The sequence below is a fragment of the Brachionichthys hirsutus genome, chromosome 17 (genome assembly GCF_040956055.1).
Source record: "Brachionichthys hirsutus isolate HB-005 chromosome 17, CSIRO-AGI_Bhir_v1, whole genome shotgun sequence".
In the NCBI taxonomy this organism is placed as follows: Eukaryota; Metazoa; Chordata; class Actinopteri; order Lophiiformes; family Brachionichthyidae; genus Brachionichthys; species Brachionichthys hirsutus.
Genome location: NC_090913.1, coordinates 7503135 through 7635663, shown reverse-complemented (window position 1 = coordinate 7635663; position 132529 = coordinate 7503135). Strand labels below are relative to the sequence as shown.

At 42.4% G+C, this 132529-nt stretch overlaps 4 protein-coding genes across 4 annotated transcripts; 2 read left to right on the top strand and 2 right to left on the bottom strand.

The window, feature by feature from the left end:
* Positions 1 to 6976: 6976 nt before the first annotated feature.
* On the bottom strand, positions 6977 to 10463 carry cacng5a (calcium channel, voltage-dependent, gamma subunit 5a). The gene is made up of 5 exons (XM_068751105.1): positions 10264 to 10463; positions 9093 to 9214; positions 8243 to 8383; positions 7923 to 8068; positions 6977 to 7240 (listed from the first exon to the last, which is right to left on the bottom strand). Exons 1-5 carry the CDS (start codon positions 10461 to 10463, stop codon positions 6977 to 6979), a joined length of 873 nt encoding a protein of 290 aa, XP_068607206.1.
* An 11028-nt stretch (positions 10464 to 21491) lies between these two features.
* On the bottom strand, positions 21492 to 90428 carry prkcaa (protein kinase C, alpha, a). Its single transcript, XM_068750680.1, has 19 exons — positions 90262 to 90428; positions 88552 to 88583; positions 65576 to 65658; positions 50022 to 50133; positions 49381 to 49509; positions 43081 to 43237; positions 42742 to 42876; positions 42516 to 42609; positions 41356 to 41382; positions 40075 to 40104; positions 38255 to 38398; positions 37993 to 38166; positions 36625 to 36716; positions 36270 to 36332; positions 35876 to 36014; positions 29203 to 29283; positions 28930 to 29037; positions 26994 to 27134; positions 21492 to 22776 (listed from the first exon to the last, which is right to left on the bottom strand). The coding sequence occupies exons 1-19, from the start codon at positions 90426 to 90428 to the stop codon at positions 22606 to 22608; spliced, it is 2079 nt and encodes a 692-aa protein (XP_068606781.1). The 3' UTR covers positions 21492 to 22605.
* A 1947-nt stretch (positions 90429 to 92375) lies between these two features.
* On the top strand, positions 92376 to 99407 carry nol11 (nucleolar protein 11). The gene is made up of 18 exons (XM_068751214.1): positions 92376 to 92522; positions 93076 to 93189; positions 93775 to 93831; positions 94256 to 94404; positions 94506 to 94563; positions 94752 to 94893; positions 95192 to 95398; positions 95777 to 95853; positions 96362 to 96485; positions 96633 to 96721; positions 96931 to 96996; positions 97077 to 97261; positions 97503 to 97628; positions 97832 to 98083; positions 98189 to 98267; positions 98381 to 98473; positions 98621 to 98728; positions 98834 to 99407. Exons 1-18 carry the CDS (start codon positions 92376 to 92378, stop codon positions 98945 to 98947), a joined length of 2187 nt encoding a protein of 728 aa, XP_068607315.1. The 3' UTR covers positions 98948 to 99407.
* Positions 99408 to 100405: 998 nt separating this feature from the next.
* Positions 100406 to 132301, top strand: LOC137906417 (nucleosome-remodeling factor subunit BPTF-like). Its single transcript, XM_068750678.1, has 37 exons — positions 100406 to 100982; positions 102774 to 103596; positions 105497 to 105548; positions 105687 to 105855; positions 107121 to 107345; positions 107748 to 107945; positions 108482 to 108559; positions 108654 to 108821; positions 108966 to 109141; positions 109664 to 109843; positions 110148 to 110329; positions 110565 to 110696; positions 111468 to 111597; positions 111931 to 112066; positions 112553 to 112855; positions 113000 to 115055; positions 116222 to 116346; positions 116582 to 116734; positions 116930 to 117080; positions 117216 to 117255; positions 117425 to 117650; positions 118016 to 118165; positions 120754 to 120884; positions 121218 to 121332; positions 121841 to 122046; positions 122383 to 122623; positions 122835 to 123118; positions 123472 to 123585; positions 123787 to 123948; positions 124321 to 124403; positions 126203 to 126428; positions 126604 to 126926; positions 127313 to 127486; positions 127756 to 127948; positions 128563 to 128647; positions 129891 to 130077; positions 132265 to 132301. Exons 1-37 carry the CDS (start codon positions 100406 to 100408, stop codon positions 132299 to 132301), a joined length of 8991 nt encoding a protein of 2996 aa, XP_068606779.1.
* The last annotated feature ends 228 nt before the right edge of the window (positions 132302 to 132529 follow it).

The window sequence follows — 132529 nt, the reverse complement described above, 5'->3', positions numbered from 1 at the left end:
AAAATAGAAGGTTAAGTCATTGTGTGATGAGAGATAATTAAGTCCAGTCTTAGTTAATGGATCAATTTGGCTGCTGTAGCGTTTACAACTTACCAATTCAGCTTGTGGACGTGATAATGTATGATTCATCCACGCGATCTGGTATCTTTAACTGCTTTGCATGTTCTTTAATCAAAACACTGCTAGTAGTAAATGATATGTTACAGCTGCCGCCAAGCCATCTGTCACAGCCATAGAGGCCAAGCCCGAGTTGAGTCCCTGAATAAAGTGTTATTTATTTCTGCCCTGCACAGCAGGTATCAGTGCCAATAAGCACGCCAGCTATTCCTGTGAATGCAGGGAGGGAAAGGCAGCAGGGGAGCGGCTTTATTGTAGGTTAAAGTCTAAGTGAGGACCCATGACATTCAAATTTGAAGGGCTTAGCAGCCTGGGTGATGGACAGGAGAGAGGGGTGAAGTGGAATCGCTCAAATCCGGGGTTGGAATGAGAAACAAGGTCATCAAACCAGTTTGGCATAACAATGATACATGAGACACATCAGAATATTCCACGTCGAGGCTTCCCTTCTCCACCCCACAGCGACATGAATGACAACTGTAGAGCAACAGACTGCAGGAGACGCTTCAGCCCTGATTCACAAAACGACAATCCGTCAAGCATGCGCCGCCACAGCAGCAATGAGCAATTCAGACTTCTGGACGTCCTCCATGCACATCCAACTCCGGCTTTGCTCCGCTTCTCACGAGGAGATGAGCTGCTTGAAGTCTGGAAGAGCATTCGGGAGCCTGTTTGTTCAGTCGAGCATTAAGCCGGCTGATGTCGATTCCTTTTAACACCCTGCGGTCGCCCGACTGTTTGCCACACAGTTCCATAGCTGAGCATAACAGACCCATCCCGCATCATCGTCTTCCTCGACAGAATAAAGCAAATGCCACACATTGATTTTTGTCATCCATATTTAGCAATTTATCCACAAGGTATAAAAAAAAAAGTGAAATATTATTATAAGGTACAATTACAGTACACATGGCTCAAATACACATGCAAGACGTTACCGAGACAGAATAGAAGTGCAATCAAAGGTGTGCAGATGAAGCTAGCACCAGAAAGGATTGAACATGCTTGGTCTGGTTTTCTCTCAAAGAGTCACCTCAGACTTTTGCCTCATGAAATAACTAAGCTGCATGCCTACCATAATACAGACTGAATGTTAACCCTTTAAGCATGATGTTGTTTTCCCTCAAAATTCACCTTGTAGCTGTGTGGAAAAGAGTTCAATTCCTTATTTACCTCAATCATCTCAATGAACCTAAGAGGTATTATCGCGAAGGAGGTGTGACTTGAATATTCACATCTTTCTCGCATATTTTCACCTCTCACTCTTAATTTTAAAGAAACTAATGTATTCATGGAAAAAGGGAGGAGCATGTATGGAACATATCAGCAGTTTTTTATTACATTCTAGAACAATAGCAAGCAGTACTTTTTCATGTATTAACTTCTCCCGTCTTCCAGAGCCTCCTCCTGCAATCAGCTCATTCCGGTCACCTGTGCTCCCAAGCTCACCTGCAGCTAATCTCTCATCAGCCCCGACTCTACATATACTCAGCTCGGACGCCAGTTGCTGGATTCCCAGTCTGCTGTTGTGCGTTTGGGTTCTTGCCTGCCTTGGTCCGTGACACATACCGCAGTGGAAAAGCACGTGCATAGTTGAATTATAATATCGCATTAAAAAGAGAGTCACCAGAGAGACAAGTGTTTGTTTCATCCTACCGGCAGCCACAAACAGGATACCAGCACAGAGCAGGATGTTGTTCCTGCTGCTGTAGATGCGTCCGACTCCGACGCACAGGGCCCCGAACATCAGCAGAGCGGTGCTGAGAATGGGGAACAGGCTCGATGCATGCGCTACACCTGTACCAATGGAAGAATTACAATCAGTATGAATATACTGGAGAGGTACATGTCAACGACAGTGGCACTCTAGCAGTAGTTCAGTAGTTGAGTCCAACCCACATCCTAATAACCTTAGCTATTAAACTCCATCTCCGCTCCGTGGGGTGGGACTGGGAATCTGTGGATAGAATGTCTGGGATGTGAGGCCCAGTTGTCCCAGGTTTTTGTTTGCATGTGCGTCCCATGCTCATTTGGTTGGCGCTCTGTGTCCACCCGCTATCAATAGATGGATCTCTGAATCTCAAGCAGAGCTCCTAAACTCTCCAGTTACAACACTCTGGATCCCCAAGATTTGGTTTTCGACGTAACAGAAATATCCTGTGCAAAAAACAAGACAAAACGATCCCAATAACCTGGACAATCCATGGTGCTAGGAGACTTGTGTTTGAGTCAATAATAAACTTTAACAGCTGTCAGTGTGTTAAATACCTCACCTGTCAGTGAGACCTGAAGAATGTGTGTGGCTGACACGCGAAACGTCTCTAAAACGGAAATAGAAGCACTAGTGAGACTACACTATCCCCAGAAATTCTGCTTATACACAACTAATCTGCAAAAGAAAAGTAACACAATGTTTGTTGAGGTGAGGGAAAGATTGTGCTATTGTGCTGTTGTGACATCAGGAGGAAGGAAGCGATTTTGTGACGCATTATGATGTCATCATCCTTGTAACTCCATTCCGTCACCACACACACACACACACAAAAGGAGGATTAAGAGTTGAAGCATTTGCAGTTGATAAAAAGGTTGCAGCGACTTACGTAAGATGTACTCTGAGCCGTCTGTGTCGTAGTCGTTATCGTCTGGGAAGTGATTGATCCGGAAACAGCTTCCCTTATTGATACCTAGACAAAAGCCAAAAGCATTATGATCACAACTGCTGGCTGTAACAACCTGTACAGACAGTAAATGAAAGGACAAGGGAAATAACAACTCTGTAATGAACATGAGAAACAGCAATTGAATGAGTCAACATGACACATCAATGATCCAAAGACAAATAGAGCAGTTGTGTTAAGACAGTCAACTCAAACAAAGAGTGAAGATGTCAGTGTAAAATTGCATTAATAAATGATTTACAGTGAGTTGATAGAAAGACGAAAGAGAGGAGAAGGAGCTCAGTATGGGACCCCCTTACTATCCATGGGACTTGACTTATAGTTTAGCAGTAAAATCGAGAGGGTTGGGGGAAGGGAAGGGGTTATGTTGCTGATTTGGCTTCACTCTAACAAATAATTCGTGCGTAATGATGCGTTCAAATGACCAGCGCAGGAAGTCAAGCCCAGCGCTCTTGAGGCGCGTTTATTCAGGGACAGGAGAGCAGTATATACCTGAGAAATACATGACAGGATTCAATGAAGCCCCCCATGGATGCCCGTTCCGCTGAACATTGTTTACGCACGAAACTCTTTGGACTGCTTACCCTCGACACAACAGATCCTCCACAAGCCAGAGTGCGTGAGATCGCCTTTGACCTTCTTGCTTTGCGTCTGCGTCTCGCTCTCGTCCGTGGAATTGCAGATGAAAGCCCGTGAATAAAGCCAGTAGTGTGCTGTTCATTAACTATGTCTAATGCATCTGTTTGATGAGGGAGCAGTCTGGAAGATCACCCATATCATAAAAGTAGAAGAGTAAGACATAAATGTTTGTCTTCATCAGCATCTCAGCATTCTTAAATGATCAAGATTCATTACGTGTAAGGGTAGCTGCTTCAGAGTTCATCTTTTGGACTCATCTCATCTGAAAATCCCAGTTTCCTGGCTCCTACAAAGAGAAAAAAAGGAATGCAAGAGACGGTGTCAGGATGTCATTATTATTTGGATTGAAACTGATCATGGATTGATCAGTATATGCTCTGGGCCGGACCATGTCCACTGAACTGAGCTTTGATTTCTTTAGTCATTAGTGCCTCACCCCTCGGAGCTTTCTTAGTTCACCATTTCTGAAGCTTCTCAGCTAACCTTGGTTGCTGCATTCATAAATAATATATCTGAAACATCAGATACAGACTCCACACAATCTATGACTGTTCTACCGAAGCTTGTGCAATCTCAAAGTGAATTGATTGGATGTTATTTACACTAAAGAAATCCAGCTGAAGACATTTTCAAAAAGCCACAGCTGACACTTTCAGTGAGAAGACATAACAAACGGCCCTCTGCTATGAAGTGCTTGCTCTTCAGGTCTGTTGAAGGGCGATAAGCCCATTCAACACTTACTAACAATCTGTTCCTCAGAAGACAGTGAAAGATTTTCCTCAACCACAAAGAGTACAAAAGAAAAAAGACTGATGGAGGACATCGGATGAAAGATACGGAGGAAAAACAGAAGTGGCACAGAAGGATTCTCCCGCTTTCTTTTTCTGTGTGTATATATGTATGAAATAGAGAGGGAAAGAGAGAGAGAGAGCATAATGAAGATAAAAAAAACTTAAAGATTAACTTTCTTCTTACAAATAGTTGTGTTTTAACATAATTCACTGTAGATGGCGCTGTTGTCCAAAGAAACCACAGACATGAACAACAACCTGTCAAGATGACAGGAAATTATGCAACCAATCAGCTATTCTGATACAATACAAGTCAAGAGAACAGGAAAGAGATTGTATTAAATATCATACTATACAATTTGTTTATTGAGTGATTTAATGACCCCCAACAGTAACATTTGCAACATGTGGTTTCATTGTAAAGTCATGAATTTGTGAAGGTGCCAGCTCCTCCGGTCATTCCATGGAATTTCTTGTTCAGTTTTTGTGCACATCATTAGGTGTTGCAGCTGTTCCCATCCTGCTCACAGCCCCATTGCGTCTCATTCAACCAGATGCACGCATGCCTCCTCTCACAGTGGCCTTACACTGTTTGGTGGTAGCCATGTTAATGTCTGATGGCACACTGGAGAATTTCACGTTTAGTTTTTTTCCATTCATTTAAACCATAGCTTCAGATTAAGATGCAAGCTTAAATGTTTTTGCTGATACAGCTGCTTTGCACTGCCTTGCCATGTAATTTTATTTCACACTCTTCGGGTTCCAAAATGCTTATGTGTGTTCTTAACTGTCTATAATGTGCCTTTTTTTAGGCATTCTGCACTTACAAAGGGAGTTGTAGTGACACATTCCATTTATGTCTCGTACATGTTATGGAAACAACAATAAAAACCGTTATTGAATGTTCAAATAAAAAGACCTTAAATGATACTCTGAAGGGATGATTTTCAAAAGTCCAACTAATAGTTATTCTTTGCTTTTAATCCAGACAATGTTTCTAACTGATAATAGACTTGTGTGTGCTACACGCACACAAAATATGCTTTTTTAAATGAATAAATCAATTTTCATTGCAAATATCTCAATAACGGACATCCTACAAACTGTAAAAGATGTAAGATTTAGCACCTGTTGAAGGGCTTTATTATAAACACTGGTCAAAATTGAGCGATGTATACTGAATAATAATGAATAATACAGATATGCTGGTGAATAAGGCAAGTAAGAGGAAACCAATATCATCAAATTCCATTCAACTTTATTTGAGTGAGTATACATATTGCACATTTAACATCATTGATATGACTGATTGTAAAAATTACAGATCCTTTGATGTCTGACAGTAACGTATGTAAAGTACAGTATATGTTATACAAAAGCTCAGTTCTCAATGTGATGTAGGAGGTGACCCAGCTGTCACATATCCAGCAGATGAATCTACCAAACAACAAAACAAACATACATTGGAACCTCGGTTCTCAAATGACTCGGTAGTCAAACAACTTGGTTTTTGATTTAAAAAAAAAAAAAAAAAGTTTAAAATGACTCAGAAGTTGAAGAGATTTTGGGAGTTCGAACACACGAGTGGAGCCGAGATGAACCGAAGACACACAAACGAAGACTGAGTCTCCCTTCAGTTTGATTCGACCTATGGGTAAAGTTCCACTGTATTACAATAGTTACAGCTGGTCTACATACATAAACAACACTGGAGTAACTGAACTCATCTTAGTTTGTGGTGTTTATTCATTTTATATCTGTTAACACGTACTGCAGGTGGAATACTACGATCCACTGATGAAGTGTTGCATGCCATTTAAAATAAGTGACATTGAGTATAATTTTAATAGCACACCAAAGTGAGAATCATCTACTGGAATCTGGTTCCCCGGCACTATAAAAGGTTTATTTACATCTGTCCTGTTTAAAACAGTCATGTACCGTATATCATGTCTATACTACGTACATTAATAATGGCTTAGAAGAGTTAATAAAGACAAGAATGTTTTGTCTAATATTTACTTCACTTTACAAGTGTGTACTGTAATACACTCAAGGTTTACATAACAATTAATTTACAGAACAGATTCCATTTATCTAGACTAGCATTCTGATACAAACCTTTGCTTTGGTATTTAACCTGCTAAAATGGTTGAAGGAGGACAAATTAAACCGGAGGTCTTATGTATACTGAATGTCCAAATAGCTTAGAAATCATCACATAGATAGAAGAATGAGGTTCAGATGAAATATGTAATAATATATAAATAACAATTAATAGCATGTGATCTTTTGATGTGTATGTGAGATCGCGCAGCATGTATTACAATAAAAAGCATCTCGTTGTGTGAGTGAAACATACTTTGTGCTCACTGATTGCAGCTGTTTCATGTTTTTGAAGGAGAGAGGACCGACAATGTCCACTTCATAAATCGACAATAACACGACTACACAGTTTAGTCATTTTTCTGAAGATAAAATCTGTGTGGTATTTCATCAACAATGAATTTGTTATATTTTTAAAAGACTCCCTTTGGTTATTCCAATGATTACTCTTTGCTTTCTGGTTATAGTGCACGCTCTTATATTTGTGTTTCTCCAGCCTCTGCATCCCTTGTACTATCCCGCCACTACTCTATTTGTGTCACTCCTTTCAGATGAAAGGACACTAGAACTTAACTTTAAAAAGACCTATCTCTCATCTTTTCCCGTGTTTCACGTGACTAAAGCAAGTCCTCCTCAACCTCTGCTTCAGCAAGGTGAGGAGGACATTTGTTCGTACTCTGGACACTTGAGGAGAGCCGGGTAGCTGGAGGAGTTCATCTGGACGGATGCTTCAGAGGAGATAGAGGACGCACTGCGACCACGACCAGCCCAGGCATCTGGATGGAGGAACTGGCCGGAGTAATCCGAACAGTTGCTGAGGCGGGGCCGATAGAAGTCCTGATGGGGCCGGTACATTTCCTCGGCTGTGTAGCGCTTCATGAACAGGTACACTGACATGACACCAGCTGCCTGCGGAGCAATAGAGGTGAAGAGATATACAGGTTATCCATATGGTCATATCTTCACTGTAATTCTGTCCTTGTTATATGTCCATCCATCCGTCCGTCCATTTTCCACTGCTTATCCAGTGCAAGATCACAGAGTCGACTAATAGTCCTCCTCCGTGGCCTCTCCAAACTCCTACCAGGCCCAAGTTTTTGCCTCCATAACCACCCAGGCCAAGGTGCGCTTGGCTTGTCAGCTGCTTCCGGAGTCCCACGTGTCACCAAGAGTACAAGACTCCTTCAGCTTGATGATATCCTTTACTTCCGGGCTCCACCACCGGGTTCAGGGATTGCCGCTATGGCACGCATCGGAGACTCTGCAACCAGCGCTCCGAGCAGCCGCTTCGATGATGGAGGTTCAGAACACGGTCCACTCGGACTCAATGTCCCTGATCTCCCTGATCTGGGAGAAGTTCTCCCAAGAGTGGGAGTTGAAGACCGCACTGACAGAGGGCCTGCCGAGTCTGTCCGGCCCCCCCGACCCTGCCAGCGGGTCGAACTCACCACCAGTTAGAGATCGGGTGTCAAATTATGTCAACTTATTTAGAGTTTCATTCTGATTCAGAGTTTTGAACTATGCTTAATTTGATAGATGCATAAATCAAACCCTGAACAAGTCGGATACACACTCGCTGCTTTCAGGTTACCTCAGTCAGCAGGAAGGAGATGGCAGCGAAAGCAAATGACCAGCCATACTTGTAGCTAAAGTAGGCTTCATTAGTCTTGGTTCTGTTCAACATCTCATCATTGATGTTAGAAATGTACAACACAAGACCGACTACCAGCGAGAGACCTGAGGGAGAGAGAGAGAGAGAGATATTAAGGGAGAGTGAAACATTTAATCTAATGTCTTCAGTTTATAGAAGAGAAATACTGACGTGATTTTATTATTAAGCAAAGCTTCACCTTCTCACATGGACTCGTTACATTTTGGATATGTTGACAGTGCATGCCTAAAACCAAGTACCTGACAGGATGAAGAAGATTCCAGAAATGAAGGCCAGGATGGTGCGATGGGGTTGCATGTGTCCGATGTTGCTGAGTACAAAACCAATGAACATGAAGAAGAGGCTGACCAGAGGGAAGGGTGTGGCAGAGCGGATCATCTCTGGAAGAACAAAAGAAAACCTGAAGTAGAAACCAGGGCGTTCAATGAATATGAGATGTTCTCATTGTACGGTGGTTGCTAACCTTTTATCCCTGCAATTTAAAATCTCTGAAGCATCTAATGGAAGCTTTTATCCCTCTTAAGCAGCAGCATGCTGTTTCCCACTGCAGCTGATCAGTATTTCATGTGGATTAGTGGTTGTGTTGGGTGATTCCCACACTGGTGTCTCAGTATGTGTGCTGCTGAATTGCTTGAATTTAAAACCTTCCTGTCTGTGTTTTTGGGGAAAATAAGAATTTTGGTTGACATGCAAATAAAAAAATTGGTTCTGAAAATAAAAAAGATCAAATGGCAGATGCAGTAATGGAAATAAAAGTGTTAATTAAAGTGTCAATTCTAATGATGAGGATACGTTATAATGTAAATAATAATGTATTAGCTACTATTTCTGTATGCATTAGATTAACCTAATTTTACCAGTGGTTATCTATATTTATGCGGCAACCAGCAGGGAACAAAGACTTTTGAAACCATGCGTGTTCACCCAGTGAGAGATGAAAATGAAAATGAAAAAATTAATAAAATAACCAACAACAACTTGTAACTCTTTCATTCATACCCAGTTCTAGACTGAAGCTTTGGGATTTAAGCCAAGAATAGTAAAACTGCATATTGTACATATAGTCCCGGAGTGTGAACAGTTACTTACTCAGGACACTGACAGTTGACTCAGAGGTCATCTGGACGTTGGTCGGCATCACATACTCTATGGTGAAACATCGCCCTTTCTCGTCCCCTGGAACAAAGGGCAGAGAGAGAGAAATATGCTGACTGCACTTTTAATTTGCTGTGTCAAACAGAAGCATGTACATTACAATATCAAAATGAACAGACACACATACTGTAGCCCAATACCTATCATGATAGGTTCTCATCAACTGGACAGGATTTAATTTCATGTGTTCATTTAATTTAATTTGTTCCAAGTTAATCACACTTTCAAAAAGGAGGTGCAAATAAACATGTTTCATGTAGCGCAGGATTTCTGCTGCTAGTATGTGAACGAGGCGTCTGTTCCTTTCTCGCCAGTAGTCAGCTGGCATCGGTTCTAGCATCACTTGTGACCCACAAGGCGGATAAAGCAGTTGTAGATGAGATGATTAATGTCATCTCGTCTACAAGAAAATGGATGGATGGATGGATACATGTGAACGAGGAACACCCAGCATTTGATTTTAGCTCTTCGCTTTGACACGTACAAAAAGTCTGGCACCAAAACACAGTAACAACAAAATACATGCTTATAAGTGATATCTTAATCAACACTGTTAATCCAACACACTACGAAGTGTTGGATTAGGTGATAGCTTAATGCATAAGGAGATAAATGGAAATGGTGTAAATTACAATGCTGTACTGTTTACAGTTACTGTTTGCAGTAACAATGCACATTGGTACATACCTGAGCTATTTTATGGTGTATTGAATAGTCATAAATAGAGCCATTAATGACTAAAATATGTGATGTCTGGCAATTTTTCAGCTTATGCATTTGGAGTTGTTGTTTTTCTGATTTCTGTTATTAAGTATTCACCTCATCTGAAAAGATCTTATTTGCACCAATCATAAAAATAAATAAAATGTAACCGTGTGATGTCATGACAGCATTGTGGGTGGTTGATGATCTCAGCAGATAAAACTTCTTGTGACTCGAACGACTGTCTCCCCCATCTGGCAGTGAATGTAACAACACAACAATTGCACAACAGAGTCACCGTGCTTGTGATGCTGACGGCTCCATCGTACAAGTTGTTCATTGTAATTCTTTGATCTTAACCTGGAATTGGTGCACTGGTCACGTAAACTACAACTCAGCGAACGTACCAGCCAGGAAGCACACTCTCCAGAGGCCCGAGTGCAGAGACATGCGTATCTCTGTGCTCTGGTTCAGGGGCAAGATGACGCCCTCCTCCAGGTACAGCCAGTAGTCAGTGCTTACAGCAATCCCCAGCAGGCCAAGCGCGCAAACAGCAAATATGCTGCTCAGCAACGTCAGCGCCTTCCTGCCACATAGGCTCATACCACAGCCTCAACAGCCGGGGGGGCGCGAGCTCTGCCAGCAGAAAGGAGAGCAGGGAGAAGCACAAGAAAATTAGTTACCACAAATTCTCCTGGGACAAGATAAAACGGTCAAAGGAGAATATGGCAGAAAATCAATATGGAAGACAACAACGGCAACGACATCTTCAAACATGAGTCATCTAAAGAAAAACTGTGTACAATAAACACATCAGTAGATGACACATCCTCCACCCATTTGGCAAACTTAGAGGTGTGTAATATTGCTTTTAACAGAAGACGACCAGCCTTGATGAATATATGAATATATTTATTAGATAGAATGTTAGAGTACAAGTACAGTCATACAGTAGCATGTATTACAGTACGAATAAAGTCAAGCATCCTGTCTAAGAGGAGCATTTCAAAAAAGCCCTTGCGGTCTTGTTTCCGTTGAAAGTCCTCCGTACATAAATCATCCACAATTAACAATACAAATTTAACAATACAAATAAAAATAAAACCAATATTAAATTACTCAATTGATGCCACGTAACATTAGAAAAACAAAAATAAAATGATTTTACACCGCCAATGCAAACTAACGATTAATCTAAAATAAATTACACCACTGATGCAAAATGACAATGAATGACAATAAATAACTTACATAAATTACAATAAATTACTAAGGCAATTAATATGTGCAACGTAGGTGGACAAAAAAAAGGAGGGGGGGGGGGGGTTTGATCCGGAGAGAGTCGTGATGACTATCTCCGTTTCTGTCCCCCTAAAAGGTGTATTTTTAGGGCCGTTTTGAAGGAGGCCAAAGGGGTGCATGTTTTGAGGGCAGGAGTCAAACCGTTCCACCCTTGGGTGGCCGTATTGTAAAAAGATGATTTACCCATGTTCGTCCTGTAGGAGGGGGTAATCAGGTTGTTGTTTGAGCTCCCTCTAGTGTTGTGGCTGTGGGTGTCACTAAATCTGTGGAGGTGTTCCGTCAGGTATGCAGGGATTGAGGGGACTGAGGGCAGAGCTGCATTGACTATTTTAAATGCCAATCCCATTTTGATTAATTTTTTTAAACTAATTAACTATATGCTTTGTGATTAATTAATCGAAATTAATCGCATGACCATAATTTCCTCAAAAGCAACATTTTTTTATGCAAATAAATTGTATTGGACGACGTATCAAATAATACACACAGACATGACTTTTAACTGAAGCTCATTTAATGGCTGGTAATTTCTTATTGACAAAATTGTAAACAAAAACATTTACCACACAATGCCTCCATTTCTATTTTTCTCCCTCTTTCAGCCAGTTGCTCAGACAAACTAGCCTGTTCACATTTTCAGAGTTCAAGGCAGCTCTCTTTTTGGTTACTATATGACCTGCAAGTGAGAACAGCCTCTCACATGGGACAGATGTGGCAGGGCTAATCAAATACTTGCTGGCAAGGACAGAAAGCTGAGGGTGGGTCTCTGCTCGTCCAGACCACCACTGCAGTGGGCAGTCCGTCTCACTGAGGGTGGCCTCTGCTCTGTGCAAACTCAGGGCCCTATTACACAGGCCTTCCTCATCTGAGTCCGAGTCAGACGACAGTGAAGAGAGCAGGCGGCTCTTTTTCTTTGCTGGCTCCTTTTTGGTAGCATCTTTACCCTGTTGCTGCAGCAGGGCCTCTAGGCTGGTCCAGACCTCTTCTCGCTCTCCCTTTGCAAGACACTTTAAATTCTTAAAGCGTGGGTCAAGCACAGTAGCCATCTTGAGCCATTTGTGGTTGAGTGTAGCTGCACGTTGGGATAAATCTTTTGTGAAGGTAGTCTTGAAGTTTACCATGCAGGTTGTGTCATCTTCTGAGACCTCCATGGTGTGGTTCAGGTGGCAGAGAGCAGGTAAAATCACTGAACATGACACATATGTCTCACCTCCAAGAAGCTCAGTGACAAATCTGCAGAAGACAGTTCAGGAAAGAAATTATTAATTTACAAAAGAACTGTCAAATAGAACTTGTAAAGAACAGTCACAAAAACAACATCCAATTAAAATAGTTTTATTTACCTGCATGGCTCAAGGACAGTTGCCAGCTTTTGAAGTTTCACCAGCTCTGATGGAGTTAAGATGGCTAGCTTGTGCTTCTGTTTGCCTAAAGCAGCAAAAACAGCCTCCTGGTTCTTTAGTAGACGGGCCGTCGGGCCTTCCTGATTATCCGTCAACACATTCTTCAGAGGAAGGGAGCGGAGGTCAGCACGTATCTTTGCACATCAATACAAAGATAATGACGATAAATACAGAATCATTCCAACAAAGATGAACCGCATTATATCGAGGGACTACTGTAACCGAGTGAACGGCAGAGCTGTGTGCGGGTTTAATTCTCAAATCTGCACACAGTGTCTCAAAAATGACAACATTTATAAAGTCAATCATTGTTCGAGTTATGGTGCAATTTTTTAAAATGTGATTGCAACCGTCATCTGCCCTCATGGTGAAATATAAAACCAACACGACAGACGTCATTGAGACAGACAGTGTTCTCGGCTTTAATTTCGCTTGTTCTCCGCCTTTCATCCAACCCCCTTAGATTACCGCTGCTTCACATTCAGCTGCGACCCGCCCCAGTGAGAGCTGTAGGCCAGGCCACTATTCGATGAAGCTAAAAGGGTCCTGAGGATCTTATGCCTGCCCCGTGGGAGGCATCCGGCCACTCGGAGGCTTCCGGCCACTCGGAGGCTCCCGGCCACTCGGAGGCTTCCGGCCACTCGGAGGCTCCCGGCCACTCGGAGGCTCCCGGCCACTCGGAGGCTCCCGGCCACTCGGAGGCTCCCGGCCACTCGTAGGCGTCCGGCCACTCGGAGGTTTCCGGCCACTCGGAGGCTCCCGGCCACTCGGAGGCTCCCGGCCACTCGGAGGCTTCCGGCCACTCGGAGGCTCCCGGCCACTCGTAGGCGTCCGGCCACTCGGAGGCTCCCGGCCACTCGGAGGCTTCCGGCCACTCGGAGGCTCCCGGCCACTCGGAGGCTCCCGGCCACTCGGAGGCTCCCGGCCACTCGGAGGCTCCCGGCCACTCGGAGGCTCCCGGCCACTCGGAGGCTCCCGGCCACTCGGAGGCTCCCGGCCACTCGTAGGCGTCCGGCCACTCGGAGGTTTCCGGCCACTCGGAGGCTCCCGGCCACTCGGAGGCTCCCGGCCACTCGGAGGCTCCCGGCCACTCGGAGGCTCCCGGCCACTCGGAGGTTTCCGGCCACTCGGAGGCTCCCGGCCACTCGGAGGCTCCCGGCCACTCGGAGGCTCCCGGCCACTCGGAGGCTTCCGGCCACTCGGAGGCTCCCGGCCACTCGGATGCTTCCGGCCGCTCGGAGGCTCCCGGCCACTCGGAGGCTCCCGGCCGCTCGGATGCTTCCGGCCACTCGGAGGCTCCCGGCCACTCGGAGGCTCCCGGCCACTCGTAGGCGTCCGGCCACTCGTAGGCTCCCGGCCACTCGGAGGTTTCCGGCCACTCGGAGGCTCCCGGCCACTCGTAGGCTCCCGGCCACTCGTAGGCTCCCGGCCACTCGGAGGTTTCCGGCCACTCGGAGGCTCCCGGCCACTCGTAGGTGTCCGGCCACTCGGAGGCTCCCGGCCACTCGGAGGTTTCCGGCCACTCGTAGGTGTCCGGCCACTCGGAGGCTCCCGGCCACTCGGAGGCTCCCGGCCACTCGGAGGTTTCCGGCCACTCGGAGGCTCCCGGCCACTCGTAGGTGTCCGGCCACTCGGAGGCTCCCGGCCACTCGGAGGTTTCCGGCCACTCGGAGGCTCCCGGCCACTCGGAGGCTCCCGGCCACTCGGAGGCTCCCGGGATTTTCCTGGACGAGCATATAGCCTGTATTCTTCTGGCAGCTCATTGTCTTTCAGCGTGCTTGACCTGAAGTACACTCTTCTTACATGACAACTTGCGTTGATTTGAATACGCAATGTCTCCTTATAATTCTTCCCAAATAGCTTCTTCGTCATATCTGGCAGGTTGAAAATGATCCGATTCCATCCATCCTTCACCTGCGGCAACGGCAATGTACACAGGAAAGCGGACGTTTTTGATTCCTTTCGAAATGTACTAAATATAAATCTCAGCCGATTGTTATTTTCGTCGAGCACCTGGACCTCAAAGGAGAAATCATTTTTCAAATACTTTATAACCATCTCAAGAATTGGGAGATTGATGCCCAATGTCTCTTTGGGGTCCGCTGGACACGTCATGAAGGTGTTGCTGACGTTCGTCCCCTCAATGGCCAATGCCCTTGATTTTAGGACTTCATCCCAATTCATTTTAATGCAGCCATTCTTCTCAGTCTTGCTCCATAATGCAAGCGGTTTGCTGCCGACAGCATAGAAAAGAGAGCAGAGATCCCCTACGTATTTCTGCGAAAACATTGTTATTTTTGAAGTTATTTGGTTACCTACCCAAGCAATGTACCATGTACATTAATGTGCATTTTTAATGTATTGATCCTTTGAAGTCTTTGAAGGTTGAAAAGTGGAGTGGCTTTGAAGTTATTTGGTTACCCTCTCCTACCCAAACAATGTACCATTTTTAATGAATAAGTATCAAACTGAGAAGCTCCACTTTGCTTTTCTTAACTTTTTGTCCATACTGTTTTGAGGATCTATTTTGAGGATGGTACCTTCTCGTAAAAGATGCAGCATTTTACAAATACAAATGTCTGTACATAAGCTATTGGGGCCACAAAAAATGGCGTGGCGGGCCACATTTAGCCCCCGGGCCTTGAGTTTGACACATATGCCATAGACCATGGGTGTCAAACTCAAATACACAGAAGGCAAAAAGTCAAAATAGCCATCCATCCGTCCGTCCGTTAGCAAAATAACTCAAAAAGTTCTGGGGGGATCTTGATAAAATTTTCAGGAAATGTTGGGGATGTTACCAGGAACAGATGAGTACATTTTGGTGATGATCCAGTTTGGATCAGTTTGACATTTCTGGTAACATTGCAGTCAATGGAGCTTCAAAATGTGTTCCTCAATATCTCAGTTGATTATTTAACAATGTTTATGGAATTTGACACAGTCATGTAGGATGGGGGACCTCTATCTTACCACTGAATTTCATCTGGATCAGATCCAGAATAGTCAGTAAAACTGTAGGCGATGGTGGCGCAGGTGGTTGCGTGGGTCGTCCTATGATCGAGAGGTTGGCGGTTTGATTCCCGGGTGGGCTGATGGTGCAAACCGGCATGTATTGTCTATGTATGGGAAGAACACCCACTCTGCTGATAGAAAAAATGATCCCCATTTGAGATGATGTCTCACCCGGGACATTTTTTACACATAGCTTTTTTAACACTATCCAAATGCTTTGTATACGACGAAGCACGAACCTGTTCACACTTTTAACCATCTGATTAAACATACAAAACATTAATTCACGGATGTCTTTGAACCAAAGACATAACACTATTCTTTAGGAATACTGGACTATTTGTGTTTAATCATCAACCTTCATGAAACCATAAAAATAAATCAGAATGTTCACGTTCAAAATATTTTATATTCATCCCCTGTAAAAATGTGGATGTAGACGCCATGTGCATCAAAGAAGATATTTAGATATCTATTTAACAACCTTAAATAAGGGAGATTGCTTTTAGTTTCCAAAAAATAAATGTTAAGTAGTCTAGGTTTAAAATGAGGTTAGCAAGTTTTGGATCGAAGAAAAGTTTCTTCATTTACAAAGAAATATTTAATTTCAAAAGCTAGTTTTGTTGCAGAACTAAATTGTTTGATGATATTCTTATTCTTATTTGATAAGGCTGCGTCATCTAGGCGCTTGTCACAGCCGGAGGCGGGCCTATGTTTTCCTACGCAGTAACCTCTCCTGTCCTCTCAGATACACCTCCTGCAATCAGTTCATTCCAGTCACCTGTGCTACGGTCATCACCTGCAACTCATCTCCCGTCAGGTCGTATTATATTTAGCTTCTGTTAATGCCACACCTCACTGCCAGATTGTTAGTAATAATATTAATATTAATATTAATACGCTTTAATTATATAGAACCTTTCAAGAAATAACATTCACAGACACACAAAAGTACAGAATCAAGATTCCAAAACAGTTTCTTGTTTTCTGTGGATTCTGCCTGTGTGCCTGACCCATTAGATTCATCTGCTGGCTTGGACTGACTCCCCGGTGTGATTAATAAAGAACAGTTTCTGGATTCCTCTTCTCCTGTCTGTGCCCTAATACTTGTATGTATTTTGTTGCACAAGTAATCGGAAAAAGTGACTAAATTCACCATGTTTACCATTTAAAAATAAAGAGTTTTCATGAAGGATAATATGGGAAATATTGAATTAAAAGAGACTAAAAAGACAATATATATAAAACAAACAAGGAGGAAGCCAAATGAAGTTAATATTAGTATTTGCTCTAGTAAAAACACAAACTGGACAATGTTTCTTGTAAATTGTCTCAAAAAAGAAAAAGGAATAATGCAATAAATACACGAAGTTTTTTCTTTATTTTTAACCGTGTGACTTTTACTTTAGTGTAACCCTGATGCATCTGTTCTCACGTGGTTCTCAGAGAACATGGGAAATTGCATTTTATCTAGAAGATACAACTCGTGTTCACTGGAAAACTGTTGTATCATCTTGGCAGACACGTCAGTATTCCCGTAATTTTGAATTTATCTTTGAATTTGTCTTCACTTTTTGATCTGTACGACGCTTCACTACCTGTCGCAACAGAACATGAAAGTAGAAAATGTCTCTGACTACAAACACTTCAAATATAAAATAACTTTTTATTAATATAAACCATGGAATATTTTAATAATACTAAAATATCCAAATTAATCAAAGCTAAGAGTGGTGCATTTCTTAAATGCGTTTGTGTGAATGGATGTTGGGATGGGGTTGGCAGTGCTGAAGCAGTTCCACGCTCACGCTCCGTCAATAAATCCTTCAGTCCATTGAGCAAACAACAACGAGACACATTAATGTCTGAACAAAGCGAATGCCGAACATTTTAATATCTGGCCATACCTTCACTGAAGGTTGAGGAATGCGCTGCTTTCCCTCCTCCTCCGTTTCTCTGTTGTTCTTGTCGCTCCTCGTCGCTCAGTTGGTCCTTGTTGCGTCTTGCTTGGCGCGCGACTGGCGTGTGTGTGGAATGCGCGCGTCTGCGTAAACTCACAAGCCACGACTGTCCAATCCGGCTTTAGCCGAATGGCACGCCGTGCCCGAGGCCTTTCCATGGGAGGATGCTGCGCTTCTTGATTTGTGGTTTAATAGTTTATGGTTCAAACAACACTCAAGCTGCTTCAGCTTCAGCTTGAGTGTTGTCGGTATACAGACGTCCGTGCCTTTCATTTGGTTCTAAAGATCAGGGTCCTTTTGGAATAGCAGAAACAGGGAATGAACATATGGCGAATGTAAAATAGCAGCATTTGTGGATAGGGTTGTAGTTAACGGAATGTTTTTGTAATGATCAGGATGGAACAGATTTATAGAGCATTTGAGCTGCTGAGCATATAAACTCACACAAAAAAATGTTTTTCATGTTAATTTCTTTCTTTGTTTTTGTCTAAACTATAGCACTACTAAGCAATATGTACAATACGTCATTTAATATTAAATGTTGCCAAACGTCAAAGTCACAAATGGGGAAATAACATGCGCGGGCAGACCAAAGGACCTCTTTCATTTTATTATTTGCGTTAACATACATTGAGTACAAATGACACCATCAGTTACAAGGTAAGTAGCTCAGACTCATTTTAAAGGTTTCAGGCTGACAAGGGAAGAAAACAAACATACACCATTAGCAAAATACAATATATTCTTTCTTTTAAAATCAATGTAGATGTCTAATCTGTCATTTATGTACAAGAACAGGGTGCTGCGATTAAAGAGGAACTAAGACGGGAAAGTTAGAGACCACGTTACTGTACGAGATAAGGAATACGGCATTCCTAGACGTCATTGATCTTGCGCTCTGTATGACAAATAAAAAAAAATTGGAAGCTCACTTCATTGCTCTCATTTTACAGTAAACATGACACAGTGGAAGGTAAATGACCAACTACAAAGAAGAAAGACATGAAATAGGATTCATTAGAAGCCAACAGCTACCTAAAAAGAATCATGACAGACCTCTGTGAAAATCTGAGACGGAAGCGGAGTTCTTCGCATTGACAGGTTACTTCATCATGCTCTGGCCTTTCTAATCAATAAAATGAAAAACAAAAAAGCGAGGATGTCAAGAATGTAAACAAAGTAAAACACCAAATACATTAGAACACTTAGTTACCATGGTGCATTAAGGGGGACCAGTAGAGAGGAGGAACTGGTGGAATTGATGCTGACTGAGTTGAGTGAGTTGCCCGAGAAAAATCCACTGTTTTCCTTACCTGATGGGATTTAAAGGATGCAAGGAGGGTACTGTCAATCAGATTATGGATTGACTTGGACCAGGCACTGAGGAAATAGGAGCATGGAGAAAGTGGGCAAGCGATGAGGAAGGAAGGAACGTTCAGTGTGACCAGGCACAAGGGTGTCCTGCAAATAAATGATCACAATCTATCCGTTCAATCATTGAATCCCATCAGTCCTTGTTCCATTTCCTACTCCCGTCCCCCTTTGAATTTGTTGGTATATATATATTAACTCACTCAACCATTCAGTCTTTAGTAGGCACAGGAGGATGAAGGTAAAACAAGCAAAGGATGAATCAAGTTGCATTTGTATGAGTGAAGGAATTACTGGTGTCCGTCAGCTGAACTTGCTTTAAATTACAAATTGCAGACTTTTCACATTCGTTGTGAGATGAGCTGAAGCATCTACCATGATGTGAAGCTTAAATAAGAACTGTGTGGATTGAGATCAGACGGGCTACTTGGACAATAGATTAAAAATGTTAAAGTAAATATAGCAAAGTTATGGAGTAAAAAGAGACTACAGAGTTTAGATCAGAGCATTTATGATTAAGAAGCGGCACCGCTTAGCTGTTCAATTTGGGAAAGGCACGCACGGGGAGTAAATTACTTTTTCTTTTTTCATGCCAACACTGACCAATATTTTGAAGTCATTTTTGAGGAGAAAGAAGATTTGTAAACAGGTCGTCAGAGATTCTATTAAAGGGATGAGAACAAGTTGGTGCACACGGAGAAGGAAGTTCACTGGATGTTATAACAAAAGTTCCACAAATCAAACGGATTTTTGGAGAGGCAAGACAGGCAGAAAAGTCTAGTGGCATGCATGAGTCATCAAACCGACTGACATTGTAGAGTTTGCTGACACAATGCGCCCTGGTCTATGCATGGCGGCATCCTACTATGCATGCTACGTGGCCAACAGAGTGAAGAACAGATGTGGCATTTGGCAGGTCTCAGCTGCTGTTGACAGTCACTCGTGTGGCTACAGCTAGTGCAACGCAGCTATTGTCAGGTTCTGGCATTTCTCAGGTTTGGCACATGCAAAATACTACAGGAAACATGACAGGAGATTATCTATCAATATAATTGCTATATGACTTTTCTTATTTGTATACCTTTTACAACAATCCTGAATATCTTGAGCAGAAGCACAAATAATAAAAATGACAACACCACTAGTTGCAAATGAAAGACAAAAGCAGACGACGACAACGTGACATTAAGATGATAAAGTCCTTTCATGAGACACGAGAGAGCGAACGGTCCCACTGGTCTAGCAAGAAGCTGTGTAACTGAGTGACAGCTCACCACAGGTCTGGGTTAAGTGCTCCACATTGCCCCAGAGGCAAAAGGAACCATGGGGTATACATCAAGGGCAATAACATGGAAGCAGGAACTATATGTCAGCATTTTAAAAATAAGTTCACTGTGAGAATGCATTTAAATCTGTAAAGCTGCAATAATTACATGTGCTTCTACTGCTGTGATCTGCACCTGTTTTCAAATTTCAGCTTAGCATTTTGGTATTTTTTTGGAAGTTCATTGATGTCAAATGATTCTCTGAAACCTAAGATTTGTGTAACCCTGTTCCAAAATCCTTCAGTCGCATGGTTTAAGGTCAGGCTGGGACAAGATCAGCAAAAAGTTCACCCAAAAATGAAAATTCAACTTTCACCTGCCTGCTGAAGTCAAGTCTCTTCATAAACAAAATGTTTCTGGAGCTTCACAGCAAAATAAGATTTGCCTGCGCAAACTGAGGAGGATGAGGAGTTAATTTAAAAAGTAAATAAAGCAAACATCTCAAAATGATCTTAAATACACCACTTACTGCCTTTTCAAGCCTGATAGCACCAGCGCTCATCATCAGACTCTAGACTAAATTCATTAACAAGCACAGCATCTGAGGATGGTAGTCTAATCCTGTTAACGCTTTCAGTTTAGAGGCTAAATTAAGGAGTTCAGCTAAAATGGATATGAATATTGTCTTTTTCTATAAAATATAAATTATTTTTTTTTAAATATACATTTATTTAATTGTTTAGAAGCATAACCTTGCTGTGACGCTCCTGAACTTTACAGCGAGCTGAGTAAATAGTGAATGAATTTTAGGGTGAACTGTTTATCTGGAGATTTTAGGAGGTATAAGGTCAGGTAGTGGACCACATAACCTAAAATTGTCGTATGGTCAAAGCAATAACCATTTATAAATCGGATGAGTTTTGTGTGAGGAGTGACAATGGTATAAATTAAAGAAACACCGTGAAGAAGTTGATGCTGGAGTTGTTTGAGAAAGATTAACTCTTTGGGTTGTTATACTAAAATAGCATGCAGCATTTAGCAGACCACATGCACGAATGATCTCTCATGCATATACATAACAGCACTAAGGAGCTTGAGACACATACACCCAGCAGTCAAAACCTCTGAACATGAATAAAGAAAGCAGACTTCATTAATGCACCAAAACAAGTAGCAAACATTCCTAAACTGGACTCTCGTTCAGACATCCGGCCGAAACAAAGCTGTAGTGGGCTACTTCCTTCCATGTTTCTACACACACACACATATTGAATTCTGTAATCAATGTAATAAAAGCACATTCAGGTGTTGGTATAAAAACTGCAACTTGCTATATTTTATTGAAATTACTCTTGATTATTTACAAATGAGTTATGCAGTGATAACTTGTATTCAAATGCTGACCATAACTAATGGAACATAATTAACTGAGGTTAAAACATAACGACTTTCCAAGACATTTAAGGTACAACAGGGGACGGATAGTGGTTGTGTTAACAGGTTTGCTCTCTCACCAACAAAGTTTTGTGGAAATAATTGACTGGCTTGAAACTTTTGCTTCTAAGTAACCTAACAAAGGAGTCCAATACACGACTGAGGGCACGATACTGTACGCAATATGACGTTGCAATGATGATACACAATGACAAAACGGTATATCCTAAAAACAAAAAAAAAAGAGTTTGTCAAACTGTTTAGACATTAATTATCAAATAGGAGGCTCGGAGATCATGGCTATAGCGCGGGACAGAGACGGTGGCTAACACAACAAGCTGTAAACATTTCAGGTTAGAGTTTTGCGTTCGGTTGCGATAAGCACAGATTAGAAGAAAGTACAAATTTGGAGCGATTTTATAATTGCATGCTTGTTTATTCTTTAGTTGACTTGCCACACCCTCTGGAAGTTGAAACATTTGGCTAGAATCACATTATACCATCACCATAAAATCAAAAAGGGGAGGAAAACTGTAAACATGATACAGAAAATTACTGACCCACAAGGTGCTGCTTTATCAGCTGCATGAACCTTCCTTCATAGTTAGCTGAAGTCTCTATACAGCCCTATCTGAGTGTTTTTCAGGTCGTTACATAAGATCTGTAATGTGGTAATTATCCATGTATGGAAACAAGCTGGAACAAAACATAGACTATGTTTATCCAATGACATTTGTAGGAATGAAAACCCCTAAAATACAAAATAAGTCTAAATGCCTCAAGAAATGCTAAACCTTTAATACAAATGTAATTAGTAAGCAAGGACATCCTTGTCTGCAGTACATGCTCATCATTGAAATAAAGAAATTTCTCGTGATTGGCAAATGAACGTTTATGGATAACAGCACGAATAGGTTTAGAGTGGGCTTTGACGAAGTTGCAGGTGGATGCCTGGTGGGTGGCAGGGAGCTGGGAGGTTCTTCAGGTTTCTGCATCATTCTAATTGGCTGTTACCGAGAGAAGGGTGCACAAACTGTGGGTTGATGAAGGAGAACCCTGAAAACTCAGCCTGGTCGATGTTGGCAATGACCAGCTCATCTGGAGGTGTAAGCTGGGGCTGGGTGCGCGTAAAGAACTTGTCAAAGTTTTCTGCTCCTTTGCCACCCTATTGAAAAGAGAGACAGAAGAAGAGGAATATTAGACATATGTTAGGTAAAATAAATAGACCAACAAGACGGCGTAGACATGGAATGTAAGGATTACTGGGAAAGGGGTGAGCATGTAAATTCTACAATTCTACATACAGAATTTTATTTGGAACTCTTGAAATATTATAACAGAAATAACTGCTACAATACTGGTCTGGAGCTCTCATTGATTATGATTTAGATTTTTTCACACATCATTTACTCATAAGATGGTAGTCTCTGTCACCATTATGTGAATGGATGAATACCGACTTGTGTTGAAAAGTGCTTTGAATAGCCAGTAACTAGAAAGTCAAGCCGCTTTATAAAGTACAGCCTATTTAGCATTTAATCTGACAGAATTACATTTGCTTAAATTGATTTTAGGAGAGAGCAACACTCATCTGTTGCTCAGTCAGCTCGATCGACTTTTCCCAGCAGAGCCTATTAATTCAAATGATTTGAGCATGGAGACAATTGAGCCTGGAAAGTATTTTCAGCTCTGCCTCCCATCTTGCCTACATTGTTTATTTTAGTCACAATAAAAAAAAAAAAAGATTGCCATGCCGTTTCAAATTTTTACAGATATTTATAAATGAGTGCACAGCAAAGCTCTACATTATACACATACAGCAATGTGTCTGCACAGACCTGAGCCAACATAAAACGGACTGCTGGGATTGGCTCAGACTTGCCGTACACTTTCATGTACTGCAAGCGTTGACCATTAAATGTTGCCCTTAATTTTTATGAAGGGAAACACCAATGCTCATTTGAATTGTTATAAAAATAAAAGTTCTGACTACGTTTCTTCCTAGTCCTTCCGGATGGGACGGTTGCATGAATGAATTGATCGAGACACATTAACATAATTTACAATGTCGCATATGGGACGAAAATACAAGAAAAATGTGAACTTTCTTTTATCTTTAACAGTCGCCTAATTAAAACGCATATCACTCCTGCCTCTCTTGTCTGGAAAAGGAGAACATATCACACCTGATCCCCTACGAGTCCCTCTGCTGTTGGTGGCTTGAAGTTCATAACATTAGATTACATGCTCTATATCTTCTTACTCACCTGAATTAGATCTTCTGAATAACACAGCATTGGTACAGACAAGACCCATGATTAATTGTATGAAAGAAAAACAGTGCCATGTCCTCCCGAGAACAGAACTTGTTATGATGTGCTGCAGTTCAGCTTCTCTAAATTGGAACAAAACAAACTTTGACCTTCTGTCAATTATCTGTCAAGGCTCATGTTCTTACAGATAAATTAACAATTGCTTGCTTACAATAGCGATATTATTAAAGGTGCTACAAGGTCACAAAAGGTTAATTAGTGTTTGTATGAGGGTGCCAAGCTGTCAGTATTTAACAGGAGACATCAAATGTTGTTTAGTGTGACGGGAAGATAATGAAATTAAATCAAGGACATGGAAATGGATCATGTCCCTTGGTGAAACTTGTCAGCAAAGGAAGGTCAGGTCTGTTCCGAGATGTGAGCGTGCAGCTCATTGTGTGGTAATGATATTCCCCCTGACTGATTAAAAATCCCATTTGACAACATTTTTTATAATAATATTTGGTGGATTCTAACTGCTGATACTGCATGTATCAATATCAGCAGTATCAGTGTGATACATGCTGATAATGCATCTATCAGCCCTACTGACCACATTACTGCACAAAGCATGTCTTAAACCTGCACAGCCTCGGTTTGTGCTATTTAGGCTGGCTTCTCTGTCGATCAGCATCACTTCAGGCGGTGAAAAGATGGCGCCTTAAAAAAGAGAGTGTCAATCACTCTTGTTTTTTTTTCCGTTTCATTTGACATGACATTTGCGCCGAGGCAGAACGTCCCTGGCAGACAGAACAGAAGGCAGGAAACACACTTGAAGTTGTGATCAAATGTGGTTCTGTATTGTGAGTGTTTTCCTTGAATGTCCTCTCTCTCCAGCACACTGCAGATACCTGATGGGCAATCGCCGGTGTGCATCACCTGCCCCATCTCTTAGTGCACTTGTCTTATTCTATCCATCACTGACCATCCATTACTCAAGTGAAACAAAAACAATTGTTTTACGCTAAACTCTGTCAACATTTGTCAGCAGCAGAACAGTATGTCCCCCCACCCCCCCTCTGTAGATCACACCACCAAAAAAAATAGGCTCTGAACCGGAGGGAAAATGCCCTGTGGCCTGTCAAGCATGCCTGCAAGCATGCAGGTGCCCTTTGGAAAAACATGGCACTTGTCTTGTATCCCTAATTTCTTCTCTTGTGATTCAGTCAACCCTTATGGGGTGAGACAAAATGCCACATGCTGTTGATACATCCTCCCATTCACAATGACATTGTGTCCTACATGGGGCTTTGGCCTACTTTCTCTTTAATGTCTCTCCCCCTCTGCGGACACAGACAGACGTATATGCCTATGCTCTCAAGCATATTAAAGGAACACTCAGCTACTTATGATGATAAATTAGGGCCTGCATCCATCAATAGTTACATTTAACTGTCCTGTTAGCAATAAGAGGGAAGGCAGGCATGCTCAGCCAAGTTGCAACAGTCTGTGTCTTTACAGCCAGCGTGAGTCACAGCTTTCCCATATTGCCATCATTTTTTTGCATGTGTTTTTTTGACGGGAGTGGGAGAGATGTCAGTTCATGTAACCATGAACTGACATCTCTGCATGACATCTCTTCTTTGACACTGTTTCAAGACGTCTGTTCAGTGACAAAGTCCTCACACCCTTCACTGATCTCATCATTATTAATCACCTGCTGTAGATAGTTGCATAGTAACAACATCCAGCATTTAAAATAAGGATCCACACTAACCGAGTCTTTTCTGACACTCGGTCCACACCCTTTGTGCTGTTTGAATCTTGGCCCAATATGTATTTTAAATGCGAATGCGACTTGGGTGCAGCTGGTGTAATGATTGCAATCCCAAAACTGTCACGGGCTGATGAAGTGAGACCGAGTGAGGATAGATGGACAAGAAGAAAGGGAAAAAGGACGTGTGGACTGTGGAGAGGCAGAGTTAGAACCGGTGAGGGGTGGGCATGAAAGTGTATAATGAGAGTCGTCTGTAGGTAACGGAAACTCAGAAACAGAGCTATGTTGAGATGGACATGATGGATCGAACGGGTTATGGAGGTTAGAGACAATGCAACACTGTTATAGATACACAGGGGGGGGGGGGGCTGTGTGCCCCACAGTAAAAGTGAGCTATATGAATTATACATCTATAATAAATTGATGTTATATTAACCATACGTTGAGATGGGATGCTTCGAAATGACTCCTGGTCCGTATAGCGCATACCCTTAAGAGTTTCAGCTTGAAATCAGACGTAAAATAATGTTCAAACCAGTCCCCATCTTTTTTTTTGTTGTTTAGAAGATTGCTGCAACCCTGGTTTGCTGTTAGGCTCCAGAAATCCTTTGTCTTAAATCACCTTCACCTGACTTTCCATCAGTATGGGGCTGAGTAGATACGGACAGAATGTTCTCAGTCTTTCAGATTAAAAACACTAACCTTTGTTTCTATGTTTGGAATTTGGAAAGATGCATTTGTTTGTATTTCTTTATTTTACTGCGCTGCATATATGTGCCAGAACATGGTATTTACTAGGCAGCAATAAGTCAGTTAAGGTCTAAATAACTTGAATAAAATAAGTGCCTCTGTAGAGAGATGCATTTGGCTTCATGGTTCAAGATGGCAAAAAAAAAAAGATGGTAGAGAAAAGCCACAGAAACAAATGCACCTGGGCCAATGGCGAATGCAAAACAGCCAGCCATTACTATAATGCATTCACCTAGATTCTCAATCAAAGCCAGGATCTATTTCGTTATCGTTCTCCAACTTTTTTCAATTTCCTTTGATTATACTCACATTTGTTGTTTTTTTAAACACAGGAATCGTAAATATATATAAAACAGGTGGAATGAAAGTCATGCTTCCCCTGCCATCCCTCTTCTACAGCTGCCATGCTCACATAAAATACTGATACACTCATATGAAAACACCAAAATGGCAATATTTCCTATGACGGGAAAAGATGCGTTGTGAAACACTGTGTAACGTTAGCAGTCACATTGACCTTGGTTAAAATAACTGTACCAGTCGTATCATTTTAATTACAATGTGGAATGAAAATGCTGTAAAAAGTGTATGTGCAGCATTTACCACTTTTGGCTTGAATGGCGGCTGTATCTCCTTCTTCTCGAGGCGTTCCCAGTCAATGCGTCTAAAGAAGGCATGTTCTCGGATGTCCCTTTCTCCCTCCATGCCACAGCCCAGACGCTTGGATGGGTGCTTTGTCATCAGCTGCTCAAAGTAAGAAACAAAAGCATGAGAGAGAACCGGGAGATATCCATTTCTTGTCTTTCTTCAATATCAAAAATTCGAGATCTTTCACTGCTAGCACCTCAGGAAATCTTGCCTGTGATTTTATAGATCACTGAATGAAAACCAAACAGAGGGTGGAGCGATAAAGCTGTTTACTTGTTCCTCTCTGCCTTTAACCTTTAACGTTTCTGCTCACGCAGTTGCGTGCAGTCGCACGGCAGACAACGTGAGGACACATTTGACACTTTGTTGAAAAGCAAATCTAGATGGAAAAATATGTCTAACTAAATGAAACATGAGAGCCAACAAAATGATGTCCTTGGTAAATTATGTATGAGCCCACCAGCATTACTTAAACATAAGTGTCCAAATAATGTATCAAAAATAACTCCAAAATAAAAATGTAATTATGTTTGTTTGTTTTTGTTTCAAACAAATTATCTGTGATTGGTCTGGAGGAGGAAATAAACAGGCATGACCATTATTTCAAATGCATTGAAGCAATTCCAGCCCATAATAGGCCAGAAGCTCTGACTGGGTGTTTGTTTTTCCGGAATGTGTGTGAAATTTGACCTGTTATGTTACTTACAAAAATTATTTTGAATGACCTCTCCACTTATTGACTGTGGTGTCTCCTGACTGAATTAGCTAATAAAGGAAAGAATGCCGCTGAGAGATGGACTGAGCTTCAGTTTTGACAGTCCAAGCGCAAAATGATTTATTCATGCTCTGGAATCTGAATTGGAAATGGTGCTTTATTTTCCTGAGCCAGTGCTTAAGTAGGTTGGCTCCCTGCCTCTGGTATTGTAAGCAGTGTGTGTTTTTCAAAGTTGTGAGAGATACACACACACACACCTTCACATGCAACTCAGTTAACTTGGCAGTTCTCCTAAACTTTAGTTCATGTTACAAAGACAGTCTGTAATCATTGTTTCGATCTGTTACTAATACCGTTTAACGAAATATAAAAACACTCACGCATCATTATGACTATTAAATTCAACCTCGCTTCTCCTGAGTGCTGACTGGAAACATGGGAGCTGTTTCAACTTTTCAAAAAGTCCTTGAGTGTTAATGCAGAAAATAATAATAATTGATGCTGCCAAGCGGGTTTTCTCTAGGTTCTCCGGTTTGCAGACCAAAAATGTCATTGAGCTTCAGTAAAGCCATTAATTGCGTCAAAACCTTTCTCGATATAAAAACAGGCACGGTTTGTTTTCGCATTTGTCTGCTTGACTTGCACTGACCCATTGTGCTGTTCAGTTCCCGCTGTCTGTGGATATCTGGCGGTCATATACCCGCTATATACCTAGCAACTAGCTACCCGTTACTTGCACCACTGGTTTAATAGGCAGAGGCAGACTCAACGCTTGAGGTTAAAAATAATATTTGAGACAATAATTTTAGATTCATCGTTATGAACATGGTGGCTTAAATTTGAGTAGGTATACTCTATTGTAATTTGGTCTGTATCATTCAAGTGCAGATTTAATTCAATGAGGGAACTTTGATAAACTCATAGACAGTATTTAAAAATGCATTAAATATAACTGGGCTCCATAAATCTAAGAAAAGCCTTAAAGCAGCCTCTTGATGTTCCTCCATGAAGCTGAACTGGCAGTCCTCCAACAAGGAGTTAAAGTATTAAAGTCCCAAAAATCCCAGTAGTCTGAAGACAAATTGCTTTTTGATTAATCTAGATGTGTTTGTAAAACAGAAAAAGAAAGCTTATTCATCATGGCAAACTACTCTTCATTAATGAGTTTCAACTCACCCCTTTGCAGATGGAGACAGCTTCTTTGGACATGGACTTTGGGTAGGACACATTGTGCTCCATAATAGACTGGAACAACTCATCTTCATCTTCTCCGTCAAATGGAGGCTGGGATGGAAAGACATGATATTAAACGTGTTGACAGTGCTCCACAAATCATCCGGAATTAACACATTCTTTTCATTACAACAGGTCGTGGCCATGAGCAATCCGTGAGCAACCTGGTGTGTGTGTGTGTGTGTGTGTGTGAGTGTGTGTGCTTACTCCACTCACCTGTCCTGCCAACATTTCGTAGAGCAGAACTCCATATGCCCACCAATCTACAGAGCTTCCGTATGGCTGATAAGCAATGATCTGGGGAGGGAGGAAGAGAAAGCATTGAGGAGTCCATTCAAACAAACAAACAATTCTACATTTAAAAGAGTATCTTGAGATGCAAAGCAAAATATTTTTGGCTGATTTGCTATTTTGATTTACTTAAATTCAGAAAACTTTACTAAACATTTGTTGAGGTCCTCCAGTCTCAGAAAATGCATGAGATGCAAAAACAATTAATGTTTCCTCAATCATGCTAAAGATGTTTGAAGTTCATTACATGACAATATATATTGTAGTAATATATTTCATAGGGATCACTACTCACTAACATTTACTAAATCTAGCAGACAGCATATCTCAGCACATAGTTATAAGATGAATATCGATGTGTTTTATATAGTGAAGCAGCTCAAAATGAAAAAACGACTAAGACAACATTGAATGTTGATAAAAACTAACGAACGTTGATTTAGACGTGTAAAGTTTGAAATTCATGTTTCACACATTCTAAACTCACAGAACTTGCAACAATAACTTTCAATACAGTTTAGCTAAGAAGACAAGACACTAGGGAGCAAGCATTTGGTGCGTAGGAAGGTGCGGATAAAAAAGCGTGTGTGCAGACACACACACGCACCCATGGGTTGAAAAACTGATCTTATTAAATTATGTTTGAAAACCACAGTCACACTTTTTTCACACAAGAACAAGTCAGGATAAAACAACAGTGAAGCTGTCATTAAAATTCTTTTGGCAACCGTATGTTCATTTGTCAAAAGGTGGTTTATATCTCATAGTTATTTTTGCAGTTTTGAGTGGTCAAACTTTGTATTGATCCGTGATATATGGGTGTGGATGTGCAGTCTGCTTCCAGTCTGTGTGCATGTGTTTGTGTGTGTGTAAAAGTGAATTGGAGTTGTTGTGTATTTTTAACACAACAGATTTAGATTTTTGAATCAGTAAATGGGGTTTTCAATGTTAAAATTAAATATTTTTTACTGACTCCGGATGAAATTCAAGATAGTGGTCCCAAACCTACATTACAAAACCTCTGTCTCGGAGGAGGTAAAAATGGATGGATGGATGGATGGACGTCTAAATGCAATGCCACAGCAAAGCATAAAATTATAATAATGCATGTGAGGTTGCATCCAGGAACGCCTCTCTGAACCGTGCCGGTTTCTCGGGCAACAAACGGATCTCGGGCCCTCTTCCTCTTCCTCTTCCTCTTCCTCTTTCCGTCAGTCACAACACAAACAGTCAAATGCACAATGAAATGGTTCTCTGAAGCTCCGTAACAGCAGTTGGTATTTTATGAAATTCAAGCTCATGGACACACGCTTAATAAAACACATTTATACGTGTACACAGACACACACACACACACACACACCAACGCACACGCTCACACACAGCTTCATGACCTTTGCTGATAACATCTGGCCTCATCCATTCCGCTCTAGGACAACCCCCTATTTTCGCCACATTCACTCTGGCATGATGAAAGTACTGCATAAATACACACATAAACGCAAGTCTGTATGTGCATATGAAGCATATACACACAATACACCTTGTTATGTGAAACACAAATCTATCCTGTATAACTATAACCTTCTCTGTGAAACACCTGACCTCTGCTATGCCCATGGGAGCACACACACACACCTACACACACACACACACACGCACACACACTCCTCCATCCCTATGCTGCACCACTATGAACCTGCCCCGAAAGATGATGAGAGCCAGTCGGACATGCAGGACATCCACGTGTTAATCCTCATACATAAAGGCGGGCATGTGCACAATCTTCCACGCACACATATTACAATGGTTTGTATTTTTTTTTTATGTCAAAATAATTGTTTTGGTTAGGATCAGATCGGAATGCATATTAAATAAAGTTGTACTCAAACAATGTCTATAGAACATCATACCATCTTCTTCTTCCTCTTTCGGCTCATCCCGTCAGCGGTCGCCACGGCAAATCAATTCTCTAGTCGACTGCATGCTTAATTCTGGCAAAGTTTTATGCCGGATGTCATTCCTGCCCAAACTCAACAATCATCATCTCATCCGTCATTTAAGAAATACGATGCAAATATTTGAGAATTGATCCATATTTTATCATGGCTATCAATACTACTTCTACTCTAGCTGATGCATTAATAGTTTACAATTAAAAAGAAAGGAAGCACCTAAATGCTTTGCAGGTGTCACAGCTCTAGAGACGGCAGAGATGAGGGTTGTGTTAATCTGCTGCCTGTCTGAGGCAAACCTCCTGGGACAGAGCTTGACTGCTATCACATAGACTCATGATGGGATGGCTGGTGCAGACAGCCTCTCTCTGCTCAGAGAGAGATGATGAGTGTTTTGGATGAGCAGAGAAATGAAGCTGCGACAGACAAAGCATCAACTGATGCAACTCGAGAAAGTTCAGATTACGTGTGGCCTTTGCTTCCTCATGCTTTTTTTTTTGTTAAAAAAATAAATATAATATGAATATTTTATGTCTCATTTTCAAACCAGCTTTACGTAATCTGTGTAATTTGCCATGCAGAACAGACATCCGGGCAGGGAGTCACTGACAGCCTGATGGAGGAGCTATGGAATACGGTGGAGAAGCTGAAGAAAGGATATACAGGAGATATTTTGCATGATAGTGTATATTATCAACCCCGTTATGTCTGTGCTTTTTGGTTAGGGTTAGTGAATTGAATGCAGATTTTACAAGAATTTTACTTTTTTTAAAGCCTCCACTATAAGGAAAAGGGAAAATTTGGATTGCAACAGTGGTGGTACATGACAAATTTCATAAACATCGGTTAATAATCAACCGAGATATTGAGGAACACATAACTATAACTTGACTGCAACCCCCAAAAAAAACTTGACTGCAAAAAAACATGCAAACAAACCAATGCAGGCGGAATCATAAGCTCATCGGCGGAGGTAATAAGAGCGAAGCAAGAACAAACAGACAGGACAATTAGAGTACAGCAAAAAGTGTCTGTGTGGATCATTCTCAAACTGTGCCACATTAATGTGACTCTGCTGTTGATTCTCTTCCCTTAACCCCCTCCCATCGCCTGTCTGCAACAGCACCAGTAGACAGGTTAGGTTGCAGTGACCTTTGTACTCTGTGGAACCGCATGTTCAACCTTGATCTACTGCTCTACACTTATTTATTGACCACAGCGTGTTTGTCTGCTGTGCTGCTTGCATGAGGCCAATGCATCTCTCTCTCCCTCCATTTACTGGGTTGTGTTTATTAGAGTGTGACTTGTGAGTGGAACTATTTTTTTGCATTATATTTTATTTGTCACTATATTGTATACACAGTGTGTGTGTGTGTTTGTCTCTGTGCTTGAGGACTGCTGCAGACGTTTCTTTCTCTCCCATTAGCCTTAATGCTACATGACATTTGTGGATCAGATTGCTAGCAATTCAAGGTTACTCTCCTCAATACATAAACACACACACACAAGAACCAGGTTCTTCCCCTCCGCTCGTCGTCCTCTATACGGAAACATATGAAAGATGAAAAAGATGAAAGATTAATGCACCGTGGTTGAACATGGCAAATGTCCGCCTCTCTGTTGTCCTCGGAGCTGCCCTTAAGAGAAACGCGCTGGAACAAATGAATCAGACTAGGCTTTAGTGGTCTGTTCATGAAAGCGTTCCACAGAACTGTTTGTCCCTGTTGTGGTTGCTTTCATTCACTGATGATATTCTTGTAATGAGCAGCCTTAGGGGTTATAGGTGAGCGGCGAGATGAACCGCACCTTTAATTTAGTGGATAATAGTGGAAACTAAGAGGGGGGGGGGGGGGTTAAATGGAAGCTGAATGTCATAGAATTGTGAGGATTTCAAAGAACTTCGCTGCAGAACTGCAGAAGACGTGTTTTCATGTGTTCACTGGACTCCTCATGACGAGGAAACTCCATTTCTGATGTAAAATCTGCAGAGCGGCCCTTTATAGTAGAAAACAATTATAGCTGAGGTTGCCAATGCAAAACAGATGACACCATTAAATATTGTAATGGAATGAGCCAAGGATGTTAATTACAAATATTAAGAGCATATGTGAAGTACTTACACCAGAGTAAATACACATGTGGTGTACTGAGGCCAGAGAAGAGACGAAGGGAAGGTTATGCAATTAAACTTTAAAGGAATGCTAAGAAGATAAGAGATGAAGATTTTTTACTCATTGCTTAATTTTTCAATTCTAAATGTGAAACGAGAGACTTCTCCACCATCTTGTCTCTTGGATGTCTGCATCCCGTTGCTCTTCGTGTGTCTGTTTCATTATCGCTGTCTCCTTTTAACCCCTATTCTCACCCTGTTTCTCACCTCACTCTTTTTTTTTTCTCATCTGCAGATGAAGTGATTTTAGCATAACCAGCAGAGCTCTGATCTCAAAATGCTGGCTTCAGTTCTTGGTAATTAGTGAAGTTTAAAATTGGAGCTGCCACTGCACAAGCATGTGGCCTGTTGACAGCTCCGCTGTGACTCGCTGTGCTATTCTAACTCAAGCCAGATTCTTCATGCAACTTTTTTTTTGATAATATCGTAATAATTTCTAGAATTTTTGCTACTCTTTATTATTCATTATTTGGGAAAAGCACCAGAACGAATCACCAGAAATGATCCCGTGGTCAAAATCACAGGCATAACTCCAGACAAAAATGTGTCTGTTTCTCTCTTCCTCACTATCTGCTCCTCACTGTGTCAAAGTCAATGAGGTGTAAACTCACATTAGTGTGGGCACTTCTCCCAGACAGTCTGAGCTCCCAATGACTATGTAGGTCAGTGAAAACACAGCAAAAAAATGTGTGCGAGCATGTGTGTGTGTGTGCGGCATTCTGTCACATGTGTGCTACATAGAAATGTGCTGCCACAGTACGGTCCGTGGCTCCGTGCGATGATAAAGTGCAAAGAGAAGGTGAAATGGGAACATATTTCTCATCTCACACTAATCTCACACGTGCTGAAATAAAAACAAGCCGACACCTGCCACAAGTGACCCAACTATTGCAGCTCATTTGAACACAAAAACCCACTATAATACCTTGTTCGTATGTTTTCTGAGTATGAGTTCAGATACTGAAACTGTAAATGTGTTAATCTTGACTTTCCGTGATACGTGAAGCTGCAATACATTTTTATGACCGAGACGTTCCTTGTCTCTTTCAAGGACCACTTAAGAAACTCCGGGTTGTATGAAACATCTTTTCATGCTGTAAACCTCAGCCAGTAATTCACTGTTGATCCTGCTGTCACACACAATTTGAGCAGCAGTTTCCCCAGAGAATATCTGAAAAGTCACCATCAATTTAGGAATGTCTTTGAGCATCTGCATGATTTTGGCACTGCATGTCCACAGACACCACACACACACACAAACATGTATCTGTGTGCAGCATTATGTGCATGTGATGCTGTAATGCCTATGACTGTGTGACCATGTGTGTGACATTAAATGTGTGCCCCAGCGTAAAGCATGATGAAAACAGCGGCTGCCCGTACCTCCCACTGTGTCATCCCCGGCTTACGCATTAGCGTCAGTCTGATTCTGAATGGTCACAGCAGGTTCATCCTGCGTCCATGGGGTGGGATTAACATCCCAGTCCGTCAGAGCAGTTTTAGTGAAGATCAATAACCCAGCCAACCATTAAAGTCAGCTGGCTGACAATAAAATAAATCAGATAATGAAATAAAAGAAATCGGTTCCACAACGTTCAAATCTACTGCTGCAATGTTCATGGTTTTGTTGTCCTTATACATTTATCCCGGTTTAAATATTTATATATAATATTTACACTATCCTAATAAAAATAATAGGTTATTGTCACTATTTTCGTTTATAATTATGAATTAAATAATTAGTAACTCTACCAAGGAGGTTAAATCGGGGGGTGGGGGTGATCCTGGCCAATTGAACAGCCATCTGATACTTCCCACAAAGTATTACATTTACAAAATACTCTATCAGACAACCTGAATTAAGAGTTACTGCACAGCATATAAAGAAAACTGTCCAGCACCATTCCCCAGCGGTGACTGACATCTCAGTGTATGTCGGATAATTAGGAGGGCATAGTGCACACACTGGGCAATATCAGCACATTAAGGCTGTCAGCGCGTGCCGATGTGGCGTGTAAGGGTACAAGGAAAAGTAACGTCCGCTTTGAGATGACAATAAAAGAGAGCATGTGGAAATTTCATGTATGGATGATGCCAGTAAACAAACACAAGCCCAATAACTAGTTTTCTACAACAATCATGATCACAAATGGCAATGATCTACAAATTAGTGCATTTCACTAAAATGAAAACATTATAGAAATTGATTCAGAATTTTTTTTTGACACATGGACACTCCCCCCATCTTGTATTTGCTGTATTTGGCTTGAGCGAAAATAACTAGACGGACACTCTGGGCATCTGGTTAGCTAATGCCATGCAAGTGTGTGTGTGTGTGTGTGTGTGCGTGCGTGCCTGTCCTGAGGCAGTAACCTCAATGTGGTGCACAAGGGTGACACAGGCTCAGACCACACTGACAGAGATGACCTCATACGTTAAAACATGCACTCACACTGTCCATGCACAGACTTACCTCTGGGGCTATGTAGTCCGGAGTGCCGCAGAAGGTGCGTGTGGTCACCCCGTCCACCATGTTCTCTTTACACATGCCAAAGTCAGCAATCTTAATGTGTCCCTCGGCGTCCAGCATCACATTGTCCAACTTCAGATCCCTGTGGAAGTACACGGATATTTAAAACATCCAGCAAAATGCCGACCTGCCTTTGAAACAAACTAACGGTAGTATTTTCAGGAAAGAGGAGATGAAACACTCAACATTTTAGAAAGGCATATGCAAAGACTTCATCATTACAGAAAACCAAACATATTGATTATCATCAACGCTGAATTTGAAGAAAGCATGCGCTATATTTATGCTATTAGGCTTTACTTGCACTATTAAGTTGTGTAATCTTGGTAATACTCGCCTGTAGATGACGCCTTTCAAGTGGAGAAAGAAGAGACCAACAGCGATCTCTGCTGCGTAGAACCTGCAATAGCAGCCACATGTTTGAAGACATTAAACTGAGGGAACACAAGATGCTTTGAGACAGCCTTGCTGCACAAACAAAGACCCCATGGTGGCGAGAGCTTCACATGCTTGCTGCAGTATTAATGCAGTGTGTGCACTATTTAATAGTATTTCACAAAGGCTTAACGCTATAAAATGGTGTTTTGTAAAAACTAAAACAACAATTATTGTAGTATATAAAGTCTGTATGCCAGTACAAACGGTTGACAACTGAAGGATTACGACCATAGCGACCAAGTGACATTTCTTACACTGCTTGAGGTTCCTTGAACTTGCCCACTTGTTGGATATGGTACATGAGGTCTCCCCCATTCACGTACTCCATGACAAAGTACAGGCGATCCTTTGATCAGAGAAAGAGGTAACAGAAGAGAGGCGTTAGGTGTAGATGGGCTGAAAAGCATTCATTATTTGGCACTTCAAAATGAAGCTTCATTTATATTCACTAAAAGTAATCCAATCAGAGAGGCACTACAGCCTCGCTCTAGCCGCTATGCTGTCGAACACAAGATGACCTAAAAGGCCTATAAACACAGAGCTTAATGGAGTGGATAGCTGTCGGAAAGTATTCTCTTTGGCAGTGCTGATCTCGCATTGCTCAGACAGTTCGGACTGACCCTGGTTTAGCTTGTTTGGCAGTCCCTTTCCAGCAAAATCCAAACCAGCCATTTTACTTCAGAGTAGACCCATACTGGCAGCAAAGCTATGCTGATGTCTGCTGAGCAGAATGCCCGGCAGACCATCGCTAGCAGCTCTGTTTTTATTCAGATTAAATGCAAACAAGAAATGAATTAAGGCTTCTTAAGTTATTTGAAGTCAAGTGGTGTGTAAACCTTCTGACTCTGGAAGCTAGAATGTTCCTATTGTGTTGTGTGAGTATGCAGAACCTTTCATTCAGAAAAGTCTGCAAATAAAGTGTGGAGATATTAGAGTTTGTGACCATGAGAGTAAGCTTGGCCGTGTTTGAACACAATCAGGCGGCTGTGTAGATTTACAAGAGGCATTCTCATTACAGAACATTTGGATTTCTTTTGCTAGACTACAAAGTGCCTGAGGAGTTGGGCATTGCTGAGAGCGTCAAGCTTGACATTTGGTTCCCATTGTGACAGCAGTCACAATGGGAACCACCCTGCCAGAAATGCCCTCCTCTTGGATGAGAGGTGGAACATTTTCAGTCCAGTTGCTTCAAGAATTCTACGCGAGGTTGTGCACGTCTTTGTTTTCCTTTGTTCTTTTTCAAGACAATGCAATATCGCTTTGTGAATAGGTATCACGTGCGTATGTGTGCAGGAAATAAATGTCTCTTTAATCATAAGTTGAGAGTGCTCAAGCTGCGGTCACATTTAGCATGACTCATCTTCAATATTAAGCACGTGCAGTGCATGCATGCACAGACGCATGCGTTTGTACCGTACTCAAACACACGCCTCAGACTTCTAATTGTGCGTTTGTTTGTTCCTCCTTCTATTTTAATAAGTGCCCCTGTCGTACATGTCCTCTGCTGTTCGCAACCACACCACATGACTAAGCTGTTTAGTAGCTAAAAGCCCCTCCATGAATTAATTTGACCTGACCTGGAGTACTTTGTCCTGATACGTGCCCGGGAGCATTTAACCTACCACAGTCTGGAAGCATGAGTGGAGATGTGTGAGGAAGGGCGGTTTGTCCGGTTGGGCCAGGACTCTCTTCTCCACCATGGTGCATTCCACGTCATCGTCCTGGATCACCACATCCTTCTTCAGGATCTTCACTGCGTAAAGCTCTTCATTGGCCTTCATCTCCGACAGCATGACCTTCATAGGCGAATAGGAGAAGATAATCAACCTAATGCTGTCCGTTGTCGGCTATCCTCCATTTTCGGGGTGATCACAGCTGGCTCACCTTTCCAAAGCTGCCTTTCCCTAGGACAGCTAGGAAGGTGAAGTCACTGAGTTTGACCTGGCACAGGTTGCTGGAAGGTAGCAGGATGGGGTGGCTGCCGTCTGTCTCGGAGATCGCCTTCTTACCTGGGCCTAACTTGGCTTTCTGCACTCAGGGAAAAAAAAAAAAAACGTGCATGAGATGCACATAAAGCATGTAATCTGCACTTCCAATTTGACACACAACATGAAGAACGCAGTGAAACACAATTTCCTGTGTTTCACTGCGTTCATTTTGCCTTCAGTCCGGAACAGCCAGTAAGACATTACCCCGGTACAGTACACAGCACAGCGGAAGCGCAGGAGAGCGCCGTCACAGGAAAATGGCAGCTGTGTGATTAACATCTATACGCAGACTGATAAGCAGAATTCATCATCTAAGGAATGAAATCAAAATGTGGCACCACTGCAAAGCAAAAGGAATCAAACATGGCCCCATAATAACAGAAGCATCTTAAACAGATGTACAGAATTGTCGCAACAGAAGGATACATTTTGTTTCATTGTGTTACATTGTTGACAAAAAAATAAAATACCTGAGGCTGGCTGGGACCAAGCCATGCTCATTTACACGTGATGCTAATTAAAATGATGATTATGAAACATTTATCTGAGGCTAAAAGAGAGAAGAAAATTGTTTCTTTGATGAAGAGAGAAATGTTCTCAAACAAATCTGAGGCATCATGTTTGGCGTACTGCGAGCTACGCTGACTGCGAATATTTCAACATATAACTGCTGTAGATTCAAGTTCTTTATGACACCATTATTAAGAGAGCGCATGAAGTTCACTGACATTATAAACAATGTCCATTAGTATGTGGCTGATTAGTAGTCACTTGCAAATATTTTATTTCATAATTGAATAATTGGAAATAGGATCAATATTATTGTAAGAATGTAATGTAAGAAAAGATTCCTCTTCTAACTCGCATGCCAATGTCATGCTTACATTCCCAGGGTGGCAAGATGCTCCAAGAAACTTGCTATAGAAAACAATGCAATGAACTAAAATCTCTACGTCTTCATGGCAGTCTGAAGGCTTATTGCTCAAAGACACAATCAACTCTCCAATTCCAGAATTCACACTGAGCCAAGACCACAGCTCCAAACTCATGCTTGATCCTCCACATCATGGTGCCATCTGCACCTACACAATGCACACAACAGAGCACTGGTTCGCTTTAGCAAGTACTATGTTAAATATTAAATAGTAACATTTCCTTCGACTTCTGGGCTAACAAAAAAAAAGTAATTCCTAATCAATTGACTGAGAAGGAATCCTCCCATGATACCTTCACTAGACAATGAAGTCCCTTTACTATCCACAAACGCCGTCACACCGCAATGTGAGACAACTCTGTGACTCATTGAGAGTATAATTAAGAAACAAATCATTGATAAAGATCAACTCCAGTTGGATTGATAAATACATTTTTTGACTTCGCATTTGCTGTAAAATGGGCTCTTAAAATGGGCCAAAAACATTCTAACAGGATAAATTATCCAATTTATCGCATTGCACCTAAAAAATCACTTCGGCATTCATTTAATGCACATTCTAACTATTTCAAAAGATAATTATTTTTTTCTGGAATTGAGGAAACCAATGCTGAGCAGCTTTAGTTTTGTTAAAGGCATCTGCAATAGTCGGCTCTGAGAGCAGCAGAGAAAAGCAAAGCAGAACAGACTGCATATAATCACAGCACACCTGTAAGCTTTAGCCAATGAAAAGAGCCTGATTGAGCGGAGCGAGCGGCAGCATTGCATCCTTCCTCACGCACCTGATCAGAGTCTTCCACAACTGCATGGTCCTGAAACCACATGAAAAAGGGAGCCGAAAGGGCCGACGCACTTAGTCCACTTCAGTCCAGACCTAAGCCACAACAGCTAAGTCAACCAAGTCACTATTATAAAAAAAGAATGTGGGGGAGTAATCCAAAGACATGGTGGATCAAGACTCCGCATCAGTTTCACAAATTACATAAATTAGTGTTCGTTAGTCTTGATGGGGCGCTGCGTCAGCTTCTTGTGACACAGTCCAGCATTTCCTGGACTCAAGATAACAAAAATAAGAATGATTAAAAAAATCTGTACCAGCAGAGGAAAATAAGATCAAACCATCCCTGACAACAATTTTCTTTCTGAAGTTTGTACAACCCCCCCCCCCCCCCCCACACACACACACACAAGTGACAGGAAATTGAACTGAACACCAACTGAAAACCCTGCCTTTACTAAAAACACCAAGAGAAACAGAAAACAAAAGCTAAATCTTTGTTTTTTTAAATGTGAAAATTGGAACAATTTAAAGATGAGAGAGATTTCAAAAATGAGGAATAAAAATTGTGAAAGGACCCCCCCTCTCTATCTCTCTCTCACTCTTCTACCTACTTCAATTTTATTTTAGTCCAACGCTAGCATCTAGTGGACGCAACTGGTCTTGTTTTTCCAAGGGTAGAAATGATCTGTTGTCCACAATATTATAGTATTAGTCAGTATTATTGGGGTGTAATCAGTGGCTACAATAGATATTTACAGACTGGACTTAAATTTGTCATGTCCAGCCTTAGCAGACGAAGTAAAAGAGACTAAGGAATAATGCTCATAAACCTTCGGGTCACAGTTGCCGTGAAAATGAGGTAAACAAACGTGATGTAGATTGGCAAAGTGATCCACTGACAGAACACATAGAGAATACATGGATACACATGCAAACAAATGTTTAGCCACAAACTGGAAGCAGCACAACATCAGGATTTACTGGCAATCCTCTGACTAAGAAACAGCGAGAACAGAAATGAGAAGATGCATTTTCAACAGACACCCATTTCAGCTCTTACCAGGAGATCAATGTTCCACATGTAGAATAGAAAATCGTTGTTCGAAATACTAAAAAAAAAACTGATTTAATGGAGGAGAGGAGCTCCTCCATTAGAATTGCACCTTCATTCTTAAATGAAATCCAAACCACAAACGAATGGATATTAAATCAGATCTATTTGCAACAACATGACGATGATAAAAATTAATAGACGTGAGGAGAGGGAGAGGAGAGGAGCTACCTTCAGATTAAAGTTAATTTGGCAGTCCTGAGAGCAGGGGGCAAGAAGGGGAGAGAAGGAGAAAGGCTTGCATTAACTATGACAATGTGACACAGGATGAAGAAGCTTTTGTACAGTGTAAGTCTCGCCAAGCACAGGAGGGGGGCAGAGAGCGCCAGGAAAAAAGAGGGAGAACCACAAAGACATTCACAGTTCATCCTAAAAGGATTCATGATTTAACCCCCCCCCCTCCAATGCCAAAGTCAGGTCAATTTTCTTTGCCATGGCCTTTCTGACATTGTGCCTTTCAAATTGGTCCCAATTTTCCCAGAATTCTCCAAAATGTGGAGCAGAAATGCCACGGAAATAACAGGGACCTTGGCTCCCACTGAGAGGCAGACAATCAGGGAACCACAAAGAAAAACCACATCACTCTCAGCAGGACAGACACATGCAGCAGAGTGGATGGAGGAAAGGGCTGGGAAAATGTGCCTCATCAGGGACCTCAGCTGAGAAGTGTGTGTGTGCGTGTGTGTGTGTGTGTGTGTGTGCGTGTGTGTGCATGTGTGTGCGTGTGTGTGCGTGTGTGTGCGTGTGTGTGCGTGTCTGTGCGTGTGTGCGTGTGTGAGTGTTTCATAATCGATTTTTCTGTCAATCATTTTTGGTCAAAAGGACACAGATGACTCCATGACCTGAAAAACTCATTGAGCACATTGAGACAGACCATAACCGCTAACATAACGTTTTGAAGGAAACAGAGGAGATGAAGAAGTGATGGGCAGGTTTGGTTTTCAGAACAGGAGAACCTAGAAGGACAGATGGTGGTGGACTTTGCCAAAAGGATGGAAATGGCAGTAGATAAAACTTATTTCCAGAAGAGACTAGAACATGGGGCGACCTACAAGAGTGGAGGGAGTGTTGTGTGCCTTTAAGGGAAGAAGTGAGACAGGCTCTGGGTAAAAATATTAATAATTCTGAATGTAATTTCCTAATTTTATTTGGTAGATTTATTTTGCTATCACTGCAAAAAAGACACATTCCAGGCTTCCTCAATTTATCCCATGTGAGATTCCTGTGACCAAAGGGTATAAATATGCAAAATGCAGTTCACTGTATAAGTGATATCCAAGTGCAAAGAGTCCAGCAGCAGCAAAAAGTCAATAGGAAAAGAGAATCCTCACCTCAAATTTTTGCCTCAGTTCCTCATTCCCATCATCCTCCTCAGAGATGGGGACATTGTAGTACTCGCCCTCCTCCTGGCACAACAGTTTATACCTGGAAGACAGATTCAAGATGAGACAAAGGAGAAAGACATGGAGAATGAGGACAGACACAAACAAAAAGGCTCATTTCAGCAGCTTGTATCCGCGTTCTTTCGGACAATTAGGACAATGAAATGAGAATTACCAGCCACAGACTGGAGACTTCATGAGCTCGGACACACCGAAGGAAAGCGCCCCCATGAAGTCATTCCTGGTGGTCCGGTCCCAATCCCACACCTCTATGGACAGGCGGCGGTCCTTATCGTTTGCCTTCAGCTTGCTATACAGCACAGAAAGGTAACGTTCATGACACCTTTAGTGTTAGTAGAATGACACGTTGGAGAAAAGTGTAAAATAGTTCAATTCCCTTCATTTCTGGAGGCTTTCAAATAGTAACGCCAAAATGAGTAATTAATTCGTCGTTACTAATGAAACAGAGAAAGCAAGGAAGAGAAAGAAAAGTGACCACAGGTCATTTACTTACAAATGAAAGGTCTCGTTCCATTTGGGGTTGAGGTTGGAGCGGATAGTTTTGGTCTTCTGCTTGGTCTCGTTTTTGGGATCTGGCGTGAGCTTGAGCTTCACAAACGGATCAGACAGGCCGTTAGGGTCCATGGGGATCAGGTTTCTACCTTCACCCACTGATGGGAAAACCATAGGGAGAAATAAATCATGTGTCAATAGATATATTAATCCTTACTTTACTCAGAACACAAAATAATAATCAGCAAACAAATACAGTACGAATATCTGATGGAGTAAAACGGCTTCATAAATGATTAGAAAATCTATCGGTTTCATTTTTTTTAATGGTTTCTCAAGCTTAAATTAATTTGGTTTGACAGATCAAGCGTTTTCTTTGAAGCAATGCGTGAAATGTCAAATGAGAACAGGGAAAGAAAAGAGTTCTTTTCTTGACTACCTGCATTTAGGTGTTCAGTAAACAATGACACACCAGGGACATTAGCTCTCTCTTAGCTCTGCACATTGGAGGACTGCCAGACTGAGTCAAAATACAACACACACACACACAATATATATATATATATGCAAACATATCTCTTCCCATGCTCAGACATTCACACAGTTACATACACATGCTGTATTTAACTACACATGACTCATTTCCACAGGGACAGGGCGGATGTCTCTCTTGCTTGGTCCTTGGAGAACAAAGATATGTCTCCATGTGTCCCTGTCAGTCACACTGCCTGAGTAGAGAAGATGAGATTTGACCTTTGACCCTGAGACGAAGACTCTGGTTCAGTATGCTAAACTTCCTGTCTTTGCTGGACGAAACTGGAGACACAGTACTGACAGGACAACCGTGCACCCACACACACACACACACACAGAGGGAAAGATACTAAGACAGGGAAGCAATGTATAAGGTTAGGATTGTATGTAAAGTCACAGTATCTAAATAGCAAATAGACAAACCAATAGAGAGACATTGTTCACACTAACGTAGCATAGCTTGTGCACCTATATAAATATAATTTGTGTACAAATAATCAAATTTGTAAATAATGGTTATTTACAGTATTGCTATCATTTAGTCCAAAATGGGTAACAGGAATTTTCTCTGAGAGACCGATGTCACACAAGAGAAAATATTAAATCACACAGTTTAACCTTAAATGATAAAACTCTGAACTTGAACTACAAAAATCGAGACAAAACTATGAAATCAAACTATTCTGGCATAACCATATCCTGATGTAATGAATTGCAGCATGTTTGTGGTGTGTCTGTGATTTTTGGATTATCATATGTGTTTATTGATTATAGATAAGATACTGTAGTATAATCTATCTATGTCATAAATCTATAAGTAAACAGTTTCACTAATGAACTGCAGAGGGCACTCTAGACTGTGTGTCATAGCTTGGTGAGCACAGAGTAATTTTTTCCATCCATATTACTGGATGCCATAAACTAAACCAGATGTGTGAGTCAAAACAACTTTCAGCTGTACTGCAGATAAGTCCAAGGTCTTGCAGCTGCTGGCAATGAAAGGAAAACTGATCTCTCATTGAAAATACAAATGTTTTATTTATTTAACATTTTAGGATATGCCTTAAAGTACATAATTCACTTATTCTGCACTATCTATCTGTTGATGTTTAGCAAAAATGTGAATAACCTCCTTATACCTCCTTGGTGGAGGCAATAAAAACAAACAGAAACATTACCACAGAGGAAGCAGGCTTATATCGACGGCCCGTAACAACTGTTAGGATGCAAGTCAACAGCACTATAATGTGGGGCATAATGTGAATCTTTGAATGTTGAAGTAGATGAAGGAGGACGAAGAGCATCACTTGTGCAGCTTGTGCAGGGTGTAATCCCCCCCGCCCCCGCCTCTCGCCCATAGACTGCACTTCCAGCACTACCCGCGACCCGATTACGGAAGAAAATGGATGGATGGATGGTAGTAATGTGTGCGTGTGTGTGTGTGTCTGCGCATAAGGTGCACATGTGTGTGAAGATACAACAACGTGTTGTTTTTATAGTGGTGGTGCACGCAGGGAAACAAGCACATAGGTCCTGGTTTCCATCTGACACAGGGTGACCCTACCTTAAATATTATGACAGCCATATCTGCTTTGTACCTCCCTGTGTAAACAGTCTATGACACTTAACCCATGCGATTGTCTCTCCACCCTCTCGCTGTAATGCTGTGTTCTCTGACTACTCCCTACTTAGCAATGCAACGAAAATGACATATTGAGCAGCATAATGTAATCAAATCAGCAACACTGTAGTACTGAGGAGCGGCATAATCAGAAGTTAGTGTGGTCTGAAAACTAAAGGCAATGGGACGTCAATTCTTTATTGATTTGTAATAATTCTACATTCAGTCTGATGAATTACATTCACGAGTCGTGGCGCTCGCCACAGAATATTAAAGGAACAGTTCAGCTGAGAAACACAGCTCATTATTTACTGATAAGCATGCTGATGACGTGGGGACCCCAACGTGGGTGGGGATACGAGCTCTGCTCACGCAGTCAATTGTCAAAAAAACAGATTTGTAAGGTGATCGTTGCTGCAGCTTCAGCAGAGCTCCCTCTGACGTGTCCAAACAGCCGCTGGGCAGGAGGCAAATGGTCCTAACGTAAAGGCAAAAGCCGAGATTTCTGATCAAAATAGGATCCTTTCAAAACAATTCGTGATCTTTGGGCTAACAATGACTTTACTGAATTTTTGATTGGTATGAGTCGAGTAGATAATGAGCACATCTTCAGTTTCAGACGGGAGGCGTCGCTCTTTCAAAGCTGAACTCATTGCGGTGGAAAAGTGTTGCCATTGGTGTAACACAAAGTGCTGTCAGCTGCTCCATCTCACCCGCGATTCATAGGAAAATATAACAGCGGGACCGAGTGAGTTTTCTTTTGGCAAGGACCTGTGGGCTTTCCAGCACAGTGACATTGCAAAGAAACGGAAATGGCTGTACTGTATAGAGGCTAGAGTGGAGGCAGTGGCAACTCATTCACATCATTGGACAGTGATCATCGCTTGGCAAACACACAAGCTGCATGAAAAATCCAATATTGGCTTCAATGGAGTCACCAGTAAACTAACACTTTATATATGAATGAGTGTGAAATGGCAAAGAAAAACAGTGTAGAATGCAGCGACATTAAATTACAGAATCAAATCATAAATAAATTAACTCTGATGCGTCATAAATGTATTGAATCTGATGGGACATTAAGTGGGACTCATGATTCCATGTATTTTGTAAATGAAATTTAACGTGGGACATTTCAAACTTTAGAACTACTAAATAATGAATGAATACGTTGTGTAATCTGATAATTAGTATAACTTATACTTATGGTATTTTTTAAGGACCTTTCAGTTAAAGGGGCATCTGTCATCGACCAACGCAGTTATCAATTGAGACTGGGGCTTGAACCTCTGATGTCCTGATAAGTGGATGATCTCTCGACCAATTTTCATGTAGATGTTTTCACCCATTTTGCCAGCACTCCACTGCAACAATAAAACATCAGACATGATCAGCAGTAAAAGAAGAACACAGGAACTGTCGGTTGCTACCTCAGCCAGAAGCTGTTGACAGTATTTAGCCTGCCGTTTCTATTTTATTGTAAAGGTCACTGCACCTCCAGGAGATTCAAAAGTAAAATCTGCTTTCCTTGATCCACCTACATCTATATCCACATTGAGAACCAATATGACCCACACACACCTACACTGCACCTACATACAAAACAACAGCAGCTTTGGTGCCACAAATAGGATATACAGCAGGACACTCAAGTCAAGAAGATACATCTAACGAGGAGGTTAATGCAAAGATTTAAAAAAAAAGAGAGGAGGGATGTGCGAGGGAGAGCAGAGGGCACGTTAAATTAGGCTTTTCTGCAGAACTGGGTGAATCAACAAGGGAATATAAAGGGAAATGTGATCATTACGTCTGTTTCTCTCTCACACACACACACACACACACACACACACGCACTCCCAAAGGTCCTGCAGACAGCGAGGCTGTTTGTTTGCACATGCCTACGGATATTTTCCTGCAGCAAATGAGAATAAATAAAGGAATATTGAGATGGCGTCGATCAGGTCGAGCACCAAAACCATGTCTATGGACAATGGTGTTGCTGAACCGAACAGGGAGGCGGTTGACATTCACAGAACCAACAGACAGAGAGAAGCTGTGTTTTAGCAGGGAGACAAGCCGAGTGGGTTTAGTGGGCCTTCACCAGATAGACACAACTTCTTTTGTCTCCTCCAGCACCATTCGTTCCCCTCTCCGTTCACCCTCCTGACCAACAACAAACTAGCACATGTTTCTGGAACCTGCAAAGCACCTCTATGGTGTCTGAGTGACTCATGATCTAATATTGCTATCTCTGTGTCACATCCAGATCGTCTCTGTCTCTGAGGTCTGACTTGGATTATGCTGAGCAGACTTGTCTCGTAATGTAATGCAGGAAGTTTAAAGTCAGAAGCATACAGGGCACGTCAACAAAATATTGATCGACAGTATAATTCATTTGTTTTCTGGGGAGAGTGGGAGAGGGAGGGGAAGAGACACACCAGGAGATGTACCTTAAAAGACCATAAATAATGTGTGCGGGCATGAATGGGCCGATAATAAGCAACAGGGTGAATCAGCAGAACAAGGCTGATTACATTCCAGAGAGCGTACTCGAGCTCAGTGTACTGTAGCAACAGGCAGCAGAGCTGAATCCCTGCTGGAAGTCGTTCACAGATCTAAGTGTAACTTAAGTATGTTTTAAATCCAGTTGGCACACTGGAATGGGAACTAGTCTGTGTCAGCAGCTTTACCTTTGTTTAATAGTACCATCAGCACTATTCACATCTGTTCCTTACCAGTGAGAATTCTTCCCTTCAATAGTGTCAGTGTTAACAATCATCCACACCACTGTTTTTTAAAGTTACTCCTTAGTCTGCTATTATCGTGAACTGTTAACGTGTAGATTACCATGCTATCCTGCTCTTTATCGGAAGGAATGCTTCATCAGAATTCCCAGTATAATGGATTCTTTATTCTAATTCCATGTAATAAATTATATATATCTATGCACCACAGGAGCCTCCAGGGTTTCTCTCAAACCAGCAGAGCGGTTTCTAATCCCTGACACACACACCTACACACATAGAAACAAGTGAGAAATAAGTGTCCTTTTTCACACACACACTATACAGTCACGCAATTATCATTGGTGACTGTCGGTTGACAGCAGTCTGTCAAGAGTGTCACCATAAAATTAAGTTATTTTATGTCATTTAAAATCTGCCTTATAAATGGAAACTGAAGTACGATGTATTGTGTTAAGTATATTTGTAGGCGTTGTACCGGCTCTGCCCGCATTCAACATCTTCCTTCCAGCGATAATTTGATAATTGAAGACTAGTGCCGGTGTCCTGCGATGTACTGACCCCGGCAACTATGCAATCGAATAGCTATGTGCACCTGCTGTCAGCGCTTTGCTGTCGCTATAGTTCCGGCGGATGCGTTAAGGCATCACTGCATCGAGGGGATTTACAGCAAGCCTTGAAACAAAAGGCAAAATGGGCCCCAGTGCAAAAACACACAATCCTGCATCTGATAAACTCATGCAACACAAGAATACAACTAGTCTGACCAAAGTAAACCTGCATGGTTCACTGTATTAAAAAGAGCATGCAGACCTGTTTAAACTGTTAATAAATTAAAATCCTATCACCCATAAAAACACAAACCCACACTGATCATCTGTGACATAAATGGCACTAATTCCTCTCTCTTCCCCGTAGTTTTGTGTGCTCTCTCTCTCTCCCTCTGTTCGTCCCTCCTTCTAACAGGTTTCTGCCTGTTAAAGGGAAGTGTTTCCTTGCCTCCGTCACCAAAGTGCTTGCTCTTGTGGGACAAGTTGGGTTCTGTCTTTCCCTGCAGGTCTTTCCCTAATGACATGCATCTTTAACACAAATGGCTGGAAGAATACCCCTAAAGATATTGAGATTTCTCAGGACATTAATGTTCAATACAAGTAAAGTTATTAATAGTGCCTCATTACATTAGACCTAACTGGAGGCATCAGTAATTAAAAGGGTTGGAATAGCTAATAGGATCATGCAGAATAGCCTTCTAGTGAATACCAGGGGGGCGGGGGGTAGCAACAGGGGCTACAGAGTGAATGTGTGATGCCTTCACTTGATATGTGTTATCACCAAAAAAAAAAAAAAAGGCAAAGTGTGGAAATTGATCCAGCGACGGAGAGCATGGAGACAGCAAGCCTACCTGTGACCTGGAGCTTGTCCGTGCTGACCTCACATTTCAGGTAGAGACGGCCCCTTCTTTCAGTGTGATCAGTTCCACACAGGCTGGGCACGTTCATAACGCACTGCTTATGGACATTCATGTCGCAGGCTGCGTGGACGGCGAGAGGAGAGAGCAGAGACGTCAGGAACATACAGATAAAGATGATGCTCAATGCATCCGAGCCAAATAACATGTTTGTGTTTTTTTAAGGAAAATAAATATTGTTGTAGTGAATCCATAGAAGGACCGTTCACATGGCGTGAAACGTACAGAATAATAATCTGTCCCAGGGAAAATTATTATAATAATAATGACCTGCACAAGCACCGTAGTGCAAAGGGAATGTCATCAGCCATGTTTGTCTGGTTGATCTGGATGGGCCTATCCCCAAAGACATATGACGTACTTTAGTAGTGTAATGAATTGCTCGGAAAATATTACATTATATGTATCAATGAAAACTTCAAGTAATAGTAATGGATGTGTTTGATTCATTAGTTCGGGATTAACTCGTATCAGTGCAGAATTATACTTTTTTAGATGTAATTATGAGATTTAATAAATTATCTATTGCTAAATCTCCTCACTACTGAGGGAGAAGTTGCAGAAATGGAACTCACTGTCACACTTCATGCCCTGGTGAATGAGGCCATACAGCAGAGACCCACAGTGGTCACAGAATGTGGGACTCCCATAGGTGTGGATCTTGAACTTGTGCTTCGTTCTGGGATCCTGGAGGAACAAAGAGAAGAGGAATATCCTTTTATTAAGCTGTCATTTCTTATTTTGGGCCACACCAGAATGGATTTGTTTTTAAAGGACATAATATTAAAATTTAGAGCAACAAAAAGAAGAAAGAATGAACTGGTTCAGACCATCTCAAAGAGATTCAGAATCCAGGATCTCTTCTGGATCATCACCAAAATGTAACCACCTGTTCCTGGTAACATTCCCCACATTTCCTGAAAACTTCATCCAGATCCGTCTGGAACGTTTTGAGTTATATTGCTAACAAACAGACGGACGGAGGGACAGACAGACTGACGGACGCCAGCGATTCCCTAACCTCTGCCTCGCCTCGGTGGAGGTAAATATTCATGATAGCCATCATAGTTTTTCATCCATTACTGACCAATATTATTACAGCTCAGCTCATTGGTCGATTGTCTCTTCATGGTTGCAAATGGATTTATGAGTTGGATTCACGACTTTGTTAAGCGAATGTTATTCGCGTTGGCTATATGCTGTGTCGACTATTTTCCTACATGCAGGACAAAGTTCATTCCAAAGTCCAGCATTCCATCTTTTTTTTTTTTATTTACCATATTTTGCAGCATCACTCCTTCTAACATATAATAGCAACATAATGTATTGCAGTATAACCTGCACTGGACTGGTGGCTCCGAAGTTGTACTTTTGCAGTACTATAGCAGCACCATGTGCGCAGCATTACCTCCAGGAAATTACTCCACAGCAGGAGGTTCATGCCGAGTTCATGCCGATTGCTGTTGGCTTTTCCCACTTACAGTACACCGTTCAAATGTCGGCTACATTTGTTCCCGTGAAATTACACCATCTTAAGTGGTGCAACAGATGAAACCAGCCAAACCGGAAAACAACAAGGCCCAACCCTTCTTGTCAGTTGATCAAACAAAAAGTAGATCCACTTGGAAAGCCATAACCGACACAGTATTTCTGGTTTATCAGCAATCCTTGGAGTGGGTTCACTTTGTTCTAATGCAACATAAATGGGGATTGTAGGCAATGCTATATCTTCCCTGAACCGTCACATATCAATTCTAGCGAATAAGCATTCCAAAGACAAAGGACTTATTGATTTGGATTTTGGATAAGGAAAATATATGCCGTCAGTTAAAGACACCGATGATTAAAGATGAAATTACTGCAGACCATTAGCCAGGCTGATCAATATCTTTGTCTTTGCAAAGGGAGCTTCGTTCCCACGTCAAGTAAATGCAACCGGTGCCTTTTGATTTGATGCTCTTCAGAGCTCTTTGGGCTCATTCTGGATATTCAGAAAACTCAAATGAGGATTTTCAGTATAAAGTGGACTATTTCTATGCAGCGATAGAGGAGGAGAAAGCAGAGTTATGGCAGGTCAGATTTGGCACATTCTGGCACATTCTACCACTAAGTCTCAGGAAATTCCATTCAGTAGGGTTATGAGTGAGGACAAAACCTCCTTGGAAAAGGCAACAAATGGCACAAGCTGCACACCCTGCTTTAGGTAAACATCAGGTAATGAATGACATCTATGTGTTTTTATGTACTCTGTTCCACTGAGTAAATCAAAAAGTGTGAAGGACCCAATGCAAACATAGAGCATAAGACATGAATAATGGAGCAGCACTTTTGTTTTAAGGTGTAGGGTCTCTCTCTCATGCATTCATTCATGTCGTGGACACAGCCTTCAACTTATGAGGTTCCCTCTGCCAGCGTGGGAACTGGAGGGCTGCCACCTTTCCAAGCAGCCATTCAAATTGCTTCCTGCTCAATCTCAAATCATGCTGCACTGTAAATGAATTTCATTGGAGGAACAAGACTGAGTTTGACACAATGAAAATATGTATTAATTTATTTTATAGCTACATATTAATACTTTCTATGAATTATGTAAACAAATATGACTGAAGTATTTGTTTACAATTATGCCATATAACTGTACGTGTATCAATTTCTTTATAATATATGTTATTACAAATATGTGCATTAAATAAATTGTTACTAGATCTTGAATTTGGGATGTTGATGTGTTCATATAAAATAGATATTTTTCTTCCCGGCTCATCTTCTGACAAGAACAATATGAGGCAGGCTGATGGTCAGCTTGTCTGAGATGTCATAGTGTGATTGACTTTAAATACAAATGACAGTGTGAACATGCAGAAGCTGCAGAAGCAACGGGCAATGCCCAGTATGCGCTCCCGACTTCAACGCCGACGGCGTGCACGAAAACACCTCCCAGATAGTGCATGCTGTCCAATCAGAAACCACGAGTACAACATGTACACCCCAGCAGTCAGTGTTAGTTAAGGACAGACAAGGAAAAGAGAGAGGTAGACCAACAGCAGAGAGACAGAAAGAGAGAGAGCGGCTGCGCCAGCTGCGCTTACTCTTGTCCACCCACACACAGATGATCCTAAAGGATTATCCTTTTGCCCCCCCTTTTCTTTGTTCCCTTGATGGCATGAATGATAGCGACTAAAAACAGCATTCAGCTACAGATGGATTCTGAAGGGTGAAACATGGCTTATACCGCCACAGTCAATGGAAAACACATCCATGGTAAAGGTGCAGGCAGCTGTCCAGCTCCCTGTCCTCCGAGAGACGCTGGAACATTAGAAGTCAATCACAGCTATAGATGAGGAAACCAGGCTCGTGTCCTCTGACCTGTCAGCATGTCTGTAAGAATAATTGTGCTTTGTCTAAAATAATTAATTATTTATATTTCTTTTAAATAAATGACTTAATCAAAGAAATAAAAAAAACGCTGGTCATTTTTTACATTAACTTATTACTGATCTTATTTGAAACCGAATCCTTTGCTGACGCTCAATCTCTTGTGTCTCACCTCTTGAGTACATTTTATGTCTGTACTCGGCCTGTTCCGACTGATTTGTAAAGGTTTCATTTAAAGATTAACTGCTGTAATCTGCAGAAAATTAATCTGTAAATGAGTGTAACCGGTTTGAAGTCACTGAGCACACTGGTTGTCCATTAACTTCCTTTTTGCAGGCTTAGGGTTGGAATGGTTTACCCCTGTGGCCTTCTATCCCCTATTAAAGACTAATTGGGCCTTAATGGGAAATTCAAGACAGACTGTGTGGCGCTGCCCTTCTAGAAAAGCAAGAGCAGCACAAAAAGCAAAGATGAACTCAATCATTTGGTTCAACACAAAAAGGCCATTGCCAGAGGGTGCTCCATATTGATTGGATGATGCAACAAGGAGGTTGCCCTTTGATTACTGGTAATAAGAGACACGATAGAACATTCCTTATGCAACATGTACAGACAAGGAGCTGCTTCTGTCACTTCTGTTGTTAAATGCAACTTGATCCTATTAACTAACTATATATTTCCCACAAGTGAAGGATTTTAGTAAATAGAATGTGTTCATTTATCAAAGAAATAAAGTGAGACAAGTGACATTAAGAGAACCTACAGCTCCCTTGGATGTCCTGTTTGTCAAATAGAGATTAAGAGATTTTTTGACATGACGCTGCATTAACCAGCATTAAATTTGGTTACTATAACGATTCAATTAGGAGAGACTTTCTGTATGAAATAAAATAAATGCACAATGAATGAACCCTATTTTACAAATAAGTGGAACAGGTTGGATTATGCACAATCAATGTTGACTGGAGCTTGGCTCAGCATCATAATCTGACATACATATGTTAAATGAGGTGTGTGCATGCAGGGTCACCCTCCACCCCTCATACACATAACTGTTGAGGTCACAAACGGATAAATAAACACATTCTTACAATGTGTGAATGTGACACATTTCATGAAGAAAATGAATCGGCACATTTTCATAAGAAACAATTAAAGCTGATCACTAGTACAAGTACAAAAAAAATCTTATTAATCATTCGCAATTGCTTTGAATTTTGAAACTGGGGAACAATGAGCAAATGATGAAATCAGGGGCACTTTCAATCAGCTTGGGTCAGTGCCCACCCCTGGATCTGCCCACGATCTGATTCAATTACCAACAGCTTTTCAACACCACCACAAAAGCTCTTAAGACAAAAGATAAAACATATACACAAAAAAGGAAAGATTTCTGAACTGGCAGGATGTATTTTGCCGACTAATAGACAGCATTCTGCAAATTCCCACAAAATAAAGATGGTTTGCATTGTGGATTCCAGACAGATGAAATATTCGGGGTGCATACAAAGTAAAAGACGAGCATTCTTCTATGAGATGACCCTGAGACTGTGAATATGGAGAGACTGTAGTAAAAAAAAAAAACATGCTTATGTCATCAGTTCTTCCGTTTCTCGCTCAACGCATGCAGTGCCGATAACTGAGCTTCTGTCAAATGCAGAGCAGTTGAGTCTGTTGAGGCCATGCTGCTGATGAACACTAATGGTACATTGAAAAAAAAAATCAGTGAGAGAATGCTTGTGGTAGGAAAGGCTAATTGAGAGGAAAAATGTGTGTGTTTGGTGTTTGGGATTGGGGCATGCAGCAGAACAAAGAAAACATTGTGAATCTCCATCTTTCCGCCCTGAATCACTGCTTGTATATTACCTTGTTCTCCAACAAGTAAAACATACACGGATGTGATGTGTACTGAAGTACTTTCACCTCCAGTGAATACTTAGCTGAAGTACTTCAGCACCTTTTCCATTTTCCTTGAACTTGTGTTATCACGTCAAAATGCAGTTCACATTTTAACATTTCATGGTCCATTGAAGCGCTCAATCCTAATCTGGGATTACCTGCACTTAAAACTCTGTGGCTGCTAACAGCTACTGGCTAATAACTGAGCTGCCAAGTCCTCTTGATTAAAAAGAGAAACACATTTCTGAGATTCTGCCAAGCTCTGTTTGTAACCAAGGTCATAGATGGACCAGTACTACTGCTACAGTTCAAAACTGTATTTCTCTCGGCTTGTAACTATAGTAACAGGATGAGAAACTGAGCTTCACAGCTGCCAGTGCTCTGCTCAGTTTGCATTTACTACAGTCTGGTGTTTTTTTTTTTTGGAAACACATTTTTTATCACTACCAATTGAGGAATGATGGAATTTTAGCCACGTGTAATAAAACTGTCTCGAATGTTTATGTTTACTGTTATTCTTATTCTTCACTAAAGCTCATTCAACCTTCTTAAGTCCATCACCACACATGTTCCAGGTTCAACTAACTAACACAGTTATAGTACACAAGAAGACAAGGACGGACAGCTTCTCAGTCTCAGTGAATAACCAAGACAAATCCTGCAGTCGTCTCTGAATAGTTAACAAATTACACTTCCCTTAAATTCATCTTCAGAATCAAACAAATACCGACTACTATTTTATTTAATATACTTTATGGAGAATTATTAAATAACCAGAAGCTGGCTGGCTAACCAAATAGAGTCCTCCCACAGAGTCTAAAGAGATTCCCCTGAGAAGAGAGAGCGAGAAAGAGAGAATTATTCTTCCCTTGTTTCTTTCTCCCATCTATTCCCTTTAGAACTGTAAAAACAGTCGCTGTAGCGACTGAAGGTAAATGGCTTCCTTATTTTCGATGACAAATCCTCTTTTCATTGTTGCATTTATTCCTTCACCAAACAGGCCCGCACCTCTTTTACACATCCTCCCCACTGGGATGTGACATTTGAAATGGAGGTGGCTCGAGGCTCCTTCCTGTCTGTTTTGTTTAACCTATGCCCGTGTCTAAAACCCACACACAGAAATAAGCAGGTGGCTAAACATGGAGCTCCAAACCCTCATTCAGAAAGGTTGAGAAATAACACGTGCCTCTTTGACAATCCCCTAAACCAGTGGTTAGAGCTACAGGTTTGCACGCAGTGTGTCCTGGTATTGCTATTCAGCAGTGTGGCATTGACAGACAAAGCGTGATTTCCGCAATGACGAATATAGACTGCAATGAAACACGTGCTGATAAAACTTGAGAATGGCCAATTTAAGAATTTAAAAAAAAACTGTTATTGAATGTTTTTACAACAAATATTTGTATTCATTTTAAATATTTCCTCCCAATTCTAGCTACTGTTGCTGCTCATTTTCAAACAGTCCCTGTTAAAACACCTACTCAGGGTAATAATGACACCCTGTCAATGTTGTCACCCAGCAAGGCGTGTCACTCTGTAACCGAACACCGTCAGTGTAATTATATCACTGTCGTCCTCCAACTTTAAATTGCATTCTACTACTACCACTACTACTACTACTACTATCACTACTTTTGGCTTGTCTCGTCAGGGGTCGCCACAGCAAATCAACCTTGAATTTACATCCTACGTCATATTAATCACCTTTCCCTCCTTGAACCCTATTGTGTTTAAACATGTGTAAAAAATAAAATAATGCTGATTCTTTTGTAAAAGTCACTGGTGTCCAGCCACGGGAGTAAATACTGTGGCTACTAAGATGACATGAGGCTTTGATGAGGGAACAAAAACAATGGAGATATCATTTATCTAGACTTGAGGTGTGGGCTTACTATTATTATCTTATAAATAACTACGCTATTCCTCTTGGCCTTTCACTAAGCTGCAGAGTGCTGAGAGGGAGGACAGGTTGCAGCTCACAGGGGGTTTGCTTGCCATGTTATAGCTGTTAAAACGTCTGTCTGCTGGCAGAGCCAGAGATAACGGGCAACATTTTCAACTGTTCGTCAGAACACAAGGTGCTGTTTTGACTGATCGAATGCTCTGTACAGTGAAGCATGGCCTTGTGAGCATTATAGGCAATAGAGTTTGCATTATTTATTGTTCCTGCCCCTCACATCCAGCAATTGTCACAATTGGTTTAGGTTCTGGGCTATAAAACAGCCAAAGTATGCCGGCCAAATAAAAGGTGTGTTTTTCAGCCATGGTTTTTGTTTGTTTCCGGCTTTTTAGCATTTTGTTCTTTGATCCAAGACCTATGGAAATAAGCTGTACTTTGTTGAGTTCATCGAGACTTAACTTTTTACATAGCAGCAGAAGTATAACCAAATGGTGCAAAAACCATCCGCTCAGTGGAAGCTAGTCGTTTACTACAATTTGACCCCATTCAATGTTCATATTAAAAAAATAATAGTTCACTTTTTTACCTTTATTTCATGATTTTTACTAATTTGATGGGCACAATTGATCAAGCATAAAAGCATTAGGATGATGTTTTTTCAATGTGCTGAATACATATTGCACTCATTGGCGTTCCTATGAGATCAGATTGACCCCCAAGGCCTTACAAAATGCAGTTCAAGAGCACACACAATCTCATTACCGTTTCATGGATATGGCTGAAATAAATGGACTTTTTAAAGCAAAGCACAGACATTAGGGTCTGTGCTTTGGAGCTCTAGGACCTTAGGGTCCATTGAATGAACTATCCAGCTTGCTTTTTCACAGCTGTCCAAAACTGGGCTTCTAATTATTGCCAGAGTCACACACATGCTGGTTCATTAGCATAGCAATGTGCACATTCTGCATTAAACATACTCAAGGTACGCAAAGTAAGCAGCGGTCTGTCATAGCTGCACCCATCAGCTTGAAATGAGAGCACTGTTTTCCACTTTGTACACAATTCTGTCCTTTGGTGTAAGGGACAAGAGTATGAGGCCGGAAAAAAAAAAGCAGGCAGAAAGCCAACCTGCTGGTCATTTGGTTACGCTGCTCACGCCAAAAGCCGGAATACATTTTCTTCCAGACGCGGGCCATCTGTCAGATGCATAATAATGAAACAATGTTCACAAGGAGCTTCATAAAGTTATGGCATATTAGGTCTTGGTAGAGCTTTATTTCTTTTCCAGTTTAATGAGCAAGCTGACAGGAGCTGTGCCTTGCTCTGTGGCAGAGGTTGCAGGAAACTCAGTGAAAGTTACTCTTCATGTGTGTATTTAATTAATGTTGGCAGTAGTCTATGTGAGCTTGGGGAGTTCATATCATATCTGGAGGCACAGACACCTCCTTCTTTTGGCCTGGCTTAACAGAACTGCAAAACATCAGGAAGCAGGAAAGTTAGTCATATTTAGGGACTGTGCTATTTGTGAGAAGGAATGGGGGGGTGCAAGTGTCTTATCACTATAGATACTGCAAAACAAGTGCTGTGGTGTGAAAAAAATAATATTTTTGTAAGAAACTAAACGATTCAGATTTCATTCTGTGAAATTTTGTTGCCAAAGTCACCAATGTGAACAGTAATTGACTGGATTAAACAATCATCACAGAGTAAGGTACCTCCTTAGGGTAATAATTTACTATTCCCCACTGGCTTATATTCAAGAAAGATATTGAATTACCCTTTTTTTCCCCAACAGACCAGCAACTATCCAGTTTCTGACCTGCGTAACTTCCAAAATAGGCAGACAACCACTCAGGCACACACTCACACCCACGGACAATTTGGAGTGATCAGTTCAACGAAGCTGCATGATTTTGGAGGTGGGTAAAAAAAGCTCTAATAATTTAACACCCTTCAGATAACGAAGGAGGGGGAGGGAGGCAGCATGACCCGTCAGTAACTGGTATCACTCTATTCCTGGTTTCAGCTTCAGGCCTCACTGTTGCATGCAAGGTCAATTTTAGACATTAGACCATCTCAGCCTTCTCAAACTGCTTTGTGCGCAATGACAAGCACGACAGAGAAGGAACATCTTCTTGACAGGATGTTAAAAAAAAAAAGAAAGACAAAACCCTAATCCACTCTAGAACTGTATCACTTCCTTTAAGAACTGAGAGCAGAAAACATATTTTCTAGCTGCGGTGCTGGCAGGCGCTGGTGGTGACGACAACCTCTTGTCCTGTGTGACGACAAGTTCACTCGGGTCAAGAGCCGTTTCAACTCTCCCGTGTGCTGGTCATTAGTAATACCAGGCATGGCTGGAACAGGACCGGCTACCAGATACTTGCTGTAAACAAACCTCAGAGGGACTGGTGGTGCGTGTGTGTGTGTGTGTGTGTGTGTGATAAGCTGTGATTCTCAGTGTTTAGGCTTAAGAGGCTTTGTGCATTGTTGGTTTCTCAGGCAGAAAATTCTAAATCTTTGGTAAAGACAATTCTTGTTTATGATGTAATATTTTATTTTTACACACACTCCCAGTGACTAAGTTGTTGATAGTTTCAGTAAAACGCTGCAGGCAGCATGACATGAATATAATGAAGTTATTCCAGTCATTGTGCCAATCGGCAGAGGGAGATGAGAGTATCTGGCTGCTAAAATTAAACTGAAAAGCAAAGTTCAAAATGTGTCCTCTGCATTTTCCCATATGCATAAATCAGCCTCGTACAGAACTGGAAACAGATGTACTGAGCTGTTTTACTGTCTCTTTGGCTGGAACCTCCCTCGACATGGCTGCACTCCCAATATTCCCTTTGATTCGCAATCTGACAAATGAACTGTACCTGCCCCAGATCCACTGGAGGAGCTTTCAGGGAGGCAGTATAAATACCGTTGCATTGAGTTCACATCTTCTGATCTTGACACTTCATGAATATACTGTAAAACAGTCAGCAGCAGACAGCAGGGGCTGGCATCTACAGCCACAGTAAGATGCTTCTTTCTGTCTAAGCTGGGATAACGATGTCTTTAGTGCATTCTGAGCCTCCTGGCTGCTGTAATAAGATATAGATTGAATGTTAAGATGAAGTATAATATACCAGTAGGATGATTATCTTCAAGACGCAACCATCTACTCATGCCATTATGCTAATAGGAAGCTAGATGCGTCCACTAGAAATCCTTGCTGGAGTTTCACTGCAAAACAGAGTTTTGTATAAATCAGGTAAATGTGACCTGCATTTCAAAATCAACTCGAAAACATGTTATTAACACAACCCTGAGGTCTTCACAGGTGCTTCAAAGGGGAATTTATGCAACAATTTGCTGTGAAGCTCCAGAAATACTTGGCAGACTAAAAACCTTCTGCCAACGTAACATCAGAATGAGGCTGTGTATTCAATGACTGCATTTTAATCTTTGGGAGAGCTGTTCTTTAAAACACATGATCTTCACTAAAAACTCCAAGCATGTACCACCAACGTTTTAAATAGGGAATTGTAAGTATGGGTAAAATCATGCATTTGTTGTAAAAAAAACAACAACAACAACAAATTTATTATTATTCTAGCAACTAAATGAATGCTCAACCTTAGCAAATCTTCAGGTTGTTTTTAAAAATTGCTGCTTTTGTGGTTCTACCTGAATATTTGTGTGCAGGAAACATCATTTGTATTCAAATCATTTTTTCATTAACTGCTTCGTGATTAAGGTGATGGCAGCAAAGGAGAGCTTCCCACCAATGTTCGATTATTTATGGTTATGAAAGTTTTCACTGTGACAATGGGAGTTTAACACTTCCCCAATGGGAAATGCTTCATCAGGAATGGATATAGCAGTTCCTTCTGCACCCTCCTATCCTTTATCCTGTAACACTTGAGAGTCTGTATGCACTTAATACTCCTGGGCATTGTCTCTCACCAGCAAAGCCTTCATCAAACCACTTTCGAGGCAGACATGTAGCACACCATTAGCAAAAGAGGCTCAAGATAAGCGTTCATTAGAGCTTCTAAATATCCTCAGCATGTAACTCAAGGGATTCTCCATCAACTCTACCGAGTCAGCTGTGGCAACCTCTAGAAACCATTACACATTTTAATAGAAATATAACAGATCATTAACACTCATTTTCCTAAAACTGTGATGAGACTAAAAGACGCTTGATGAGGCTTGATGTCAGTAGCTCATATTATGAGAGTTGATCAGTGTTTGCTTCAACGACCACACGACTTGGATATGCATGCTACAGCGTTTAAATGTGACACAAATATACTGAAGTAAGGCAGAAAGACATTAACACATAGATCACTTTTTTGTAAATGCATTTTTAAATAGTAGAAGTTTTACCAGACAAACGGAGATGTTGTTTAAGTACAGAGAAACAACAACAATCAGAATTTTAGGTACATGTCGATCTCCACCACATCTCTTGTTTAGTCGCAGCAGATTGTAAGGACAGAAACCTTTTCCACCCTCTTTGTTGATTTGACAGTACTTTTTAGAATGATGAAGATATAAGCAGATGACATTACAGCAACACTTCCATCTACATCATGCACAGAGAGGATCTGTGACAATGAACACAGCTCTGTGACAGAGGCCGGACTTTATTAGATGCTTAATATGAGTTCATTACATTCTCATATCCCCTGCAGACTGACATGAGTAGCTGTTATGCAGCTCCTCCGATCATGTTCGCGTTCTACAGGCTGCAGTTCCAGCTACCAGTCACAGAGATAATCCTGTCTGGCACTTCCAACAGTCTGTCTATATGTGCATGTCTTGTACATCTGTAAGCATGTCTGAGGGCTCTGTAGGCAATGTCAGTTCTCACACACAAAAATAAAATCAGTTAACTAAAGCACAAATATGCAGCATCAGGTTTCTGTGTGGTTGCACAGGCATGTGTCGCTCTGTAACACAGTGAGGGGATGGAAGCTGATTTATGGAGCCAGCAATATAAGGGTGATTGCATCAAGCAGGCAGATGCAACTACATTTACGTTCAGGCAAGCAGACATAATTACTTTGTGGAAGAAAAAAAAAAGGACTAGAAATGAAAAGTATTTTTTGCAATAAGAACTACTTTGTATTTTTTTTTTTAAAACCTTTTCCTATTACAAAATATTCAGCACAAGAAATTGGAAAATAAATCACGAAATAATAATAATAAAGAAATTCATTATTTATTTTCAAATGCCAAAGCTTTTCTTCAAATAACCTTGAATTTTGAGATTGTATTAGTGTTTACAGATCATCGTGGGCCAGAAAGCGCTGGCCAACACTCTCCCAAGATGCAAACAGCCTGAATGATTAAAGGCTCCGTTGCCGGTGGCAACCCGGTTGTACTTGAATGTGTAATTTAGTGTTGACTTTGTTTTCAATTTCCCTGTAGCCTCCTCACTAAGGGCTACCACCAAGAAGGCCTCCCTGTGTGTGACTCGCCCTTTACATTAGCTCATTCCTGCGTACAGCATTTCTCTATAATGTCATGGGTGAGATTTCTTTCTTTCTAAGACTGCACACCTTCAAGTAAATTCTAGAAGGTGTTTTTTATGCAATTTTACTGTTCGATCTGGATCGATTCTTTGCTTTCAACATGCCGGGGTGCCCATGTCTCCTTCCGGTCTGCTTGGGTCTGTTTCCAAGCATATTTGATCAGGAGAAGGAGAGGACTGTGATACTGCTCAACTTGGATGCTGTGTCACAGATATCTGTGCACTGAATACTGAACACTGAGGGGACAGGCACAATTGTTTTTTTAAATATACAGGTACATGCATGAGGACTTTCGGCTTGCTCCGGTCAGATGTGCTGCACTGGTTAAGTGAACATCAATGATGCAACAGCTACACACACACACACAAACACAGGCAAGTCAAATCTGGAGGCGTCCTCTGCCGATACCCCGTAGTGAAACAGGAAGCGCTTGCATTATTAATGGGCTTGTCCTGTAAATCCCTGAATTTACTCGACCTGCTGGTAACATTAGACGCTGCAGTCAAATGAAAACATTTTGTTTAATTACGTGCTCTAATCACAATTGCTACCAGAGTGGTCTTTTAAGCATATAATTACAAATCATCACCTTCAAGTCAAATTTTAATAAAACAGGCTTACAGAGATGAATTATCAATTGTTGTACACATTTGGAGATATTGCTCCAATCTTTAAGAAACAGGAAGACAAATCAAGTTTTAGTTCTCTCCTCGGAGAGGGAATAATTACACAGAAGCTCAGCGGTTGCTCTGCGGCACGACTACCGTACGGAGGCATCCTCATGTGTAAAGTAACTGCAGCGCTTTGTCCGTCCTCAAACCAACACTCCAGAGGCCGTTGCTGTGAAGAAGAATTTTCATGGTTGTAATGTCGTGTCACAGCATGGCCAGCCGCTCCTGATGAGTTTCACACTAAAAAAGACCGAGTGGCGCCGATTCATCCAGTAGGAGTGATAAAACAGACATGAGTCATAAAAGGCCTAGATACAGCAGATCTTCAGGATATTTGTTGGGCATGGGAGACATGCCTTCCCGGATTGCATGCCTGGGTGGCAGCAATATGTGTGGTTGCCCCTGGCAACAGTACAACTAAGTGCACAGAAATGCATATTAAAAGGAAGCAGCTGATATATTGATAGAAGATAGTGCTGTTAAAAGACAGAGGCTTGGTTTGACCGCATGGTGACAGGAACAGTAGAGTTATAGAAGCCATAAAGAAGGCCGAGCATAATAAAGTACAGTGGTCTCTCTTATACACATTACTTCCTCTTCTGTGAGGAACTGTTAGTAAGCAAATAGATAATTACTCGAAATAATATACAACGTGAGAGTAATAGGCTTGGTCAAATCAGCCGGACAACAAAAGACATATAATAGCACTAGTTCTTTATTATAAAAGTTCTGACAGACAATATATTTTGATGCAACTTTAGCAAAGAAAACAGATCCAACAGAAAAATATAACTTGCAGTTTTGAATAAGAAACAATTGAAAGTGACATTTTTACTCCATCATAAAATGCATTAATTATGTGGATGGAAAATTGTGAGTTGTATAAGTTCTTTTTTAACGAGATAAAACGGTGTTACAGCATGCTGCTAAATGACTGAAGATGTAAAACATTAACCAAAGTTGTAAAAAAAATATACAAAAATACACTGCTGTAATTCTCAGAGATAAATGTCTCAGCAAGCACCCTGTTGTTATGCAGGTGTGAGTCGCCAGCAATGGGAACTTGTTAATTTTGCACATCTCCATGTTTGTCTGATGTTTGGAGCTAATGCTACATTTTCAGTGTTTAACATAAGACAGAGTTCTCCTCGGTGGAATGTATCTGCATTCACGCTGTACCTTTTACTCAGACGGGTACAGGAAGTTGTCTGTGTTAAGTGAGTAAAAACACATCTGCATCACCATTGAAAAATGTTTTTATTGGTGGTTTCATGAATGTGTCAAGAATGAATGAAGTCGGGTTACTGCAACACAAAAATGTCAAGTTGTCCGGCTAACTATAAACCTGATGTCCCCCACATGTGTGAACCTCACTGCCTGCTCCAAATCAAGAATGCAGACTATTTTCTGTTTCGGCTTCCGTGTCATTCAAGGCGTGCTCTATTTAAAGAGCCTAGGTTTATGATCTTGAATGACACGCTGACATATCTCCAGTTACAGAGGCTGAGCTGCAGTGCCGTAATCCTGAGAGACTACTCATGACTGACAGAAAAGGAGGAGTGTCAATGGATTTTCACATGTAACATGCAGGTAAAATGGTACCACGTAGTTGGTTCTAGCAGTCAATGAACACAACTCGCCATTAAATGTGTCACACAGGGAGCTTAACGGCACAAAAACTGCATTTTGACAGTGTGCTGAACAAATTTACCAATTTATAATTTCTTTGCAGATTCAGTCAGACTTTTGCAAACGACCAACTGTTGGTAAACGCATGATCTGGTCAGGACAGATGCAGGTGTGTTGGCTTTGGCCAGAGCTGGCCACTGCTATTGGCACCAAATTCTAGGTAGACTTTCATGTGATTTTGTCCTCTAGGATGAATTATAATTATAATTTAAAGTTATACTGAACATTTAAATTCTGGAATTATCTCCTCACTCCCATGATTTTTGGAGCTTTCCTTAACTGCAGTCCGAGCTAAGGATTTAGCGCAAAGGCTACAGTGAAGATTTCTGCATAAATAGCAGTGAGCAGTGGCTTAAGCTTCTTTCTTTTTTTACATTTTGAAAAGTCAACATCTTCCGTATTTGTTTAGAGGAATCCCACAATCACGCTTTTGCTGTTAAATCGATAAATATTTCATGTGGAAATCAACAGCCAATGACAGAATTTTACCTTTTGGTCTTTAAAAGGGTTGGAAACGGCGACTCAGCGGAATATTTAAAAAGCTTCTCCGAAGCACAGTGCTCAGTCGACTGGTACATTAAATTTGCATGAACTGAATTAGCCACCTGTCGATTCTGATGCAATCACAAGTTTGAATACCTTTCTATCAGCATACATAACAGAGCAAATAATTCGTCTTCCAAGAGCTATTCAACAAATATGCTCAGATTGCATTTTCAACATAAACAATATTTCCCGTATTTCATATCAACAAAATCCAATCAATATTGTTAGCTTACTTGTCTATGACTGTAACTTTATTTTTATTTTTTTCATTTCAGCTAGCGCCACATTGTTGAGACTGAAGCGAAGGTAAAACATGCTTAATGGCTCTAGGTGCTTGGAAAGTGATGCCACAGTGTGCTTGTAATACAACAAGAGCACTTGGCACCTCCACAGCTGTCAAACTGTGATAAGAAAAGAGACAGGTTGACATCCTGATGACGCTGCCTGTACCCTTCAGCATAATAAGGCACATGCACTGACAAACATTAGAGAGGACACAGCTGGGCTGTGTTACTTACGTCTGTGTCGGGCCCCTTGTCCGCCCCTGGGCAGGAGAATGTGACAAATTCATGGCACCTCTTGTGGACCACAAAACAGCAAACTGCAAGGGGGGGGGGAGAAGGTGAGAAGATAATGTTAAGAGTCATAAATGGGGAGATAGAAATACTGTATAGAGACAGAGGCAATAAGAGGAGAAAGAATGAGACTGTTAAAAGTGCAAAGTGTAAATGTTGACTGACATGTGGACAGATAGCAGAAAGGTAGTAAGATTTGATCACTGAGATGGTCAAAGAAAACAATCTGATGTCAGCTAGGCTCATCACTGTGTGTCCAGATGGCCTGCAGGCTGACTGCTCTGACTGCAGTGCAGTGCCACCTCCTCGCTGACATGACAGCAGCTAAAGCACAACACACACACACACACACACAATGGTGCATGCACATGTAGCAAATGCAGACAAACACATTCACACCGTGGCACCATAACTGATCATGCATCCCATAAGACACATCCTTGCCTACACACTGTCAGAGCATGCACCCGTCATGGTCTGCAACAGGTCATTTAATGCACTGTAATCTGGAGCCAAGAAAGGAGCAGGCTCAGGGTGGAGGAAGGCGTCTGTTACCAACTCAAAAACCATTGAGCAACAAGATGAGACATAAAATAAAAACTGTAAATGTGTTACGCTGTCATTGTCCTGTAGATGCTGGATGTCCACATCAACTGCTGGATCATAAACGTGTCTGGAGAAGTGATATTTCTGCAACGCTTTCGTTTTAGAGACAGAAGTCTGCCCCTCCATTTCTTTTCTTCCTTGGACTCATCATGAAATGAAAGCGCCTGAATTGGTGTAATCTGAGCAGACGCCATTATTGGTTCATGCTGCATCTGTGATTATAATAGATTTTCAGACCTCTGGCTTGATTTTTGTTTTTGCCATTTCACTACTGTTTCTGCAGTGGAGCTTAGAATATGAAGGATGCCTCTCACACGAACCCACCTACAGCTCACCTTTCATCTTTCCACCACATTTCGCTGTAAAAGCTGCAGCCAAAAACACTCACAGCTGAGTACTTCAGATGAGCTATGATGACTGAGCAGACAAGGAAATAAGCCTCTCACAGAAATCAGACTTGAGCAACAGTATAGAAGCAGTAAATACTTAAACGAGTCTTCTGCCTTGGCATTGATAGACAGGAAGTGTGCTAGGCCATAAAGCAATAATGAACTATGAATGCCTCTTTCAGTCTGAAAGTCGAAATGGTTATTTTGACCTGCACACACGAAATAATGACAAGGGGGTTTTTTTTGGCATGAGTAAAAACTATTCGCCATTTGTCCCCTTACAGAGATTCAATGTGTGAAATCATGAATAAAGAGATATTTCTCAATGCAACAACTCATTTGCGTAGCCTACACACTGATAATTGTAGGGAATGTGCAGAATTTGCAAAGACAAATTTCCTGGATTCTGCCAGAATTAGGTTTACAGTATACGACATATTTCTGTGCTGCATCCAGAAATCACACATTCATTCAGCATTCACTGAAGCACAGCGGAGTTTGACGCAAAGCTCAAACAGTCCACCCAATGAATCAAGGTCACCTTTCAACAGATATTGCAGTTACTGTAAATACTCCTAAATTATTAAACATCCCCCATCCTATATGAGAATATTGGCACACACATGGATGCTTCTGCTGTGAGGCGCTTCCAATACCTCCGCTTTGCAGTGTCCAGACAGATGTTTATGTAACCAAAGTCTAAGATGGAAAATTAAACTTGCAACAGACACAAAGGCAACTCGGATCCCTTTCAACCAGGAGTGCATAAGTTTAAAGAATGCAAACACTGAGTCAGTCTGCGGGCTTGAACTTTGGGCAGTGCGCTGATGTGGGACATTTTCTAAACTCTTTCATTCACATACACCACTGCATCTGCGTTGCCATAATGACTGTTGTGTAATATGGTGCTCTGTTGAAGAGACGTGGATCAGCGAATAGTGCCCCCATTATACGTCGTAGTAATCTGAATTCCCCGTCTGACTGTTGTGTCATTTAAAGGATAAGAACCTTTGTTTTGTCCACATTTGTTTATTTCTAAGATCATTTAGTTGACATATTGAGAAATAATAATGTGTATCTATTAGTTTGCATGTTGTTGGATGTAGAGAAATTATGTGCTTAAAAAGTTAAATGAAAAAGTTAGGCAGTGTAATACCAAACAGCCCCAACTGGAAGCATCTACACTGGTCGCACTGGTGCATTGTAGACTCAGCTCTTCTTCTCTATCTTCTCCATCTTCTCTCAGGAAATAAAAATTATATTTCTTAAGTTTTGGTTCTGTTTGTGCGTGTCGATACATTAAAAACAAAACATTTACGCATTGACATAAATCACAGTCCCGCTGGAAGCATTTGAAGCCGAATAGAAGCCGGCAACTCCTGCCGAGCAAGTTGGCACAGATCTGAAGTGCGGATTCAACTCGGCACTTAAAAAGGGCACACGGTGTGGATATTTTTCTCCCCTGAGGACAGCAATGTGAACATGAGAAACATTCATCGTTTACAGTAGCGAGGTATTCTCTTCTCCAACTCCTGAACAAAACCACTCAAGCATATCAGAGGATTAACTGGACCCTGGCTTTTTGTCAGCTCTCATACTGCGTCTCCTCAGCCACAGCTTGGACGCTGCGAACTGTCACAACTCAAGCACGGAACAAGACAGAAATGTGGGTTGAAACACGAATTATAGTCATTAAACATTTGCTGGGCTTAAAATGGGAACTTCTTTCAGCAACATGAAATCATTTGTAAGCAAACGTAAGACAACCTCGGTAGAGAACATGCAATCTGACAACTGGAGCAACCATTAGCGTGTCATCGCATTTGGTGATGCAAGGAAGCGCTTGAAGGTCTCTAGGAAAAATTATTTGAATACTCGACAAAAAGGAATATTTATCAACTCAAATAGAAGACAATTTTGTAACTTCCAAGAATGTCACCAGTGCTTTCGCCGTCAAATTGAGGTCAGAATGTTTGGCTTCCAGGATGAAGGATCGGGAGCTTTACCATCTCCCATTTCAGAGGACTAGGTGGGAGAGAGATGGAGCTTGCATTTACACTTTAAGATCATACACTGGACGGGACCAGCACCAAACCTGAGGATGACTGCAAAATATTTTAGGATATCTAATGGTGAAATTAACTTCATATTTTTACCTTGATGGCAAACTGGATGATCAAAATGTACAAATTCCAACAGGCAAATAAATAATCCCCTCAGTCAATGGTAAGACCGCCATAGGAGTGACAACGTACATGATGAGATGATGATCCTCGCCTCCCCTTCGGCGAGGGTAAACATCGCAGCCCATCCCGTCCTGCCTACTCTATTTGTTTATGCAGACATAGATCTGCTGCTGTTACTACTGCTGCCTTTCAGCCAACATTATAGACACACACATCACATCATAATTTGTATTTGGTATTTACTAATTGTGTCATAATGGATGTTCACTCACAACAAAATATGTTACTGTAGGTCTCGATCTGAGCATTCCATTCTACTGATCCTGGATGATATGGGCCTCTTTAGCAATGGCCTCTATCACACACACACACACACACTTAAATCGTGTTAATGTTACAAGACTCTACAATGTGGGCCCTTGGAAAGACAAAGCCTTTGACCCAAGTTGAGAAACCCGTCACACTCCCAGCATGCAACTAACCACCTGTAGCAGATGAAAGCATGCCTTTTTAAAAGCATTCTGGCACAGTGGTTTTCCAGAGGAGGAGCTCTTGCCAACTCTGGAGTCCTCCTCTCAGCATGGTCTGAGGCCCTGGGGCCAGCTTCTTGCTTGAAGCTCCAGCCAAGCAAGACAGCTGGCTTTCATCTGGACTATTTCGACACAAGCTTACTTCTATGTATTACTTCTACACTACTTTCTACTTTGCTTTAGTTTTGTATTTGTTTTGTATTCTACTGTAGAATCTGGTTGAAATGAGACCATGTAGATTCAAGCATGCATAATCACACAATACTCTCACATTGCGTGGATATTTTCATCTGTTTACACCCTTGTAAATTCTGTTCATTAAAACAAGATTCCGGATGGCAGTTGTGTCCAACTAAAGCAAAACAACACAAAGAAGTGGAAAAAAAAACATGTTGCTGTATTTTTATTTTAGGCATCCAAATGCAAATGTTTTCCATATTGTGAAGATAAGGGGATAACTCTTAAATGATCCACTGCCGTGCAATGACATTTAAAGTTCTCCTTAACGGGTGACACCTCAGCACGGCGGCGTCTCTGTTTCGGTATGTGATACAGAAAGAGAGTCAAGGTTAAAAGCAAAACCATTAAATTCACTTTTGTAAATCGTCCAATGATTTTACCACAAAGAAAAGATTGATCGCTGACATTTTAACTGCTACAACAAAGGGGAAGGACGCAATTTTTAATGGCATTTAAATAAATACGAGGACGAAATGTGCTTTTTTTTTTGGATGAGCTGATGGATCTGTGAACTCCCTGTTATCTTCACAGGCACTGTGCTTTGAGTGATATCTGAAGCCGAAGCCAAATACATCGGTACCATGCCCACAGTTTTCTGGGACCTGAATGATGCTCAATGACTAATAATAAAGGTAATAAATAGAAAATACTGGGACACCATTTTTGGTGGAAAATTATTTTAATTGCCAGTATTCTGGGATTTTGTTACAACACCCCCACAGTGTGCCTGCAAACACTCAGTTTCCCATCAGCTCAGGCCATAAATGCAGAATAACTCAGAAGTGTGAAAGCAAACCCTATGGCTTTGGACTTATTAATGGCAACTTGAACACTACTTAAAATAGAAAGCAGATATAAAATCTACTTTGAAAATGCCTTTTACGAGCCTGCCAGATTTCTGCCGTCTTCTTCTCCTTGATGCACTCTACAGTGGGGGGGGCGGGTCTCTTTGCTTCCGCCAGTGTGTTCTAACTTGTGGCCCCTTAATGGTTCTTAATGGTCTTATATTGAATGACTAATATTAGTATATACAAATATATAAGAAATCACAAAGACAAAGACAAACATGAAACTACTCTTTACCCAGTACTTTGAACTTTTCCATCACCCCAGGGTGTCAGCATCGTAGGGGCAATAAATAATCATAGATTTCAGGATGTGGTGGTGGACGGACTTATTCATGTCACAGCCTTTATCGAACAGCGCAGCACAGATAAAAAAAAAAAAGAGTATGAGCTGACTGAGGTTCCGGTCCATGTAAGGTTAGAGACAAGCCCTCGCAAAATGAGCAATGGATTCATGTTATTAAAGTTTAATCCACTCATATCATCCCTTCCAGGTGCAGAAAGTGTGTGTGTGTGTGGGTGGGTGGGTGTCGGGGCTGCCATTCTAATCATAGATTCATCTGAAAATATCTCCACCTTATGGTTCAAAACTAATTTCCATATTTAAGACTGCACGGAAATGAGAACTGCTTTTTCTTTTTCTTTTTTTAAGAAAATGAGCTGATAGATTTCATGCAAAGTTGTTTCTTGCAAGAGAAACTAAAACAAAATCAGAGACTTGATGATGTTGGATTTGGTATTCACCTCGCGTGGGGTACATAGGGTAGTGCAGTTAATAACTGACATCATGCAAAGCAAGAAAACGCATTTCATAATTACATAAGAATACATTTGAATTATGTATTCTTTACTAAACTTTATTTAGTGCAGCTACATAAACGATCCTCTCATTTCGACCTCAAAAGTCAACAATGCAGTGAAACGTCAACAGGTGGTGACGCCTGACAACCTTCCTGAATTTCTGTGCAAATGTGCCAAGGAGGCTGCATTGCATTCTCTAACACACAGAAAATGTATCGAATCATTCATACTACGGTAATTTATCATTAGCCACTTTGAACCGCACAGGCATGTGAGGATGAAAAAAAAGGGAGCATGCGGGAAGATTATATTAGCTGAAAGACAACCTCGTGACGAGGTATAGATGAGGTGACTAGGGAGGAAAAGGTGGCATGAGTGGAAGTGGAGGAAGAATAACTTAAAAGGATGATCACAACTCTGACCTTTAAAAGAAAAGGTGAGCCAGGACTAACAAATCACAACTAGATAGGAGGATGAGAGAGGGATGCTCAAAGATAAGGGATAAGGAAAATCATTTAATAAAAAAAAAAAACAGAATGCATGGAAATAATGGCCAGAACATGCTGATATAAATAACGAGAAGAAGATTAAACTTTGATGTTCCCTGTGGAAAAATTTGGATAATAAATGTAAAAAGCCTGGAAAAGAGGGGAATAGAAATTTAAGAATCTGATCTCACAGCTTAATTACAGTGGCCTGCAGCTTGTGACAGCATTTCCTCCCTTCCACCAAGAAACCTGCTCATTGTGGTTCTTTCAGCCTGCAGTTACATAGGACAATGCTCTCCATACCTTCCACTGAGTGGGTCTGTGTGGGTGTGTGTATGTGGACCTGTGGGGAGGTGTGCACCAGGGAGCTGGAAATCTCCAACATATCACAACTGCATTTTTGCTGCTTACATAACTAGCAATGAACATTTCTCCTCCTGTCTCCCTGTCTCTTGTTTTCTCTCCTCTTTTCCTGATAGCAGGTGCAGCAGACTTTTGAACACCAGCAGCAAATAGCAACTACTTAAGGGGCTTCATGTCACAATCGCACAAAACAAATCCCAAGGCAGCGAGAGCTCAGACAGTTACTCTGTGGTTTTCAGAAATTGCATTATCTCTGAGGTTAAGAGAGTGCAGTTATGAAGAGGCAGCCTCACAGCACACTGTTGCAATCAACCACATCCTTTGTCGGTGATGCAAACATAAGGTGAAATAGGTAAAGTAGCTCTACCGATGCAAATCACAAGCTCTGCGACGCCTCGAATGCAAACACCTCTGCGCTAAGGTTGGCCGTTTGCTGTCTACAGAAGACCCTGATTTACGAGTGCAGCTCATTGCGTTAAGAGCAACTTAAAAGCAAACATTAAGGTACGAACCAAGAGTTGCACAATGAAATTGCATAATTTATTTTAATTACATTTCAAGATCGCTGAATCGGACAGAATTCAGAAGACGGCAGATGGAAGTGGAGTTTTCAGAATCGCATTAGTTTCCGGCTGTGAATGTGTGAAATGAGTGGTTTGAGTACAAATGACGTCGTTTTATTTCAGAGCAGCAAATGCTTTTCCTATTGAGACTAAAAGAACCTTGAAAATGATGTGGAGAATGGATCAGCTTTCCAACGCCTTGAATCAAGTCAAGAACCGACAGCGCAGATTCCCCATCTTTCTTTCAAATTAAAGAAACAACAATCCATCCATATCGTCCAAACAAGAAGGTAGCAAAACATTACAGTTACAAATTCATGGAATTACTATTACTATTTAAAACAAATAATGAAGAATAGTTATTTTAAGTGGTATAGAATTAGAAATTAAAAGTGGAATAGTCACAATCTGACATATAGGTGCTCTTGCTTTTGTTGGGGCTGCTTGGAAATAATATTAATTTCCAGAATTAAATCAAGCAGCCAAAATTAGTTCGCCGCCTCTAGAATGGAAAGCCGCACCTCGGGTGGCTTCGTTTGGATGTTAACTGAAGCCGTGGGTACCCATAACGTCCCCGTGTTGAAGAAAAGAAAAAAAACTAATAATGGAAGAGCAGGAAGAAGGAAATTGGCGTAAAGGAAGGAGTCACTGATTACAAGACAGGAAAAGGATGTTTCCAAGTTAATCTTCAGGACAAGACTGTAGTGCGATATGCTGTCGGACAGCCAATGAAGTGCAACATAAATGAATGCTAAGCACAAATAAAATAGCTTCTCCCATCAGTCACAATAAATATGAAACAAATCCACACAGTCAGCCGGGATCGGCTTCAGAGTAAATCCATAACCCAGATCTGGATAAGCGGCTGAAGAAAATGAATGAACTGTCTATGTTGCCTTTATTTATTTAGTTTGTTGATATAGGAAATTGGTTCTTTCGTTATTATTGATCCGTATCATTCCTTACCAAGGCACAGCCTTAGTTCCGTTAGCAAATAACAGCATCAGAAAGGAGCGAAGGGCATTAAAAAAAAAAAAACATTCATTCAGTGTCAGAAGCACGCACACACACACACACACACACAAAGCCTCACAGACACAATGTTCAGTTTGCACAGACCCCAAACAGCACAGTCTCAGAACTCATTCACGGAGCCTGTGAAGTGACAGAGTGGCGTGGAGCTTGTAATGATGATGATGCTGATTCATGTCTGTGTCACTCGCCCTACCATTATTCTTTGAAGAAGAAAAACGACCCGAGCTACGAAACACACAAACAGCCGCAGCTGCAATGGCCACTTCTGCCAGTCATGAGATCACACCCCGTCCAAGTACCGCTGCGTCTCGCATACAGATGCGTGTCCCGTATAGACACAGCCGGGGGGAGGGGAGGGAGGATAACGGCGAGGAAAGCTCTAATCAATTCTCTGAGAAAGTAAAAGAGGAACTCTTGCTGGCCTAGCCACAGAAATAATGTCCGCTGTCAGAGGACTATATATCCTGTCCTCTTCTCATCCTCCATTCTGGTTGTTTGGTTTGTTTATCTGTTGTTCGAAATATCTTATTTTTTTCTCCTCTTCATTGGAACTCTCAGCGGTCCATGTGAATGGACTGTAATTTATTCTGTTCTGTGCAACTGGTGAAAGAACATGTGGCACAGAAAAGCCTGCGAGGCAGACCGATGTGCAAAGACAGGATGTCTGAGCTACACGAAAGCTGTTTGAGGCCAACAGCCTGAGTAAAGGCCCCATATTTAATGAGCAGACATATTGTTCACTGGCATTTTATTGATGTGTTATTATTCTAAGGGAGACTTCACCGTGTGTAATAGCAGAATGTGCGGCTTTTAAGGCTGAATCTGCATTTTGGTAAGAGGTAGCATGCAGAAAGATCCGTCAAGGCGACACTTGTTAGCGTGATGTATTGAAAATAAGTCATCAGTGACGGCAGCACGGCGCCCAGACACTCTGCATCATGCACACAAAGAGACGTACCCGCAATTGATCTTGAGACAGATCAAGCTGCTGCGTGCATGTTCTTATTTAATGATTCAATAAAACACAATACTGTATATACTGTTAACTGTCATCACATCACCGCCCCACCGCTTACTACTCTCAGTCAGAACAGTGCGATGACTTTAAAAAAATTAAATAATTCATTGATTTATGCTGTAAAGTCTTGTTTAAATAAAGACTTCGGTGGTCACGTCCCTCAGCTTATTTATTCATGCTGTATTTCAGAGGACTAATGAAAGCATTGAACGCTTACCTCAGCAAAAAGATTGAAAATAGACCCGCATGAACTCTTCATTCAGATGAGAATAGATTTATGAGATAGAATCATGAGAGCATCAAATCAGGAGTTGAGTGGCATCCTAGGTTTAGTTTCAAGATGCATTATAAACTGTAGTTAACAGTGGGGCAATAAATTACTCACTTTAATTATCTTATTACCCACCTGTGGGATAAACCTGTGCTTGACGCACAACGGTCAGCCGGCCCAGATCGAGAGCTACTTGCGACCAGATCGAGAGCTATTTGCCACCCCGACTGACAAACCTTTGTGTGGAAAAACCCGCCGGGTATTGTGTGAGAAATTCACTTTTCTGTATGAACGACTGGTACCTCTCTTCAAAAAATAATAGACTAAAAGCATAGCCATTCTTCTGTTCCAAATGCAATAAGTCAATACATCATTGTCTAGATCTGATCCATTAGTCAGTTCACATTAACCCTTTCCTGCACAAACATTAGTACACAGGCTGCATTATTATCGTACAACCATCTCCCCAAGCAAAGTTCACTTCTGAAGCGAGAGGCACCATAAAATCCTTCCAGGTAGCAGGTATATTCTATGCTTGGGGCTAGTCCCAATATTATAGCCTTACTCTGCTCAACTTTCAATGCCATGTCAGGAAATATTTGCCACTCGAATGTGCCCCTGAGTCAGAAAAATGTGTCTTCAAGGTAAAAGAAATGCCCCTGAGATTGTGTGGTGTGTAAAACAAGAAGGGATTTAATGACATTGCTTTCATTTCAAGGATGATCTCAGACAACATACTCAAAAGGTACAGGACAATAATGTGATTAGGATCCCCGCCGGATCGTCGGATCATGTAACACGAAGGCTAAAGTTAGCGCCACACCACAATCCAATATTTGCACCAAGAAATGTATCTGTTTTTAAGAATACGCACTAACTGAGTGAAAATATTAGCACCGTGCAACAATTGCATTGGTGTCTGCTGCTCTGCTAAGCTCCAGATGTTTCTCCTTCCTCTCCAACAAGACCAACAAAGTACTCCGTCAATTTTAATCCACAATAGCGGAGATTAAACGGGGATTATTCAGTCATGCAAACAGTAAACAACAGCGATGCTGGCTTCTAAAAAGACACACACGCAGCTGTTCACGTTAGAACCCAGGAGAAAAGAAGATGAACACACGAAAGGCGTTACCTTATTCTTATTTTTAGATTTTGACAGGATGAATAAATAAAAAGTCATGTTCGCAACAGACAGCATCTCTTCTGTGACTCATTCCTGAAGGTCAACTACCGGTATTAAATGCTGACTCAGAGTGTGGAGAACAACAAGAGCTCTGATGACGCTTTGGTATCTCTTCACTTTTTGCTGGACCCATAAACAGAAATAAATGCAAGAGTGGAAGGAAGCAACTGAGAAGCTGTGGAGGCATCACTGCAACGACTCAAATTTAATTTGGCATTAAATGATTTTCATGGATTTGGAGAACGTCTCCAGTTATTTGAAATGAGCACGGAGAAGGGATGACTGTATTTCCCATTTATCTTTCAAACCCTTTCTCTACATTGACTGAAGCCAGAGAAGCATTCGTGACGAGCTGTGAGTTAACGGTCACGACTTTTGTCCCCCAACCCCCAAAACACTGAGCACATTTCTGCAGAGAAAAGGGGTATTGTTTTTTTTTAGGTTTACAATATTACGTTGGCTTAAAGTCTCATCTTGTGTTTGTGCAAATGGATTGTAAAGCACTTTGCAATCTGTGGGAAGATTAAGCCGTAATTTCAATAATGTATTAGTGAAACAGAACAAATGATATTTTGAGTGTGTCTGGATTAACTATGCAAAGTAAAAGGGCTTTATACTGAATTTTTCTGTTTGTCAAAAAACAAGACCAAAAAAAAGGAAATGCAAGCTCAACAACGGAGGCGGTAACACAGGAAACATTATTAGTAATGTATTATAATCAGTTTTGGAAGTTTCCCATTTCATATACTCAGAAGCAAAGAATTCATGACTGAAGAGACATCGATCAATATCATAACTGAAAATTACACATACATTGTTATATAAAAATATATAAGAGTATTATTATATATTATATAATAATTTCTATGATGCAATGTCTTTAATATTATTCAACATAACATTTTTATACTATAACAAGGAAGTTGTGGATGTTCAGACTGAAATCTGGACACACTCTTGAGTCCATTTGATGTCCAATATGATGAAGTGTGCAGGATCAGCATGGCTTCTTAGCTAGTAAACACCTGGTTTTCCACCCCGCCACATACGTCTTTCCAGCCTGGAACGACTGATCATGTTTCTTCAAGGCTAAGCTTACAGCTATCTTACGCAGGCAAGGGGATTCTACAGAAAGGTGTCGAGATGAAATGCAAAGGATCAACATTTCTGTCATGTTTTTGATTTAACAAATCTTCCATACCCTCAGATGATCAAAAATGCTGCCAGGCCTGGATGTGTTTCAGTTTGTGATTGATTTCAAATTAAAGGGAAAAGGCCCCACATGATGTGCTTTAATAATTAAACTTCAAAGGTGAGGCTTCATTGCTTGCAGTGACAGAAAGATTATATTTTAAACCTGCCCTTGTAGAAACCTACCAGGGCAAACAAATAGAGCAAATAAAAAGTTTGCAGAGTTTATTCTTGTTGAATTTATTTCTGACAATTATTCTGCTCTGAGTAACTGTAATTCTGGCTTAAGCAACCATGACAGTCTAAAATATTTTAATTGTCAATCTGGTCCTTCCTGGATTCTCTATTTGTGACATTCAGCCTGATGTTTCCATCTAACAGCATAGTTCGTGCTGAAATGGAGAAGTGCTCCTCCAGGGTGACCAACCAGTTTTGAGTAATTTGAGCATCAGTCGCCAGATTTTGAAAGTTTATTAGATGTATTACAAGTTGTGACAAGTTTTCATCGTATCACTGACAGCCAAACGTTACTATCCCTGAACGGGTTTGGCTCATTCGGCATTTTTTTCCAGCAACGAGAAGTAACAAGAAGTAAATAGCTAGAAACTAATTAGAGGAAGGATTCGTCTGCCTTTGGGTATTGATCGCAAGGATGCCAGTGCAGCCTACGGTGAGCATGAAGAAAATAATGACCGAACACGGACTTGTTGCGATGATCACATTCAAATTTAGTGTTTAGCAATGCTGCCAGGCAACTATTTCTTCAGAGATACATGCGTGTGTAAAGGTGAGGCAACCACATCATGTTAAGCTCCTGATTAAGAATGGAGTCCAAAGGTCTGATTTAGGCTCCCATAAATCAAAGAAAGTAAATCATGTAATGTCCCAACATCAGTATGTGTGCCATGTTTATACACGGTACACACACGTGGACACACACACACTCACATGGAGAGATGAATAGACAGAGAGACAGACAGGAGTCTTTCTAAAATGCATGCAGATTACATACAAAAAGATTATTTCATAAAAAGTGCTGCATTCTATCAAAAACACCCACTTTCAGCATTCATAACATTTTCCCGGCTGAAAACAGCTCAGCTGTAATGAAAGGGATCTTTGTGTAACCACAGCAAAAAAATATATAATAAATCCATCAGTTCACCAACCTGCAGGATCAATCACAAAGTCAGAGTCCCACATGTGTGACTGCGAATGCCCGTTCCATTTCCCCTGTACTTTGCGCAACCCTTCCATTAGATAATTCCATTATCACAACAAAACTCACGGCAATTAAATGCAGATTACACTGTAATTCAGAGCCTGGTGCATTAGTCCATGCTCCATCATAAGCTATCTAATACACCTCTAATGCATTCAGACAGTAATATCCCTCTCTAATCCCTGGTAATGTTCAGAGCTGCACCTCCCCACGGATTAACCAAACCCTCTCAGTTTTAAAAGCATTCTGATCCGCACCAAAAGTGGTGTGCGCCTCTCAAAGGTGCGCCTTTCATTAATTTGAATGCTCGGAAAAACTGGGATTTTTACTAATGTGCCTTATTCAGGCAATGGAGGAAGATTCAGGTCAGTCACTTTAGCAAAAAATAATTCCTCTATTGCTGAATGTTAGTAAAGTTCTTAGAAGGTTCTCAATGCAGCTTTTTAGCTTCTCAAAACACCTTTTCCTGTTTGGAGATTATAAGCATCGTTGCATGAAGAAAAACTATGGCTTTTCCATCTCATGGGGATTTGTGTTTTAGACAAAGAAACAGATCATAACTAAAACATCGCTAAATGTAAGGACGCATGGCAACCTTAATGATGATGGTTCGGAGCCAGAGAAATTCAATTGTTCATTCAGGCGGAAGCATTAGCTGGAGTCCTGTTATGATCACCCTGCTTATGTTACCTCAAAGTAACGAAGCCATATACATGATCTGTGTAAACACAGGAACAATCAGATATACAGACAGTCAAGGAAAAGCTACCAGCTGTAAATAAAAGGCTGAGCCGGTGCTCAAGTACAGCTGCCATCCTTGCATTCTAGCAGCACACTGTCGTGCACTGCGAGACACAACACCCATTTTATTTGTTGCTTTTTTTTTTATAGATTTATTCATCCGAAAACCCTTAAAAGAATATGTACACTACATCGCTACAGACTCATACTCATGAATTCCTGTGGAGCATTATTACAAAGGCATTAAAATCCACCGTAATTGGTAACTGCGGTCTGAATTATTATCGGGCTATAAGGCTTCAGTCTGAGAACCGCTAACTTGTTTGCAGTTAAAGCAAATGCAAAGTGGAGGTAGAGAAATTAAGGATCAAGGACACCAAGATAGAAACCGATCGTTCCTCTTCAGGCAAATATTTACATGCCGAGCTAAAAATACAGATTTAATTGGTGTTTGTTTGACACTGCGTGGCTCAAGTACAACGTCTTTATTAGTTGAAAGCAACACATTATTTTTTTCTTGACTGCGGTCTCTGCAGTCCAGTCACGGCTGTCATTTACTGTCATTTTTAACACAGCGTTCTATTCCCTTGCCCCAGAAGCATAAGCATCATGCATGCCCACACACATATGTTCCATTACAACTGTTACAATGTTGCACCATCTGGAGAATCAGCACTCAAACTGTTACAGTGCCAAGTCAAAGGTGTAACATTGTCTTAACGACAAATTACCATGTTGTGTGTTAGCCCCGAGAGGCTGCAGTGAAGTGCGTCCACAGTCAACAACAATAATCACACAGACACAGTGATCAACAGTAAACCTGTGAGAGCAGGGAAGTCTTTGAGTTTATGTTGGAATGTGGACACAGTTGAATTGGACCTGAGATCAGCCACTTTGGGCACCCACAGTGTCGCTTGATCCAATTTTAGATTTGGTTCAGTTAGAAGACCACGACCTAAATACACGAGGAGCCCGACCGGGGTATGATCTGTCATGTGGATTAAATTCTACCAGCGGAAAAGGAAATTTAGAAAATGTAATAGATGCTAAATTAGACTACAAGTAAAAAATCATCAAGTGATATAACAACGACAGCAATAAACCAGGCCATATGCCTATTTTAGGGTTAAGTTGATCACCCCCACCAGCCACTGTCAGTGAGCAGATGTTGACATGCAGACATGACACTTTTAAAACTGATCTGTGAGTGTGTAAGAGCATCTGTGTCAGTGAGTCCCTGTACATCCCTGAAGTCGACTTAATACAGCAGGATGGACAACAGGCTGCATATTTGGTCACACAGTCTTAGCTACACAAATGCGGCTGTAACTACTGGCCATGATAGCGATGATAAAGCCCAATAAAACTTGTGATGGTCCGGATTATTCAGTACTCTGTAATCCACGAATGGCGTAAATGCAACCGATGGGTACGGTCTCCCACTTTAGCTGTAATACAATGAGCGCGTTTTTCCAAAAGGAAAACGATTCGTCATTTACTTCAGAGATGTGTCTTTTTTTTTCTCTCTTCTCTATATTGCTATTAATGAGTTTGTAGTTCTTATTCAATTACTTGATTAATCATCAGAATAATAATTACTGCAGCCCAAATAGAATTGATCAGAGCAGGGATCAGTGAAACTACAGGATGAAAACAGAAGTCTGCCGGCTTCTTTATAAAGACAAATGACGAGTGCGAAGAAAAAAAGAAACAACTCCAGAGTTGCAGCTGGTCATGTCTCTAATTTGGTGTTAGAAATCTGCCACAGTGGCTGATTGTTTTAATCGGCTTCTTCCCTATCAATGGCACTTGATTGATCATTATTGGGAAAGGCTTTTGAGACACTGGATTCTATCGCCTTAGTGAAATAACGATAATATAGATGCAGTAAAATCTCTTTATCTGCCAAAATCAAATTAAGAAAAATAATTAAAGATACTGAAGCTGAACAATGATCAGGAAAATACTTGGTCCCAAGATGTTAACTTCACAAACCTGTAAAAAAAAAATAATAAGAAAAACAGCCAGTAACCATGAATACAAAGCAGCATAGTGAGAAATGCGGTTTTATTTAACTGCAGAGGTCAACTTGTGATCTGTGTTAAAAGGCTGGACAGACAATCCCGCTTTAGGACCAGTGTCGTCTGGAGAGCTGCTGCTGCTCTGCATGCAGACAGATGTGGGATTTATCACTTCCTGTTGTTACAGCTTTCATTCAAATGCAAAGGAATAGCTTGTTCCCTGGTGCTGACATTCAGCCCAAAAGATAATCCCAGTCAAGCAGGCACACTTCCAACAAGCAAATGACAGAACAACAGATGGCTCCATTCACAAAAAGAGGTTTGACTGTTTCATTCAAGCAAAAGCTTGTCTTAAGCCCCCATTAAGAAATCTATTCCATCATTCTTCCGCTCAAAACATTAATTCAACCATCTGAAAGTAGATTTAACTTGCAAACCATGCGTGCTGCTTTAACCATCTAAACGATTACAGCTGCTGGTCGGAGCTATTTTAATATTTAGGCACCACCACGCATCTGTGCATTCTAAAAGGACACCGTGCTTCTGCAGGAGTTTAAAAAAAAAAAAAGAGAGAGTTGCCATTCTATTGTTTCCATTTGCCCTCAGGATTTCTGTAATGAAAGCAATGGCATCAGCAGGAAGGCAAGACTGTCCAGAAAAAGCAACGTATCCCACTGACTCATAATGAGGCTTTTGCTGGATTGCTTTATGCTGTGCAGCGCCGAGGCTGCTGTCAAGCAGCTTCTATAACAGGATTTATGCATGTGTAATTTATACAATAAAGACTGGGAAATAAGCCATTTGTGTGTTTGTCCGGGGACACCTTCTTTCTTGCATGGCTGTCTATTACCAAAGACATTACGTGTTATGGGACCATAGGCAGAAAATTATTTCCCATGACAAACACAGGAATACGAAAGGGCCGTAAATATCATCTATAACCATTACTGATTGGCCAAAGGGGGATTCACCATGTGCTGGGGCTTTTCCACAGACTCACCATGCTGCATCTGCACACTCTCAGCCAGAGTCCATTATGACCAAGCTGCCAAATGCTTCCTACTGCAGGAGCTCAGGCAAGCTGCGAGCAGACGGCACAACACGGAGCTGCTGGCAGGGTCTCCCCCCCCTTCTAGCGACTGCACGGATGCACTGGCCAGACGAATATCATTCACAAACACCAATCAACACACCCTCGTACATAAAATATGTTTTGTTTCTGGTTTACATGGCCAAGTATGTGAAAGCAAGGCTCATTAAAGCGTTTCTGATTTGCTCCGGCTAAAACCGCTACCAGTGATGGGGCTGTCACTAGAAAAGGAAAAGACCAACAACAGCAGCTTTAAAGAAGTGTAGAGACATTTAGTTCCACTCCAGCTGCAGTCCTCTGGAGGCCAGCTTGATTCCGCCCATAACCCTTTGCTGCATGCCTCCCTCCAACATTTCACGTCTTCTCTTCAGCTCTTTCCGTCTGCAGTTGGATATTTCAACTGATGGAGACAGACAGGAAAATCAGACAATTCAGCTTCCATGTGACGTCAGCCTGACAAGCAGGTGCAAGAATGTCACCCCACCTGGAACTTCTTTGTCAACCCCCCCTTCCTGCGCACAGATCCCCTTATTGAACCGTGAGACGGATTCGGTCTACAACATGACAGCAGGTAAGCAGGAATCGAACAGGGTTGTATTATCTCGTGATTTGCAGCTGTCAGAGGATGCACGTCTCTCCATGCAGCTATCATGTGCCAACAAACAAGCTGCTTTGCATCAACGTGTCGCCCAGGTCGCCATGGAAGCCCAGACAGTAATCTAATACAGACTGAGACGCACAGAGAGCGAGAATCACAGCACAGGAGCAACAAACATCGCAATAAATTCAAATATTTGACTGAACATGAGCAGTCCATCACATGAATGTAAAAGCAATAATAATATTGAATGCTCTTTGTGTAAGAACTGAGATCTAGGCTGGCAAATGGTTTATTGTGCAAACACCACCTTTTTACAGTGTAAAATGCATGTTGTGATCACAACAGCATTCCCCTCCAAATGCATGGTGGGAATTCAGGTGATAAATAATGCAGATTGGCATGATGGATCAGTCTGATCATAATTCAGCTGGTCTGGATTGATCGCTGAGGAGCAAGTAGAGAGGGACGGGAGGCTTTTTATGGAAATCACAATTGCATTTTAAACTCTTTCTAGTTTTCTGCTCTGTGCTCATTGAGACACATATCAGCCCGGCTTTAATATAGGCTCAGGAAGTCCCTAAAGAAATCAATGCAGGAACCAATACATCACTGCCTGTTTGACACATCTGCCACACAGCTAAAATGGAGCTGTGGCGCCGTAGGGTGCTTCATAAAGTCTTGCTTGGTAAATTTATGACTATTTTGGACAATTTGGAGTTTCTGGATAACTGTGCACTTTAAAGCGATTCTAAAATGTTTGTCAAACACATTATATGTGCACAGGCTGCTCCGCTTTAGTTATCTGGCCAATAAGTATATGAAGCCTGGCCAGAGTGGTGTACTACACAATAAGATTTATGGGTTAGCAGGATATGTCGCGCTAGAGGCCAACTAATTCTGCTCTCTTTCACCTCGGCCACATCACCATGGTAACAGATGCTGCAAACCTGACCATGTACGGAGGAGGTTATGTTTGGATTACAATCAGCTCCAGACAGCACTTTCCTTTCTCTAATTCATGTCCTGATGACACTCTCTGCTACTGATGCTATTGGAAGCCCTGCATTTAAACTTGCTGAGTCATACATTAATAATATAACAAAACAAAGCTGCATGCAATGTTTTTGTTTTGTTTTTGCCATGGAAATCTGAGCATATCTTCCAGTTGATGCAGAAAAACATTTCTGTCCCTCATCTCCTTCAGGTATTACTACACCGCAGTAGATCAGCCATACATTAAATAAATAATGACACAGCTATAACAACATCATCCAGAGTGATCTACTGTGAAGATTTTTTTTTTTTATTCTTGGTAATGGCCAATGCTGTATTGCACATAACAGAAGGCCTGTTAGCCGCTTTAATAGCCTAATGTGTTCATCACCGATATTAAATCAATAAAAGTACAGTAATTTGATTTTGCAGAAACTCAATTGAGTTCTGCATATACTTGATTACGGAAGAGTAAACAACTACAAACAACTCTTAGGCAAATTTAAAAGTTGTGTAGTCTATAAGGTGCAGTAACATTAGAAATAATAAATATTATCAATATGTTATTATGAATTTACATCATTTACGCCAGCATACCTCGCTTGCATAACCTTTGACACCTTATGCTAGAATTTGTTTTACGGAATTAAATGGCATATTTATCTTACTGATAACATCTTACTGGGGTTTGGGGGTTTTGAAACAGGTCATGCAAAGAAAGCCTGACAATGTCAAACCTTCTTCATCCCTCGGGACTCTCATGCCAACCATTTAAATGAAGACATTAGAATGAAAGAAAGCATGTTCTGGAAACATGTGACAGTTAGTATGGACCCTGGGAGTTAACCTTTCATTACGTCAATCAACAGAGACATTATTGGACTGACAGAATGCCGGATGAGTACAAGGATATTTTGAGTACTGTCCAAACAGCTGCCAAAGTCGCTGCTCATTGAGGGGATTTAAAAGGTTGGCGGTAATCATTTGTTCGACACTAAAGTTTGTTCTGTCATTCATTCTTTCCTCTTCTTGAAGATGAGACGACCGTAATCATTTCGTCTTAAGCAGCTCATCAGAATCCCGGTCACAGGTTATGCTGGAGCCTGTCCCACAGCTGGCGGCGGGCGACGGGCGAGGTACACCTTGGACAAGTCGCCAGTTCACCAGAGGGCCGTTTGTAACATGTCAAATAAAAAGATAACTTAGGTATGAGTAAAAGGTTTTACTTATTGCATGTGCAAACTGTTCCGACTGTGTCTGTTGTTCTGTTTTGCTTCTCATTACAGAAACATGATCCTAACAAATAAAATCTGGTCCAACCGCATTCCAACTTGCTGTTAAGCATTTGTCACCCTCAATCTGGACGTATGCATGTATGTATGGGCACCTCTCTCCCAAGGCAAGACGCTAAACGTTATTGTCATGAGAGTATTTGGAGTGATTTAAATGAATGAAATTCAGTAGATTATAATCTCTTTATAGTCTGCCAAAATAGGTCCAATCCACCGTTGCGCTCGATCGTTCTCTTCATGAACGCAGTGAAACACAGCATAAAATCACTAAATGAATCATCGGCGCAAAAAAAAAATATCTCAGCTCAGAGCAGAAACAAAGAATTCCTAGAATTACAGCATTTCATGAAGCCTTGTTCTCCTTGGTCCTTTCAGTCTTTTGTAAAATATGTCCCTGAACACGTTTACATTCATGCCAGCACAAAGTAGCAAACTTTAACATTTTCATTTTGCTGCCAAAGACAGAAAAGCACATCCCCTTATGAGCCACATCTTGGATCAACACGGAGGCACCACATGCTTTTTAAGGTTCATGTTAGCTCTTACAATCTACATCCTTTTTGTGGAAGGAAGAGCAAACTGCAGCCCACTATGACACTGTGACATGTGAAACCCCCCGAGCCTCATCCCACAGCTGAACGGGAACGCTGTAAAACGATTTGGGTACAAATCACCCAGCTGTGTATTACAACATCAACTCAATGCTAATTCGATAGACCCTGCTGCACGACGACAGCAGGCCCGAGCCTCGAAAGAAGACGCCACAGGAAAGTAGCCAGTTCCCACTGCAGATAGCATTTAGAAGGGAGATAACCCAAAGGCTTGTATGTTTCCACAACATTAGCGTCGCTCTAATGTTTCATCACAATAGCAAAGCTGAGGGCAGTTTCTCTAGTGAGAATATTGTATTGTTGTACCCAGTACTTGAGCTCTGACAAATATTTTATTGCATTAGTTGGTTAATTACATGCTTGATGTGTTTATTTTTAATTAAAGTGGTCCATAAAAATGTCAAAATATTCCATTTTCTATTATAGACAACTTGGAAAGTGGTCGTTATGGAAATCGAAGTAGCTCTTTTTAATAAGACTGAAACATTTAGGTTAGTTTGAGTTGCCAGTTATTAATGGTGATGTTCTTAACCTGAACATCCCAGCTGGTAAAACTGTCCATGTCGATTTGTTTGGCCAGCCTTGCAGGATGAACGGGCTCACACCTTACAATATGAAGCTCACAGCACAATAAGCTGCACACAGCCTATTCTTAGTAAAGGGACATTTGCTGGGCTGAAATGTCACTCTTGTTACAGAAATGCCACTCTCCAGTTTATCACTTCACAGGTATTTTCAAGCACAGTGCCTGAGAGGTTTTGCTCTCTCTGCTGGGAATTGACCCTCATTCCATAGAAGCTTTAGATTAATAATTGATGGTTTAAACAGATATTATAAAGTGGAGGCCATTCTCACCTTGAATAGCTGCAACTTAACCAATCACTTTCATCTCGAAATGGCACGCATGACTTATTTAACACATCCAGGTACTTATTTCGGCTGGGAGGAGGAGAGGTCAGTTTGTGAGTTTTTGCGATAAAGCCGTCTATTAGGGGTTAGGGGTTTTCTTTCAGTATTTATTATCTGTTCAACTTTACTGGGTGCTGCTTTGGGTTCAGGCCTCTCTTGAAATTTAAATATTGATTCCTGTAACTACAAAACAGGGTGGGGGGGGTGGGGGGTGGGGGGGGTACTTAAAACGTCATCAGAGACGGCAACCTCGAGGACTAAATCTACGTAAAACTCCATCATTCATCCAATGTCTTCCACGCTGCTACCTGGGCAACCACAATGACGAGTCTAACGTTGGCAAGCTCAAATGTTTCCATATTAGATGAGGACATCTCACATGCGACGCATGGTGAGGCTCAAAATGACAGGTTGATAGGAAATGCACCTTTACTCATGTTGGGGGGGGGGGGGGGGATTTGTTCGGATGTGTTCAATGAGATCTGTCCATTCAGTGTGTGTGTGTGTGTGTTTTGTACCTCCTCTCAAGCAAACGCTTTTGTGTCCAAACATTAACATTAAAGTCAAGTAGATGGTTTATTCCTCATCGACACACATACTGGTTGATCCAGCACTAAGAACAGGTGAATGTGTTTGATGCAGAATGCATGGCGATCAAATCGCTCCGTGCACGTCCTGGACCTCACTGTGGAAACATCCACACGACTGACACCCACTGTGGGTACACACGGAAACACAGCGTCTGAGTTCCATTGGGTTGACAGCGATGCAAATTACATGTCTAGATTTTCTTATCTGTCGGCAGATTGTTTGTTAAGACGCTCTTTCCACTGATCTCACTGCCCCCCCCCCTCAGAGTAAACCAAATAAATTTGCACAGAGGAGCAGCTTTGAGAGCAGCTTACTCACTTGTTATTACACCTTATTGTTAATGCAACATTTATAGCAATTTAATGTTAAATTAAGTTGTTTATTTTCTTCCTTTCTTTGTAAAAAAAAAATGTATGTGGCAGTTTATCGTAATATTGCAGTACCGGGATATTCTGTGTACCAAAGTGTGTCTTACCTGCCAACAGAAGGTTTATGAACTCTGAGAGCATTTTATTGACTCAAACCCTTTTTAAAAACACACGCTGCTTCTGCATGCAGTGTTTTTCTGGCAAGAAAGGCACTGAAGGGCTCCTAAGGCGGATGGAGCGCTTACGGAAAAAAACAAAAAACAACATTCACAGCGAGCTGATTAATATCACAGACTCGATTGGCTGCTCACCCACCAATGGGCTTTTAATTCTCTCTTCTGATCACTTGTTACCGATAAAGCTCAGCATCGACTCTCAAGCAGGACGAGCTCGACTTTCATTTTATTAGACATCGCTTTGTCCTTGTGTCCTTTGAAGTGTGGAAGCGCGTCCAATCACTTCGGACACTGGTCACCGGAGATGAAGAAAAACACAATGCAAGGCGTGAACTCGCACGGTTTTGGAGCTGTCCACTTGAGAGATTGTTTTCTATGTTAATGCAGGGTGTAAAAAAAAAAACAACAGTGACAGGATGTCAGCTGCACATGAGACAGCGCCTGCGTCTCTCATAGGGTATCGAACAGCTGAGAAACATCTAGCGTGTGTAAATGTGATGGTTCGTGTGATGGGTTTGTACGGCGTAGCGTAATGCGCAGATGCAACCGCAGCGCTTCAAATATTTGAACGGGGCGGTCGTTTTTTTTTTACCTTGGCACTGGAGTCCTTGTTTTCCAAATCCCCTGCGAAAACAAAGAAGCCACATTTAGATGTCAGCTTACTTGACCTTTGACCCTGTTTCAAGGAAATATTGCACAGTTTCTGTACTATTATGGAAAATTATGTTCTGAATCTGTTCCTTTGCCTGGATCGAGACCAAAATGAACAAGTTTTTTCTTTTCTGGCTCATGTCTGATCGTTTGAAGTTTCCTGGAAATGCTGCTTTTATTCAACTCTGCCTTTAAACCGACCAATCAGGTTGGAAACATAACCCCCCCACTGGTGGGGGAAATTAGTGCAACAAGAATCTGGTGACACCTTATGCATCATGATAAATGGTTATGATGAAATATATTGTAATGAATAGTGATTATATAAGCAAGGTGAACTTTCATAAAAATGTATTATTATTATTCAATCAGAAAAGAGAAATCAGCACATTTTCTGTAAACATTAGCCGATGTTTAAAAAGTCAACCAGCTAAAAACTGTTTTTGAAAATCCATTCAACACCACACAAGGCAACTCTGTGATGCTCAAGTAGGCCAACCAAGGATGAGCATTCATCCCACAGGAGACGGTGATATTTCGGATCGCGCGTCCAACTTGGACGGGCGACGGTCAAAGGACGGTCGTCTCTTGTTTGAACAACGCCCACAGCGAAAATAAACAAGGTTCACAGAGAGGCCTGTGTCCGTCCTGCACAGGGACCCCATCCAACTCTCTGGGGATAGATTAAAGTGCAGACCATAAACAAGGCCATTACTGTCTAATCTCGCTGTCATCTTCTTGGCCTGAATGGGAGGAAATGTTTGGAGTCAGATTCTGTAACAAAAAAAAAAAAAAACTTCTCCAGCATTGTGAAAGTTTTAATCGCCACAGAATAGCACTTATGAGTTTGAAATAGGACGTCCAGATGATGTTTGTGTGTCCGCTTATATTTTAGCTGCATATAGTCTATGTGCTGCTGCTGTCAGGCGACTGATGCCTTTCTACAGTCAGGATAGAAAGGCATCAGGGGGGGGGGGGGGGGGGGGACATTCAGCTTTGACTCCAGGGTGTCAAAGCTGAATGTCGTGGGACTAATGCAGCTCATTCCGGTGTTCACCTATGCATGATCCATTTTGGCAATAAATGCTTGCGTTGCGCAGGAACAACCGATAGATGGAAGGCTGACAATGCTTGATGACGCGCCAGGAAGGGCGCCGCTATTACGCATCGTAACAATGTAGTAATCAGGATCAGCAAAGAGCAGAAATGGAACAAGAGCCGCGGACTTTATCTGCGGAAGCGGCTGTCATTTATTGGCCTGGGCAGACTTGGCATGTACATATTTGCTTGGAAGTGTGTTAAACTGTAGTAAACATTGAAAAAATAATAATAATAACATAACGCTCTGAACAAATGAGCGCAAAACAGTAATTAACCCGAGCGCTTCGCCACTAATTACGCAAACAGGCCAACGCCTCCCTGAAGGAGCCGCATCGGAGCGTGTCGCGCCGCTTTGCTGCTGAGGAAGTCTTCGGGAGGGATTGACTGTGGAAAGTTGGTTGGAAGTTGCGTCGCGTCACGGAGCAGCGTGTGAAGTTATATCCAAAAGCGCAACAGGCGGCAGTCGGGCTCGGTGTGCGTGGGTGTGTGTATGTGTGTGTGTGTGTGTGTGTGTGTGTGGGTGCGTGGGCGTGGGAGAGCGCAGGCTTACCAGATGAAGTCGGTGCAGTGGCTGCAGAAGGTCGGCTGCCTGAAGAACCTGGCGGTGAACTTGTGGTTCTTGATCTCGTAGACGTTTTTTTGCCTCAGCGCGCCTTTGCGAGCGAACCGATTGGCGACGTCCTCGTTGGACGACTCGTTCAAACTTACATCAGCCATGTCCCCGTGGGTCGAGTGGCTGTTTGTTGGGGGGGGGGGGTGTTTGTTTTCCGTCCGTGGGGTGGAGGCAGCAGCGGAGTGCGGGGCGGCGGTCTTCACCGGAGACGCTGCGCTTTCTGTCCCTGCCTGTGTCGAGACCAGCGCGTTGACTCCCACTGACAGCTCAGCGCGCCAAGCCGCCCAGCTGGAAGCAGGCACGTCACGCTGCATCCGGTGCCCGCCTTCAAAGTAAAAGTCCCTTCTCGGTTTCTCCCAAATAGGAAATATGAGGGTACAACTAAAGGAGGAGGCTATTAGAGTTTAAATCGTAATGATTTTATGAATTATGTTGGGGATTTATTGAGGTATTGAGGGCGGGTGGCTGCGTGGGTTCTCTCTGAGTTCTTTCCGGGTTCTCCGGCTTTCTTCAACCACCAAAAACATGCAAATCTACAGTAAATTGTGCAGAGGTGTGAGTGTATGCGAATGATTGTCTGTGTGTGGCCCTGCGATGAACTGGCGGCTCGTCCAGGGTGTGCCCCGCCTCCCGCCCATTGACTGCTGGGATAGGCTCCAGCAGGAAAGGCGTGTTGTACTAGATTCTGCTTCCAACTTCATGGATTATGACGATGACCACTTTGCCTCAACCAAAATTTACTGACACCCCATAGGTGTGTGTGTGTGTGTGTGTGTGTGTGTTAGTGTGTAGGTGCATGTGTGTGTTGCTAAACATCCATCAGATTCGGCACAACAAACAACTGCTTTTCATGTGCTTGAGGTTCCTACACAATAGTGCACTCTGTGAAGTGAGCAAAATCTGGCCTGTAGTTATATTCCATCATTAATATTTGAAGATATACGCACAGTACAAAGTGCAACTTTACCACGAGTGCAGCTGCATTCACATTCTTAGACGGCCTATACAGAAATACAGCGTAACGCGACATCCCTTTAATCAATGCAACCTACGAGGGTTAAAAAGTTCAATTTTTGTTGAAGCAATATTGCACAATGCATTTCAGCAGCGCCTCTAACTACAGGTTGCAAAGGGACCATATGGATGAATAATGTAATATCCATGAGGCAATTTTCGTAGCCGGGCAACTGAACGCTAATAAACCGGTGGTGAGTGAGTGTATAACTGGATTTTAATCTTTACATTCTCAATTATTCAAATATAACATGCAAACAGGCCTCTGTGGATCTGTTTCTCTGTTCAGCCTTTAATCTCACCACAAGGAGAGTCACGAGGGAGTTGTTAAATCATACATGAAAGTAAGGCCCATCCGAAAGAACCAAAGCTTTGTGCATATTTAATCTTCTGCTGTTGAAAATATATATATATTGGACATTATATCTACAGTTTCATCTCTGCAGAGGATTTGAAGTGGGAGCCTTCAGGTATGGTTGTCTGGATTGGAATCCTTCCTGCTCTTCATGCCTGCCGTGGATGGTATTGGCAATTGGGCAGAACCAAACTAACTTCCTGCCGTGATCTGTCTATCTTTGTGCAACTTGACAGCGACTTCTGTACGCTTCCTCCTTCTCACTCCGGCTGATGTCATGGTCAGGAGCACAGCAGGAGGGACAGGCTTCGGGTGCCTTTGCTGAAATGCGGGGCAAGCTCGCCATCGTGCGGATTATCAGCACATTACACATTTATAGCTTTCTTTCAAAAACCGTTCCCTGATTATTACGCTTCAGTGTTTCACATTCAAATGATATTATAGGAAATAAATCCCCCAATGATACACACCGGCTATAATTTTGGCACAAATGCTTTATCATCCGGTAGGAATTTCTGCAATTCCTGTAATATTACATTATTTATTAATTTTCCACGTTGAAGACATTCAGACTGCTTAAAAGGGAGGCCGTAACCAGCGTATATGCAACGTGCTTCCGGTCACGTGCTCTTGACATGCGTTCTCGCGAGATCCGGCTGTTTCTACGTTCTTTCCACCAAGCATGGCGGCGCTGTATGAGGGATACACGTTGTGCGGACTTGTTCCATCTCAAAATCTATTCAATTCAGGCATTCGGGGGATCGAAGCGGAGAGAGACGGCGACCATGTCATCGTCACGAACTCAACCAGATCCGTCACGCTTTACAAAGTAACGTTTAGTGTTTGTTTTGAACAGGTTTTCGTCAGCTGGTTTTTGCTACCTGTGCAACTCGTGCTAACGTTCTCGGCTGTTGTTAGCAACAACTACCAGCATAGATAAAACGATGCAGCTGTTATAAATGTTCTAGTACGCTGGGTTCGCTGCTGCTCTTAAGTCTGAGCTGCACTACTTTGGCAGTTAATTTATAATCTATTAAAAACTACACGACACCACATGGTGGGAATATGGCTTCATGTTCCTCAGCTGTTTGACTGAGCATTCGCAGCTGAAAGGATGCTCCACAAAATAACAGCGATGTTTATCATTAAGGGGTAAAACAATCTTGCGTTTAACAGTACTCTGTTAAAAAGTAGCATTTTTTTAATCATATTTAGGGGAAGCACTTGTATATCTGTTGTAATCAGGTACTTAACTGATTATTTTTATTGGTTATTCCAGGAAGTGGATCCAAATGCACTTTCACTTACTAATACTATACTGTACTTCAGGAAAGAGAAACTGTTGCAATCTCACTGATGTCGATTTGTTGTGGCTGTGACAGGTCTCGGATCAGAAGCCGCTGGGCAGCTGGACGGTGAAACAGGGACAGACCCTGACCTGTTCAGTCGTTTACAACTCACAGACCAAAGAATACGTGTCAGTCGCCGACCACAAGGTAGTTTGTCTCCATGCTGTTAAAGAAGGCGTTCACTTCCTACACAACCTTTTGGCATCATCCAAAATTCCTGAACTGAAATGTTGCTTTTCAGTACGGTACATTTCTTCTGTTTGTGAGTTTCCTAACAGAGTTTACTGCTTGCTTTGACACGACTCCATCCTCCCACCAATCAAAGTGCATCTCATTTAAGGTTCCACGTTATCTTGCACACAATGTTCCCTGAATTATTGTTTGCTAAACATCCCCCTTGCCCTGTCTCCTCAGATGTGCTTCCCCGACAAACCTTGAGACCGTGCTTTGTCTCTCACGGGATATAAATGTTTTTATCTTTGCCCTGAGCTAACCTCTCACTCACCCCTCCCTTCTCCCTTATGCTGAGATCCACATGTCTACGCCTTTTCATATAAATATTGTATGCGTGCGTTGAATCTTTTCACACTCATCCAACCACTATGTGCTTGTCGCGACAAGAAAAGAAAAGACAACTCTGTTTAACTCAGATCTTTATTTAACACATTTTTGCCACGACAATAGCCAATTAATTCCATTTAAATAATGTCTGCTTGTCTTTTGTTTTTTAAGGTGGTCAGAATTTGGAATGAAGGGGACGCAAGTTTAGATAAGGCCTTCAAAGCAACAGTAAGTGTGAACATACATACCCGGTACATGATGTGTGATCAGATCACGCTTCAGGGCCAAAGTGTTTTTACTTGTTCCTCCTGTCAGACAGAGGGTGCGGTGTATTGTATTGTTGTTCTTTCATACTACAAGTACTGTATTGTACTCAAAACTTTGTGTAATTGAAGATCTGAGAATCCTCAAATGGATTTATGGCTGAATTTTTAGAGTAGGATGAGTGTCTTACATGATGCATAATAATACTTTTGTATCTTGAATCGTACAGATATTAAATGTAGTTTTGCATTGAGATATATTAGTAATTTTGTAATGCCTTACGCTATTGGTCTTCTTGAGAAAGCCAATTACATTGTTATTACCAGAAATGCTAGAAGTGGTTTATTCAAACTGTGAAGCCCTTTCTATCGTTTTTTTCCTGCACCAGGTGACATCAGACATCTGGAGGGTCCACTGCCTACCTGGAGGGAAACCTGTTGTCTTGTTTCAGAGAGGAGCTGTAAGACTCCTGGACTCGCTCCTTGCCGCCCCACAACAGCCCATAGAGGAAGTCCTGGCTCAAGAAGAGACTATTAGGTCAGTATCCTCATGTTTTCGGATGTAGATTAAACGGGAGTTTTAGTGGCTGTTTGTCATGAAGGCTGAATCTGCCGTAACCGTTCTTCATCTGTCTCCAGATGGAGCACCGATTTAATGGCGGATTCACAGCAGTTTGTCGTCTTCATAACCGAACAGGTAACATATTTTAAGTAATCACTACTAAGCTGTAAAGATGAATCATCTCGTGGCATACTTCCAGGCCTGCACTCAAATGAGCCATTCATGACTCTTCTTGTCTGTCCTCATTCACGTGCGTCAAGTCTTTGCTGTTGGTATTTCTGAAGACCAGTTTGGTTTCATCGACTGTGAATGTTTTCCCACAGAAAGGAGATCATGTTCTCTACCTGCAGAGACTGAATCCCAACACCCTACATCGGTATCGGTTGGAGCGAGAGGAGCCGGGGCTTTTCCCGCTCAGCTTCTGTGCCACATGCAGGGATGAACACGTCTGCCTGCTTTACCTGTGTAAGCCTGAAGTAGTATAAATGATACTGTTTACAGATGCGTCCTGCTTTGTGTCATTTAAAGAAAAAATAAAGAAGTAACCGTGTATTCAAGTTTGGAACCATGAGCAACTTCATGCCAGTGTCAACTTTTATGTGTAGCACTTGTTTGTTGATTTCAAGTATAATCCGTCTTTGCTTCTATTATTTACTCCAAACTTTATTTGTAATGGGTTGCACAAATACAAGAAGTATAAGACATCATTAGTTCTCTGTTCCTTTAATAATCCTTTTTATTCCATAATTCTCCTGCTATCCAGACCCTAATGGTCACATGTACCACAGCGAAGTCTCGATGCGAGGCCTGGGGGCTGATGAGGGGGCAAAGGCCCTTCCACTGCCCCGCATCCGGCTGCTGGGTCTTCCTGTCAGCGAAGGAGTGCTGGAAGCAGCAACAGCCCTGGTCCTGGATGATGCCCATGTTGCTGTTGTGGGGGTTCCACACCCCTCTGCTGGAACTGGTAAAAGTAAGTTCACGTTGGAATCAGAAGATGACAAGTTCTCTGCTCGGGCATTTATTGTTGGAATTTTATGTTATAATTAATCAGAGCACATTAGCTGCACATTTCACCCAAACATGTGAATTTTACTCCTTATTGGGTGACGTGTCTGGGTCGCTGCACTCTTTTTCCTCTCTCGCTTTAATGCCATGTTAGACGAGATTGAGAACTTTGGATCTCTCCTTTCCGTGCCTAAAATTCCATGCACTTACGTAGACCTGTATTATGTTGCATGTGGACAAGGGGGCCTTTGTATTTGGATGAAATTAATGAGAACGGCATCTTGCCGTGATGCAACTTCAGTATCTGATAGACGTGTGTGTGGTTCTGCGTGGTTCTTTTCAGATTACCTCTGCATCTGGAATACCAATTTCCAGACAGTTCAGGCAGGCAAAGAGATATCTGGTAAAATCTACGGCCAGGTAAGAATGCTTTTTTTCTTTCCATTTTGACTGCAGCTTTGCTTTGCACTGTTGCATATTGTATGCATCATACGTTCATCAGACACTTCTTCTTTGTGATAATATTGCCGCTTCGCTTCCTCCTATCTTCACATGTGGAGCAGATTGTTTGCCAAGATAAATTGAATTATAAGTTTTTTGACAGGGATATAAATGCTAAAACCTAAACGAAACAGCACATTAGTATGGATATTGAAACTAAGCCAAATGATTATTTTATTATTGTGTCTACTGCAGGCCAAGGTTCCCTGTCCTTCCAGCTGCTAAGTGCTGACGGAGGACTGTATGACTTTGGTAGAGCATTCTGTCTGCTCTCCACTGTGATCGGGCTCACTGTCCCTCCTCACAACTTAATGGCAGTTTACAATCTTAAACTGACACTAATGGGCTGTGATGTCCGTGTTATCTCTGTTAAACTCTAGTTTACGTTTAGCAGTTCTTATTGTTTGTGTTTATTTGTCTTTTCTAGCTATGGACTTATTCCAACAAGTTATTCATTCCACATGGGAAAACGCTCTCTGTTATTCCATACGAATGCCTCAAGGTTTCATTGGCCTCTGCCCTGGGAAAACTCAGGCAACGCGAGAGCGAAGGTGAGCCCAAACTAAAATTGTGCGGCAGTCTTACCTGCAGAGAGCTCTCATTACCCTTTTATTGTTTTGTTGAAAGTCCTGCTTCCATTGCAGATTTATATGTTACCCAATAAAAGAGGGATGTTTTTTTTTTTCTGATCGCGACAGTGTCTACAGCTCCAGCTTCTGTGCCATCATGGAATAACATTCTGCATGGAGAGAAAGCGCAGCCCTCCACAGTGGAAACCAGGAAGTCGGTGAGGCAGAATTTAAAGGTCTTGGAAAGAGGAGCTTGGCCTGAAAAGTAGCCAGTGGTGTTTTGCAGACCAGTAGTGTAGCTGTTAAAACCTCGCTCACTGTATTAACGCCTTTTATGGAGCTGGGATTTACAGAAATTGTTGGCTGATGTTTCACTAATTCTCTTGTCGTGTGATTTATGCATTGATTCCTCATTCTTTCGATACAGAGAACAAGCCGTAGGTTCCGGTCACTATCTTGTTTAACAATGGACCAAGTTTTGGCGCTCATCAAGGTACAAATTTTATTTTAGCTGAATTACAACAAAAAAAAAAAAACCATCTAATATTTCATTATTTGGTTTTCCTTCTACAGACGGCTCCAGTTGAAGAGGTCCAAAAAGAGGTAGAGGGTCTCCTCTCTCGGACCGACCTCCAGGGCCTGCAGCCGTCAGTGGGGCAGATCGCATCAACCCTTGTGTCCCGGAGCCTGGCTGATCCAGCCTTCTACACCCAGAGTACCCTGGTACAGCTGGTGCGCACTCAGTCCCTCTGCCACAGGTCAGCAAGACATGGAAATGAATTCATAATGTAATTTTAAGGGTGAAATTAAACTACGGGCAATAATGTTATCTCTAAAAAGTATTTAAGTTAGCCTTCAGAGTGAAATGATCCTGCTTTCTTTACACTTAATAACAAAATAAATATCATATTGATACAAATCACAGTCGATATAATATGATGCAGAAAACACTGCAGTTTGTTTTGCATGTGGCCATTTAACAGTACTCTCTCTTTACAGTGTGTGTCCTGACCTGGTGCTCTTGGCCCTGGAGAGGAAGGACTATTTTCTGTGTCAGCTCTGCTTGCAGTTTTTCCCTGACATCCCAGAAGTTGTCACTTGTGCTTGCCTTAAGGCTTTTATCAGGTGAATATATTTTTGTCAAATTCACATCCTCAATTTATATGTAACGTTTCCCACTACGGGGGATTTTGCATTTTAAATTTTGCACGCCTATTCGCTTTCATTTTTTTGTTTTGACTAACTGATTTAAAAAAAAACTATCCTGCACAGAGTGCAACAACAGGGATTCATTGGTTTGATGATGTTTTTCTACCTTCATCTTGCAGTATGCCAGATGTGGATGCAGAGAAAGTGAGCCTGGAGCCGGACGGCGTCTCCTTCATGAAATCACTACTTGCCAGGGAGGATGACCAGGTTGGCTTGCAGAATGGCTTCAGCCCCGCCCTTCATGATGAGGACCGATCAGAACCCCTTGTTGGAAGCCACGCCATCAGTCAGGCCAGAGCAGAAGACAAGGAGAAGAACTCAACTCCATCTGAGCAAATCTGTCCTGTGTCATTAAACAAGGCTGTTCTAATGTATCCTCCCACTGAACGGCTGGATGTACTAACTGCAAACTATTTGATGTATAATTACAATTTTAAAATGCGTAGAAACCAGAGACCTTAACTTAAGATGCTCAGAAACGAGGTCCTACTGACACCATACAGCGGCGGGTTTCTCCTCCCACACCTGAAAGATCTCTCCTCCCAACACGTTGTTGTGAGTAACTGAACCCATCTAAAATGGAATGGGGCAACCCTAATTTCAATAACGCAAACCATAGAGGCTAACGTAAAGGAAACATGTCCCCATCTTCTCTCTCATCCAATCAGCTTTTCCTACAGTACCTGCATTTCCTTTACCGAAAATACTCTCAAGATGCTTCCTCACAGATGTCTGGAGTGAGATCACCTAGTCTGACTCAGGTCTGTATGAATGTCTCAACCAGATCAGCAAACATTGATTTTGTCAGTATTTTTTTTTTTTTTAATAGTTGGAACTAAAAAAGATTTCTGTCACTCCTGCCAAAATTACGTTCTCCAAAACCATTTTGCGTTTGCATTTTATTATAGGTCATGGATTGGGTGTCCTTGCTGTTAGATGCTCATTTCACAGTGCTAGTGATGACTCCTGAGGCCAAAGGCTTACTGCTGAGCTTCCACCGCTTTGTTAAATCACAGGTGACTGAACGTTGGCTATCGCCACGTGATTTTATCACTGAAATTTACATCTAAAAATTAATCTGATAACGAACTTGAAGATACTTTTTTTTTTTATGTCTTCAGGTAAGACTGGTTTCTGAGCTTGGAAAGATCGAGGGCGGACTCAAAGAGCTTTGTAATTTGAAGGTGAAGGACGATGTGGGACAGTACTCAATTGAAGTCATTGAGTTGTTATAGATTGTGTACAATATGTAGAATTTTAATAAATCATTGAACACATTTTTGCTTTTTACTTCTGTTTTCAAGGGTTGCTTGAAATTATTTAATGAGTGATATTTGGCAGAGATGCTAGCCATCAGAGCTGGAGATACAAAAGTTTTACTGTAATAAAAATCCCTGATATAACTGAAACCTGAAGAAGTAGCAAATGCCATTTTAAGCATAATTAATATAGCCAGTTGTTGGATATTCAGAAAATATGGTTTGCTTGATGAGTGTCTGCTCAAATGCCAAACTGTAAACTGCATGTGAAAGACACAGATAAGGAAAACGTTTGCATTTTAGCAACTGTCAGAATCCCTGGCTGGTTTTCTATGTGCTGTAACAAACTGAATATTTGTTATTGGTCAGCTCTGAATTTGTACTACTGGATTTTCCAGCAAAACCGTTTATTTTGAATACAACTATATCTCTCAAATGTGTCAGGCTTTCTTTCCTTTTTTTAAATTTGTACATAAATTGCTAAATTGTGGATAGAAAAAGTGACCACTCTTTGTGTGCGTAGTACCGGTATATTGATATTTTCAGGAAATATTGGGATGGTGTAAAGCCAATTAGGAGGTGAATGAGCGAGCGCTCGGTGGAGGTCTGCGCTCTCTGCCTGCTTTTCTAGTTAACGTGCTGTATACATGACAAATGTTTCTACCTTGATGTAACTTTAAAAAATGAAACGTGTTGTTTACTTTTGTGAAAACTTATTTTTGATACGACAGAGCTCAGTGCCGAACATATACCTCGTTTTGCGCAGCGAGAAGACAGAAAATGATAATTGGTATTGCACTGAATATAATCGAAGTAATTAGAACCATCAGTCAGGAAGAAAAAAACCTCAAAGTACTATTAGCGGAAAGTGTTTGTATGGAGGCATGATTTTGTGAATTAGCACGGCAATCTATCGTTGAATAGTGAGTCGCGTGACCTCGCATCCGCTCAGGCCTACTCGTGTCAAGTTGGAGAATAAAATTCGTATTTCCTTGTTATATTACATTGAACTAGTTAGAACTAAGACGTTTAGAGTCCACGTTTGCAATACATTAATTATAATTATTAAAATGCATATAATTTATAGAATCCGGTGTACGTGATGTTGTGATAGACAGAACATCTTTGCTTCACTTTTTTTGTTTGTTTTCCTTTACGTTGAAGGAAAGTGCGCTTTACTTCCGGTCCGTCGTTAGCTTAACGCTGGTCTCGGGCCTGCTGTGTTTTCAACGGAGGGAGAGCTAAGAAGAAAAATGGCGTCTTCAGGCTACACAGAGCGGGACACCGGCCATTCAATTTGAGCTTTGCTCCCCGAAATCAAGACCGGGGCTTGGTGGGGACTTATCCTGAACCGTCGCCACGTTTGTTGCTTCTCCGTTCCCTGTTTATTCGAACACCGAGATTGAAGCGGAACAGAAAATACTCTCTCCTACAATGAGGGGGAGAAGAGGAAGGCCGCCCAAACAAGCAGCCGTGATGTGGGAAGGTTCGCCCGGGCCAGTCCGTAGCTCTCGCGGCGGCAGGAGTAGAGGGATGCGCGGAAGGGGGAGAGGCAGAGGCAGAGGCAGGGGACGGGGTCGGGGACGAGGGGCAAGTGGTGGCGTTTGCCCCACCGGCTCTGTGGAGGTGGATATAGAAATCTCCAGCCGAGAGAACTTTCATTCGTCCCGTGGTCGCAGGAAAGTTGGAGCCTCCGCGACGGCGACGGCCGCGGCGGGATCGCGGGGCAGAGGGAGAGGCAGGGGTTCGAGAGGCGGCCGCGGCGGCAGAGGCGGAGTGAGGAGACCTCAGACCAAGGTTGTCTACGACGACAACAGCGACGAGGAGGAGGATAATTTCAGCTACAGGTCGGAGGAAGATGAACTCCTGAACGACAACCCCTCGTCTGATCTGGAGGAAGACGAGGCCTTGGGAAACGACTCTGATTATCTGGAGGGACTCGCGGATGATGGTGCCAGCTCCTGCACCGAGAGTAGTTTTAGGAGCCAGAGCACGCACGGAAGCACCCCGGGTACGTTCGCCTTGTTGTTGCACGCACTTTGAGACGCGCACATTTGTTTTTTCTTCCAAGTGTGCATTGTATTTTTTAGAGCTCTGTACAGAAAGCAAGCCGCATTGTTCAAAATGGAGCTTGCACAGAGAAACGGGCCTTTGTTTACCGTGTGTTCTGCTCGGCAGCCCGCTTGCAGATTCCACGCTTTAAACCGGCTCTCGTGTTTTGTTTTTGGCTTGTCTCATCAGCACATTTTTGTTGTCAAATTTATCGAAGAATTTATTCTTGATTTTTTTTATTTTTTTATCCGAGTTTGTCCTATTTATACTCGTGGAGAAACAGGGTGTTTGATGTTGGACTGTTTTATTATTTAGGTTCTATCAAAACGCATATATTTGCGCTGGGAATGTTATTTCCTATTTGCACAATTTCAGAGCGCTGCTTTTTTGAATGAATGAATAAAACGTTACCTGCCAATTTTATTTTTATTTGTTTTCCCACACAATCAAGATCGTTGCAATTTTTTCTATTTTAGCAGAATGCTGCTGAATGGGTTTGACAGATCGTTTGAAGAGAGGCGCTCTTTTTTTTTCCTTCACTTGTTATAAACACAAACTCATTACAATATGCTCCGTTACCATAGTAACCACGTTTATGTTTATCAGGTGAGCAAATTAAATGAGATTCTACCCTACTTGTTAACTTGAGTGTTATATGCAACAACAAAAAAACAAAAAACATATTTGGATGAATATTTTATCCTTTGAGCACTCAATTAGAGCACACTTAAATGTTAAATAATTTGTTGATTTTGAGTCTTCACGTTAAGTTAAAGCAATAATTTATCTCTATAGTCACGGCACTGTATAGTAAACATTGACAAAAACACATGAGAAGCAAAGAAGCAGATCTTCAGTAAGGGTATAGTCGTTTGTAATCGTGCAGGGATTGATTGATTGCAGTCAAGCATTGGACATCCGGCAAGAGCAGGGTCATCGGGTCATGTTCAGTGACGTATTTTATTATTATTATTAATATTATGTTCAGTGACGTGCACTCATCCTTTCAAATCAACCACAGATGCATGTGAATTCCAGTCATATAAAAAAAAATGGACCATGAACATAGACGTATGTAATAAAGAGCTAGAATGCAGATTTAATATAATCTGTACGTCTTACACAACTGGAAAAATTGCAGGTCTATATATTTTTTTTAAATGGGAGCCTTGAGATTATTCTCTCTGTGAGGGTTGGGACAAGAATTTTGCTGCCTGCTTTTTAAATGCTGTGACTTCTTCTGTGTTACGCTGCATAAATAACCTCATTCCCATTAGCGCTCGCATGTGATTGCCAAGAAAAGAGATTCCCACTTGTCCTACAAAGTATTTTGACAGGCTGTTCCATCGGTCTACAGTTCGTGGATTGTTACTGTTAAAAAAAAAAAAAAAGAGCTTGACACATAAATATGCATCACCATCACTGCAGGCAATGTACCAGTCCAAAATCAGAGCAGAGAGGGTGCAACATAGCATAACATAAAGGATGCTAATATTGCATTGATTATTGCTAAACATGCTGTGTATAGTCAGGTCAGTTTTAGAATTAATTGCATCTGAGTAAAGTGCAGAGAGTTGCTGTGAATATTTTTTGATGACTCAAAAAAAACAACAATCTGGTCATATGTCTACATTTCAAATCTATTCTAAAGAATAGACCGGTAGTGCGCCGTGTTTGAATCGGTTTTGCTCTTTATTCTCTGTTTTGCACGCCATCTTTCTTCTAACTCCTTCCTTTACACGTCTTGCAGGCCGGAGAAGAAGTCGGCCGACAAGACCGCAGTCTCCCATCCTCGAGGCAAACGACATTCCTCCCCTTGAGCTTCCCAAGTCTTCTGAGGACCTGCTCGTTCCCACCTTGCAACTCCTGAACATTTCTGCCGTCTACGAAGTCCTCCGCAACTTCGGATCAGTTTTGCGGCTCTCGCCATTCCGCTTTGAGGATTTCTGTGCCGCTTTGGCCAGCCAGGAGCAATGCACGCTTCTGGCAGAGACCCACATTTCACTGCTCAAAGCTATTCTCCGAGAGGAGGACACTTCCAACACAACATTTGGTCCCGCGGATGTAAAGGACTCTGTCAATTCTACGCTGTATTTTGTGGATGGTATGACCTGGCCGGAGGTGTTACGGGCGTACTGTGAGAGCGACCCGGAGTACCGCCACATTCTACCTTTCCAGGAGTGTGAGGATTACCCGTATGAACCACTGGAGGGAAAAGTCAAAGTTCTTCAATTCTTGGTGGACCAGTTCCTGGCAACTAACATAGCCCGGGAGGAGCTAATGTCAGAAGGCGTGGTTGCCTATGACGACCACTGCAGGGTGTGCCACCGCCTGGGTGACCTCCTGTGCTGTGAAACGTGTTCCGCCGTTTACCACCTGGAGTGTGTGAAGCCCCCTTTGCAGGAGGTGCCCGAGGACGAGTGGCAGTGTGAGGTGTGCGTGGCACACAAGGTGCCCGGGGTGGTCGACTGCATCCCAGAAGCGCAGAAGAGCAAACCGTTTATTCGCCAGCTGCCCGTTGGCTGCGACCGACACCACCGCAAATACTGGTTCCTTAACCGCCGCATTGTCGTGTAAGTTTATTACGCTTCATTTATACGCCGAGATGGCAGCATATCTTCTTCTTCTTCGATCTTGTTTCAGTAAAATAAACTAAAATAAACAAATATTACAATTAGGACTTTGGAAAACATCTTCATTTTGATTTTATTCACTATTATGGTCTTTTCAGCTCAAACACTTTTGTGCCCAATTCCATATTATGTTTTACAAAGATTTCTAAAGAATATTTAATTACAAGGCAGGAAAAGCAACTAAAGGATAGTTGTCATACGTTTGTGTGACAATGGCACAATTTAAAGGTGGTTGCGCACTAGCATACAGTCGTTAGCCGTTATTGCATTTCTGAACATTCTCATAGTCTGATTCACCCACCTGTGGAACGGATACGTTTGGCTTGAATCCTTGTTCCTCTCGCTTTTCTAAAACCAAGGCACTAATAAATGCTCCTTCAATACAGGGAGGCATGTGTCTGTGTTCAGAGCCAGGCTGCTCATCTGGACCTCGACCCCGGTCGGCTTGGGGGGGGTCATGAGGCCAGTTCTGAACGACCTGCCGTGGCACAAATTAACCGCAAATTAACTGTCTAGTTGTGAAACTATTGGCCGGTACCAGTCACCTATCTGTACCAACAACAACCTTGTTTAGTGAAAATAAAATTGTAGACGCAATTCCAGATCCGATCCCTGAGTTAAAGCCTCCATTTATCAAACCGTGGTGTCGCTGCGGGAATCGGTCAAGGATCATATATTTTGTCACGGTTGTATATTCCCATTGGCAGAAATATGATCATCAGTGCTTAAGTAAAGCGTACTAACAGTTTACAGTGAGTGCAAGGGCTGGATCGGCTGTTTAATAAACCAAAGGTAACTGCTACCTGTCCATTGGATCTAACATATCTCCACGCGTTAGCAGCAGTCTTCACTCTGAGCACTCATCAGTGGTGTGTGCTGGGTCAGCAGCAACACAAGGTCTGCTGCGTGAGCCATAAAGGGGGATGGATCCACCTGAACCTGAAGAGGGGGTGGCGGAGGGAGCTGCATTTCACTCCCTCTTTCTGCCACCACCTCCTGGGCTTCCTGCTAAGCAGCTAGAGACGCATACTTTTGCATGGCAAATGAGGAGAGCTTATATTTTGTGATTTATTTATTTATTTATTTTTAGAATTGTCAGGATTTCACTGATGCCGAACAGAGAAGGCCTGGAGGATATGGTCATTATTGTCTGACTGCAGTTCACTGCATGTAATTAAGAGTTTAGTTCAGTTACATTTTGCATTCGATGACACTAACTTCAACTGAGTTCATAATCACATAAGTAGGGACAATTACCTTTCTGCACTTTTTTTGTTTCACAATTTTGAGCCATTAAAGGAAAGGAGAATCTGTTAATCTGTCAGTCTTCTGATGTGATGAAGAGGATTCTCAGCTTCTTGTGATTATACACAAATTAAAATCTAATTATGAATGATATAGACTATTAACCCTTACCCACTGGAATAAGGATTTCTAATTTAAAAACCCAAATAGTTGGACGTTTTTGTAGCATCCGAGTTCTAGTTAAGATGCAGCTGTGTCATTTTTTTTTTACTTCTCTATTTCTATGTCCTACAGACGTTTAATATACTGTAAGTCACTATAAAAGCATCCTGATATTTCTAGTCAGCACCGTCAGTGGTCACGTTTTCCAGGTTGCTCCCACTCGAGTGTTGTTTTTGAGAACATGTGACCATATTTGAGGAGAAACACTTCTTACCTCCCAGATCAGGCAAAGAAACGACAAAAGTACACAAAATACAACACAAACCTGTGTCGGAACCCTGGCGTGGCAGTTTAGTCTTCTTTTTTGCAGCCGACTTCCTGCTGTGTTGTCTAATTCTTTTGTTCCTCCTTTCCCCTCATGGCTTCCTTAAAGTGAGGAGGATGGCGAGCAGGAGGACAAAACCATCTGGTACTACAGCACCAAGGTAGATGTGCCGCACCGTTTATTTTGATTAAAACACGCGTCCAAACGTTCCCTTTCTTGGTACCTGTCGCCGTCTTGTCTCTGATTCAGTCTTGCGCTGCATCCGTGAGACGCTCCTTTTAAATCTCTTCTTCCCCAGGTCCAGCTGGCTGAGCTCATAGATTGCTTGGATAGGGAGTGTTTGGAGGCTGAACTGAATGCAGCGCTGGACGAGATACGAGACGAGGTGCACGTGCACATGGACATTACTGAGGACTTGACCGGCAAGGCCCGAGGCGGCAACAAGTGTTTCCTGACTGCCGCCAACGGTAAAGAGCTCTTTCTCCGTTCTCAGTTCTGTGAAAGGAATCGAGTGTCGGTGAATCTGACAGGTTTTCCTGTTTGAGAGATGAATCATGTCTCACAGGAGAAACGGGGGTTCCCTTTAAGCACACAAATAGTGCTTTCCTCTCTACCCTTCTGCTGCTCGCCTCCCTGCTGGCAACACAAAACTCATGAATGCCACCCCGGTCATAGATAGCCGGGCCACAGGATCCGACCCAACTTTGGAGATGATCCAGCTCTTCATTCTCTTATCCTGTCCAGCCTGTGGAACTGATGCACCTGTGATCCCATCAGATGTGTGGCTTTCAGTGTGATGGTTGTCGTACCATATTTATGTGTTTATATACCAGTTTAATTTTAAAATAGGAAGGGAGAATCTGGCACGCAGATCTACACCAATGGGCACCAAACGCTCACGTAGCTCGACAGAACATAAAATCAGCAGCACGGCGCGACTCTGGACACCTGAAACCGGGCAGTTCATATTTCAGGTGTTTCTTTGCAGGATCTTTTTCCGTGTTGTCTGACCTCATCACCCTGTAAGTGGCAAAAAAAAAACTCATTAATATATACTTCTTCCTGATACATCGATTATATTGCTGTTCCTGTAACCAATGTGACTCAAAAAATGAGACTGGAGCGCTGAGGTAAAAAAAAAAAAAAAAAACTCAGTTTCCTTTTTAATGGCAGTCGTAAAATGCTCTATGGAAATCATTTTCCTCGTCCCACTGCATAGCCCATCTGTCCATTCAAACAGCCTCGCCTCACGACAAATCCTGCTTTTACACCGACGACTGAATTGTTCTACAGAGCCACCTCTGTTTCCTTCTTTCTGTGATTCCTTCATGGTGTGTAAATGCGCGCATATTTCTTTTAGCGATTTAATGTATAATTGAACAGGATGCTTTCAAAGTCACACAATTGTCCATCTCCCTCGTGTTCGGGCGTTTGTGCGATCGGACCGAGATAGAATCTTACTTCCTTGGGTTGCTTTTTCAGCAAGTTGCGAGTTGATGCGCTCCAGTCAACGTGTGTTTTTGAAATCCTCTAATATAGATCCAGCTGCCTGCAACCGTTTGTGAAGTCCAAACAAGGAGGTCCTAAAAAGATCAAAAGGGCACCATTCCTTCTGAATTGATCCGAGTCATACTGGTTTATTTCTTTTCCCTTTCCCTCTATGGTGCTTGTAAATCTTATTGGTCTGAGCGCTTCTTCATTTCTTTTGTCTTTATCTCCCTCGTTCTTCCAGAGGAGATCTTGGAGCGGTTGCGGGCTAAGAGGGAGGAGGAGCTGGAGGAAGTCAAGAGAAAGGCTGTCGAGGAGATCCAGAAAGCGAGACTGGAGATGGAAGATGAAGAGGTTAAGATGGAGGACGAGGGGCAGCAAGAGAGCAAAGTGAATGCACTGACGAAAGAAGAGGAGATGACGGAAGAAGAGGGAACGGAAGAAAAAAATGATGCTCTCAAAACTGGAGGTGATTGTGCTCCTATTCCACACATTATTCTACAAGAATTCTAGCTCAAAATGAACAGAACCGACTACAGTAACACAAAAATGTTCTGGCATTGAAACTGAGAAGTCTCTGGCACTCATTACCTCATCTCTATGTTTAAGCCTTGGAGAGAAAAAAAGGGGCCTCATCTTAATGGTGTAATTTATTATTTTTCTTTATGCCATATACAGATGACTTTGTGATACGCTTTAGGGGTTATCAGGGGGGGGGGACATGCTCTCTTCAAATGACTCCTGTTCAAAAATAGATGATTCGTGATCTGTCAATATTTGACAGCGAGTTACTGCTTCTTTCCTTTTTCTCCAATCCATGTACCCGTTCTAAATGACTAACCACATCACTTTAAACATTGCCGCTGTTCAGCCGCAGCTCCACCCTCTGGCCAAGAAGATAAAAGTGGTAGTAACTTTTGTGATGGACCTATAATTCCAACACCAACCACCCCCACCCCCACCGCTGTGAGCTACAGCCCGGCCAGTGAGACTGCGTTTCCCATGTCCTCCGCTGTAAAGGATCTGTCGGAGGGACGTTCCCAGATGGAGGTCTGTGACGACGCCAAAGGTATACGAGGATGTTTCAGGGTGAACTTGACCTCATCCTCTCTTCGAGGATCTGCTGCACTGCCCGCAGTCTGCCTCACACGCCGCTTGGATCACCCGCCGCCTGTTTGTTCGGCCTTGCTTTGCCATTCCTCTTGACTGTTTCCCCAGCCTGCCGCTTTGCATGCGGCTTCTACGCCATCCGCTGACTTTTGCTTTCGGGATTCCAAGTTTACATTTCTTGAAGTCTGGCATCAGCCTTGGAACTTTCATCTTTCTCATTCTCGTATTTCTCTTGAGAACTGGGGAGCGGATTGCGTCCATCGTTTTGCAATCAATCAGCATGACTAGAACCCAAACCTCAGTCAAATGGGAACAGTGGTTACATTGCCGGCTGTAAAATTGTCTTTATTGTGCTACTTGCATTTAAAGAAAAGCTCTGATTAGATATCTGTCTATAAAACTTCATGCTAATGAACGGAGAGCTTTGCCAGTTGCTGAGTTGGCCATGTATGTGGAAGCCTCACTTGAGCTGCTGCTTGGGTCCATGCATTACAACTAACCTACCAGTAGAGGGAGCCAACACCTCAACAATAACACACCAAAGTTTCTGTCTCCCTCATGAATACGATGTTAGTCTTGGTTTTTGTAGCTCAGCTCACCTGGACTTTTATTTTTGGGGATCACATAGAAGAACAAAGATAATATCCATCCTGTGTCTGTGTTGCAGAAACCTCCTCATCCGATACTGTCCCAGTTAGCGGAGATGGCGTCCCTAGTCTGGGCCAGCCCTCTCAGACCAGTGAGGAGAACAGCAGCAACAGCACAGGAATTCCTGAACCTCCAGATCTGGCTGATAAGTCCTCTCAGTCATCCTTGGCCAGCCTTGACGACGCAGGTCCAGCAATAGAAACACCAAATGCCATCATCATTTTACATGATAATACCTTTTGCATGGATTTTCCATGCGATTCAGATAGAACCACTGCCGAGAGGGTGTCACTGTCGGCGATACTTACATAACCGTCCGCTGGGTTTTCAGGGGAGAGCAAGGATTCGGCCAACGGTGAGTCATCGGGTCTCGGCGCTAAGAGGTCTTCAGCAACTCGAATGGTGACCCGGCTGAGGAACCCAGAGAGTAAGCTGAGCCAGCTGAAGAACCAGCAGGTGGCTGCTGCTGTGCAAGAAGCCAACAAGGGCTTCAGGGAAGGAAAAGAGGTAACAAGAGCCATGGGTGATCATGATCTAATTCTTGGAGGCAGCAAAATAATAATGCCCTCGCTTTATGAGGAACAGGTACGCAGAGTTGGCCCATCTGTCTTTAGGAAAGAATTTGAGTTTAAAAGAAGCAGTTCGCCCCAAAAATGATCATTTTATTAACTGCCCAACCCTTTACCAACGGCTGTGAAGCTCCAGAAACAGACTTCTGACTTTCCATTATAATGTTTCAGAGAGCCTTAAGAAGCAACAATTGTGGGCTATTCAACATTATATCTATTATAACATAATATAATGGCCCCTTGGGCTTTTTAATCCGGCGAGATTAGATTCTAACCTTTTGCAAAACATGATTTATTGTCCTAGTAAGAAATAGCAAGATAACAAGAGCTTATTCCAGCATTACGTCAGTGGCAGCCATGAAGGTCCTCCTTTTATCAGCAGCTGTTTTTATTATTATGAACTTTACAATCTCATAATAAATCTTATTTTTTTCTCTTCCCCCCCCCCCCATTTTGACAGGTACTCGTAGTAAACGCACAAGGTGACGTCACTCGTGTCAGCACACGTAACAGTAAGGACGTGGTGATGAAGGGCACACTCAGCCAGTTCTTCAAACTTGGACAGGAGGGGAAATACCGTGTTTATCATAACCAGTACAGCGCCAACACGGTGGCCCTCAACAAGCACCAGCACAGAGAGGCAAGCCGTCACATCGAACCTTCATTTCTGCATGTGAATGTTCATAAATACATTAAATCTATTGTGTTTCCAAGGGTTATTATCTTCCAGAATAATAATCCAAGTCAATAAGAAATGATCCCAACAGATGAAGTCCGTCATGTTATTAAGAGCTGCCACAGGCTTCGCCTCCCATGCTAAGAGGAGCTTTATAACCTTGACCAACGCGGACCCAGTTATTAAGTGGAACAGTAACAAATATGATAAGATAACTCAATCGTCAAAGTCTTTGTTTAAAGCTGACCTAATCTGCCCTTATCAACAGGACCACGACAAGAGGCGCCATCTCTCCCACAAGTTCTGCATGACACCAGCCGGCGAGTTTAAGTGGAACGGTTCTATTCATGGCTCCAAAGTCCTGACCATCTCCACACTGAGGCTCACCATCATCCAGCTGGAGAACAATGTTCCAGCACCGTTCATGCACCCCAACTGGGCCTCACACAGGTACAGACCAGAGTCAAGCGACCTGCGTGTCATGGCATGTTAGTTTGTATAGATTTTAGTTCATTATTTCTTATTTTAGTAGTTTGCCCCTCCCAGTGATTACATCTCCTTATGTGCAAAAAAAAACAAAAACCTACCGGTAAGCGATATGAGAATGCTTTTTTTTTTTTTTACCTGATAGTCAAAAGTACAAAATCCTCTTAAGTGTTTTAAAGTTTCTTGGCTTGTTTTGTAGGACCAACTGGATCAAAGCAGTTCAGATGTGCAGCAAGGCCAGAGAGTTTGCATTGGCACTGGCCATACTGGAGTGTGCCATAAAACCTGTGGCTATGATGCCCGTCTGGAAGGACTCGTTGGGCCATACCAGGTACACACACGTTGAACACACACACACACACACACACTAGGGGTGTGCATTGGACATACCATAAACAGACTACATATATGAATAATATCTGTGCTTTCACACATTCAAATAGTTTTCTAAACACACACGAGACAAATTAGAAGATCTCTCCACAAGTTTAGTTTAATGTGAAACGTTCAGTTCAAGAAAACGCAAACAAGCTTTCGGTCCATGTACACATTGGATGTGTGGGCTGTTAGCAGTCAGAGGCGATCATAACCAGATCGGATCAAAGGGCCCACCCTGGCTGTGAGGCATAATATTTAGACTGCGTGTCCACTACCAGCACCGCCCCCACCCATGTCTGTAGGACTGCTTCAGCAGCACAACGCCCCTTTAAAGAAGCGATTGTCCAACGTTTCACAAGGTTAAGGTCTGAATGTGCGTATGTGTGCGACTGAACTGTAGCAGACAAGTGAGCGTGTGTGCGTGCTTCGTGGAACTGTTCCAAGAGCAACTTCTCATCTTTTATTCTAATTTCACATTTGCGTTACTCGCAAAAGGTGCCCGTGTTAACTTAAACTTGATATTGTGAAATAATTGTCCATGCAGGATGTATTTCCAAGCGGCTCGATAATCAGGCTGTGTGTGTGTGAATATTGAGGAGTGAGCTCTTCCTACAAAGTTCCCGTTTAAAAAAAAAAATAAATCATCATTTCCCTTGATTTACACAAAAATAAAAGGTCTTGCAATCCGACATTCATGTATGACACTGGAACGATCTTTTTCCAGGTTAAACCGCATGACATCCATGGAGCGTGAAGAGAAAGAAAAAATAAAGAAACGGGAGAAGAAGCTGGAGGACGAGGAGACGATGCAACAGGCAACATGGGTCAAGTACACCTTTCCAATTAAACATCAGGTATGTCCCGTGGAAAGCAGTGTGTGCATCTCCCATTCTGTGTTGCTTGGCATTGCAGTACAGACTCATTTGCGACAGGACAAAATGAATGTTAATAAGCATCATTTGAAATGATAGATGCGTTTCTGCCATCAAACAATAGCTATAATCATATGACAAACATGCGCGGTGCTATCTCGATAAGTGCAGCACAGCATATTCCAGTGATTGGGAGGGGGGTAAGAATATTTCAGTCTACTCTACTTCTACATTAAGACTTTAATATCTGGTGTGTGTTCTGTGTTTTTTTACGCCTCTTTTCTTCATTCATCTTCTTCCTTGTCTTATGTAAAGGTGTGGAAGCAAAAAGGAGAAGAGTATCGGGTTACAGGCTATGGGGGCTGGAGTTGGATCAGCAAAACTTATGTGCAGCGGTTCGTCCCCAAACTTCCCGGCAACACCAACGCCAACTACCGCAGAGAACTGGAAGGTCTGGGATGGACTGGAAATGTGTTTTCGGCAATTAAAATCCGCTCTGAACAGTGATTGTGATCCGTGCCTTGTTCAGTAACCTTAACAGTGTCGTTTTGTGTGTTGGCTCTCATTCTGTGAATTAAGCACCTCTTTTAATGTGTCTGAATTATTTTCAGATTCTTCTAACTTTAAAAATATATATATATCTGACTCATTTGTTATAATGAGCTGAATCCTAATCAAAGACATCTCGAAGAGGTTTTGTAGTTTTTTTTGTTCATCCCGATTGTTTGTTTTTTACATTATTTGAATATTTTCGTAAATTAGCAGTGTCAAAAACAAGCAAATATTATAATTCTTTTCATGTTTTTTTATATTTGCTGAGTTTTGCGCTAAAGTAAGTAGTAGTAGTAGTAGTATTAATAGCAATTATTAATAGTTTCACATGCATGAACACATATTTGGAGAATGTAACTCTCACTGTCATTGTGTTTTCCCAAAGATGCTAAACTCGGCAAGAAATGTGCCCTGCTGGACTTAAGTCTACGGCCCTGTGTTGTTGAACTGGATGCTCAGGCAGCCGCTGTCTTAAGCAGTGAAGTAAAAGATCAACGGCCCCCCAGTCTCTTCAAGCCTGCAACAGATAATCTGACATCTGTTAAAGATTTGGAGTCTTGTGAGAGGATAGAGGAAGAAGCAAAGGAAGGGGCGGATGAAAAAGCAAAATCTGTGGAATTGTCAACGGATGAGTCACCCGTAAAAATGGAGATGGAGCAGAAAGGCTCGCAGTCAGGCGAAGAACAAAGTACGACAGAGTGTGACTTAATGTCTCCTGTTATTTTGTTTCGAAACATTTCATCGTAATTGGCTGAAATTGTTTGGGGAATTTGATGCAATGTTTTCATTCATTGTCACTTCAGATTAAAGTCTGAATTAATTTTCTCCCCAGGATCCAACACTCAGGAGGACAAGGCTTCCTCGAAGGAACAGCCAACAGAGGATTCCACGCGACCGTTCAACTATGATGTAGTCGATGTCAGCAAGGGCTTTCTCACCCGCATCCCCTACAAGAGGAAGGTCAAGTCATCCAAGCTGGACGTCCTGCTGGAACGGAGAGTGAAGCAGCACGTCATCGAAGAGCGGCAGAGGCAGCGCGTGTCTGCCTCCACTCCTCAGGCTCCTTCGCCAGTTTCACCCGCTTCACTGCCCACGCCGAGCACTCCCGGCAGACCGCGGTCACCGATCAAGCCCAAAAATCTCAATCAGACACACCTTGCACTTGGCCTAACTGTGAAAGCGGAGGACAAATCTTCCACAACACAAACTTCAGGGTCAACTGGAGTTGGAGGACAAAAGTTTGAAGGGTCGAGTCAGCCTGAGCTCGCCAACAATTTTGACGAGCTGGCTACTCCCCCTCTTCCTTCCCCTGTTTCGGACTATTCACCCACTGAACATTGCAGCGCAGGTGCAAATAAAAATTCCGCATCACCACAAACCCAAATCCCCGCTTTGCCCCAGGAATTGGAGCCAAACTCAGTTAGAGTGGAGTCAAAAGAAGCCAACTCGCACAGTTCAGGTCAAGGAGGTGTCAAACGCCTTCAGGCACACGAAACAACGGCAGGAGGAATTTGCACCTCTTCAGAGCAACAGACGGCCAGCACGGCGCATGTTGCCAATATTGCACTTGTTAAAAGCAGAGGGTCAGAGGTGCCCAATATACAATTAGACTCTGTAAGGACAGCAGAAATGGTTCTTGACCATAAAAGTTGTCAAAACACGTTTCCATCCAAGCACAGTCTGCAAAATGTGGAAACTTTCGGCTCGGTGCATTTAGGTTCAGAGGAAAATGGCATTGGACCAGTGGGGAACCAAGAAAATATGCAAGGCACAGGACAAGGTGGAACCGAAGGTGATGGCACCGCTGAGCCCGTTTTCCCTCACTCTCAGGTAAACGGCAACGACGGCTCTGAGACCGAAAGCACGAGTAACTCCGTCGTTATGCTGACGGACAGTATGCAACCCAGATTAAACAGCATTGGTAAGGTCGGGGAGCAAGGCCTGGTCGTCTCGGCGAAGGACAGCAGCCAGCAAAAGACTTTGGTCAATGGAGTTTTGGCGTCACTCGACGATGGTACGGGATTTGGGGCAAAGGGCCCAAGCGTAGCTTCTAAGGTGGAGTCAGATGTATCAGACCAGGAATATAAACCTGCACTGAAGTTGTCGAGGCTTGAGAACAACATCGACACACTTGGACCTAAGAGTTCTGGGCAGCATGATCGCTCATCCCTGTTTCAGTCTGGAGAGAAAAAGATCAAGATAATCCGGATGGCACCATCTCCTATACCGTCAGTTGAGGAGTCCAGTCTGAGCAATGACTTTTTAGAGGAGAACAGTTACAGTGGGACAACAGAACCACTGAGGACCATCATTAACCGAGTTACCTCCACCTCGACGACGACCACGACGGTGGTTTCCACGGAGACGAGGACGTCCAAAGGATCATCCAAAGCGTCCGGAGAGCCCGCGGCGTCGTCGACAGAAAGCAGCGCCGTGTCCACCCTTACGACCATGACCAAAACGACTGTGACTAGAATCTGTCGCGGAATGGATGGTCAGTCAGACGACAGCCGGGGGGAAATAATGAAGCACGAAGAGAGTGAAATCTCAGCCTCCGTGAGTAAATCGACGACTGACGCCAGTGGTGACACCATAGTGTCGTCTGTTAGTGTGAGCCAAGAGGACTGCGCATCATCGAAGGGACGCGTTCGCCTCCTCAAGTTCTCCCGCACCAAGAAGCTGCGCTCAGACACCGCGCTTCCCTCTTACCGGAAGTTCGTCACCAAGAGCAACCGCAAGAGCATTTTCGTGCTGCCCCACGGCGATTTGAAGGTGCTGGGGAGGCGGGGCGGATTCCGTGAGGTACCCGTGTTCAGCTACAATGCCAAGCCGGCGTGGGATATCTGGCCCTATCCCTCGCCCAGGCCCACGTTTGGAATCACCTGGAGGTAATGTTTAATCTTTTTAACACGTTTATTTCTGTTCTCAGATTCCGTGATGATATGGTTTTAAATGATAAACTACAATTAATGTCTGTGAGAACCAGGAAATAGTCTGAACTAATCCGTCACCCTGACGAGGATAATGGTGACAAAATTAGGCCAGTACATGCATGTTCTTTTTAGAAGCACTCACCTTATATGTTATGTAAGTACTGATATGTACTCAACACAACTGTAGGGAGAAGACTGATGCTATTTCTCCTCAGGGTCCGCTTTTAAACCCTCTCTTAATCTTGGAGTGCCGTGTCTAGGAGTAGTAGATTAGGTGTTCATAACGTCTCCCTCCCTGTTTTGAGCTGATTATTATTTTTTATCCGTCTGTTACTTGGAGACCTCTGGTCATTTTGACCTGACCTCAGACTTCCAAAGCAGTCATGCATCATCCAGCAGTCAATGTGTCAGGATGTTCACTTGGTGACTTAGTCCTTCAACCCAGAAATGTATTCCCAACTTTGGTTGCATATGGGGAAGGATTTTTCTACCAATGTTTTTAAAGATATTTTAAATGTTCTTTCACTGTAAGTGCCAAGTACTTTGTACTTAATGATACTAGGAAAGGATATTTTGTTGCATTATAGAATTTTAGGAATCTTTTTGATTGATTGGTGGCATCCTGTCATCTAATTCTGCACTTAGAACTCAAAGTCAAAAGGATCAAATGAAATATGCACAAGCTTCCACTTTGACCTTTATGGGTTAAAACTTGCTTTTTGTAGTCAGATCATTTCTTTCCGAGGCTAAATGAGTGCTTCCAATGATTTATTTGGGGATAGGGGAATAGAGCTTTAAAGTGTTCTGTAAGTAAAGTTGAGTATATTAAAGATGGCAACTGGTCATTGAAATTAAACGAAATGCAAGGATAGGAACGTCGCCGGAAAATCAGTTTTTAGCATGTTGTTCCACGATCACTGCTTGGTGAGTCAATGCTGGTCGCTTGACTTGTACGAAAGAAATGTCATTTCCTTCAGTTCGTGCCGTGCAGGAGTTTTCTTTCCATCATTTGTTTTTCCATCAGCAGATTGTTTTCATTAATCATTTTATTGACGTATCATTTAGCTGGGGTCAACGTGCCGCTGTATAAGTAATGCCTGGCCTCATGGGTTGTTCCACAGGTATCGCCTTCAGACTGTGAAGTCTCTGGCTGGTGTGAGCTTGATGCTGAGGCTGCTGTGGGCCTGTCTCCGATGGGATGACATGGCCGTGAAGCCGTCTGCTGCTGTCGGCACCACTCGTACAGGTAGAACCCCCCACCCCACTCCAGCCTCCAAGATTCCCCCCACCCACTGAGGATAGTGAAGCGTATTCCCAACAGTATGCAACACTTGCATGATCTCTGCAGTGCATTAACAGCATTTTCTCGTGTTTACTTGGAGAACCTTAAAAAAAAAAAAAGTCTCATTTTGGTGTTTTTACGTTGGAGTGCATTTCCTCCATCTTCTCGGGCTCTCGTCCTCACCACCATACCAACCCAGCCCTATCCCCACTCATTGCTACAGAAACGTCTGACACGGAAATCACCACCACTGAGATCATCAAGCGGCGGGACGTGGGACCCTACGGGATTCGCTCCGAGTACTGCATTCGCAAAATCATCTGCCCCCTCGGAGTGCCCGACACGCCGAAAGGTTAGAAGCACGTTTTATTTCTGCCTCTGCAGAAAAGAGTTCAGTTAAAGGCCACCGAGACAGAGGATAGCAAATGATTGTTGCTTGGCTTGCTCCTTTTTTTTTTTGTGTGTGTGTTAAGGAACAAGATAGGAAAGACTTCTGTAAAAAAAAAAAAGAAAAAATAGATGCATATTCTTCTGTTTGTCATTCCAGAAACCCACACCCCTCAGAGGAAGGGGCTGCGATCCAGTGCCTTGCGCCCCAAGAAGCAAGAACCTGCAAAGCAGACAGGCCCGGTGGTGATAGAGACCTGGGTCGCCGAAGAGGAGCTGGACCTTTGGGAGATCAGAGCCTTTTCAGAAAGGTCAGCGGGTCAAGCTTGCCATGCCTCTGGTTGCCATGTGGCATCAAATGAGCAGTCAAACATTCAAAAGGATTCTAAACAATAGATCTTAAATTACAACCTTAATATCTTGTCTGATGCATTTTTCTTTTGCAGGGTGGAGAAGGAGAAAGCTCAGGCAGCGGAGCAGGCTAAGGTGAGTTCAGTTCCTCTAAGGCTCAGCTAAACAGGAAATTCTGTGAATATATATTGAATTAAGACTTATAAACATTTGTTTTCTACATAACCGTACATTTTATTTTTGATGTGCCCAGTCATCGGATACACCGGTAATGTTTATTACTGTGCCTCGTGTGCCATCTCAGAAACGCCTAGAGCAGAAGCCCGGCGGAGTCAATGCTACACCAGCGGGGACGCCCGCGACACCCGCCGCCACGCCCAAAGTCATCGTCGGCACCCTGTCGGGCCAGGGTACCCCCAACACCAAGGTGGTGCTGTCCACCAAGATGGGCACCCCTGTCACATTCCAGCAGAACAAGAACTTCCAGCAGTCATTCGCCACCTGGGTCAAGCAGGGCCAAAGCACGCAAGGTAGCTTGGGGAGGAATGCAGTTTATAGCCTGGTTGTTATACTTGGGGTGGGGGCGGGGGCGGGGGGGGGGGGGGGCAGCGAGGATGTACAGTGTAGGCTTTATTCTCACCTAAATTAAAGGGTGGCCCATAGAGAGGCAACGATCACCCTCAATATTTATAATAATTATTATCAATATAATAATTGATTTGACATCTTTAAACTAAAGGTGTCAGCTTGCCCCCCCGACGAGTTCAACAGGAACATTTGTTGTCCTTATCCGTCGATTGTTGTATTATAACCAATCATTTTCTGGAATCACAGCGGTAACGGTATTTGTTGTGGGGTTTTTTGGGGGTTTTTTTTTTTTTTTTTGCTTTTGGAGGAGCCGCCACAGAGACCAGCGTGGCGACGTCGAGCGGACACACTTTGCAGATTACGGGAACCTCTGTTGGAGGAAAGGTCGTGACCACCAAGCTGCCGCTGCCTGCCAACAGTAAGATCGTCACGGTCAACGTGCCGACGTCACAAGGAGGTATGGACGGTCTCAACAACGTTTGCTTTATTCAGGGCGGGCATTTCTTCTCTCCATTTCAGGATGCCATGTGTGTTTGTTTTTTCGTTGCTTCGCCTCGGACTCCACAGCTGAGATGTGTGTTTAATGGCTCAATGGAGCCAAAGTTTTGATCTGGTTTGTTAATTGGATGCCATTGTACGCGAGTTGGCATGCTAAACATGGCCCTGCCGCTCTGGAACGACTGGGTCTGCCTTCACTCATTTTAATGTTGTTGGTGACAGCTACGACGGGCCCAAATATTTTTGAATTCCACTAATTAGACACAAATTAGACTTTCCTCTGTCCTTGATTGCCACTGTTTGAGCCAAGTACACAAATCATTTCTAAAGGCGCCCGACTAAGAAGAACTGAAGGGATTAGCTGTTCAAATGTTGGGCTCTATTAACCACATTGGCCACTTGTCCATCCGGATCTGTCACACTTCTGTCACAGGTAGCTTTACTAAGACTCAATCCATCAACGTTTCCCTGCATGAAATTAGATCTACAGGGCAGGTGTCTGTAAAGATGTGTGCAGAGCAGTCACTGACTTTCTGTTGCAGGGCCAGACTGAGTCACATTCCATCCATTCAATTTTCCTGTGACCACACATCGCCGTTACGCCCCAAGCTGGTGTCCACATAGCTTCTGTCTCGGCTGCTACTCGCTCAGTTCTGCAGAGCTTTAGTGTCTTTCAGCTTGGTTTTTTTTACTTTGAATTTCCCAGACCATTTAAGTGTCATCCTGTTCATCCTGATTGCGATCATAATAGCGGCTTTACACGTTAGCCCAGTGGACAGACGACAAGGACGGCTAATAAAGGAGGATGAAGGATTTAAGATCATTTTTAAGCTGAGCTTGCCTTGGTAAGGTTTTTTTCCGACGACCACGCTGATCCTAGTTCAACACACGTGCTGTGATTTGAGCAGAAGGCACCATTGTGGTGCCTACTTTGTGCCCCGACACATGAGTCAGCTGGCTGGTTTGGTTGTGGCACATAATGTCTCTTTGTGTCCTGTTGTCATGGTAATCTAATAGAAAAGGGTTATATTTGGTAGTATGGCTGACTTGTGTAGTCTGCGGATTCAGGTTGCTTTTCAGCTTTTAAAAATGTCAGTGTTGATACCGCAGATGTCTCAATGGTGTGTCCTGAGCATGGCCAAGGCCCGTCTGTGTTTCTCTCACATTTCTACCTGATGGATATTGCTCATGCAGAGGTGGTCTGTATCCGCATTTATCTTAAAGATCCCATATTATACTCTTTTTCGCACAATTTAACGCAGTTCCCAGACACTTGTATGAAGTATCTGTGAAAGTCTTTAGTCAAAATAACAAACAGATGCTGCAGGACACTGTCCCTATTTTCTTTGGGGGTCTCAAACCGCTCTGTCAGAAAAGCCTCTGAAAATGAAAACGAAACTAAATGTGTGCGCGCGTGCACGTAATGAATTAGCATGCATGTGCACACATATCTTGTGCAAGTTTTTCGTACTGTGACGTCACAGTAAGTTAGATTTCTTCCAGAAGCGTTTCTGTACTTGATTACAGACCAACGCAAACTGCGCAGGATTGGCTGGATGGTTTATTTAGCTGTTTTTGGGTTGATAATGACCCAAACCCTCCATAGTAGTCTAGGACAACGTGAAAGATACAACAGAAGAGATGCTAACTTTGAAACAGGCTGATGCCATTATGAACGGTCTGTGGTACTTTGTATGTGTATCACTTAAAAATTCAATATCACAATCACCAAATAAAGGGAATGACATTCACCAGGGATACAAAGAACGTGATTTTCCCTAGCTTTGAAGGTCCAATGAAAGAGAGACTAAGTGTAGCCATTTCATCGACGTGCATTTATCCAGCGTGACTCTTTGATTTCACTGTTTGCTTTGGAATGACTTAAGGAAGTTAGGCAGGAAAACAAGTTTACCCTGAGGTCTGCTTCCTAGACAGGTAACCCTCTATAACGGGATTGCCTTTTCCCCTTTTTTCTTTTTTTTTTTTTTGCCTCTGTCGTTTTGAATAAAATTGTAGTCCCAACTCCCCGACCTCTCCAAACAGCCAGTCCATAGAAAAGCATGTTTGATGTGTGTGTGTGACCAGAGCAGCTACTCCCCTGGACTTATGAGCGGGTTTAACATCTTGAGTTTGAAGAGGGGAAACCCTTGATGTATAGGTTTACCTGCTTGGTTGTGGTTTAAAACCCACAGCAAGAAGGCAGCAGGAGAAAAAAAAAGGCCGCCACTCATGGTTTCCGTTCCTGCCGCTGGGTTCTCATTAAGACACAGAGCCTGGCGAACAAATATGAAATGCTCCCTTTGTCAGATTAAAGAGAGGAAATTTGTGCATAATATATGAGGGGGGGGTTCAGGTATTTTGGGGGAAGCCCAACTAAGCTTTCAGTGAGCGTTTGAAAATTTAGTTTAGCCCCCTAAACTAATATTTGCCATTGCTGTGATCCAAAGATTGGCTTTCCAGCGCGGAGAGAAGCCCACAAATAACGTGTTGAGTTGTGTCAATGCTCAGTGGTAGCTTTCGTGTAACTTGCTTCTCTTTTCTTTGTAGGTGTTGTTCAGCAGAAAATGTTGGGGATCATCCCATCCAGCACAGCAGGCGGTGTCCAGACCTACACCACATTCCAACCCCGTACGAGCACGCTCAACATCAGGCCCAACACCCCAGGCTCGCAGCAGCAGGTACGTCTCTCTGCTCTGATGTGTCCACACGAGTCTTTTTGTCTCATCGTTGTTCATCCTCTGTGTTCCCATATTGTGGTTTTTTAACTCTCATTGAGTTGTTAAATTCTCTTAATGTTAAAAAATAATAATTATATTATTTTCCATTTCTCCTTTGCGGTTCAGTGTTTGATAAATAGGCTATAATGTATTTGTAAGTATAAGTCCACACTGACGTTTGCATCGGACATTGATTTTAGGCCCCTTCATTTTCCACATTCCGACATGTAAAGAAGGAATATCCCAGCTTTGCATCCATTCATTTCTAACATCTGGGTGACGCTATCCTTCTAGGTTCTGGCAGCCGGTGGTCAGATCCGTCCAGGAATGACAGTGATACGAACGCCAATCCAGCAGATGGGACCGATGGGAAAGACGATACTTCGAACTCCCCTCATGGTCCAACAAGGTAGCATGTTTTTTGACGAGAATAGTTTTCATTTAGACCATTATGTATGTGTATGTCAGCTGGCTAGGTTGCCAGCGTACCTTTTCAGTACAGTGTGAGGCCTAAAGCAAACTTGTGTATTATGGCCAAGGTCAACAAGCTAATGTATCTTGTTCATTTTAGCTAGTAGTAAATTATGTGACTGCACAACCCAAATGTGTAAAACTATATTCATTCCACATGTCAAAACTGAGGATAAGCAGGGGTCGGCAAACAAGTGAACAGTAAGCTAAGCTAAGGTTAGCCATGTAGCTCTAATTTAACTATGCAGCATGTTGGTGCATTTAATGTTCATCACAGGATTCACCGTTTTGGCATTTGCCCAGAATGACCCCCGCTCACATTTGCATTGTGAGCACGGGCAGAAAATGATTGCCAGCAGTTCAGCCAACGCCCCCGGCGCCATTGATGGCAGGGATTTCCTGAATATTTCACACGGTGCCCTTTTAACATATGTCTCTCTGCTCAGGTCAAGGTGGACAACAGGTAATGACCCAGATCATTCGTGGCCAGGCAGTTTCCACAGCAATATCTGGTGCCAGTCCTGTTGCCACGGTCACAGGCCAAGGGGCTGCCAGCCCCACCACAGCTGGACAAACACCGCACAGCACCCCACGTGCTCAGGGGCAAGGCCAGGTTAAACTCACCCTGGCACAGCTGACCCAGCTTGCACAGGTCAGTGAGCAAGGCAATTCCCTAGATGTGCTATGTGAACAGTGGAAAAATATGTACGTGCCTGTAAAATCCTTTATTGTAAAGTGTGTAACTTGAAAATAACCCTTAGTATCACAGGAATGTGAGTTCATGGCATGAAGTCTTTTACTTGTTAAACCAAGTATCATACGTAGTGGGTTAATGGACTGTGTAATTATCCACGTACCAGCCCAGCTGGATTTGAGCATTTGCATACAATATTTCACCACAAGCAAATTATGGTTTGATTAGACTTGTGATTTACTGAGTAACAAGCTTTCTGTTCACGTCATGCCTCCTCTCTGTTTGACGTAGAAGCAGCAGCAGGTCGGCTCGGGTGTCGACCGGCAGGCTGGCGTCGCCGGTACCCAACAGTCGCTGACCGTGATGGTTCAGGGTCAGGGCCAGACCACAGGTCAGCTGCAGATCATACCTCAAGGGGTCACCGTCATCCCGGGACCCGGGCAGCAACTCATGCAGGCAGCACTGGCTAATGGCCAGGTGCAACGTTTCCTGTTTACCCCTTTGCCCTCAGCTGCCGCACCAACAACCAGCACAGGTTTGATCTGCAGGAATGGGTCAATCAATTAGCAGATGTGTTTAATGGCTTTAATTAAAAAGTGTTGGAATGTTCGTTCACTATAACTGAATACATTATGCTTGATTTGAATTTCCATCTTAGAAACTTTAGAATATATGTGCACGTGTGTGTCTCGTATTTCATTTGACATTTTTGTGCTCAACTTCGGCCCACCCTCTCACTTCCCCAGCCACCCCAGTTCCTGGCCAGCCCAATATCGGCACTACCAAAACCCCCGCCCAGCCCGCCCAACAGGCCGCCTCCCCTGTCCAGGCAGGGATGACCCCCTTGGCAACCACCAGCACCCCTTCATCAGCCACCCACCAGGGCCATTTGCCCCCTCAGACCCAGGCCCACATGCCTATCCAGTCTCCCACCTCCCTGCAGGTGAAAACACAGGGAGGAACAGGCCAAGTGCAGCTGCAGCAGACGCCACAAATCATTAGCATGTCTGGACTTCAGCAGCAGGTACAGGTATGAATAGCAGAGAGGATGAAATGAAATATGTTAGAGCACTGCCCAGACTTAACTCCACCTCCACAATGAATTGCCGTTCAGAGGACTTGCAGCGGACTTGGTGTCCGTCAATAAGAGACCTCTTTAATTGAACTGCAAAACCAGCATACATTTTATTAACTCTAGCCTGGATTAGCATGTTTTAACTGTCCAACACAGGAAGAATTTATTCTGTCCAACCATTCCTTCAAGTGATGGGGGGGGGGGGCTGATCCTGCACATTGATGACGTAAACACGTGTATCAAAACCTTGATTTTCTTTTCATTTTCCTTGCACGTTTCTCTCGTGCGTAAATTTGTCACGACTGAAGGTGTTGGCCCAGCTGCAGGCCCAGCAGGGTGCGGGGTCTCTTCCACAGCACATCAAACTACAGCTTCCTATCCAGATACAACAGACTGGGGCCACCTCAGCTCAGGGAGGACAGGTAGGCATCGAGCCCGCTAAACCACATGCTAACTATGCCACCTTCATGGTGTTGCCGTTGTGTCGTGGTTATTACCTAAATCTCAGAATTAGGTCATTTCACACATGCTGCATCATCCAGCATATATAATCTCTAATTTGCACATTTAGACTAGAACCTGTGAAAGTGTATAATTTATTACACTCTCTTCTGTCGGCACAGATTGGAAACGTAGTGGCGATACAGGCAGCCTCCGTCCAGGAGCAGCTGCAGAGGATCCAGCAGCTCAGAGAACAGCAACAGCTGAAGAAGAGACAAGCCACAGAGGCCAAGCGAGAGCAGGCCCTCGCCGCCGCCAGCCAAAGCGACATCATTCAGAAACAGGTACGTATGTGAGCATTATGTGTCATCCATGAGCCTCCTTGCTATCAGTTGATGAGTAGCAATCAAAAACATCCAATCCTCCACTAGGATCAATTTTGCCTTACCTGTATCTATAGATATCTGTATTAGATGATCGATGATTTCATAAATCTTTACTTTTAACCCACTCCCTCTGGACTTACTTATTTAATCCATCCCTCTGTTTGGCCTGGAACTATACTTATCATTCATTTAATTGATCACTACTCGGTAATAAGTCATCTATAAGCTTCACGACTTGGGGCAGGCGTTCATATAAACGGCTGAGAACTGGAGCTCTCTTTTCGGTTGTCACACGTGATTTGTTCTGACATCTTTCTGGATGTCTTTCAGGTGGTAATGAAGCAAAACGCTGCCATTGAACACCTGAAGCAGAAGAAGACCATGACGCCTACAGAAAGAGAAGAGAATCAGAGGTTTGTGCACAGAAGTTTTCATTTTATTTTAGGCTTCTTTTTTTTCCCCCCCGCATGAAGGCAAAACGTTCAAATGTAATTGTTGTGAGTCGTTGGAGTGATTGTCTCAAAAATCAGAATAAACTTTTTGAAATGGAAATAACATAAAATAAATGATGTGTAGGATCATTAGTAGTGTTTCTTTAAGCCAGTGCCCTCCTGCATGTCCGTGTTTTGATCATATGGAACTCCTCTCTCTGTTTGGCGTTAGTTCAGCACCACTTTGGGAGGTCCTTCACAGCTTGTGAACTTTTTGGGGCGTGTCACCAGCTACTCACGATGACTTTGCAAGCAATCCAAAGAAAAAAAAAAGACAAAGCACATTTATTGATGATTGGGTTCGTTCAATAAAATCACACAGGCCATTTCAAACAATACCTGCAGCAAGTTTTAACTTCACTACAAAAGCCTTGGCATCACTATGGGGTAACATAATCCTTTATCTGCGTGACCGAAAGATTGGCAGAATACTGCCGATTTCTATCGAAACGCGTACTCTGTAATCAGTAATCAACTGTGAAATGTTGTTTACTGAAGCTGAAATGTTGAATACTGAAGCTGAAAGTCAGAGTTGCCGAATGTTTCAAAGTCCTTTTCCCCCCTCGTGTTTTATAAGCTGCAGATGGATCGTATTCAGACCTCCAGCTGACCTTCACAACCATGTGCTTATGTCCACAGACTGTGTGTCAACACCGCCCGTTCACACAAACCTGAAATACCGAGCCCAGACTGCTGTGACGTCACTACGCTAGCGCCGTCTGTCGTCTCTCCACGCATTTCATTATTATCCGCTTATTTCTTGTCATTCTTTTCTGTCACTTTTCCGTCGAAACAGCTTTTAGTTGAGTAAACTCTGACATTGTCGTGTGTGTGTGTGTGTGTGTCCTGTCTGTCCCACTTTCCTCTCTGCGTTTATGTGTCGGTCAGCGGTACCCGCCGTTAGGGACCCTGGCCCATTTTTGACCTCGGCAGCCATTGGCCGTGTTTCCTGCATTATTCACACAAGCCTGCCCTTGAACACAGTTTTCTGTTGCCGAACAGATTTCGATCTCAGTTGTGAATATTAGCAAACGCAAGCGAACAGACTGAATCCTAAATTATCTTCTGTAATATATTTGACAAAATGTTTGTGGCTATTTTCTTTTTTTTTTTACAACTACTCCATTTTTCTACTGTATTGCTTCTGTCCTGTGCGTTCGTTTAATTAACAGGAAGTTATATTGTCAAACAGTAGAGACCCTTACAGGACCTTGAATCCTTATCTGCACATGTGTGTGTGTTTGTTCGTGACTCTGCGCTTCCAAGTCATTATCTATCTGTTCATCACTCACTAAATCTCTCTTCCAGCGCCACTTTCCTGCTGTTGAAACACGTTACACAGAACAACCAAACATCTGGACGACACGTGGACCCGCAAACAGCTATTTCTCATAGGGACGATGCAACCAATCCTCTTTTAGGAAAGCCACGTTAGTGTCACGGTTTTAAAAGGCCATGTTTGTTTAAAACGGTCCCGTCCGTGTCTTTTATTATAGAAGCTCCAACCCTCTGTCCCTGCAACATTTCCAAGCAGGGACAGTGAACACTGTGGGAACGTATCAGTTATAACATAACTTACAACCGTGGAGATGCCTCGAGGAGTTTCTCTGACAGTTCATTGAAATGCGAAATGCAACACGAATATTCTCGTCCATTACGAATTTCCCTTCACATTGAATTTCCGAGTTGAATGAAATTCCTTCTCCTGTCTGTCTGCCCAGGATGATTGTGTGCAATCAGGTGATGAAGTTCATTCTGGACAGGATAGACAAAGATGAGCGGCAGGCAGCCAAAAGGAAGAAGAAAGAGGAGGTTGTCGAGGCGAAGAGGAGGTTGGCAAACGCCAGCAAGCTCTCTTTGCTGCTGTATCGACACAAAGAGAGCCTCAAGATGGAGATCCTGAAGAAGCGGGCTCTTCTTGACAAGGAGCTGCAGCTGGAGGCTCAGGTATGAAGGGAGGGGAAGGACAAAATGGTATAAAGTTTGTACAATCAGATATTGTCCAACATATATTTTAAAAAACAAAGAGGCACATAACATTAAGAAAATGGCATCAAAAATCATTAAAAGAATAAAGCTTTACATACTCCAACTACTGGTGTGTTCCTCCAACATCCATCAGGAGGACCTAAAGAGGGACCTATTGCGGATGCGGAGGGAGAAGGAGAGAGCGCAGATTGCAGCCCAGCAGGCGGCCCAGGCGGCCGCCTCCACCGCCACCCGCAACCAGCAGCAACACAAACTGGCGCACATGCATGGCGTCACCGCTCAACACCACCTCGCCACAACCGCCACTTCAGCACATAAGAGAAAACGGGAGGAGGAGAGAGAGACCGCGATGTCAGCCAAGTCCAAAAAGAAGAAGATGATCTCGACCAGCACCAAGGAGAGCAAGAAGGACACGAAGCTCTACTGCGTCTGCAAGACGCCCTACGACGAGTCCAAGTATGACGACGCTCCCTCAAATGCTGTTGGATTCTCTCACCCATTAGGATGGAGGCCACAATAAAAGAATTAGAGCAAGGAATGTTCTATTGAATCTTATTAGAACTCTTCAGTTTTAGATCTTTCTCCTATGGCCCAAAAATAGTAGTTGAATTTAGGGTACTGAGGCTAAACTGACTTTTCAAACAGCCCCCAGACTGCAACAGAAATTTGCGATAATTCTTTCTGCCTGTAACTGGTTGTGGAATCAATGTTGGGGTGAAGCACAACTATTGACATTTAAATATCAGATATGTAGAAAACGACTCTTTCAAACATATATATATATTTTTTTATAAAACACCAACCTGATTCAGATTATAATGGAATCCTTTTTCTCTGTAAAGGTTCTATATCGGCTGCGACTTGTGTACCAACTGGTATCATGGAGAGTGTGTGGGCATCACCGAGAAGGAGGCCAAGAAGATGGACGACTACATCTGTGTGGAGTGTAAACGGGGCCAGGAGGGAAGCACGGAGGAGCTCTACTGCATCTGTCAGACGGCGTACGACGAGTCTCAGTAAGGAGCTGCAGGAGTGTGTGTGTGTGTGTGCGTGTGTGAGGGAGAGAGAGGTAAATGCTCCTGTTTCTTCTATCACAAGTTAATGTGATTAGAAATCGAAAGACACGTTACTAAATATTGTTGGATGAAGAGAATAAATATTTTTGCAGTACCTAGTTTTTATCAACCCCACTTTTGAGTACTAATTGTACAATATAAAGTAAATGAAATGCAGTGTAAATGACAGCACAGGTAAAAAAAAAAAAAAGTGTCTTTTGCCTCCACAGGTTCTACATTGGATGTGACCGGTGCCAGAACTGGTACCACGGCCGCTGCGTCGGGATCCTGCAAAGCGAGGCGAACCACATTGACGAGTACGTGTGCCCGCAGTGCCAGTCGACGGAAGACACCATGACGGTCTTCACGCCCCTAACCGACAAAGACTACGAGGGCCTGCGGAGAACCCTGCGTTCCTTACAGGTAAAGGGCAAACACGCGGTGAATAATGCGCGCGTTCATTTCACGGGCCAGAAATCACCGGCTCACTAACCCTAACCCTGCAGCGGTAAACGCTCGATGCACCACTTTTTTTTCATTCTACATGCGCAAGTCAGAGTTTCCCTACAAATAAACAAACACGGACGGATACAGTTCGGCAGCTCTGCTCATTTACTGTGCAGGTACACAAACACTCTGCTGTATCTCAAGTAGCAGCGCTGTTAGGATTGTTTCCAAATGAAGTCTAATGCGGTTCCTCGTCGGCCCATTGCAGTTTAAGAGCAGCAAACAAAAACCCGCTGCATCCGTCTTATCTGATGGATTTGGCTCCCCAGAGCTCTCCTCGGACAGCGTCCTCGCCTCAATGTTTTTTTTTTTTTCCTAGCTTCCCTTTCTTTTTTCTTCCTCCTCTTACCTCTCCTCTAATTCTCTCGTCTATTTGTGTTATACGAGAGACATGGAGGTGAAGAAGAAATCAGAGGGAACATCTGTGTTGACCCGCCTGCTCCACGTGTCCTTTTCGTGGTTACAGCTCTCCCTCAAGGGTCTGCTCTTTCTCTTCACCTCCTCTCTTTGGTCCCTCGCTTCCTCTACAGGCACATAAAATGGCATGGCCCTTCCTGGAGCCTGTGGACACGAACGACGCTCCAGACTACTACAGAGTTATCAAAGAGCCAATGGGTGAGTGGCGTGTAAAATCGAGATGAAGACTGACGGTAGAGTTTCTTATTAAATGTTTGATCTCATTATTTAAGTTCTAAGCAGATGCCTTGGGAGCAGAAGAGAAAATGCATCAGTGATGCAGGAAATATTTATGGTACTAACTGCAGAAAAAAATACGTACATTTCTGTCATCGTAAGGAAAAGTCCGTGGAAGATGCGAATTTTGGGTGGATGAAAATTATCACTGCGCTGTGTAGCTCTGCTTACGTGTGTTTGTTCAACGTGCAGTCCTTCAAAATTAGCAACATGCCAAGTATACGCTGGAGAGAAGACAGAGCCCTTAGTGTTCGTGGCTCTTCTCTGTAAGAACGTATCATCTGATTCGTCAGATACCGAATCACCAAACTTCTGTTTGGATCTCTGTTTGGAACATGAAATTGCTTCAAATTAAGTAGGTCCAGATCGTTGCCTAACGCCCTGCCTCTATATCTTACACCTTTTTAAAACTAGCAACCAGAAGGCCAACAGGGGAGGAAGGCCTCCAACTCAGATCAAACCCGCCATGTAAACGGTGACTTGCGTCAACAGGACCCTTTTGAACTTCCACACAAACAAACCGTTAATGAGCTGGTCCAGGTCCGCCGGACTCCCTCTGCAAAGGGGACCAGTCCCACACAGAGTTCCTGTTGGTCTGGTGCAGGAAACTCTCATCCTCCCATCTCCCTTACCAGAGAAAAAGCCCTTATTGGATTTCAAAGAAGTGGAGGAAAAAGGGAGCATTTGGCTGGTCTAGCTGCAGCCGTTTTTGAAGGTTTTTTTTTTTTTTTAGATGAAAACCGATGACGGGGAAGAAGGAGGTCTTTGATATTGACCATGAGGTTTGAAAGCCCCCGGCCAGCTTGGGTGTGGGGTTTACGGAGGTTAAGAGTCGGATATGTTTGTTTAAAGTGCAGCCCCGAGGACGCCGTGTAGAGCAAACTGCTGGCAGCAGCAGCTTATATTGAGCCACGACTGCTTCGCTAATCTTGTTTTTGTCCGTTTCTGGCTTGATTTTACAGGTTAATAACACTGAAATCACCTTTTGAGTATCTTTGGAAGCACTTATTTGACACTCAGATAATGAGTGCTCAGGAATGACAGAGAGCAAGGTTGAAATTGGGAAGAAGAAGAAAAAGAAATTGAGTTTGTGATTCAATAATCTGACCCTGTAACCCCTACAATCATTAACCAAATATATATATTTTAAATTCCTTTTGTGTAGACCTTTCCACCATGGAGGAGAGGTTACAGAAGCGCGAGTACGTCAAGCTGACAGAGTTCGTAGCGGACATGACCAAAATCTTCGACAACTGCCGCTACTACAACCCAAGCGACTCACCCTTCTACCAGTGTGCCGAGGTTCTGGAGACCTTCTTTGTCCAGAAACTCAAAGGTTTCAAAGCCAGCAGGTAAGATGGGGGGGCAATCACAAAAGGAGAAAATGGTTAACACGTCAACTTCAGACAAGGGAGGGAGTCAGAGGGTAGTCCCAGGGCAGAATAAAGCGGCATTAAGAAAATCAGTGGAGTTCAAGCTGTGACTCTGACCTCTGACGACCTTGGAAGTACGACAGACTTTTTCCCAGTCTTGGCAATAAACATCTGCTGGGGGGGGGGGGGGGGGGGGCGGCATCCACTAGTGGACTTCAGTCACTTCCTCTTCTGTTTTTGTTTTCCCATATTACCATTGTGTGTCGCTCTCCACATTTAAATCATTTTTTTAATAACCTCTTTGTCCTTTTGGGTTATGACTGATTGCTCAAAGTGTCCCTGGGATCTCAACAGATGCTTGCAGAGTCAAATTTTGACGAACGGTGCATAATATTCTTTCAGTGATTTGGCACTTTGAGGGATGCATGTCTTTTTCCTACATTGACTATTTGAACTTTCAGTCACAACCGTAACCCTGCACAGTTGAATGTTAGAGGCATCTTCATTCAGCCTTGGGTCTATCCATATCAGTGTATGTGCGTTTACCTTTTCTCCCCGCTTCGATGAACTGGAAAGTCTTCTACACTCGACAATCTGGGCTGCATATGCTTGGCTGCTGTTGGAATAGAGATTCGTTATCTTCTGGCTGTGAGCGTAAAATAGCTGTTCGGCCCAAAATACAAACTATGTAAAAAAAAAAAAAATAATAACAAGAGCTGAAATTCCCCAGGACAGCTTGTAAAGAAGCCCAGAGATACCAAATTGATCTGCAAACACGTTAATTTAAGACGAAATCTTCACTACAGCCTCTCGGCTAAATGCTTCGGCATGCTCCCCGTCCCTGCCTTTGCTGTAATTAGTGCACGGCTATTTCTGCACAATTACTCGTCACGCACAAAGTAAACCAGAAACGCTCTTTTATCTGCTTTTGTGCCCTCACCTTTGTCTTGTAGACAAGACATTTCCGTTAACTAATGCAAGTCACTGTCATTTCTGTGGTTTTGGCTGCGCTTTAATTTGGCTATTTGCTGAACGCGCTAAAGACATCGCAGGAAAGTTTAACTGGTGTTAGCGAGGTCTCTGCATCATCTCACTTTGTTTTAAGTCTTGTGGTTTGCATCAAGCTTTGTGTGCCTAAAAACAGCCTTGTGCTTCTCCCGTGTGTATTTACACCGTCCGTTCTCTCTCTCTCTTACAGATTGTGATGTCAAACTCCTGGGTGCCGGGGTCACTCTTAAAACAAACAGAAAAATTATTTGCTATCCAGGATCTTGCTGTTTTTCTCCTTGTTTAAAACAGCGCTAAATCAATTGTAAGAAAGAGCATATGTTAAACCACACTGTGGGTGGGATATTTTTTTGTTTTGTTTGTTTGTTTTGTTTTGTTTTAGATGCAAAAGAAGAAACACGTTTGTACTGTCTGATATTGGCAGCCATGTTGGTCCGTACAAAGCATTCAGTGGAAAATCTATTTTCTTAGCCTTTTCGAAACAGACGAGTAATATTTTCTTTGTTTCAGTCGGATGTAATATAAAATTTGAAGTTTGTCGTCCTTCAAGTTCATCTCTGGAGCGGGGGGGGGAGAAAAGAAAAAAAAGCTCTAGGATTTGATTGTAAAACTGACTTAAGCTCCATAAACCGTTAACTTATATTTTAATTTGACAGAATTGTTTTTTTGATTATCTAGGTCATAACGCAGAATATTTTTACCTCATTTCTTATCCGAGTGTTTTTAACAGACACGCCACGTTTATTCCTTTCTTTTTGCTGCCTGTAGCCTGCCCATGTACAATGTAATTTCATGTGCATATAATATCTTTTTTTTTTTTTTGAAGGACTATTAGGCTCTGTAAAGGTAGACTAGAAAACAGTGTAGTTTAGCTTTCCTGTTCTAAACATGGTAAGCTTTGTCTAGTTTAAAAAACTCCTTGTACATACACTGTTGGGACGACATCACATTATACATTTCACCAACATGGCTGCTGGAACTCTGTCAAAGTGTCTGACCCACTGGCATCCAATACATCTTCTTGTGTTGTTCATTGTGTATTTTCTTTTTCCTAGTGCATATTTTGTCATTTTGTAAAGCTTTTAATAAAAAAAAAAAAGGAAATACCAAGAAGTTTTCCAACTGTTTTCTTCCTCCTCTCTTTGCCCGTCTCTGTAGGTCTCATAACAACAAGCTACAATCGGCAGCCTGTTAGCTCCCTCCTAAATTCAACACAGACCTTAAATCAGGCTCAGCTCGCCCATCCTTCGGCACCGCCCCGAAGTGTCTTTGGGACATAATGGCAGAGAAGTCCCACCTTCGAACTGAGGGACAGGGGTGGCCGCGGACACCCAGCAGCTCCTGTCTGTGCTTCCCATTCATGCGAAGAAAGATCCAGATGGGGGGGGGGAAAGCTGAGAACGTGCTTTAATCGGCTGGCTGG

Coding starts and splice junctions, on each gene's coding strand:
- prkcaa (XM_068750680.1), bottom strand. CDS start 90,428: ATGGCTGATGTAAGTTTGAACGAGTCGTCCAACGAGGACGTCGCCAAT. Junction 38,399..40,074: donor TTGTGGAAGACTCTGATCAG/GTGCGTGAGGAA, acceptor CCCTGAGTGCAG/AAAGCCAAGTTAGGCCCAGG. Junction 29,284..35,875: donor CGGACTACATAGCCCCAGAG/GTAAGTCTGTGC, acceptor CTCCCTCCCCAG/ATCATTGCTTATCAGCCATA.
- cacng5a (XM_068751105.1), bottom strand. CDS start 10,463: ATGAGCCTATGTGGCAGGAAGGCGCTGACGTTGCTGAGCAGCATATTT. Junction 9,215..10,263: donor GTGTGCTTCCTGGCTGGTAC/GTTCGCTGAGTT, acceptor TTAAAAGTGCAG/TCAGCATATTTCTCTCTCTC. Junction 8,069..8,242: donor AATCTTCTTCATCCTGTCAG/GTACTTGGTTTT, acceptor TCTCTCCCTCAG/GTCTCTCGCTGGTAGTCGGT.
- LOC137906417 (XM_068750678.1), top strand. CDS start 100,406: ATGAGGGGGAGAAGAGGAAGGCCGCCCAAACAAGCAGCCGTGATGTGG. Junction 112,856..112,999: donor GCAGTCAGGCGAAGAACAAA/GTACGACAGAGT, acceptor TTTTCTCCCCAG/GATCCAACACTCAGGAGGAC. Junction 115,056..116,221: donor ACGTTTGGAATCACCTGGAG/GTAATGTTTAAT, acceptor GTTGTTCCACAG/GTATCGCCTTCAGACTGTGA.
- nol11 (XM_068751214.1), top strand. CDS start 92,376: ATGGCGGCGCTGTATGAGGGATACACGTTGTGCGGACTTGTTCCATCT. Junction 93,832..94,255: donor ATAAGGCCTTCAAAGCAACA/GTAAGTGTGAAC, acceptor TTCCTGCACCAG/GTGACATCAGACATCTGGAG. Junction 98,084..98,188: donor TTAAACAAGGCTGTTCTAAT/GTATCCTCCCAC, acceptor TAAGATGCTCAG/AAACGAGGTCCTACTGACAC.